Source organism: Aedes aegypti, chromosome 2 (genome assembly GCF_002204515.2).
Source record: "Aedes aegypti strain LVP_AGWG chromosome 2, AaegL5.0 Primary Assembly, whole genome shotgun sequence".
NCBI lineage: Eukaryota > Metazoa > Arthropoda > Insecta > Diptera > Culicidae > Aedes > Aedes aegypti.
Window position 1 is genome coordinate 57,858,101 of NC_035108.1, and position 144,179 is coordinate 58,002,279.

Sequence of the window (144,179 nt, forward strand, 5' to 3'; positions counted from 1 at the left end):
ACTACACGATAACAAAAGATTTTATTCTGAAAACTGGCAAAAATGTGGAAAAATTATAAATCTAAATGTTAGATCCATTTCCAATTTTCAACCAGGCTTTTTTCATGGGCCAATTTGAACTTTGTTAGCTTGCCTTGGCCCAAGGATAGTTTTTTTTTTTGGTTTTTAACGAATGAGCAAGAGAGAGTCTTTGGTTGGCCTCTCACCATGCTAAGGCCAATGACAGTTTGCGAGATTTTCCGATTGTAGGCCCTCTTGATGGAGGGAGATCCGATCATTGGCCATTTTAAACTGAGGGCCAATGAATGATGCATAATTTGTGGGTGTTGGGAAGTGCTATCGAATGGTATCAAAACCAGATTTGTTTACGATTTGATCATTGGCCCTTTAGAAATTTTTTATTACCAATTCGTTTATTTTAGGCTCACACGCCGTATTCAGCTAAACAAAACCGATTTGCTGTTTCTAGATTGTATAGAAAAATTAAAATTTTTAACAAAATTATTGTCCGACAAACTTTTCATTTTCATCTGCGGAAGCCCTTTAGAATTGTTACGCGAGATATCTTGATTTACCCTCGATTTTTTTAAGGATCAATTTTGAAAATATTCCCAAGAGTCCACCAAGGTTTTGAACAGAAATTCCTCCAAATGTTCTTTCAGAAAAAAAAAAAATCAGTCCTAGTCCTAGTGGAAATCAGCCCGTGATTCTTCCATCGATTTCCCTAGGATTTCGTCCAAGATTTCCGTGAGAAAATCTCCTTAATTCAAACAGTAATTTCTTCAGAGATGGCTTCACTTATTTCTTAGGATTTCTTTTTAAATTGGTGTTCATGATTTCTTCAAAATTTCAACCAAGAATTCCCAAGTAACAAAAAACTCTTATTCAGTTTATGACATTACTTGGGTTTCGCTTAAGTAATAAGTCGAGAGGTTCATCCTGAGATTCCGTCCGGAATTCCTCCAGATTTTTGTTTCTAAAATTTCGCATTGAAGGCAAAACATTTATCCCGAAATTCAACCAGAGATGTCTCTAAGCATGTCTCGTAAAGAAAATTTCAGATATTATTGAAGTAATTTCTGAAAAAATGCAACTCCTTAAATTGGACAAAACATTTGCAAAATGGTAAACTTTGATGGGCTAAATCTCAATTATTTAGGAACTGATTTTAATGAAATTTTCACAGCACTCGGGACACAACTTGAATTTCGACATATATTTTTCAGTATTTTTTTCATTTTCGAGATCAAAAGTAATAACGGTTTGAATAAACTGAAATTGTTGACGCTAATTTCGCTGAAACTATGAGACTAATACTTCAATTTTTCTTAATTGAAATTTGTCAAAAAAAAAATCCCTTCAGGTAAACCGCTATGACTTATGAACTCTTAAAAAAAAAACAGTGAAAACTTAAGACTGGATTCGAAAAAAAATGAGACACACGAAAATGATCACCAAAAATTCATTTTAAATCAAATACTTCTCAAATATTCAGAGTATAAATAATTTTCCCTAACTAATTTATTCATTGAATTTCCTCCCCTAAGCTGAATGCTCGTACATTTCTCTTAACACTGCTTATGAGATCTTGGGCGAGGCTTAGCCCATCTTTCTTACACAATTTCTCCCTTCTTTTCTTCAGAGCTTCATCGGTTTTGAATGTTTTTCCGCTTTACTTCAACTTCTTCTTCATTATCGCCCAAAATTTTTCGATTTGACGATGTTTTGGTGTAATTAGCGGGTTCTCTCCTCCTTTCGATAAATCTGCCCGTTTATGGTGCCGGTTGTAACGAGCGGCTTGGTGTACCGTCCGCAATTGTAGATCGCCTGCCACAACAGGTACTTCTTCGCGAATCTGTCCATCTTTCTCTTTCGGAACTTTTCCGAAACCTCCATACGTACCAACAAAAAACTCGAGGCCGGGGATTTGTCTGGCTTCACCAGCCACTCACGGTACAGCTTCCGCGCACGCAATTTGGCCACCGTGGTTTGCTTGTCAGTCCGGTTTGGCGCATTCCTGACCTTCAAAACACGTAGCCCAGCCTTCTTCATGGTCTGCTGGACAAACCACTTCAACGAATTGCCCTTTTTGGCCACGTCTCGGGTGGAAAGGTTCGGGTTATTCTTCTGCCTTATCTTCCGCGCCTTCTCTGGGTATTCCGTTTTTGGTTTTCGGCCGCTTCTAGCGCGTTAATTGTTGGTCTTCGTCTCCTGGAACATCTTCACAACGCGGGACACGGTGGAATTCTAAAGGCTTGGAATGGATTCATCTGTGCGACTGACCTGGATTATCAACTCTTCTTGTTTCAAATGCATCTTGAAAACTACTTGACAGATCGCGATACAATTTTGCACACTTAAACATAACACTCTAAACTAGTATTACCCAAAATTTCATTAATTTTTATCCACGCGACAAAAAAGTTACACCCATGTTGAAATTGAAGTTATGTCCGAAATGTTGTGAAAATTTCATGAGTTGTATCCGATGTTTGACTATTGATTTAAGCTTTGTCAAATATTTGCATATGTTGACAAAGCGTGCACTGATAGCTCTACTGGAAAGATCGGCGAGGAACTCCTGAAAGAGGTCTTGTTATGTTTCCTGGAAAATCTCCTAAGCAAATTACTTTCAAAACTCTTCAATCAGCTCTAAAGGCTATCTTGAAAGACCTATCGTAGGGATTAGGAAGATCTCTTAGAAAACTGGCTGAATCGGTGAGAGGATTATTTCAGAAATCTCTGGTAGAAATACTAAGATGGCATGTTGTAGTAGCGTTGAAGTGCTCAAGGATTTCTTGGAGCAAATTCAGGAGAGATTTCTGAAGGACTCTCCGAAAGTATTCTAGTAGAAAATTATGGAGAGATCACAAGAAGAATTTTTGGAGCCTTTCATCGACAAATGTAGGAGAAATTTTTTGGAGAACCTGCGGAATTGTCGCGAAGCCTCTAAAATCTTGCAACAGGATTGAATGTGAGAAAAGTTACTTTAGAGACCATTTTGGTTGAAAAGGAGACTTCAGAAATCTTTCAATAAAAAAACAGAGATTGTTTAGAAACTTGCCTTAGAAATAGTGACCAATTTTCTAAAAAGAAACCTGCTACCAGCGCTGGACATGAAAAAGAGCAAAAAACAAAGAATATTTTGTAGAGTAAGTAAGCAAACTCAGACTATGAGTAGAAATTTATTAGAGTGGGAAAATATATATACACTGAAAAAAAATACCGCATGAAAATCCTGAGTTTATCTATGCAATTTCGAGAAAATAAAAAGTCATAATTCACATTAGATATTCCAAGTAATACCTGTCTGGTTGAAAGCATTCAGTTTTGACATTAATTTTTCATAATAAGATCTATAGGTTTCTATACGTGGAATTTGATTTTCAGTCCCATGAAACTCTTACCAGATATTTGCCTCAGTATAGATATCATTATTCACAAAGTAGATCAATATCGATAACAATATTACTCCAACGTGTTTCAGTGTATTTTTTTTAAACCGGTTAGAAACAAATTTGTGTAATCTTGGATGCCTGTTCTTCTAGTGAAACTGATGGTAACATTTCATCCACAGTGTTGTTTGCTTCAAGTAGTGTTTATGCCAAACCATTTCAAGTCAAAGATCGTTAGGGCAAGAGTAGTAATTTTCGGAGCATGACGACGGCTTGATTGTAATGCGCATTCATTACATCCGCATTGCGAGGCAAGCACTCACATTTTGCGCTAATTTTATAGATTAGGAATAGTTCTAGGATTAGTGCTAGGTCAAAAGTTACTCCCCTCACCCTTGTGCCAAATAAGACAACGTTATTATATTACTATTAATCTTTTTCCAATGAATAAAACAACGATGAACGAGCGGCGGACAGTGAAAATATTTTTTGTTTTTAACTAAAACGGAGCGTTCGGTAGTCTTAGCATGATTGAGAACAAGCCCTGCCTTCTGAGTAGGTGGATCGTTTTTTCTTCCTTTATTCCAGGGGAGAGGATTAGTACAGAAGTCTCTGGTAGACATACTGAGATGGCATGTTGTAGTAGCGTTCAAGTGCTCAAGGGTTCTTGGAACAAATTCTGGAGAGATTTCTGAAGACATTTTCGAAAGTATTCTAGTAGAAACTATAGCGAGATCACTAGAAGAAATCTTGAAGCCTTTCCTCGACTAATGTAAGCGACATTTTTTGGAGAACCTGCGGAATAGTCGCGAAAGAATCCTTGAAAGTTTTTTGAAGCCTCTGAAATCTTGTAACAGGATTGAATGTGAAAAATTACTTTCGAGACCATTTCGGTTGGAAAGGAGACTTCAGAGACCTTTCATTTAAAACAGAGACTGTTTAGAAAATTGCTTTAAAATAGTGACCAAGTTTCTAAAACAGAGACCTGCTACCAGCACTGGACCTGGACATGGAAAAGAGCAAAAAACAAGAATATTTTGAAGTGCAAGTAAGCAAACTCAGACTATGAGTAGAAAACTATTAAAGTGGGAAAACATATTTACACTGAAGAAAAATACCGCATGAAAATTCTGAGTTTATCCATGCAATTTCGAGAAAATAAAAAGTCATAATTCACAATAGATATTCTTGAAAAAAAATGAGTATGTTTAGACATTTCATGCAATATGTTTGCCCAGTATGCTTCCAAGAAATATTTGTCTGGTTGAAAGCATTCAGGTTCGACATTAAATATTCATAATAGGATCTATCTTGGATGCCTGTTCGTTGCTTCAAGTGAAACTGATGGAAACATTAAATCAAAATGAATGTCACGCTAGACTACAATAAATCACATTTTTCATTAGCGGAATTCTAAAACTATTGCCATTTTCCATCAATAGACAATAATAATCGTAAGATTTTTCATCCACACCGGACGGATGTTTGCTTCGAATGGTGTTTATGCCGAACCATTTCAAGTCGAAGATCGTTAGGGCAAGAACAGTAATTTTCGGAGCATGACGGCGGCTTGATTGTAATGCGCATCCATTACATCCGTATTGCGAGGCAAGCCCTCACATTTTGCGCTATTTTTATAGATTAGGAATAGTTCTAGGATTAGTGCCAAATAAGACAACGTTATTATATTATTATTAATCTTTTCCTAATAAATAAAAAAAAAACTGAACGAGAACGAGCGAAAATATTTTTTTTAACTTAAACGGAGTGTTCGGTAGTCTTAGCATGATTGAGAACAAGCCCTGCCTTCCTGCTTTCTGAGTAGGTGGATCGTTTTTTTCTTCCTTTATTTCAGTGTTCAAGTGTTGCACAGTTTCGTATCATCTCTCGTAAACTAGAATTTGCTCACTATATATGTTTTTGCTTTGTAACTCAGATTCGAAATTGGAAGTGATAAAATGTTTCTTTTTTCGAGAATATGAAAAGTTAAAGGTGTGTTTGTGTTAAAATGTTTTTCTTTTTGCCTCACTAATCTTTTGTTTCGTGTAAATAATTTAGAAACAACATTTCCTTCTTTTTTTTAAGAAACATCAAACAAATTTTTCTACCGTGTTTTTGTGTGATTCCGAGTGATTTGGTTTTTGTATGAGGATTAAGTAGTTTTTTTTTCGTTTGAGTGTTCTTTCACACGTATAAAAATCATTCGATAATTTTGCTCTCAACCTGTTGTAACGAAAATTTTCCTAACAAACAAACGACAGAAACACGCCGAAAAATAACAAGTAATTTTAAATTTTTAATCATCGAATGGTTCTTATAGTTTTTTTTTTGTGGGATTCGCCCCATTTGGCCGAAAGTCATTTGTGATTCAGCTTTCAACCACGATCGAAGAATGATTTCAATTTCGAGCAGTTGCCTTCAATCGAAAGTTCATTCTAAAGCTGTTTCACATTTATCCTTTTTAAATGACTTTCTGCCAAAGTGGCATTCCCCTATTTTTCGATTGACCTTGAGTTTTTTTCATTCAGAGTGATTTACCGAATTGAGCAGAGTTGTGTTTTGTTTGGATGATCAGCCGAGCAAAATACCTGACAGTTCAGGTAAATATTATTTGATAGAACGCTTCATTTGGTCTTAGATACGAAATGAAGTACTAGAACGCAAATTTCATCCGAATCGACCAAAGACAAAATAAAGACGCATTAATCGGGTTTAGAATTGGCACCATTTCTAGTACTACATTCGGTCCCCAACGAGGTACTGTAATGCCAAAGTTTGACAGATTGCAGTACAATTTCCTCAATATCCTAGATTTTGCTCTATTACCTCACGCGCCATGAAATTTTGGCCAACTACAAGGAGCATGAACGGCTTTATTTCGTCTTTGTTGATCCAAAACGAATCATCATTTCGAATATCGATTCACAAAGAAGTACTAGATTGTATGCACCTCGTCGACTCGACCAATCAATTCCAAATCAAACCATAAAATGCTCGATCGTCATTCGATCTATCGCCATTTCTACAGTGTAGAGTACTTTGATTCAAATGCAGACACCGTTTCCGGTTCGTGGGAGAAGGTCAATCGTCAAAAGCGAATTGCGAGTAGGTAAAAAGTAAAAAGTAACAATTTGCAATTGTTTCAAATTTTCTGTTTCTGTCTTACTTTTCTTTGTCTCGTTTTTTTCTCTGAGGGTTAGGTGAAATTAATCTCCATTCTCGTTTTTTTCATCTCATCAATTACCATATGCCTAATTGCTGCTGACGGCGTTTGTTCGATTCTAGTACTACAGATGCTGTTTACTTGTTTTTGCGAACAAAGAAATGTGTTTCTGCTGGTTGGTTAGATTTTGTTTCAGTAATTATAACTGTTACTCTGTGAACGGTTAGTTAGTAACTTTGTTTTCTGCTTTTGTTTTTTGTTTACTGTTAGTATTCATATCCGGGAAAGAATGTATTTTTCGTTATGCCTCACGCATTGTCACAATTCTGTGTGTATGCGAGTTTTGCTTGGCTTCGGGGGGTATGAGGGGGACACCTACATGTGCTGTGCTATCTCTATTGTTTATGTAGTGAATACGAAATGTTTGAAATTGTGTTGAGATTTACAGTTGAGAATTGCTCCTCAACTGTCGTTGCCAAATGATGTGTGAGTGTAGAATAAATACATTAATGAATTGTAACTGATCAAGTTAACTATGGATTCTTGTTTGTGTGAGTGTGATTGTGTATGTGTGAATGGATAGAAATAGTAGTACTGAAAAAATACATTATTTCTTACAGATATATATGTATTACTAGTAGAAACACACTTAGCTTAATTGGTGGTTAATGTTATTTGTAGGGAAGGCGCTTGTCCAACTGTTACGAAGTACTAGAATAGTTTCAATAGAACCTAACTTGACAAAACTTGATTTTGTCGAATGTTTGGCTCTCTTTCATTTCATTTTTCAGTTGGACAAACGCCTACTACTAGTAAGGACTACAGTAAAATCTCGAACGTTATCAGCTTCAGTAAAATTCCATTGAATGAGGTACTAGATTAATCATAACTAAGACCCTAAATTACTATTTACTTTGGTCTAATGCAATAGATCGATCGTAATCCTTTCGTACCAATGGTGAAGCTCAATTCTGAACTTCACTCCTGCTAAATTTACCACAAAACAATCTAGTACCGCACGTCCAGCGCCTCCTGCGCTTATATCAAGCCAGTCAAACGTCGAAAGTTTATTGTGCATGAGTCCACCGCCCATAGGTGGAACTCATTCCATTACTTTTCCTTCTCCACCACTCCTCATTTTCTTCCTATGATACTTTATATGAAGGTTTTTAAACAATACACAAACTACGATTAAAACAATACAGCTTTTATAAAAACGCGTTTCGATCGGCTGACTGACTCTGGTACTTCACTAACCCCGCGGCCGCCGTCAGTCAGCGATCAAGAGTACCGTTACAGAACTCATCGATTATCCATATGATTATGCAGTAGTAGAACGATTATGATGGTACTTTTACCCATTCCATTTGCCCTCGGTTCGCACTCTAGTGTCGCTCTGCACCACCAATCGCTTAAATCGATTCCATATGATTAAGAACCTTCAATGTTTGTAATACTTGCTTTGCCAATTGTTCACCAACATCTTTTTTCAGTTGTATGTTTCGTTTAGGTAAATGGTAATCAATTGTTTTAACATTTCACTTGTGACACACGAAACTAAGCACTTCCTTCAGTGTAGTAACCGTGCCAAAAGTTTCCGTCCGGCGGACAGATTTGTTTCTAAAATTTAAGTTAATAGAACCTGCCTAGGAGGGCACGTTCTCACTCTTTAGACAGGTTCTATTAACCGATCCAGTGGCTTACAGCGAATTTGCCACTTCTTGCAATGTGTGTGTGTGGGTGTGTAATTAGCTTCCAGCACTGTTTCGATCTTGTTGTTCAATGTGTTTAGTTAATGCGTTAGCATTTGATCGAAAATCCTGATTTTTTCAATTAGATCCTCCAGTATGACTTTAAATGCACCGTATGGCTACCGTTCGTTTCGTTGTTTCCTTCTGACAAACTCATGCTCTTCCAATGTTCATCATGGCAGTTTTAACCTTCTCAGTCTACCCCGAAAAACTCCCCTTCTCGCCCATTTCCCACCTTCTTAATTCTTCAACCCGTTACTTAAGGGAGGTTTGGACTTACTTTCATCCGCATTACCGCCGGAACTGCTACCCTTTGGCTTTACATTGTCCAATCCGATCTTGCTGAGAATTTCCAACGCACCGCGAGCCGCCTCGTCGTGCGACTCTTCCAAGCTGGCACCACTGCCGTGGCACAGTTGGGGTGGTTCCGTCGATAGAGTTACCAAAGTGAGATACTCACCGTGATTACCCTTGGGAAAGTCGGAGAACATGACCTGGGAAACAGATTCAAACAGATTAATTATGAATTTCCTTCGATATTATTTTAAAAGAACTCACTTCAAACTTCAACAGCTGAGCCAGATACATGAGCTGCTTTTTCATAGGACCCACATCCGCAATGGAACTGCTCTTAAGGGTGGTGGGAGCAGGTGCAGGTGTCTGTGCAGTACTAGGTGCCACATTTGAAGTACTAGACGAGTTGACGGCTGTTGGGGATATGGTTGCGTTCGAAGAAGCGTTGCCGGAGTCGATCGACACGTTGCTTTCCTGGGGGTGTTCCTTTGGCGGCGTTCCGGTGGCAGATTTGTTTGCAATGCCTGTTGATGTTGATAAGGAAGAAATCGTTGTTTCAGACTATTATCAAGTAATAAAATAATCTGGCATAAGATAAGAATTGATATTTTCACTACTCTTAAATGTAGAGGACTTGAATCATAAAAGAATTTAATAATCCTGTTTTCTTGAAAAATCGATATAAAAAGCCGAGTGTTCGGAAAATAAGTCATGTTCGGAATTTGAGAATAAACGACTTATTACATGCATATTTGTTGCTAAAATTCATGAACAGGTGGATTTGACGTTTGGGATCGTCACTGATATCACTATTGATTGCTATTGTCCAACAAAATTCAAGCATCCATTTTCAAAAAGGGTTTTTTTTCCTGTATAGTTGACCAAATTCGTAGGAAAACCAATTTCAAGCACAAATCAATGGAAAAATGTCCAATTTTTTTGTTGAAATTTCTAATGAAATTTCTGAAATGATCTTCTGCAAAACAAGTATTCGCTTTGAAGTCCTTGACGAGTTTCTAATAAACTTTCCAATTTTTTGTGTTGTTATTCCCAACCTTCTCTGGTTTATCTTCCGAAGGAGTTTTGATGAGGTTCTTTCAGAAGGCAAATTTAGAATTCCTTTCACAACCACAGAAAGTTCACACATTATTTGTTAAGCAGGTCTTTCAGACATTACCCTTGTGTAGTGGTTAGAACACACGCCTCTCACGCCGAGGACCTGGGATCGAATCCCATCCCCGAGATAGTCACTAAAAATTTCAGTGACGACTTCCTTCGGAAGGGAAGTAAAGCCGTTGGTCCCGAGATGAACTAGCCCAGGGCTAAAAATCTCGTTAATAAAGATAGAAAAAAAAACATTGCCCTTTTTTTCACCAAAATTATTTCGAACATTTTGGCCAGAAAATTCAGCCCTAATCTTTTACAGAATCATACTAAAAATTTTTCGCAAAAAAAAAGGTTTTTAGGTGGAAATGTCTACGAAACATTAACCTGAATTCTTCCAGAAAGTTAACCAGGAATGCCATTCTTTTTCGACACATGAATTTCCAAATCACACTTTTTTGTCTTTATATTTAATAACAAACATATTTTTCTTGCTTAAAGCTGGAAAGCTGACCCAGCCTTAAATTTCATTATCTCAAATCACGGAAATAGTGACATCTTAGTGACCAGGTCGAAAAAAGAGACCAAGCCACTAAAAAGTAACTCGCTACCAGACCTGTAATTGCCATTTGGCATAAAAGCCGTTTGGCAAAATTAGCTTAGCTTAGCTTTGCTTAGACTGACTACACATATCAATGGTTGCTATTCCGTGATTGACCGAAGTCAGTGAAAATTCACAAAGAATCAACTAGACGTTCGGCTGGCATTGGCCATAATCTTCTTCAGTGTGCATAATTCAGTGCCTCTATTTATACAAGGTCAATAACGGCGCCGGCCACGTCCTTGCAGTCAGGTGGGATTGAGGGAAAGAATGTTAGTGTGTAACCTTTGCTATTTGGAAACCGTGTTTGCCTCTGCATCTCCACAAAGGTTACTGGGAGGGATGTTTGTTAATTGGGAGGATCGTTTGGTCAAAGGATTCACTTTGATGAGTGATTAGACCATGATAAATAGTATTTTTTTTTTCAAATATAAATATGCTTTTAAGAAAATATAATATTTTCATTTGATATGAACAATTTCTATGTAGAGGAAAATTATGCCGACAATTGAGGTGACGAACCATTCAAAGTTTGTTGAACAAATACCTAAATGTAACATTCCTACAGCTGTCAGGACGAAAGCATGTGTTATTATATTTTACTTATTTGAAAAGAAACAAAAACTCGATTGTCTGGAACATCATAGAACACTCTTATTCTTATGCCGACACTTACAGTGGCGAACCATCCAAAGTTTGTTGAATAAAGTGAACCTTTCGCAAGTCTACACTTGTAGTGTCGAACCATTCAAAGTTTTTTTCATTACAAAAATAAAGATAAAAAGAAAGGGGTGTTTTGGAAACAAAAAATGTTAAACATAAATAATTCATGAATTCTCGATTACTTTTTCAAATCGACGTAAGTAACTTCCATACGGTTTTGAGAAAGTTAATTTAGAAGAATCAAAACCTGTCTTCTAAAACTGTTTCAAAATGAATCACCTTTTCGACATTTTTTCGTCGTGTACATTGCTTAAATTTTGAATTCAATAAGCTCGCGTTCAAAAGCTAGGGAGTTCCTGTTATTTCCCACAATAATTTTATTAAAAAAAGATAAGCCGATTTATTCAATTACTTTCGACGTTTTTGTACCAGTTAGACGGGGTTGGTGGTCTGATGGCTACCGCTTCTGCTTCACAAGCAGAAGGTCATGGGTTCAATCCCAGGCCCGTCCCTTTCCTCGTACTTTGTAGTTGTATATTTCTCACTTGCTTCTATCTTCCATTCTAAATATATCACACTTAAACTATCCGTTCATAGCAAACGCTAGATCCAGAGACGGACAAGAAACCGTTTCCCTAACGCTTCCTACTTCCACGCGCACGCCTTTCTTACGCCTGATACATAGGCAGTCTGCTAACCACAAAAGCAAACCTCTCTGCCATGCCTTTCTCCCAATCCATACACTCCCGCATGAACTGACGTGGATACAGTGGAATATACGGTCTACGTGGGAGTCAGTTCAATGCATCATCAATTCCTCCCCCTTCCCCTCATTGGTCGGCATTCTGACGTGGCAGGTGCCATTGTTGCCTAAAAATAGAAGATCACCAGCACTTATACACTGAGGATGCCTGTTAGTCCCAAGCAGTGTTGTTCAGACTCATTTCCCCGAAAATAACATTTTCCGAACTACGAAGCCACGAACTACTACAACCATGCTCAATCCTCCTAAGATAGAAAAGCAGATGGTTAAGCTTGAATACTGCACACAAAATCGATCAATTTTGATCCCAGAGAGCCACAATTCAAGTTTCGGTGAAATGAAATGAGTGAGTGAGTGAGTGCGAATCATTTCACCGAAACTTGAATTGCGGCCCACCGAGATCGAAACTGTCGGATCCCATGTGCAACACTCAAGCCCAACCACCTCCCCCTCCATCTCAGGAATACAACTCACAGTTATAACAGTTCATGGCTTCACAATTCGAATTTCGGGGAAATGAGTCTGATCAACACTGGTCCCAAGCAGTCATTCGGTTGGTTCCTTGTGTAAGTGCAGCTGATCTGGCGATACTGGAGTGCATCCACGGGCGGCCAATCAAGCTCAAGCTCAAGCTACTTTCGACGTTTTTGTACCAGTGTAAAATCGACTTTGTCTCTCCATAAAGCGGAGCGGCGAAAGTAGTGGTTAGGTAGCGAAAGTTGAAAATCTTACTTTCGTCGTTTTGTAAATCCGGAAAGTAAACATTCTAGAAGTGAAAAATCAAGTTGGTTTAGAGCAAAATGTGTAGAATTTGTTCTGCGGAACACGTAGAATCGATAAAGTAAGTTTGTATACTTTTTTGATTTGAGCCTGTTTGAATACGTTTTCGAGAATTAGAGTTTATGTCGACACTCACAGTGACGAACCATTCATAGTTTGTTGAAAAATCATATTTACGTCCTACCGTTGTATCGATTAAATGTGCAGTCATACATATTTTATAGATTAGAAATAGTAGCATGAAACGAGCTCACCAATTGATCCGTCATCCTTGACTGAGCAGCAACAATCCACTTTCAGCTTAACTCGTTTGCTCGGCTATATAAAATAAATCAGAAAAAATAGGCGCACGACCCGAGGGGGAAAACAACTGACGACTGCTCGGGCTTTCTTGACGCACTTCCAAGGAGCAAGCGTCAAGGTCGAAAGATCAAACAGAACCAACCGATCGCGGGACTTTTTCACTTCACTCGACCGGCGCGTGACATGTTTGATCCTGCACTCATCACTCGCTCCCGCAGAAGCAAGCGTCAAGGTCGAAAGATCGTACAGAACTTACCGATCGCGGAACTTTTCCACTTCACTCGACCGACGCGCGACATGTTTGATCGTGCCCTCGTCATCCGCTCCCGCAGAAGCAAGTGTCAAGGTCGAAAGATCAAACAGAACTCATAAAAGCCGTTTGGCATAATTCTGAAAAACGTTGAATTTGATCTGATTCCTTCCAGTGAGCAAATGGGTATTGATAAACTGCTCGCGAACGTACATTACATGGTTCCGGGTCATTTGGCCGAATGCCGTTTGGCCGAAAGGGTCATTTGGCCGAATGCCATTTGATCGAATGCCGTTTGGCCGGAATTGAAACTCAATAGTGAAATACACCTAGCATGCATTTCATTCCCAAGCTGAATTTCAAAGATATTATTCAGCTTATAATGAAGGAAGGATAAATCATCATTGACTAACAATTGGCTTTTTAGTGGCAGTTCAAGAAACAGTCAGTGCTGATGGAAGAACATCCTAAATGTAAGCAATTATTCACTTCTCTGCTAGCAGTAATAGTTGCCATCAGAGGTTTTCACATTGCGTTAACGATTTCTTTTGAAAGAACAGCCTATGATCAAAAGAAGGGAAAATATCTTTATTTAAGCGAGTTTAATGCAAATAATCATATTATCAATATAACTAAAAGAACTGATAACACAGCGTAGCAAAAATGACATTTTTGCGTGTCTCAAGGATCAAATTATGTGTCTCTAGTAGATTTGGGGTTGCTGAATCTGGTGCCGTTCTCAGAAATGTTCCAGCACGTCACAATTTTTAGCTACAGGTCGCCAAAGTTGTATAAAACACTGGTTTTATTAATATTTACATGAAATTTAAAGTACAATTTATCAAACTTTTTTGTATCTAATCCACCAAACATGCAAAATAAAACATGAACTTTCAATTCAGACATAATTTGATTGAAATTGCGCGATTAAATTTCGATTAAACCGATTTTTTCAACATGCTGGCAGTCTCCATACGAAATTCTTCGTTTGTTCTATATGGCAAAATACAACAGTTCTCTAAACCATCGAAAGTATTACAAAAACTTTGATGATAAGTATTGTTATACACCTAAAGTTTGAATTCTGTGGCAAATTAAGCCAATATATTACCTTACAAGCTGGCAAACTTGCATGCAAGTTGGCTGAAATAGTAATTTTTGGCATTTTCAACAGCCAATATCTCAAAAACTAGACGTGCTATGATATTTTTGACAACGGCAATGGATTCAGCAACCCTTAATTAAGTAAATAGTGGTATTTTGGTGCTGGAGACAAAAACGTGTTCCGCAGTGTAATAAATCTACGAGCTGTTTAGTGGAATATCTATAAGTAGATGAAAAAAACGAGTTTAGTACTATACCATTTAATTCCACTATAGTTTGTATCTTTTGACAGATACGCGTATTTCGACCTCAACTGTAAGGCCGTCTTCAGTGTCGTGTACTAGACTCGAGAACTCACATGCTGTGTAGTACAACTCGAATAAATAGCCTATGTTTAAAAAGAGGAAAAAAATCTGATGAAATCATTCAAAAAACACTTCAAACCCTAGCATACTGTTAGTAATCCAGGAACGAATCAACCATCAGCTTAGAATTGTGACACGATACATGAAGTTCACAACTTAGTCCTGAATTAACGGGTTGATAAACAAAAACGTAAACAATTTAACTAGCTGATCAGGCATTGGGCCACACTTGTTGTTGTAGCAATTTGATTAGTTTTTTGGTCATAATTCGACCAAACGGCATTCGGCCAAATGACTCGTTCGGCAAAATGGCGTTCGGCCAAACGATATTCGGCCAAATAGCCAGACACCCATTACATATAACTGATAGTCTGCGATCCAAGGGACCATCGAGGTAGCCATAAAAATCAACTTTTACTATGGTTCTCTAACTCGATATCAAAACAGTATCCAATAAGGCTCTTTTGTTAATGGAACTGAATCATGCATAACTGCCGGGGCCATACTGTTATGAATATCATGGCATATTTATCACAAAATTGGGTACCAACACCTGAGATATGTCCAGAAACAGAAGGCACATATGATTTTGAGATTCACCTCATGGTACCAGACACTTCAGTAGTTTTCTTTTAAAATTATGCCAAACGACGATTATAGCAAACGACTGTATGCCAAGCGGCATTATGCCAAACGGGGTAGACCCCTTTCAAATGTTTAAAAATAAATTATGATTAGCAATCAGGGTGTCCATTCAAAATCAGCTTTCCAATTCCCAGATTTTCCGAATGCCCAAACAATTAAAAACGGATGATAAAATAATTCTGCGACTTGATATTTCTTCATACAAACTGGTCAGATTTTGAGGATATGATTTGACTTATTTATATTTTTTAATTAAGCATGAGCATGAGCATTGATGAGCTACTCCGTGATTGACCAGAATAATCGAAATTGTACAGGGAACCAACCAAGGGGGCCTTCCTTAGCCGAGTGGTTAGTCTGCGGCTACAAAGCAAAGCCATGCTGAAGGTGTCTGGGTTCGATTCCCGGTCGGTCCAGGATCTTTTCGTAAAGGAAATTTCCCTGACTTCCCTGGACATAAAGTATCATCGTACCTGCCACACGATATACAAATGCGAAAAATGGCAACTTTGGCAAAGAAAGCTCTCAGTTAATAACTGTGCAAGTGCTCATAAGAACACTAAGCTGAGAAGCAAGCCCTGTCCCAGTGAGGACGTAACACCAAACATAATAAGAAGAACAGGGAACCAACAGATGTGACTGGAGAGTAGCATACCATCTTTAATGTACATTTTCAAGGATTCTGAAATTAGTAATGTCAATAACGGCATCGGCCACGCCTTTACGGTCATCAGGGAAGGGAAGGAATGTTAGTGTGACATCCATTGTTACTAAAGACCGAGTATACCTCTGCATCTTCATGGTTGTCACGGGAAGGAATTTTGTTAGTGGGAGGGCTTAAAAGCTACATGATCAGGATTCACCTTGGTAAATGATGTGGTTCATGTAACCTCTGTTTAAAAAGTTATATATCAATACGTCGACATTTTAAACATCGAACTATTCAAAGGTTTGAATCTCTAAATGTTATAAAACATGTTCAAGTGCTTTAAGTGTCGAACCATCCATAGTTTGTTCAACAAATACATAAAAAATACATGTCATGGCACAAATGTGTTATTGAAAGCATGAAACGAGCTCACCAGTTGTTAATCCATCCTCGACTGAACAGTCACAATCTCAGCAGCAACACGCTTAAGCAGGGATACAAAATCACTCAAAATCACGCGAAAAAATATCGCTACGAGCGCGCGGAAAATTAATAGGACAGCTTGGGCCTCCGCAAAGCACTCTTATTTATTAATTATTTTTGATTAAATTTATAAAATATTATAAGCTTAAAACAGTTTGAATTTCGAAAGAGTTTTGGAAAATCATGTACGAACTATTTGTTGAAATATTTTAAAAAGATCTTGGAATTATGTGAACAAATGTTTGCTCTGTGTTTCGAAATTTACAATATATTTACACAATTCGGCAAAGTTTAATAGTCAACCCGTTACCGTCTAAGAATGCCTTCGAAATCATGTGTTAGACATGACCCATGCCTGGCTTCTAAAGAGATTCTTCTAGTGAAACTCGTGTTGGTTCCAAGGAGAAATCTGTTTATCCATTAATTTATAAGATCTTCAAAATTTGTCAAGAATGATTAGAAAATTTCTGTAAATCTGCAGAAATCCATACAAGGGGCCTCAAAACAACTCTGTCATAGATTAAGGACTATTCAAGCTAGTAATGCATACAAGGCTTCATCAACAATCAGTAGCATCGGTAACTCCAGAAAACATCAAACGGAATTCTTAATAAATTTGTTCAAAATGTCAATGGATCTCCCAAGAATTTTGACAATGTTTTTGGCTCAGCTTTTCGTCAACCGCTACGAATCTACAAAGAATTCTAAAAAATCAGCTGAATATGATTTCTAGAATCCACTGAAAACCTTACAAGCAATTTACCTACCAATTACCTTTTTATTAATCTCTCACAGAACTTTCAAGAAACTGACTAATTATTGCATTGCTTCCGGCAAAGATCTCATTAAAAATTTGCCTTGAATCTAAATGGAAATCTATCAAGCATCTCACCAAGAGCATTGCCGTGATTTCTTAGGTACGTTCTAAGAATGTTGACGTTCTATAAGATCTCCTTTGAATTTGTTCAATATCTTTTTTTTTTACAGGATGTTGATAAAACAAATAGCTGGTTACGAGTTGACAGGCAGTTTTCTAGTTTCGCCCATACCACCTTACCAGTCAGACTAAGGCTTGGGTGGCCTCTGCTGTACGTAGGAGACGTCTCCATTCGACTCGGTCCATGGCTGCCCGCATTCTGCGCAGGGTCCGCAGATCGTCCTCAACTTGATCGACCCATCTTGCTCGCTGCGCACCACGTCGTCTTGTGCCGGTTGGATTGTTTCCAAGAACCATTTTCACCGGGTTGTTAACCGACATTCTGGTGACATGCTCGGTCCCACCGCAGCCTCCCAATTTTTGCGAGGTGGACGATGGTTGGTTCTGGTGCAATTCATGGTTCATTCGCCTTCTCCACGTTCCGTCTTCCATCTGCACTCCGCCGTAGATGGTCCGCAACACCTTCCGTTCGAAAACACCAAGGGCGTGTTGATCCTCTGCACGTAGGGTCCATGTTTCGTGCCCATAGAGGAGTACCGGTCTAATCAACCTCTTGTAAATGATTAACTTCGTGCGATGGCGAACTTTGCTCAATCGGAGTATTTTGCGGAGTCCAATTTAGGCACGATTTCTCTGTTGGTGTTGTTGTCGGCGGTCACCAGTGAGCCCAAGTACACGAATTCTTCGACAACCTCGAATTCATCACCGTCAATATGAACTCGAGCGAGGGGCTCAAGAGAAGACACGGCACCTCTTGAGCCCCTCGCTATCATGTACTTCGTCTTCGACACATTGATGTTCAGTCCGATTCGCCTAGCTTCAGCCCTTAGTCGGATGTACGTATCCGCCATCGTATCAAAGTTGCGTGCAACAATATCAATGTCGTCGGCGAAACCAAGTAACTGAACGGACTTTCTGAAAAACGTGCCACTCGTGTCTATCCCCGCTCTCCTTACAACACCCTCTAAAGCAATGTTCAACAGCGAACACGAAAGGCCGTCACCTTGCCTTAACCCTTTGCGAGATTCAAAAGGACTCGAGAGTGTCCCTGATACTCGGACTACGCACATCATTCGCTGCATCGTCGCCTTGATCAATCTTATCAGTTTGTCCGGGAAACCGTATTCGTGCATAATCTGCCATAGCTGTTCTTGATCGATTGTATCATAGGCCGATTTAAAATCGATCAATAAATGATGTGTGATTACATTGTATTCGCGGCATTTCTGCAACAACTGGCGGATGGCGAATATTTGGTCCGTTGTTCGTTCGCCTATAAATCTTGCCTGATATTGCCCAACGAATTCTCTAGCAATTGGTGATAGACGGCGGCATAGAATTTGGGAGAGTACATTGTAGGCGGCGCTCAAAATTGTGATCGCGCGATAATTGGCGCAATCCAACTTGTCGCCCTTTTTGTAGATTCCATTCACTCCTCCGGCAATACTTCCTCCTCCCAAATTTTGGAAATAACCCAGTGCAAAGCCAGTGCATCACCACCGTATTTTAGCAGCTCGCTCGGTAGTTGGTCCACTCCAGCGGCTTTGTTGTTTTTCAACCGTCTAATCTCCGTTTTAGAGATCTGGAGGCAGAAGTCTTTCGTCGTCCGCGCGTGCTCACAAAGTTATTTCCGTGCCACCAGTGCTGGGAATGGTAATAGGGAAAGTGTACCAGTTATGGCCATAGTGGTTCCCTATTTGGCCATATGCAAAATATGGATAACTTTTACATTTTTAATCTTTCTGAATGTTTTAACATCAAGATTTATCCTTTATCTGACTGCTAAAACACAAAAGATTTTTCAAAATGTGAAGGCATTCAAGATATCACGTATGGCGAAATAGGGAACCACTATGGCCATAACTGGTACACCTGCCCTAGTAGTAGGCTTGACTTTTCGCGAAAATCACGTGGCTCTCCCAGTACAGTAGTTCAAAAACGTGAATCTTATCAAGTAGCCTTTGTTGGGTGCACGAATTTTCTAAATCATGAGTGTCATTGAAGGCTCTAAATGCGGGAAATGCAGCGAGAAATAGAACATTTTCTACAGTAATTTCGGGTTGCCCTTAGCAACGGGTGTTTTGCAATTTTCAAAGCATTTTGCCTACAGCAGCGATGAGCGTGAGTTTCACTGGCTTCGCTGACTGTGATTGGCTTTGTTTGGCTACTGTAGAGTGAGTTTCAGATTTTTGACGTTGGATAACGTCTTTCGGTGAGGGGGTATGTAGCCTTGAGGTTACGCTTTCGCTTCATAAGCGGAAGGTCATGGGTTCGATTCCCAGCCCCTCCACAAAAAACCCGTCCAGCTACCAGAAGACGCCTCACGGAGGACCGTGCTTTGGGGAGCACATCCATCCTCCGTCAGTATCAGATGGTGACTGAGACAAACTGACCCTCTTCGCAGGCAGCTAGTCTCACTAATAGCAGAGCTCTCTCCTACCTGCTCGGTGTGAGAGTAAAAGAGTAGGAGAGAGTGAAACTAGATGTAAATATAGATAAGTTGAAAATAGATCTGTATCGATAAAGAAGCTACAGATCAACTGAGTCCGGCACAGTAGTGGCCACGAGCACGGAGTGCCTATAATACAGTCATCTCTCCCTTACTCCGATATTGAAGGGACCATCGAGTTAGGGAGGTATCGAGTTACTGAACACAAAAGCAGTGCAACTGCGTTCCAAGGGACCATCGAGTTAGCCATGAAAACCAACTTTTACTATGGTTCTCTAACTCGATATCGAGATACGGAATATCGAGTAAGGGAAAGTTAACTGTAATAAAAAAAAAAAAAAACGTCTTCCGGCAACATATGGGGGGTACAATTCAGAAAAACGAAAAATTGAGCATGTAACGAAAAATGGTCAGGTTTTGACCGCTAATAACTCAGTCATTTATCGATAGATTTTCACTATTTATCCATGAATCGATTGGAAATTTATCTACGCGTCGATTCAAATTAAGGACACTATTGATTATTCGCAACAAACTATTGAAAAATCGTAGAACGTTGACCCCTTTCTTATCTAACCAATCACGTCCAAGCACATTTTTGGATTCCGCTTCCCTCTATAAAAGCGCACCGCACCCTGCTTCTTCCTTCAGTCTTCTTTTTGCGGTCGGACTGTGAACACGATCGGGCGAGTCATTTTCGCTTTGTGTTTGCACCCGCTCCACAGTTCAATTTGTGTCGTCGAAAGAGGAAGACGCAAGATTGATTTGCGGCGGCGATGCCGATGGCTTGGGCGCTTCTCCGAGCGGCGAACTACTGCCGCTTAGAGAAGCGCCCAAGCCATCGTCATCGCCGCCGAAAATGTATCCGCGCTTGCAGATTTCGACTCGTAATAAATTCAGTTCCGGTGGTCAAGAAGCAAGCCCGCTAGGAACGAAATACCGCAGGCCCTCTGAGTTGCTGATCCGAGGAGCTGCTGCTAATCGAGCGTCGGATTGGTGAAATCGCACAAGATGTCAAGAATGAGCTTCGTTTCCAGATTCCGACTTATGCCCGGTGATCCACAACCCGCTGGTCTTGTGCGCCATCCACGTCACGAAACATTTAGCTGGTTCGTCGTATAAGCAAATCGGCGCTTTTCAGGGCCATCAAAAGTGTTGAAAAGAATTGAAAGAATAATATTTCCGACCTTATTACATCTTATATTTCTCAATCAATCTCACAGCTTCATACAAAATTTAATTTGTCATGAATAATTGATAGCACGACAATTTGATACTGTATTCGCGGACGTAGCTGCAGTGCCGTCGAGGTGAGTGTTCAACATTTCACAACGGTTGTAAAATAGAGTGGCATTTCCAACAGCTTCTTAGACTTGCCATATATTATGATAACATATGTAACAAAATTGCGACATATTTAGAATGCTTCTGAAAAGAAATTCTCATTGAACAATTTTCATCATTTTGGCATCCATGGATCAGAAATTTTCCTTCATACTAAAGATAACTATTGATTTTCAATAGCTAACCATTGAATATTAGGAATCTTTCTACGAATCGACTCCTGAAATTAAAACTATTGAGTTTCATGAATAAACTTTTGAAAAATTGATATATATCAAGGCATGTCTTATTTTCCATAGAAAAGCACATTTTTCTTGTGTATTCCTAGCACAGACATCATTGCTCGATATCTTAGCCACTTTCGTCATGCAAAGGGACACGCCCCTTTCGGTCTTCTTCTTACTCCTCTTTATTCTATCGTGTTCAGTCGAAGCCAACCAAGCTTCAATGAGCCCCGCGCACATCAGTCAATCGTCGACCAGCAATTGGAGAAGAACTCCTATCGGAATAAATTTTACACATTCGTCGCTGCCGCTGCTTCCCAACCCAAGCTAAATGCTGCGGGTTCCGTTGCAGCTAGACCATCAAATTCGTGGAGCACGCGTCTAGAAACCTTGAAAATTGCCGTCGAAGGAGTGAGGAAACCAATGAAAACAAGGAAGCACAAAATTACCGACCGCATTTCGATTTAATCGTCTTCGGTAATCTTTTGATGTGTTTCTGTCTAACAATAGATTGACAACCCAGTTCGATCGACGGTGACTAGCCCCAACCGTCCTTTTCAGGACGACCATTTCATTTTGAAAGAGCTGTGAGAATTTTCCACCGTGAAGAGCGACATTACTGGTGATTGGATGTGATTGATTCAGATTTTTTAGGAACCTAGATAAAACTTTGTTTGCCATTTATCTCCGTTGAAAACTTATCATTCGAAATTACAATTGATAACTAAATATCAATTAATCAATTGTGGCCCTGCAAAGGGTTGTTGTTTGAAATTGTGCTTCAATGCAATTTAAGCGCGTTTGCCACGGATACGACGAGCCAGCTGGATGTACTTCGGCATGATGGAGACACGCTTGGCGTGGATCGCGTACAGGTTGGTATCCTCAAACAAACTGACTAGTTAGGCCACGCTCGCTTCCTGCAGGGCCATGACGGTCATGCTCTGGAATCGCAGATCGGTCTTAAGGTGACACGGGAGACCGTGTTATTTTACCTACCTTTTGTCTCACTCTAACAGTTATCATCAAAACTTTGCAGAAGCAAATTTGTCGGGCACTACTGGTTTGCCTCTACATTTCTCCGGATACCATAATGAAGCAGAAGAAGTTCTTCATGGCGCGGAACTTCTTCGAGAATCAAAAGGAGACCATGCCAATCATCGTGACAGGTAACTTCAACATCGATTTGAGCAAAGAGGAGTATACAGAGTTAGCGGACTTCATGGACAAGAACCTCAACCTCAAACTGGCTTCGGAATCCACTAAAGCAACCAATCTTAGTGGATCATGTATGGACCTAATGTTCAACCGGTATATTTTTTTGGAGAGCAAAAGTTACCGCTCATGCTTCTTCTTCCATCGACCGGTTCTATCGGTGTTGAAATGTTAACCGAACCAACCAAATAATAACACTCAATATCCATAATAGATCAGAATTGACATGCAACAAATAGTTTGAAAATTGATTAGATTTTTAGATTTCTAGGTAAATCATTCATAAGTTCGTGACGGTCCTAAATTAGGAAATAGAAGCACGTTATCCAACGTCAACTTAGCGGTCGTATCTCTAAAACAACCTCTTAATTTTTCCCAACCCTGCGTGCCACCTTCGCTACTGGCCACATCACCATTAAGGTGCTCGTCGTAGTGCTGCCGCCACCTTCCAACCACCTCACTTTGCGCGTTAAGCTTTTCGTAAAACTTCTGTGTGTCTTTAGCGCGGAACAGCTCTTCCATCGCTTCGCGATCTCGTTCTTCTTGATGGCGCTTTTTTCTCCGGAAGATCGAGTTTTGTCTGTTCCGTGCCTGTTTATACCGTGCCTCGTTCGCTCTCGTGCCGTGTTGCAGCATTCTCGTCCATGCTGCATTCTTCTCATTCTTCAACTGCTCGCTTTCGCCGTCGTACCAGTCGTTTCTCTGATTCGAGGCCGCTGGACTTTTCGGCTGTTTGGGCACGGCAGGAGTTAATCATCAATGTTATCTTCCTTTTCCCGAACAGCCTAGATAGCCGTATAGTGTCGGTAGCGGTTGTTTCAATTGGCTAAGAATTAACACTACGGACTGCCTGTTCCGGTGGTAAAAGTCCATCTCACAGGTGACCCCTAATTCATGTCGCTTTAAGCTTACCGTGCCTAAGAATGAATGGTTAGGGGGGTCTAAAAAAACCTAACCGCAAACGGAGCCTGTGGAGTACCAGGGCGCCCTCTACAGTATTGTGCCCTTCCTGTGCTACCCGGAGCAATGGTGCAGGTGACCTTGTGCTTCTCCGAGACAATCGGCTTCTCTTCTTCAGTCTCAAACCTGAGGCTAAATAAGGGTGGGATTATAAGGATGTTGTAAATTAGTTTAAATTTTTCACCCTTATGGCTTCGCATTATGCGTTTTTTTTTGTTGGGGCAGCAGGGACGAAAGTCCAGGGGCTTAACGGACCCCCCCCAGGACCTCTGCGAGTTGGGGAGTTGCCCAGGATGTGGTGAAGTTCGCAGTGGGCTCTGATGAACCTTCATAAAAACCACAAAAATCCGAATGCAACTCTGTCACAGCGACCGGTGCCGCTTAAAGTACCCTAGCCCAAACTAACAGGAGTGCCAACCGGCACATCAGGATTGATACCAGTGAGATCCTGATTATGGCATACTGGTCGCGATACAAACGGACAAGGCATGGAATTACGAGTAGGAGTGCTTCGAGCACATTGGGACCAACGCCAGTACGGCCCCAATTATGTATACTGGCAGCGCACGACAAAGGACAAGTAACGGTATATGTACTGGATAATATGCTTTGAGGCTGACAGCGGCGACATTCTACTCCCTTAGTAGGGTCGGGTGACACTGGCCCGAAACGGCGAGTGGGTTAATGGCGCAGGCTGCCCCCGTCCCGTAAAACCGTGGCAGGCCTTAGAGTACGTTCCAAATCCGTCGCCTGGTTGTTCCAACTGGGCGGGAGTAGGCTCAGATGCCATTACCTGACCTGCGCCGATCTGGCTCTGAACATAGTACCTCATAAAGGACTATGTCAACCCTAGCATGGCCTCCCTGCTTGCATAGATAACCATGGGATCATAAAGGCGACTATTCCAGCGGAGATGGATAGCGGCTCTTAGGGGGACCCATAAGAGATGATCAACCAAAACAAACAACCAGCGGAATGTGAAGGAGAGGCTTCTGGACCTATCAGTAACCGGCTAAGGTTCCCGCCAAGGAAGGAGGCGACCAACTTTATTGAAAACAGTGTGGGCAAAAGCCTAGATACTGTGACGACGGCAGGCACTGGCCGCTCCAGTGCAACATGTGTGGTGACCGATGGCCCGGGACTAATCGAGGCCATGGATCGCAATAGGGAGTACCTCCCTAAAATGCAGGTAGCTGCTGAGCAACTTGATGTCATCATCGAGTATGTTAAGAGCAAAACAAATATCAACAAAGACTTGAAAACAAGTCTACTGAAATTGCGACAATCAGTCCTAGCTGCAAAGCAGGACTACGAGAAAGCCAAGGAACAACTTGGCAAGGTAGAAGGCCAAAAAGACACTAGGTCGTGTCAGACCGAAGTGTTTTCCTTCACAGGCAACGCGAATATATCTGATGATATTATTCGATATGCGACGCGGAAGAGGGAAGCTTCCGGGGATGAATACGTGGCGAAAAGACGTATGGTTGCTAAGGGAAAAGTGACCTACGCGGCCGTCCTCCAGAGCGGAAAAGCTGGCACGAGCCAAGCACCGCGATCAAGAGGACATGGCAACAAAGGAGAGGCCAACACCAAGCCTAAGGCCAAGAAAGCCAAGAAAAAGGAGCCACGGGTTAACCGGAACCAGGCAGTGCATCCACAGGAACCACGGGCGCAAGGCAACAGCAACCCGTGGATACGAGTTGGAAATAAGAAAAAACAGAGGAAACCGAAAACGGAGCCCAAGGAGAGCGCTAAACCGAAAACAGCGAAACGTAGGAATTTAGGCGAAGCCCTCGTTATCAAAACGGAGGAAGCAAAATACGCCGAGGTTCTGAAGGCGATGCGAAGCACAGAGAAGCTATCGCCATTGGGCGCAGACGTGCGAAGCATAAGGCGAACTAGGATTGGTGAAATGATCCTAGTCTTAAAGAAGGACGCCAAGGAAAAGGGTGCAGTCTATAAGCAACTGGCACAAGAAGTACTTGGTGACGAGGTTGATGTAAGATCCCTTACTGCTGAAGCGACTCTCCAGTGTAAAAATCTGGATGAGGTCACCGATGCAGCGGAGGTCTCGGCTGCCCTCAAAGAGCAGTGTGACATCGACATAGCCAGTAAGGCCATTCACCTTAGAAAGGGCCCGCAGGGCACCCAGGTGGCGGCGATCAGGCTGCCGGTCGCAGAGGCCAACAAAGCGAAGAACTTGGGCATACTCAAGGTAGGCTGGTCGGTTTGCCGGCTGAGCATACAACAGCCTCCTGAAGTTTGCTTCAAGTGTTTCGGGAAGGGCCATAAGTCGTGGAATTGCAATGGTCCCGACAGAAGTAAGATGTGCAGAAAATGCGGCGCTGAAGGCCATAGGGCAAGCGATTGTAAGCAAATCGCTAAGTGCCTAATATGTGTCGACAGAGCAGACAACGGACACTTAACGGGCGGACCCAAATGTCCGGGCACAAGCGGAGTATCAAAGCAGCCAAAACGGAAGTAACACAGTTAAATTTAAACCACTGTGATGCAGCCCAGCAGCTGCTTTGGCAGTCAGTCTCGGAAACCAAGACTGACGTGGTGTTACTATCGGACCCATACCGCATACCAGCCAACAACGGGAACTGGGTGGCGGATAGGTCTCAACAGTTAGCAGCTATAGGGACGACAGGACGATACCCAATCCAAGAAGTAGTCTCTAGCTCAAATGACGGTTTTGCGATAGCAAAAATCAACGGCGTGTTCTATTGCAGTTGTTACGCGCCCCCAAGGTGGTCGATTGAGGAATTTTCCCACATGGTCGACAGGATGATAGCCGAACTAGCTAATCGGCAGCCAGTAGTGATAGCTGGCGACTTTAATGCATGGGCAGTGGAGTGGGGTAGCCGCTGCACCAATCAAAGAGGCCAACTATTGCTGGAATCCCTGGCCGCTTTAAATGTAGAGCTGGCAAATGTGGGTACAGTGAGTACCTTCCGCAGAAATGGTGCAGAATCGATTATCGACGTGACGTTTTGTAGTCCTAACCTTTTAGGTACCATGAACTGGCGCGTTGATGACGGTTATACTCATAGCAATCATCAATCGATTCGCTATAGTATAATACCAGGCGGGCGGAAGGCAGCGCGATGTAACTCGATCCAAGCCCGAGGATGGAAAACAGCGCGCTTCGACGGCGAAGTATTCACTGAAGCCCTGAGGCGCGAACGGAACACTCTGGACCTAAACGGTGAAGAGCTAGTTGCTGTGATATCACGAGCGTGTGATGCTTCCATGCCGAGAAAAGCCCCTCCTAGAGAGAACAGGCCGCCGGTGTATTGGTGGTGCGAATCAATTGCAAATCTTCGAGCAATCTGCCTTCGGGCTAGACGAAGAATGCAACGCGCACGCACAGAAGCACAAAGAGAGGAACGCGGTGCAGCATTCAGAGAGGCAAAGTTGGCTCTCAAAAAGGAAATCAAGAGTCGGAAACGGGCATGCTTTGAAAGCCTATGCGAGAGTGCCAATTCTAGTCCATGGGGTGACGCCTACAGAGTGGTAATGGCTAAGACCAAAGGAGCCATAGCGCCCCAAGAGAAATCGCCCGAGTTGCTGCGATCGATAATCGATGTACTTTTCCCGCACCATCCCATAAGCCCATGGCCCCCAGCGCCGTATGCGGCAGATGAAGAAGAAGAAGTGGCGAGAGTGACGAACGAAGAGCTGGCAGAAGTCGTGAAATCATTCGCGTCAAACAAGGCACCGGGACCCGATGGTATCCCGAATGTTGCCTTAAAAGCGGCAGTGAACACGGATCCGGACATGTTCAGAACCACGATGCAACGCTGCATTGATCAAGGAATCTTCCCGGATGTATGGAAGCGACAGAAATTGGTGCTACTACCAAAGGCGGGGAAACCACCAGGTGACCCGTCGGCGTATAGACCTATCTGTCTACTAGATACGACGGGCAAGTTATTGGAGAGGTTGATTCTCAACAGACTAGTACCGTATACGGAGAGTGCGGACGGCCTGTCCAACAACCAGTTTGGATTCAGAAAAGGTAAATCTACTCTGGACGCCATCCAGTCGGTCGTTCAAACAGCTGAGGTGGCAATCGAGCATAAAAGGAGCGGCATCCGTTACTGCGCGGTTGTCACTCTGGATGTGAAGAATGCGTTCAACAGCGCAAGCTGGGAAGCAATAGCACACGCGCTTCACCGCCTCAAGGTACCGGTGCAGTTGTGTAAGCTTCTAGAAAGCTATTTTGATGGTAGGATTCTACTGTATGACACAGAGGAGGGGCAGAAAAGCGTTCGAATTACCGCGGGAGTACCTCAAGGTTCAATCCTGGGCCCGCTGTTATGGAATGCGATGTACGATGACGTACTGAGGCTGCCCCTTCCGACGGGTGTTAAGATTGTTGGCTTCGCCGACGATATCACCCTAGTGGTCTATGGTGAATCGATGGAGGAAGTAGAGTTGACAGCAGCGCACTCTATTTCCCTGGTTGAGGAATGGATGAAGTCTAGGAAACTAGGACTGGCCCGTCACAAGACTGAGGTGGTGGTGGTCAACAACCGCAAGTCCGAGCAACGGGCGCTTATCTCGGTAGGTGATTGCACCATAGAGTCCAAGCGATCCCTTAGGCATCTTGGGGTAATGATCGATGACAAGCTGAGCTTCGCTAGCCACGTTGAATATGCCTGTAAAAGGGCATCTACGGCTATAGCGGCGCTTTCGAGGATGATGTCTAACAGCTCTGCTGTAATTGCCAGCAAACGCAAGCTGCTGGCAAGCGTGGCGCTATCCATACTAAGGTATGGAGGACCAATCTGGTCAAAAGCGCTTAGAACGAACAGAAACCTAAAGCGGTTGGAAAGCACGTACAGGATAATGTGCTTAAGAGTAGCAAGTGCATACCGGACGGTATCTAAAGAGGCCGTGTGCATCATAGCCGGGATGACGCCCATCGGGCTCATCATCAAGGAAGATGTTCAATGCTTCAACCAAAGGGGTACCAGAGGAGTCCGCGACACGTGTAAAGAGGAAACGCTCAGAAGCTGGCAGCAGGAATGGGATAACTCCACTAAGGGTAGATGGACCCATCGACTAATACCAAATGTGTCAGATTGGTATGGTAGAAGCCATGGGGAAGTGAACTTCCACCTGACGCAGTTTCTGTCAGGACATGGTTGCTATAGACAGTACCTGCATAGGTTCGGGCACTCAGAATCTCCTGCGTGCCCCAATTGTGCTGGTGTAGAGGAAACAGCGGAGCATGTCGTGTTCGATTGCCCCCGTTTCATTGTTGTGAGAGGTCGCATGCTCACTACATGCGGAGGGGACACGTCCCCCGACAATATTATAGAGAGAATGTGTGCGGATGCCGAGTGCTGGAATGCAGTAACTACGGCTGTCACTCACATTATGTTAGAATTGCAGCGTCTATGGCGCGCCGACCAAGAGTTGGCTGCAGAGGATTAGCCCTGCCGAGGCTGGTCCCTTGTAACATTGTTTAAGTCGGCTAGGAGAAGCAGTTTGCCTAGGCTACTTCTGCTACACGTGTTGTGCTATATGCACTGGTCCCTTCCCGAAGAAATACCGTAAGGTGGTTCCGGGGAGATGAGGGTCTGAGTCCAAGGGTCATGTCGATGCACTGTTCACCACTTGAGCAATTCTAAATGAATTGCTCATGCACAGTGCATAGGCTGGTTTTAGCGGGTCGTCGTTGGTGCGTCATCCCCGCATTCCCTGAGTTATCTTCTCAGGGGATCTGTTTGCAGATTTCCCCCTTGTAAAAAACAAAAAAAAAAAAAAAGGCCGCTGGACTTAGTGCTGCTGTTGCGGTGCTACCTATGGCGGATCTTATGTGCCTCCAGCCATCTTCAAGAGTGGCGGCGCCAAGCTGCTCTTCCGTTGGTAGGGCCACTTCAAACTGCTGCCCGTATTCTTGGGCTATTTCTGAGTCCCATAGTCACTCGATGTTGAGCCGCGGCGTTCGGCTTCGACGCGAGTTGGTCACCGTCTAAAGTTTTGAGCGCATACATACAGCAACTAGGTAGTGATCCGAATCTATATTCGTACTGCGGTATGTGCGAACATTGGTGATGTCAGAGAAGAATTTTCCGTCGATTAGATCGTGGTAACGCTGCGCAACCGTTCGCCTTTTGTCAATTCGTATGACGTTACCTATGCCAAGCCAATGTTTCTGCGGGTACACATTAGGCCGTCCCTTATTTTTCGAAAATGCGAAATGTTATAAGTTCGTCATTGTAAAGTGCTCGTTTTGGTAAGAAAAAAATCCGGTAAAATTTTGAGGTCCGAAAAGCCACTAGTGACAAATTATCCTGCGCGCGTTGCAAGTCAACGTAGAAGTTCATTTTCTTTGTAATTATGCATGCTATGTGACGTTATGTCTCGTCATAAATATTTAAAAAAAATCCCACATCAAAATGTTTATGTATCCCGCCATCGAACACCTACCTGAATTCAACTGCAACACTCCGGGCACAATCTGCCGCCCGGCCGCTCCATGCTGTTGAGCCTTTCCCCTCTGCTCGCCTCCCGACTCATTGAACACGATCTTCCGTGCCGGCGGTTTCTCCATCACCACCACTTCGTTTGCACTGCCCGACATGTTTTCCTTGTTTGGTGATCCCGCACCAGCAACCGACCGGCCATACCCCAGCATCACCAGCAGATTTTCGGCCGCTTCTTTTTTGGCTAGCTTCTTGGTGGGGCCTATACCGGTGGCAGATTTGCCACTGGCCGACACCTCCATGATGAACTCCCGACGCCGGGCAACGCCACGCTCCTCCACTAGGGTGTAGACTGGTTCTTTTTCTTTGCGGGCTTGTTGGATCTGCATCAGTCGGCTGATCGGATTGACCATGCCGGTCGGGTCTTCGTCGCCTTTCTCTTTGATGAGGTTGCGAGTCTTTTTCTTCGGCAGCGGTACCTTGCGCTTCTGCTTCAGCAGCATACGGGTGTTCTTCTCCGGTGAAGCCGGCGGGAGTTTCCGCAATTCGTCCAGCATCTTTTCTGCGGCTCGCTTTTTGGAAAGCTTTTTCCCATTGCCTTCGCCTTCGGTAACGATACTGCCCACCTTGCACAGCGTCGTGAAAACCTTCATGTGAGGTGGACCTTTTTCGCCGTGAACTTCGAACTGGACCGTTAGCTTGCGTTTCAGTGCCATTTCGTGCACGAGGGAGATCGGAGATTTTAGATCGGAGTTGGGATCATCGCTGTCGATCGATGTGTTGTGACTGTCCGATACGGGATTGGCCGTATCCGGCGTCAGCGGTTTCAGTACCTCCAGGGCACGAGCCGCCGCGTCATGTCTTGCCGCTTGCAGCGTGTGTCCTTCCCCTAAAAATGTCCGCTCTCCCACGTGGAGGGTCACTTTGTACACTTCCGGTATGGGTGGGGCCATAGGCGGTACGTGCTGATTGTAGTAATATCCCCGACTGTGGTAGTCCGGTTTTCCACCCATGGTGTTCCGTCTGTTGAAGGAACTTGGTGGTGGAGCACCGTATCTTACGCTCCCCGGTGGAGGAGCATTGTACATGCTATTACTACGATTGTATCCGCCGTAGTGAGGAGGTGGAGCCGAGAAGAAGTTGTGACCGCCACCTCCACCCTGTGGAGGAGCATTGGGAGCCCCAGGAGGGTGACTGTTAACGGTATACTTTGGTGCCGCTACTACTTGTTCCGTTTCGTAAACGGTTGGTTCCCCACGTTTCATGGCCAAAGCGTTCAATTCGACCGTCGGAGTTATGTTACCGATGTTGGTTTTTCCGCCCGCTTTGGCTCGATTGGTTTTGGCCGGTGGATGCTTATATTTGGTGGCTCCGATGGCTTCGTGGGCAGCACTGTGTTGAGCCTTCTTGATGCTCGGGCCTTCGGCCGTATATTCTTCATCGCCCAGCTTGAGCGTGACGGTGAAGCGTTTTTTGTGGGCCGGGCCCGATTCGCAGGTTAGGCGGTACTGGTGCTGGATCTTGTTGTAACGTGCTAATTCATTAACTAAACACATTGGTGTTTTCTCTTTAGTGTTTGCCAAGGTTTCTGGTACAGACGACAGCAGTAGCGACTGTGACTGTACTGTTGTAGATGAATCTTTCAGGATGGCGCTATCGGAAGAGCTGCCCAGAACCACTACGGTGGCATTGGTTGCTGCCATGGCGGTAGTTCCAACACCTCCTCCTCCGCCACCGCTACCACCCGTTACCATTGGAGGAAGACTACCACTGTTCGTGGCTGATGAATTGGTTGTATTGCTGGTGCTTCCGTGGGTGGCGATGGTACTTCCGACTGTGGTAGTGGCGGTTGAGGAGGAGATTCCTCCCGATAGCTGTTGGACTGGGTCCGCCTGATGGACCACTATTGCATTCGCTGTGTTACCTATTGGTGCCGTATTGCTGTGGTTGTGGATGTTTTTGGCTGGAATTGAAAGAGAAGAATAATTATTTCCATTAGTTGGTATTAGAATTGATAACTTCGTATTGTGTAGCTTATAACCTTTATTCAGCCTTTAGGCCCAGATTTTATTTTTGGCTTAAGCCGTGTATCATTCCTTTTAGAATCCCTGAATTATTCCTGAAGACGTCTCTGGACACCCTGAAATTATTTCTTAAGAATCCCTGAAGGTATTCTTGGTGATATCCCTGGAGCGCGGGTGGTCATGCTGCAGCAAGGGACCCGGCAGAATATGGAACGTTATAGACGGATACGGCAACAGCAGACCCGCCTCTTTTGGGCATGCAGCATAGCATAGCATAGCATAGCATAGACTGACTGTACATGTCAATGGTTGCTACTCCGTGATTGATCGGAACTGGTAAGAATTGCACTACGATCCAAATGAATAAGGGATGGGAGTTTCCGCTTACTCTCGAAGTGCAATTTTAGCAGATCTAATATTATTGATCAATAACGGCACCGGCCAAGTCCTTACAGTCAGTTGGGATGGGGAAGGAATGTTAGGGTGTAATGATTGTTGCTTCTAGAGACCGAGAATACCTCTGCATCTCCACAATCACCACGGGAAGGGTGTTTATTAGTGAGGGAGGAAAAGATCTGGGAGTCACCAGTTGGTAATCCATCATCGACTGTACACAAAACTGACACTGACAGCAAAACTTCTTGGCGTCCCGAAAACAAACCGTCTTGCTTGTGCCTTCCCAAATACCTACCCAGCAAGACGCTCCAAAACAGAAAAAAAAATCTTCGGCGACGAAACCACGCGCGAAACCGTGAGCAAAACCTATCGAACGACGCAAATCGAACCGTCCTGCTTGGGCTTCACGAAGAACTACCCAGCAAAACACTCCAAAACAGGAAAAAAAAATTCTCCGGCGACCGTCGGCAGACCCGCCTCTTTTGGGAGAAAAAAACACCGCCTGGAGGAAACGGAGTGCGAGGAGATGGAACAGCTGTGACTGTCTCAAGAAACACAACGATAGCAACTGGAACTTCTCCAGGGAGTCCATCAGGAACACCTCTAGCAATTCCATTAGAAGTTTCTCCAGCGATTCCATCAGCAGTTCCTTCAGAGATTCCACCTGGAATTTCTACAGGAATTCTATCAAGAGTTTCTCTAATGATTCTATCAGGAATTACTCCAGGGATAACATCACAAGTTTTTCTAAGGATTCCATCTGAAGGAGTTCTTCAATAGATTCCATTGAGAATTTCTGCAGGGATCCCATCGGAAGTTCGTTCACGGATTCCATTAAAAAAACTTCTAAGACTTTATTATAAATCCTCCTGGGATTCCATCAGAAGTTCTGTCAGGGATTCTATCAGGAATTCTTCTAAAGGTTCCTTCAGGAATCCCTCTAGAATTATTCTGGGTTAATTTATTATGAATTCTTTTCGGAATTTATTAGGAGATACTACCCAAACTTCTAGAGAACACTTCAAAAGATTCATCCAAGAACTCTTCAAGGTAGTCCTCCTGGAATTCCTTAAGGTGAAGATGAATCGAAGCCAAACTTCAAATTTTCGAGAGCACGGATCTGGAGAACCAAATATCCGTTTAAGCTGAGAACTTAATCGATCGGTCACTAGCTGGTGGTGACCAATCGATTAGGTTTTCAGCTCAAACTGATGTTTGGTTCTCCAGATCCGTGCTCTTGCAAATTTGAACTTTGGATTCGATTCATCTTCACCTTAAGGGATTCCTCCCAGAATTAGTCAAGGGATACCTCCCGAAATTCCTTAAGGAATCAATCCTTAAGGAATTGTTTCAGCAAAATCTCCAACGATTCTAGAAGATTATCAGGATTTTCTCCAGGGATTTTATCAGAAATATCTTATAAGTTCTCCGGCATCATTCAAAAGATTCCTTCCGAATTTTTTCAAAAGATTCCTCGCGGAATTCATCATGGGTCTCATCCCACATTTCCTGAAGGTATCAATCCCGGAAATCCTCAAGAGATTCCTTCGGATTTTTCAAGAAATTTCTCGTGAAATAACTCCAGGGATTCTTGGGGGTTTTCAGGAACCCTCCAACGATATTATCAGAAATTTATTATAATAGTTTTACCTGTCATTTGGGAATCTACCTGTATATCATCCAGTGGAATTCCTCCTGGGATATAAAACAGGAATTCCTCCTGGGATATAAAACAGGAATTCCTTCAGGGATTCCTCTTGGAGGTTCCTTCGTGGATGTCACCAAGATGAACTCCAACTATCCAATAACGAATTTCCTATGCGATTTGACCACAATTTCCTATAAAGATTCCACTAGTAATTCCTTCAGATATTTCAACTGTATTTTCCCTAACTATATCACCTGTAATTTTTAGCGAGAGATTTTTTTAAGGAATTTCACAAGGAGGTCTTCTAGCGTTATCACTGGGAACATCACCAGAGTTTCGTTAGAATTACCACCAGAAAAATCTACCAGAGTTTCTCCAGAAGTTCAACCATAAAATACTTCAAAGGTGTTACTAGGATTGTGCTTCAGGATTATCATAATTTCCTCCAGGGAGTTAACTAATATTTAAAATAGATCTAATTTTTTTTTTCATTTCTGAAAAAAAATCCATGGAGATATACTTTTAGAAATTCTTGGAGGTATCACCAAAGAAATCAATAGATTAATTCCTAGAGAGTTTCCTGGAGAGATTCCTTAATATATTTCTGGAAGAAGTTTTAAAGAAATCCCTGAAGGAGTTTCTGAAAGATTCTCTAAGGTAATTCCTGGTAGATTCCTTGGAAAAAATCCTTCAAGAAATACTGGATGGAATTGATGGATAAATTCTTTTAAGAATCCTCGGAGAAATTTATATTAGATTATCGAAGTAATTCCTGCAGAAATCCCAGGACGAATGCCTCGTAGGGTCCCTTGAGAGATACAAGGAAGAATCTTTTGAGGAAACACTGGTGGAGTTTATAAAAGAATTTATTGAAGATTCTCTAGAGGAATACCGAAGGATAACCTGGGGGATCCTCTCAAAAAATTACAAGTGGAATCTCTAAAGGAATTCCTGCTGATCAAGTTTTGATGATTGTTTTTTTGCAGTATTTCTCTTGAAGGCTTTCTGATGAAATTTTTTTATGAATTGTTGGTGGAATCCCTGGAGAAACTTGATGAATCCTTGGCTGAATTGTGGGTAGTATCTGTATTGAAATGCTTGAAGTTCCGCTGGAGGAATTCTTAAACGAATCTTTGGAGGATTTGTTGGTGGAATCCACAATAATTTGTAGAGGAACCTCTAAAGAAACCCTTGGAAAAAATCCACCTGAAGGTATACCTGAAAAATGTTCCCCGGAGGAATTTCTGGTTGAATTATTGATAAAATTCGTGGTAGATTCCAGGAAGAGCTTTTGGTGGAATCCTTAGTATAGCTTATGGATTCCTGGAAAAACTTCAAACTACACTTTTTTAATGTTAAATTTAAAGGAGGGATGTTTAAAACTGCTAATTGAACTTTAACACTTCACTTTTTGCAAAAAATAAAATACTAAAAGTGCTCGACACTAAAGAAGTCTGTAATTCGCAGACGAAATAGGCCTATCTGTCAAGATAAGCAACACATATTAGAGTTTAAAGGTATTTGCTCGCCTTACTAGTGATTTTAGTATTTCATTTTTTGCAAAAAGTGAAGTGTTAAAGTTCAATTAATAGTTTTAAAACTTCAAAGTAGAATAACTAGAGGAAACGATTAAAAGATTCTGGATAGAATGTTTGAAAAAAAAAAAAAATCCCATGGCCATTCCCATATCAATGACTGCTCAGAATATTTCCCGAAAGAGACCCGTCATGATTTCTGTTTCTTGCCGGAATATTTCGTACAAATTATAACTGGAATTCCTCTTAAATATTTATTTCTTCCGGTACTTAAATGTTGAAAGTACTTCTCTTCCTTACTGCGATTATTGCCAGTAAATTTCAAAAAGATTCTCCCCACAGCCACAGCATTCGAAAAATTACAATCACATATTCACTAGACTCTCGGCAAGTCTCATGCGAAGAAATATCGTGTTGCTGCAACCAACCTTGACAGTTGGTCAAACGGTTGTATCAACATAAGTCGGTTTGACTAACTTGGGGGCGGAGTCAATGTTGGTCAAACCGTCTGAGCGTCTGTGGGCTGCATAAGTTCTATCAGAAGCTCAATGCATCTCGCATCGGCTTCGTGCCGCGAGCCGAGATGTGCAGGGATAAGGATGGGAGCAATTTGACGGAAGAGCGTGAGGTGATCGAAAATTGGAAGCGGCACTTTGACGAACACCTGAATGGCACTGAGAGCACAGGCAATGGAGGTCGAAACATCGAAGGAAATGTCTTCGTCAGTACTGCCGATCATGGAAACCAACCAGCCTCGCTTTGAGTGAGGTTAAGAATGCCATTTACCAGCTCAAGAACAATACAGCTGCTGGTAAGGATGGTTTCGGAGCTGAGCTTATGAAGATGGGGCCGGAGAGGCAGTCATTTATCTTCCCCGGTTGATAGGCACAATCTGGGAAACAGAGCTGCTACCGGAGGAATGAAGGAAGGGGTTATATGCCCCATCTACAAGAAAGGAGAAAATTCAGATTGTGAGAACTTTCGAGCGATCACCATTCTAAATGCGGCCTACAAAGTGTTATCCCAGATCAGCTTCCATCACCAGTAGTAAACGAGTTCGTGGGAAGTATCAGGCCGGCTTCGTTGACGGCCGATCGACAACGGACCAGATTACTGTACGGCAAATCCTCCAAAAATATCGTGAATACCAGGCCTCAATGCATCACCTTATCAGGCAGCATCCATTTATTACGTAACGCTAAAATAGTAAATTTTTGAGTCTTCGAACGCTGGGTGTTTAGGACTAGCTTTGGTGGTGTGCAGGAAACAGTGTGTGGCGACGAAGGATGAACCACGAGCTCGCCCAACTCTACGACGAACCCAGTTTTAAGAAGGTGGCCAAAGCTGGAAGGATACGTTAGGCAGGGCATGTTGCAAGAATATCGGACAACAACCCTGCAAAGATGGTGTTCTGTTTGGATCCATGGATCCTGGGGGCATCCATGGAAGTATTACTAAGGAAATCTCTATTCTAAGTATTCCTGCAGGATTTTTTGGATAAATTTATGTACAATCACTGGAACAATTTCTGGGACAATATTTGGAGGTATTCCAGAAAGAATCATAGTAGGGATTCTTTGGGCAATCCTTAAGTAATCCTTGAGGATATTCCAATAGCAGTTTTGGGGGTTCACGAAACGCGACGTGAGACGTGAGACAACACATAACACTTTTAGGGGGTATATCTGTAGAGATGTCATGAACTAAGTATGCCAGGGATTCTTCGTGGAATAGTATCCACTGGAATACATTCAAATATTCCTCAAGGAATAACACCACAAATTACTTGAGCAATACCTTCAAGGAGTGCTCCAGGAATATCTTATGTTTTTTTTTCAGGAATTCCTCCAAAAATTGCATCAGGAATAATTTCAGGGATTCCTCCTGGGACTCCTTCGAAAATTATTTTGGGAATTTTTTCAATAATTTGTCCAGAAATTCATCCGGAAAAGTATATCATGACATTGTTATGGGCGATTTTACCCTGTGCGGTACTAGTTTTTGGCTTACAATGTTTATCTTTGAGCAGCTCCAATTTGATAAAAATTTCAACCGACTTCAATTCTTTTAGCTTCATTTGATCGGGAATCTCTTCTTGTTTCGATGAACAGAATTTGGTTTGCATTGGTCCAACGGTGCCGGAGTTATTTCGGATTCCGTTGGGATAATAGATTCTTTTGGATTGGTACTTTATAATATTGATTGCCAATTCAATTAGGTGTCCTTTAAATCTGTTCATTGTTCGAAAAAAAGTGTGAAAAGATTGTTAAAACAGCGTTGGTCACCGGGGAAGTGGCCACTTGTTGATCTGGATCTTAGCATGTGATCCACCCAATTTCATGAATTTTCAGCGCCAATTCATTGGTGATCAAAGCAACTACGTCTGTTCATACTTGGAGCCACCCGGCCATGTCACGGATTTGATGCCCTTGGGGAAGTGGCCACTTGTCGACCTGGACCAAACCCTAACATGTGACCCATCAAATTTTATGAGTTTTCTGCGACAATTCATTGGTGATCATCTTAAACTACATCTGCTCGTACTTGGAATCATTTGGCTATGTCCCGGATTCGTAGCCTCTTGTAGCCCTGGAACAAACCCCAACAAATTTCGCGAATTTTCAGCGCCAAATCATCGGTGATCATAATAAACATGCTAAAAGGTTTCAATTTTAGATGAACCAAGGAAGAAGTACTTGGTAGAATTTTGGTTAGTATTATTTGCTGCATATCTTCAAGGAGATTTAGTGGAACGAGGAAACTTGTTCATTTTTTAATCATTTTCACGAGCTTCAGGAACATATATCAAGGAGTCCACTATGCAATAGAATTTTGCTCAATGACGTACGAGGCCATTGGAAACTCCGTATCCAATGACTGATGGTTCCAAATGTAAATTTCTGTTGTAAGAATTTTTAGATTTTTAGATTGTATCAATCTTTTTTTTTCCTGGAACTCATGAGATAAAATACCCAAAGAATTTTCTATAAAAAAATGCTAGCACAATTGTAGGTATCTACTTTGATCTCCAGTAAGTTGGCACTGAAAATGAAATTCGATGAGCCATATGCTAGAATTTGTTCCAGCTCAACAAGCGCCCACTTCCCTGAGGGCATCAAATCCGTGTCATGGGCGGGTGGTTCCAAATATGGACAAATGTAGTTGCTTTGTTTACCAATGAATTTGCACTAAAGGTTCATAAAATTTGATAGGTCACACGCTAGGGTTTGTTCCAGGTCGACAAGTAGTCACTTCCTAGGGAGCTTCGAATACGTGACATGGCCAAGTGATACCAAGTATGAACAGATGTAGTTTGCTATGATCATTAATAAACTGTCGCAGAAAATTCATTAAATTTGCTAGGATTTGATCCAGGTAAACAAAGTAGAATGAATCCGCGCTTAAAATTCATAACATTTTTGGAAAAAAAAATTTAAAATATTGCAATATTGCAGCTCTGAATATTTGTGCGAAAATTTCAATACATTCTACAATGATTTTCACAAGTATCCTCCAATGAACTACTTCTAGACTTTGTTCAGAGATTATTGAAGAAATTTCATGTTCATTCCGCCATTCATCATGCCGCCGACGCCAGATTCTGCTTTTGTTCATTTTCCTATTACGCACCATTGAAAGTTTAAAATTTGTCTTCCAAAAATTCAATGAAATGTGAAGATTTTACTTCTAACAATCAACTCAACGTTACCGATAATTAGGTTCTCCAAATCCTCAGTCACACCATACATATGTTTCGTTTCATTCCATATTTCAAACATTTAATGGAATGTTAAAAGTTCATGATTAAGCTATCAATCAATAAATTTAAGATAGGTTATCCACGTTCTAATTCACACCACAAAATTGACTGAGTTTAAAACTCTACTCACGTTCATGCGATGGAATCATGCGAGCTTTGGACGCCCCGGGACCGGCGGCCGACACTACCGGAATCGCCGCCGGGTTGTGATGCCCCGAGTGGTGATGGCTGTGGTGATTGTGCTGCTGCTGCTGCTGATGGTGGTGTGGCTGCTGGTGATGGTGTTGATGGCTACTGTTGCTACTGCTACTGCTGGAACCGTACGGCAGGGCCTTCGAAGGGTGGCCGCCCATTCCACCAGGGTGCTGGTGCTTCGATCCCATTCCGCTGCCCGGTCCCATGCCATTGGCGGCGCCATAGTGTTGTGACGGAGGTTTCCTAGAGCTCTGCAATGGCATGTGAGGACCACCGGGCATCGACGACTGGTGATGATCCCCGCCGGCCGGAACACGTGGATGATGGTGCTGTCGGTTGTTGATTCTGAAAGGAAACATAGAGGAACGATTGTAGTACGATAGTAGGGAACTGAAAGAGGATCCCGCCGGCAAGGCCGGCATGGGAAGGAATGTTCGATTGTCCAGCAGCATATTTTTCCGCCGACGCGTTTCAACGGCTGATGCGTTGTGAAATAGTTCAACTAGTCCTCGCGTATGGTATCCTTCGAGGTATGGAATGGAATCACACAAGTTTCAATATCCGTTCGTGTTCGCTCCTGCTGTTACGTGCGTGTCCCCGAGTAGCTCTGCTCGCGACCGATGTTAGTGCAATACTAATCTGGTCAACTCAAATCCCCAAACCGCAATCTGATTTACCCTATTTACACACTGTCATATATCATTAAAGTGAGCCCTGATCGCCGTCGTCTTTGTCATTGTCGTCGTCTTCATCTTTGTTCGTACAACGAAGACGTGGCGCGGTCGTCTTCTTCCTTCGATGTCCTGTCGCCGCTGTGCCTGGCTAGATTCAGAGCCATTCACAGACGAACTGCAGAGATGTTGGTTTGGTTTGGTTTGGTTGGCAAATGTTGCGCTTCTCGGGGAATCTTATTCATGGATATATGATCCGCTGTATTCTCTTCTTACTGGGCGCAGGGTGAAACCCCGGCTACCAACAGAGCTCCCGCTGTGCGATCTCGCGCTAGCTGCACTGTGGTGAAATGGTTGTCGCAGTGGTCAAAATTTAATTTTTGAAATCTGATTACCATCACTCGCTACTTCAAGTTTTAATCAACGTTTGAAATTTACAATTTATAAAAATTTCAGACAATCGATAACGACTTAAACAACAGCTATGGAATACAGGGATTTTTTTATTTGTTGAGTAAGTAATAGTGATCCTTTATTCGCGACTACGAAGCTGCTTCGGGTTTCTGTGAGAAAAACAAGAAGGTATATATTTTTTACGCACATGATGATAGTTCCTTACGATATTTTCCGTTCGTGCGACTGCTTTGTGGAATCTCTTTTTGCTTCGTAGTCGCGAATAATAATGGATATACTAGTCGTTGTCGGGAATATAATGGATCACTAGTAAGTAAGCCAATGGCAGAACTGATAGCGGATCTCTTTCACAATACAAAGTTACTATTTTAATGCAAGTTTATAAAGTCTAAATTTTGTATTTTAATAGAAGGTTTTTCAGTTTTTTTTACCACATTGTTTTTTTTTTCTATTTTTATTCACGAGATTTTTAGCCCTGGGCTAGTTCATCCCGGGACAAACTGATTTACTTTCCTTCCGAAGGAAGTCTTCACTATAACATTTTTGTCATAAGTGACTATCTCGGGGGTGGGTCGCGTGAAAGGTATGTGTTCTAACCACTACACCAGGCCCGTTCCCACCACATTGGTCTCTAAAGTCAGTACATTTGTCATTTCCTCTCCTTGCAGTGAATTTCTTCTAGAATACTTTCAAAAACCCCTCCAAGCTTCTTTCGTCAAATTCCTCTACATTTTTCACAAATTTTCCCAGGAGTTCGTCTAGAAATTCCACAAGAGATTTTTCAAGAGATGTTTAGTTGAAGTTATATATGATTTGCTAAAGGAAAGCTATAGTAGTTTTCACTGAGATTACCCTAAAAATGTTCCCAAATATTATTCCAGGATACTCTCCAGAGATTTTTTCACTAAATCTTCCTACAATTTCTCCAGTAGTTACTTAGCTTAGTTTAGCTTAGACTGACTACGACAAATGTTTTCGCGGTATTACAATTTCTCCAATAGTTACTATAGAATATCTTCCAAAGATTTCTGCAGGATTTTTTCCATAAAAGTTTATTGAACAGTTTTTTAAGGACTTCGTCTAGTAATTTGTCCAGAAATTTCTTCTGGGATTTTTCTAGGGACTTCTTTAGGCATCTTTCTTGAAATTCCTCTAAAAAATTTTAAACATTTTCCCAAATATAGTCAAGATTTTTTAAAGGATTTTAGTGATCAATTTTTCCAGAGCTTGCTTGAGGAAAGCTCTGGTAATTTTCACAGGGATTACCCTGTTTTTTTTTTAGATACTACAGTCGATTCTCCACATCTCGATATCGAAAGGACCATCGAGATAAGGAGAGATTGAGACATAAAATATACTAAAAATGAACACTAGATTGAAAACCGCTCCATTGTCAGGAAAATAGAGAAAATAATATACAAGGAGACGTCATTTCGCGTTCCTAATTTGGATTTAATCACAAAAATGTGGTCTAGTAACCTTTGATATTGGTCATACCGACATACGAAGTGTAAATTGGGAACGAAAAATTAACGAGATATGGAAAGGGAAATTTATGCAGACCGAAGATACCATCGACATAGGGAGAGATATCGAGATGTGGAGAGTCGACTGTATTCCAGGTTTTCCTCCAGATTTTGTTCACCGATTCTTTCACCAATCTGTTCAGTAGTTACTCTAGCAGATCTACCCGCTGGAGTTTTTCAAAAAAAAAAAAAAGGTTTTAATAAAAGCTTTAATAAAAGATTAGTGATTTCTCTAGAAATTTCTTCGGAATCACTTTCAGATTAAGATACTCCTCTGGATCACTCAGATTCAGAGGCATTCTTCTAGAAGAGTCAAAAAGGGTCAAATAAGGTCAAAAAGGGTGCTAAAATCGGGGGTAGATAAAATCGGGGGCTGACAAAGTCGGGTCATCACTTTAATAATATTAACAACAATAATAATCATTTCTACGTTCGAATGCACTTCCGATCAAAAACCGTTCTGCATTCCCGTTTACGCCAACAAAAAGTTGAATCCGTCGTAAACAAGAATGAGGGTGAATAACAATAATCTATCCTGAAATTCCTATAGAGATTTTCCTTTATTAGATTTATTTTATTTATTTTCCTTTATTTTTCCACCCCACAGATTTTTCAAGGCATTTTTAGAGGAGTTTCTCCACAATTTACTTCAGAAAACCTCCAGTAATTTCCTCAGGAATTACCCTAAACATTCTCCCAGATACTATTCCAGAATTTCCTCACAGACTTTTCAACCAATTCTTAGAACTGAAATGCTGAAAACAGACCGTATAATAGTCCTATACCAGACTTCTTGGGTAGTTGCTCTATCAGAACTTCCAAAGATTTTGGCAGAATGTTTTCCAAGAAAATCCTTTAAAGTTTATTCAACTGTTTAATGAAATTTTCCGAGTTATTCAGCCAATCCATATGTATATTCCTTCATGCATTCATCCACGGTTTGTCTCCGGAATTTATCAATAAATTCGACCAGAGATTTGTCATTAACCGCTCTACCGACAGCTTTACATTTTACCGCAATAAAAATATTGAAACCTCGATAACTTTTTGGTTTCTCGATATTTTTTCACCTTTATTTCACAAGTTCTCAAAAAACTCTTCTAATTTTAGAATCTTTGTCAATATTGTTCATTAGTCAGCTGAATCCTGAGATATTACAAAATACCTTGGGTGGGAACAGACATTTTTTTTTTTAATCTCGAATCTAGTTTTATCATAGTAGGTACTATAGAATTTGTTTTAGCAATATCTCTAGATTATTTTTCTGGAATTTCCTTCAATTAATGTTATGTTTTGCTCCCAAGTTTTTTTTTCTAAGACTTCTGTTTGGTACTTCTTCAAGGACCAATAATATCTCTAATACTCCAGAGAACCATCCCGCATGGTTTGTTTAGTATTTGATCTAAATTTTTTGTTCCGATAATTATTATCATTTGCTTTACTATAGTGTTGTCAATGGCGGGCGAGTTTATCACTTTAAAATTCAGAATTTCTTTAACCATTTAATTTGAAATTTTACATATCAATATTTTTTCACCACAAAAAATATTGTAGAGGTTCGAAAATTGTCAAAATTCGCGTTACATAATAACTGAACACTGCCCAGCTTCTTTTATTTCTCGATATTTGTGCAATATTTTTTATCAGGTTTCAAAAAACTCTGTTTTTATAATCTATCGATTTTGATCATTAGTCATCTGGAGCCGGAGATGTTACGAAATTCCTTGGAGGACTGACGCGTAGCCATAACCCATGTAAATATCTCAGGCTTCAGATTTTTTCTCATGTTCAGTTATTCTCCTTTTGAAACAATTAGACTGTTTTTGAGTAATGAACATTTATGTATCTATTCATTTATGTATTTATTTATGTTTACCATTCCGACCGTAAAACGATCTTAAAAACTTCAAAAACATAATATTTTTTTTTTATTTCTTAGAGACAACTCCAAGAGAGAGGGGCGAAGGGGTGTAAGCGACAAAAACCTAGCTTTGAAAAAATCGACTTTGAAATTTTTTCAGCATTTCTTATTCCATACAAATTGTATGAGAGCTAGAAAGCAAGCCAATATTCAAAAAACTATGTTGTTTTTTTTTGTGTGTTGGGCGGAAAAATCACCTAAAAATTAAGACACGGACACCGTTAAGCAATTTAACTGCACAAACTGTAACTTAGCACTACACAACCGACAGGCATGCTGCAATGGCACAACTATTAAACATTACTGAAGAAAAGTTTCAATGGCTGAAGTAGGAATCGAACCAACACCCCATGACACGATGCGTTTACTATCTGACGATTTTTTTAGTATACTCAACTCATAAACGACCAAAATGGCACTTACCCTCCTTTGCTTTTGGGCTCCTCACTTGACATTGATTGATCTACATTTTATTTTTACATTGTTTTTTAAATTTGAAAATACCATGGTATTTTCAAAACCTAAAAGCATAGATTCAAAAAAAAAAGTTTTTGAGAGCTTAAATAATTGCAAAAAATATCGAAAAAATCGAAGTTTAGATAATGTTTGTGGTGAAAAATGAAGCTGCCGGGGAGAGTTTAATATTTCAATCAGAAATTTCTCTGAGAATACCTTCAAGAATTGCTATAGAGATTTCTCCCATGCTTCCTTTAAGAATTGTCAAAAAAAAGTGGTCAAAGAATTAATCCAGAAACGTCTCTAGGCGATTGTCAACGATTTTTTGCTTCAGAGATGAAAAGCTTGACCCTGTGCTCCCTGTGTCCAAAGATAATCCTAAACTAATTTCTGATGATATTTCTCTTGAAATATATGATAAATAGCAAGGAAAACTCTTGCTGCAAAGGATCTGTGAAGAAACTCACGAAACGTTAAAGAAATTTTGGATAATTTTCCAAATGAAAATAATGATAGTATAGATATTGGAAACATTATAAAACGAAACACTTATTACTTCCTGCAATTTATGTAGAAAACAATCGGAGAAACTACAGAAATAATTGCTCTTATGTGAAATTCTAAATGAAATTTTGAAGAATCTATGGACAATTTAATTGAGAACTTCTTAAGAAATCTGTGGAAGAGACTGCAACTCATAGTTAAAACGCTGAAGGAATTTCGGAAGGATCTATTTTTTTTAAACAATTATCAACAACTAGAGAAATCAGTAGTTAAATTACTAAAATGAATCTCTGAAGGAACTCATGGAAGAATCCCTGGGGGAATTTTTGAAGTAATCCAATGGAAGAGAATTGGAGGTATCAGCGTTTGGCTACTGACGGCTTTCCTGAAGTTAATTCTAGAGGAATTCACCAATGTTTCCCTTGATAAATTACAGGAGGAATCCCAGGATAAACTCCTGCAGTAATTTTCATAGGAATCCCCCTGGAGGAGTCTCTAAAAATATTCTTGAAAAATGCTCCCTGAAGCTATTCTTCGAGAAATTTATGAAGGAATTCTTAAAAAAACTATAGCACAGTCTCTTGCGAATCTTCGAAGCCGTATTATTGCATAACTACATTCACTACAGAAGGAAAAAGTGACTTTGTAGACCTTTTTGTTAAAAACGACTATAGAGATTTTGCATTGAAAATAGACGTTTTAGAAACTTGCATTCAAATTATGACCAAATCTTTAAAAAGCGACCTGCTACCAACCCTGAATTAGACAAATGTCTGACCAGTTTCTCTAAAAAAATATTATGAGAACTTATATCTCCCGTTCCCGTAACGCGGGTAAATCACCTTTTCGGGATGCGTTATGAGGTAAGATCTACCATATTGTATTCTTGTTGTTGATACTTACGGTCGGAAAAGTATTAAAAAAATTAACAAGCAATAAAGGTGATGATGAGGTCGAAGTGGAAAAATGACTCTATCAGTTGCTTTCAATTCATGAAATAGTTTATGTCAGAGTTTAGGTCTAAGCTTCGATTCTAGGAAGTAAATGATTTCGGATTAGTGGAGAAGCAGACCTTCTACCTTCTAAAATAAGCTTCTTGTTTCAAAGAACCTAAATGTCTGATGCGATGCAACCTGTTCATCGGTCAAAATCAGTATCATCCCACCAGTCTACCCGAAGACATAATGACTTGATTGTAAAGTTCTGAAAATCCTCAAAGATATGCCACCGTTTCCAACTAAATTCACCCACAGTGCGCTAACTAGAACGCGGCGCAAATACAAACACGTTATCTTCCGCTGACCGGGTGAGGACGTAATAAATTCATTTTCCTTTTAGCACCACGCTCCTATTTTCCTTCTCTCATTATTTCGTTCGAGCCATCTCCATTCATTCGCGCCTGTTCCTTGCTTGCTTCTGTGGCAGCAGTCAGGTCTTGATTGTTCCTCCGGCAAAAAAAAAGTTTAAAAGGACACTCTGGTCGAGATCCTGCCGCGTCTAAACAAGAGAACTGACGACCGACGACGACCAGGGCTACCGAACTGACTCGATTGTTCTTCGATTGCGCGATTGGAGTTAGCGAAAGAAAGGGTGCTTTACTATATGAGCTGTAAACCGGGGTAACATTGGCTCGTTTTTTATATTCCTTAAAAACAAAACATTTGAAAATACAAATGTTGCAAGTTGTATATTTTTAAAACAAATAGTAACACTCATCGCTCTTGACTATATTCTCTTTTGTTGTATGAGATTTGGGCATTTAAAAAAAAATGTGTCAAATAAATAACATTCGGTAATATATAAAATGTCGTTATTTACTAAAATCATGGCTCCTGAAGACGAAAAAACTCTTAAAAGTTTTATATTTTTTTATTTTTGTCGAAATCCAATACACCTTCAATCGCGAAGTACGCCTAAAGGTAGTTTCCTAAGGATATTCTGCTTATTTTATACTATTGGAGTGCCATCGATAAATGTTGATTCGAATTTTTCACGAGGAGGTTCATTCCGATCAACGTTACCCCGCTTTACGGTGCTCAAAACAGCCAACAAGCCAACGGAACAGGTCTCGGGTCTTGGCTAGGCGCGCCGGTGCGAAATAATAAGAGGTCCACCCTTTCTTCGCTCAATCGTCATCGTCTTCGTCTTCGTCTTGGTCGTCGTCGTCGGTTTGCATTCAGAGAAAAGGGTGAGGAAAGCATTTGCGTACATTTGTGGATAAAAACAAATAAATAATAAAAACTGTGAACTGATGATGATGCGTTCGTTATAGGATGGGAATGGCGAATGGCACATCCGTAAGGATTGTCGCGTATGTGAGCGAATACGCATGACTTACTCATTGAGGAATACGCGCACGCTATGTTCTGAAGGGAATCCCAATATGACAATTGTCCTGCGTATCTTTCTGTTTTTTTGGCATTTCATCTCAGTTTATTGTTATAAGACCCGAAGAATTTTCGTTGTCAAAATTACTATAACTGTTTTAATGAATTTCTTTTTAAAGTTTAGGGTTATTTGTAAACGACATGGAATTGCTGTGTCTTGTTTTAAAATTTTGACCATCCTAATATGGACCAACTCTGTATCAATTCAATATCTTTATATATTTGAGCCATTATCTTTTTTTTCAATCGACTAATTGAGCATTTTTAAGCTACAACAATATTGATCTTCAAATAAGTTTCCAAACAAAACAGAATGTTCAACAGGTATTCTGCATTATGCTTAACTGAAATATGTGTTATAACTCTGTCTTTTAACCACAATTTAGAACATTATGATTTTCAGCTACGAAATGTTACTAATACCAGAGAGATAACCTATCTAATGACGAAGCTGAGCACAGTTACGCCTCTTATTAGCTACTCCTCAGCTGCTGATCTACCGATTCTGGCTAAATTTTATAGGTATTAAGCTTACACTTATAAACGACAAATTAGCTTCATCCCGTGAACAGCTGATGGAAAATTAAACCAAAGTGGGAGGCAGCTCACTCATAACTGAGTTGGTTACAAGTTTAGAATTCAAATCCCTACAGACCACGCGGACCTCTTTCATAACCGATATCCATCCATCTCATGTTCCTACATACGCGGAAAGAGCGAGTGCGATTTATTTAGTGTCGAAACTGTTTGCCTATCAACACTACATAAATCGCACTCGCTCTTTCCGCGTGTGTAGTGACATGAGATGGATGGATATGGGTTATGAAAGGGGTCCGCGTGGTCTGTAGGGATTTGAATTCTAAACTTGTAACCAACTTAGTTATTGGGTCACCAAGTGGCTCGGTAGCGTAGTTGATAAAACGCTCGTCTAGCATACAAGAGTCCTGGGTTCAAATCCCAGCCGAGCACGTGGATTTTTTTTTCATAATTTCACCCATAATTTGTCCATCTTTACCACGCGTAATGAGTTAATTAATTTAATAACCATGCGGATTGGATTACCGAACAGCTCAATATAAGTGTCAATTTATTTTATTTTGTTTATATAGAACAATTCAATTCCAAAAAGTTATCGATTAGCCATAAGACTTAAAACGCCTACCGTAAATTGGGGTGTTAAGGACTCGTGGGGTTTTAAGGGATTGAACTTTCCCATCAGTGAATCTAGAATCTAGATATCGAAAACGATTCAAAACATTTTTGTTCGTATTTTATAGGCAAAATACATTTAACTACGACACTATGAAACAATATTAATAAAAATATGTGAGTAACTTAGAACATAAGTATATTTAACTGAGATCACAAACGCAGACAACAACTTTTTAAAATTTTATCTAGATTTCGACTTTTAATATTTTTTATGGAAAAAGTCTCTTTTTGAAAATAAGTGGGGTGTTAGGGGACTATCTTTCCTACTTTTTCCAAGTTACTAAACTCATTCGATTTATGCCGTCATATATTCCAATATACTTTTGGCTTGTTCCGTGAAGAAAAACTGCATTGTAAAAGTAAAAAAAGGGTCTATTTTGTTTGTTACTGAATATCACCAAAAGATCTAATTTCGAAAATCGGTAAAACTGCTAGGAAAATTTTGATAAGAACGTATTAAAGTAAATTTGGTATTTTTCTTGATAAAATTTCCTAAACTTGTTCGATCACACTGGTAAAATGTTTGGAAAGTTTGGATGATTATTTTATTTGGAAATGGTTTTGAAGCCATTGATCCTTTTAGTGGTAATCTTATGAAGTTGTAAACAATAATAATATTTTGTCATTTCTCAGAGTCCATAAATAAAGAGTTGCGACAAATGAGAACCATCATTCAAAGAAACCTCTTCGCGCAACTCTCTTTATATAGACTCTGTAATTTCTGAGCTCTTTTTGAGAAACTTTGTGGCCTCGTTGGGCACTAAACTCATTGTGTTATAGAGTGAGCGTTAGATTTCCGCTCCATAATGGAACATTTTTACTCTTTAATATTTTTTCAACCATGCCACTGGGTGTTGCATGCAAATACTTTGTTCAGTGCAGTGTTTTATTTACAGGACAAATTGGCCTTTTCCCTTATTAAAACTAAAAGCTTGTTGAAATTATCTTTATATTATAGATTATTTATACAGTTGCTCTGCATAGCTTATAGGATTCGTGAACTGCAAATAAATAGGTAATGATCCTGTTGAATTTAAGTATAAAAATCATTTCAAGACGATTTTACGATGTATTGAGAGTTTCCAAATAGAATTAATAACTATGAAAAATTTAGCAGTTTAAATAAAACGGTTTGCATTTGCAGGAGTTTCGAGTTCAATGTATTATCTGATTAAGGTTGAACATAACTTATGAAATTGAATGAAAGCATCAAAGTTATTGACCAAAAAGATTATGTTTTGTTGTTGGCAAAATATGGTTTTATTTACGAAACAAAAATTTATTAACACCCCATTTTGCATTTCCGTAAAAATCACACACTTTAACGATTATCTTAGAACTCTGTCATAGGATCCTCATAATTGTATTTGGTTTTTGATATACACGACGAGAGAAAGGTAGGACTGTCCTTTGTTCAACTATTGACATACTAGAAGTTGCTTGAAATCCGAGTATAAATTTTTGTTCATCCCTTAACACCCCATTTTACGGTACTAGAAAACAACTTCTAGCATTTTGCGCGATTTTTCAAATGATTATTGATGAAATTAATTCAAAAATTTCCCAAAAACTTTGTTCATACATTTGTCAAAAACTTTCTAATGAATCCTTTCAGAATTTCCTCCAGGATTCTTCTATGAATTCTTTAAAGAATACATCGTCTTAATTCCGAATCTTGGAAATATTCTTCTGAAGACCTATAATTAAACATTGGAGTAATTTGTGAAGTAATTTCTTAATTTATTTCCGGAAGCATCTCTTGGCGAAATCCCAAGAATTCATGGAGCACTGAGAAAAAATTCTACGAAAGTTCAAAAAGTTATTCAGGGATTATTTCTAGAAAAAAAAAAATGCTGGATGGAATTTTTGTAAAAACCACAGATAAATTTATTAAAAATTCTTTCTTGGTATGCTAGAGTGAGCTAATTTATTTTTTAGTCCCAAGATTAATGTTCAAAGCTGTTTGAAAATTTTTAACTTCGAATCTGTTGATTTTAGAGAAAAATGTTCTATGAAGAAGTTGTAGTGAACCGTTTAGACTATAAGAAAAAAATACACACTGAAAAATATTTCATTTATTTTCATAAAAAAATCATAAATAAACTTAAATTTTAAATTACACAAAAACCCCATTTTTAATATTTTTCAAATTTTCACCATAGAATCATGATAGTACACAGATGTTTGGGATAACGTTCCATGATGGAGAAATTTATAATAATAGAGTTTTTCAAAGAACAACTTTCTGCCATTTTTCAAAATTTTGATTTTTTTGTCGAGATTAATACGTTCTGATGATACAATAAGAATCTTAAAAATATTCTGAACCATAATGATTATATGGATATTTTTTTCTAGAAGTAGCCATTTTCAAGTTATATCAAGCTTAATGCAAAAAATATTTGTTAAACATTAAAATAGGCCATTTTCATTAGTTATTCGCGATTCTTCATGAAGGAAAGTAAGTAAGTGGAAAGAAATAAGGTCTTTACTCTCGAAAACGTATTATTATTGATGGAGAATCGCGAATAACTAATGAAAATGGCCTATTTTATTATTTCAATAATATTTTTTGCTTCAAACTAGGTACAAATCGGAAATGGCTACTTTTAGAGAAATTATTCATATAATCATTATGGTTCAGAATAATTTCAAGATTCTTATTGTACCATCAGAACGTATTAATTTTGACTAAAATGAAAATTTTGAAAATCGGCCAAAAGTTGTTCTTAGAAAACGTTTTTATTCAAAATTTCTCCATCATAGAACTTTGTACCAACTATCTGTTTACTATCAAGATTCTATGGTAGAAATTTAAAAAATGGGGTTAAATTTTAAATTACAAAATTTAAGTTTTATTTTTGAATTTTTTTTTTGAAAAAGCATAACATATTTTTTCAGCGTACATCTTTTTCCTGTAGGCCAAACGGTTTACTACAACTTCTTCAAAGAACATTTTTCTCTAAAATCAATAGTTTCGGAGTTAGAGTTTTTCAAATAAGTTTCATGCAAAAATGTATAGGCCATTTTCTATTTTTCTATGGCAAACACTTATTGTATCATACCAAAAACACCGAAAAACAAACTATAGTCAAATACTGTTAGTATCTGTTAATTACTGTTAATACAGATATGATCCGTTTTTATCGACACGATCGACTATTTTCAGTTGACAAAAACGAAACTGTGACAAAAACGGAATAATTTGCTTCTCGAGATTTTGCCACCAGGTGGCGCTAGTGAGTGTGGTATGTTTGTTTCATAGATCAGAATCCTAACCACCTATTAAAATGAACATTTTCATGTAAAGTTACTTTTGACGGATTTCACGCCAACTCGACAAAGGGATTGGCAGCACCCCTTCAGAGTTCAATGAAATTTTCTGGATGTCAAAAGTTTGTGAAACTAAGATACTTTGCATATTTTGTATTTTAAAAATCGATCTAGACTAACATTTGAAAAGGGTGAAAGTTTTTTTTTACTTTTTTTATAAACCCGTATAACTCGAAAACGGTAAGATCTACAAAAACGTGTTGTATGGGGGACTGTCGTGAAATTTCCTGAAGTTTTAGAAAAAAATATTGAAAAAATAAAAAAACATTTTCTACAAGAAAAAACAATGATTCAAAACTTTAAAGTCGATTTAAAAAAAACGGCCATTTCAGATTTTGATCATCCTCAAGTAAAAAGTTTCGTAATTAAATTTACTAAAAGTCGTCCATACATTGCAAATTGGGCATATTTTATGGGAAAAAAGTTTTTCTAACAACGAATTTTTTAAGTCCAAAATTATTTTTTTTGATTTTATTTTTATTTCGCTTTAAATAGTCTAGTATGCTCATATTTTGAAGTGATAAATGAGTTTTAATCACAAAATAGATTATATTTGTTTTATTGGGAGTAGTTAAAAGAAATAAAACGGAATTAAACAGAGTTTTTTTTTTAATTAAATACAATTGATCTCGCACCAAACCGAACTCCGTCTAACAATCCGATGGGTTTTTAATGGTCGGAAAGATATCACAATAATATTTTATTTCTAATTTGGTCAAAGCCTTAACAGGTGTCTGGAAAGGGTCAATATTATGCTTATAAAAAAAGTCGTGGTTTTTTTTAATCATGCATCATTATTTTTATTATTGCTATATATCTTAAAACGTAGTATCTGTACATGAATATTTACATTATTTTTGGGCTTTACTGAATAAATTGAATATTTTTGGTTCATCCTCTGAATTGGTATACCGTTTGGCTGCAATTTGTGTATCACTAATAGGCATAAAACAATGATATTTTTGGGTACCAGGGACAGTTTTAACCTTATTAAACAATTCCATCAATTCCTCTGACATTTTAACATACTGTTCATTAGATATATAACAGAAATTTAATTTGGTGATACATGTATCAGTTTGTTTCACTGCCCAGTCGAAAAGTTCTCGCGGAGTTGCGATTGTGTTTCCATAGTCTTTTGCAAGACTTGCTCTTTTTGCCATTCGCTTGAGAGTGCCACCAATAGCGTCACATGGGCCTTTGCCGTGAGATGTGGCAAAAAAGTGCCATTCTGCTTCCAATCCATATATTTTCTTGAAATTACATAAGCTGGCAATTTTTTTTTTTATTTTTATAATGAGCTGCAGCTCCATCTGACATAAAAATAACTTTTGAGAAATTTATTTTTTGTTTAACAAAATTTATCAATTTTGAAATAAATAGCTGAACTGCTACTGTATCATGGGTCAACACTTCTGATATTATAATAAAACTAACGTTTTCCAATTTATTATCTTTTTTATGGTAAATCTCGAATGGGTGTATCGTTGCTTGGGAATTATTCCAGTGATATCCTTGAGCAGCGTTTTGTATGATAAAACTATAATTTTCAGAAAAGTCGCTAATTACCAGTATTTCACCTTGTTTTAAGGAGTTTTTTTTGTTTCGTAGAAAAGAAGACTGTTCTTTGTAAATAAAATCATGAGTTATTAGCTTATCAACTTTCTCCACGAAATACGTTACAAATTCTTCAACAGGCTTTATTATAGTTTCTAAATTACAGCGATCGGTGGTGAGCCATTGCTGAAAAATTACATCTTCTTTGTCGCCTTCCTCTAAAAGCGAGATTAGTTCTCCTGTAATATTTTCTTTGGAATTACACTTTTCACATTCTCGAAAAAAAAAACAATCAGTCGTTCTTACTAAAACATCGCATAACAGTTTTTCACAAATTTCTGCCTGAGAGACAATTCCTAAACTGTTAAGCATTAATTTAACATTTTCGTGGTATGTGCACGCACATACATTGTGAATTCCTGTGCTATCGAGAAGCCTACAATGTTTAGGCCTCAACACAGTAAACAAAGTAAAACCAATTTCTACATTTTGGCATCTTTCTTCAAAAATCATGTACGCCTCTTTAAGAGACATCATCAATAGACGCTTTTGAACTTGTTCTTTACTACCATTTCGGTACTCAGAAACGAAGTCATTGGCTCCTGGCATAGGCCTACTAATATCATCACTATCAAAGAAATCAATAGCAAGGCGGCATCCACAAATTACGTAACGCTCTAGGGGGAGGGGGGGAGTAGGCTCAAGCGTTACGGCTCATACAAAAATTTAAAAATTTTCATACAAAAAGCGTTACGTAGGGGGGGAGGGGGTCAACAATTTCCAATTTTAGCGTTACGTAATAAATGGACGCCGCCCAACCTGTTTATCTGTTTCACTAATTCCATGCCCACTTCGAGCCCTTGTGGTACATAGAATGCCCTGTTCATTCACAAGTTGTTTTACTTGTCTTACCATGTAAATTGGTGCCTCGAACTCGTCGACAATTTTGTTGATCGACCACGACTTACACACTTAAACGGATTCGCCGAGAACCCAACAGCTGATATCTCGGTAATAATTTGACGATTCTCGGTAAAACTTTTAACGTTTACCGAATCTCGGAAACGTTCGTCGAGATCTCGGCAAAAAATTTGGTTTGCCGAAATCTCGGTAATATAAGTACCGAGATTCGGCATTGAAAATTACCGAACGCTCAGCTGTTGGGTTCTCGGCGAAAAGTTTGACTGAGGTCGGTGAAATAATTTAAGTGTGTAGGAAAAACCGATAATATTTTCAACTGGTCATTTCTGTCAATACCAGGTGAGTTGAATTTTTCTTTCAACTGATTGATGATTTCCTCGAATGCCTCCACCTTGTCGACGTCCATTGCATCCATGCCTAGTATGTCATGACGTACAGCTTTGGTGATCTCCACTGACTTTTTAATTCGATAGTCCAAGCTCCTCATGTTTCTCGACGAGATTGGGGATAAATTCAAAGTTTCAATAATACTGTTGAATTTTTCCACGTTGTAGGGGCCTAGCAATTCATCCGCTGATGGGACGGTTGGCAAAGATGAACAGGACGGGACTGCTTCTGAAATATACAATAATGTCGAATTAATATATTGACATGGGTTCTATGTAAACAATCATTGTCGTTTAATGTGCTACAAAGTAAATTTATCTTACCTAGCATTTCATTGGAGGCCTGACCGCTTGTTGGTGGTTTTGGATTGTGATTCACTTCGCCTCCACCCGAACGTCGTTTTTTCTTAGGCGGACTTCTGTGGAGCCTGATCACTAAGCGACATGACTCACAAATATGCATAGTTTCATCAAGCTGATGACTATATCCCATAGCACGTAGGGTAACTCGGTATAATATGCCCTCTCTTAAGCTAAAATGGATATATCTCGGTCAAAAGCACTATCTCTAATGAAAAAAGCACTTCAATAGGACCATTATCTTACTAGTTGTTAAACAAATGTAAGCTTTTCCGCAACATCTATTTAATTATCTGAAAATAACATCTTTTTTACAATCATCTGAATCACGCACTTCAAAAAGAGCCTGGGCAATATGCCCCAGTATCAGTATAATATGCCCCACAACAAACGGATAGTACGCCCCATGACAAATGGACACTAAGCCCCACAACACAGGGGTTATTTGCCCCAGGACTGTCAGCTGCTTATGCACGCTGAAAAACTGCTAAAGAGCTTGCTCGGGAATAGATGGCATCAAGAGTGGGGCATATCATCCGGCCCGTGATGGGGCATATTGCCCAGGGATGGGAAGTTGTTGGAAAACGAATATTTCAGTGAATTTCCACTCTTTTTGATCATTCTAACTAATGATATTCGTTCATTAGTTCAAGAGCCAACGTTTTACAATTGGTTGCTTTGATGTTGTGGTATTTGACTCAAAAAATGCTTAAAAACACTGCGTGAAAAAATTACATCGAAATTCGACTTTTGATACTTTTTGCATTATCTCTGTTTTGCTGCGCGTTATAACTGTCAAATTTTCATAGTGAGACAGTCTCATGAATTGTAAGGATTCTCAGTCATTTTCAATTTCATATTGAATCTGGTTCGTTAAATATCGAGGAGGGGCGTATTGCCCGGGTGGGGCACCGAGTTACCCTATGTGTTCGATCATTGTTGGTGACAAGTTTCGCAACTGGCTACGCCTGGCTAATGCGCGATAAATCTTGTTGATCCATCTTTAACTTCTTTTCACAAATGACTTAGATAAAATGAAAAGAGTTTTATTGACATCAAGCTTAAATAGTAATATGCATAGGTATAACGACAATTATAAGTTAAATACCTATCTTTCTATACACTCACGCGGTGATTGTTGAGTAACTCAGATCGTTAACGGACATTTTAGGTAGATAACAATACAAACATTATTTTTTATTCATCTGGCTTGTAACGCAGGTACGTTTAGTAGTATTTTCTAGAAGAAAATTTAATGCGGTATGGATCAGGTTGTTCCTTTTCAATGTTTGCAATCTTTCGAACCATAAAAATCCGTCGGATTGTTAGACGGAGTTGATTTTCTCATAGGCAGAGGCGAAATCCATAGATTGCCTTCATTTAAAAAACATAATCACTGCATAATTCCGTTTTTTAACTATTCTCGATAAAAAATACAATTTATTTCTGATTCAAACTCATTTATCACTTGAAAAAACGATCATATTTGACGGTTTAGAACAAAAACTTTGAAAAAAAATCAGACTTGAAAATTCGTTGTTAGAAAAACTTTTTTTATTTAATATGCCCAATTTGCAATGTATGGACGACTTTTAGTAAACTTAATTACGAAACTGTTTGCTTAAGGATGATCAAAATCTGAAATGGCCGTTTTTTTTTTAAATCGACTTTAAAGTTTTGAATATTTTTTTTTTCAGTGTAGAAAATATGTTTTTATTTTTTCAATATTTTCCTCTAAAACGTTAGGAAATTTCACGACAGTCCCGCATACAACACTTTTTTGTAGGTCTTAGCATTTTCGAGTTATACGGGTTTATAAAAAAAGTAAAAAAAAACTTTGACCCTTTCCAAATGTTAGTCTAGATCGATTTTGAAAAAAACAAATTATGTAAAGTATCTTAGTTTCACATAGTCTTTACACCCAGAAAGTTTCATTGAATTCTGAAGGGGTGCTGCCAATCCCTTTGTCGAGTTGGCGTGAAATCCGTCTATTACTAGCGCTGCCTGGTGACTAAGTTTTGATTCAACTAGCTCGAACAATGATAGTTAGAAGTTTCTGAAGGAATACACTTTGGTTTGGTGTCGAAAAATACCTCTGTTGCAAAATGATACCATATAAATCACAACTGTTGTAGGGAAAAAGCACTAATTTTCAACCTACAAGAATTCTGTACAAATTTTAGGATTTGCATACAAAGTAGGAAAAAAGCGTATGACTGGGGCGAAAATTAGTGGTGGGTCAAAAATTGATGCTCTTCCAATACACAAGACAAACCGCGCGACAGCCTGAAGGTTAATTTAACGAATTACAATCTCCAGCCAGAACGTGGCCAGGACAGCTCTCGATTGTTGAAGGATAAAGATAAACAAATTGAGTATTCCCACGTGGTTCAATATCTTGACCTATTATAAAGGAATAAGTTTGACACATTTCTGATGTCAATAATTTGTATAACAAAGCCAAGAGTGTTAATGGTCCTAACCAGCGCCGTTTTCGAGCTTTATGACGGAAGAAAAATGTCCTTAGAACTCGTAGGATTTGAAACGAATAATTTTGCTACTTTCAGCCTATCTTGAAGCCAAGACCATGTAGATAACCTTGAACAACGATTGGACTTTTAGATACATATGTTTTAGAATGTATAGAAAAATAATCTCTATAATGTCTGGCGACCCTCCGGAATAACGTCTATGATAAATTTTATTTTTTGATTCTTTTTGATTGTTTGATTGATTCTCTCAGAACGATGCAATAATTGCGAAATTATTTACAACTATATTTTTGTTAACATACAGATGTATCTAAAGAAGTACATTGATATTGTTTTTTTTATTGTTTTCAATGAGAAATAAGCTCCCCTATATTTTGTTGTTCCCCTTCATAGACATTTCTTGAAAAATTTCTGCATAAATCGCTGAAAGAATTTTGCATTGTAGCCCAAGAAAAAATAGCTGAAAATGGTGTAGGATTATTCATGCAAAAAAAAAAACAATTATTCAAAGAAAACAAATTTGCTGTAGAAATCTTTAGTTCAATAGATGACAAACTCTGAACCTGGAGGAATTAAAAGGATAGTTGCTAAAACAATGATAGGACGTGTCCTTAGTGGAAATATTTTGGTTTTTCTAGAGTGATTCCTGTACGAATCCTTGAAAAACAGATAACGAACGCTTGAGCAAATTTGTGGAGGTATTCTTAAAGATGTAACGAACCCTTCAAAGCAGTGGTTCCCAACCCTTTTAAAACTGCGACCACTTTCATCGAAAACCTCTGAAAAAATGTTTTTGAAACAAAAGTTTCAGAATGAAGTCGCCAATTGCTATTTTTTACATGGTCTTGTTGAATAGCTATGCGTTTACACGTATGGCTATTCGCAGTGCTTAAATTGTATGAGAGAAACATTTTATCGTTAGGGTTAATTCACAAATTGCATAACGCCAAAAATGATCATTTTTGACACCCATCTTCCACCTCATAACGCTTTTTATATAAATATTCTGAATATTCGTTACAGTTCATACACCTGAAGGACATCTGCACGACCCTTTAGCGTTAGGAAATTTGTGAATGGGCCCCTATGGTTTTCGGTCGTGACTGGTGTTTTAGAAGATTGGCCGCCCTTCTCTGGAAAAGTGCACTGAACCTACCCGTTCTCTAAACAATTATCCAGCATTAACATCAATTTTCTCACCCTATCGTTCTCCTTTGAAAGCCCACCCGTCACTAATCCACTTCAAATCAACCGGCGGCCGTCCAAACCAGCCAAAAAAGAACGCCACGACCATTTCTCGCCTGGAGCCAGTTATCCACTTGTCATCACCAATCACTTATGAGCAAACCCAAAAAAAAACCTGAAATGCCTCGCACACGAACGCTGGATGAATGTGGATGGTGCAATGAACCGCCGAAAAAAAAATCCACACAACGATGATCCGGGCAATCGCGACACAAAGAATGCATCCACCAGGGGTAGACTTCCTGCTGTATGCCTCGTATTATTCCGATACGGTCGAGTGCAGTTCTACCGTGCCTCCGCGGCCTCCAGCCGATCCATCTACCCGTTCTGTCCATTTCATCCAAAGTCATGTTTATTATTAAACAGTACTGGTCTTCTTATTCAGTCAGCTCTACAACAGCCAAAGCAATTGCCAAAAAATCTGGGGACCGGAAATTTCGGAAAATCTTCAAGACATTGAAGGCACAGCTGACCACCACTACAATTGTGGACTCAGAAAAAGTGCGAACCCTTTGCGTTGTAATTTATATTTATTTATTGTACACGTCGTCGAATCATAAACCAGCTAGCTACTGTACGGTGAGCAGGATTGTAACGACATCGTTAGTCTGCGATATGCGACTGTCGGAGATGGACGACATCGCCGGCAAACAGCCTGTTACTTAGATCCTGTTTCTTGAAGGTTTTTCTGTTACGCTTCTGTAGATCAGCAGCGACATTGACAACGATTTTGGTTGAATACTCATGTAAAAGGGTTTCTTTTCAGGAGGAGATATTGATGATTCATCAGTAACAAAAGGAAGAATAGAATGACATATGAGGACGTCTTAGGTAAGTATTGAAATTACAGGTCAAGTTGGAAGAAAAAAAAATATCCTGAAATATTGTAGACCCATGCAAAAATTACTCCGAAAGAACATTTAAGTATTACTTTTCGAGATACTTCCGTACGCTAGGCATCACTTCTAATGTTTTACTGCTTTTTCAAGGAGTTCCATCAGAACAGAATTCAGGTATTGGCTCAGTTTTTCAATAAGTATTACTCCGAAGATTTTTACAGGAATTCATTTACGGATTTTCATAGGAATTCCTTCAAGATATATGACTCAAATTCCTTCAAGAATTGAACCATGAGATACAAATATCTCCTCTCTATTCTCTAATAGGGGCAATGAAGCAAAATGAACATGCGGGGCAATATGAGCTACCTCCGATTTGACCTCAAAAACAATGTTTTAATGTCTAGTGTCATTATGATTTGCTAGAGGATACTTCAAATAGCCACCACAATAAAAATCGTAAGAATATTCGTTTCAACATTTGAAATATTCACAAAAATGTACAAATTTGTGCTTTGTCATGGAAAGATTATAATTTTGTCTGATTGTTATTTTTTTTTTTGTATGGTGTTCAGTTGGAGCTGCCTGACAGCTTAACTTGTCAAGGCTGAACCCTTGGTCTGGCTTTTGCCAAGTTTCCCCTCTACCAGGACCAATACTCAGACAGACTAGGCTATAGTGCCCACATGAACACTGTTTTTGATTAGTATTGTGACGTGGTAGTTTTTTTTTTAAACCCATATTCCCTTGCTTCTGAGAAAAGGAAGCATCGTGAAAATCAGCAGCTCCATAAGAATTTTTTGAAATAGTAGTGTAGTAGTGTCATTACTAATACTGTCTAGTCGAAATGGCTTTGAATAATTAGTCATTTAGGTGCTATTCTGATTACTCCTGTCTTTTACGTAAGATTAGAGTCTTAAATGTCAATTGTCGTCAAATCTTAACAAAATTAGGCTGTTTAGTAGTAGTTCTAGTTAATTTCAGGTATTTAAGTTCATATGTATATCCTTAAAGAAAAAAGTCACTTTCCTTGTCTGTTCAACAATTTCTCGAAACTAACAAGTGTACCCTAATGATCGATCTCAGCGTCTTACTTTACATAGTCATTTTTATAGTGAATATTTAAGAGTAAAGTTACCTTAGGCTACTATTACAGTCTCCTACAAGAATTTTGTCAGTTTGTAATTAAGGCTATAATACGAGTATATTTATTATTCTAGTAAATTTTACAAACCATTGAAACTTCTAATAATACTGAACAAATTCTGTGTGAAATTAGATTTGTTCGTACACAACATTGTTGATAATTGAATATTAATTAAAAAATGAAGGGGCGAGGCAAAATGAGCCATCTAGATTTAAGTAAAAAATGGTGTTTTGAACATATAGAATATTTCGCTAGAAAATAGGTTGAACTGAGTGTCGTAATTTGATACTAGAATTATGTGGACTGATTACTAAGTGTTATGTATCTATCAAAAATAGGCCACAAGAATTAAAAATTTCAAGCAAAGTTAATAAAATGTCCTTTCTAATATTACACAGTTTATGATCAGCTCTTCTCTATATTGTTTTAAATAAAAATCATACGTTTGAATTAAATGGCTTATACTACCAGAGTTGCTTACAGTCACTAACAACGCTTAAACTTTTGCGGATTTGTACAGATCTACTGCGATACAATTCGAATCATTCCATATTAAATCAACCCTCATGCTGTCTACTCCATCACCGGTGCATTGAAGGCGATAGACTATGGATATCACTGATGGGTTAAGTTTAGCCTTCAATTAAGAAAATCAAATTGCAATTTATCAGTACGATATTCTTGATAGTGTTGCGGATTGATTGAAACTGTATATTGGTCACTGAAAAACTTCAATAGCATGGATAATTACCACGTGATCACTCATTCTGCAGTGATTATGATCTAGAGTGCAATATCGCGTCACTGCTGCTAGTTGTCAGATCAAAATGATATTGGTAGCTCGCAACTGATATTGTTAGTTTTAGTAAATCAGCCATCAGCTGATATGACTGATATTGAGCAGCTCTGCATACTACCCCATTGGATGGCTTATTATGTTCCATAGAAACATTTTTTTTTATTTCCGTACGGGTTTGGGCCGAAACCCAGTGAACCACGTATCGTATAAGAATGTGCATCCAAAATCACATATTCATGCGTCCAAAATCAGAATCACACAAGATGCCATATTAAGCGTTATCAATGTCAATACAAGTTGTATATAAATCCCCAATACGATTCATAAACGACAATCTGTGTTGACAACAAAACATGTCGTAAATAGTGCAACGTAGAATCGCGTTATGTTATATAAACTGACAGATCATATATCAATCCAGAAAGCATCGTATGAAATCGCAATAACTTAGCAAAAATTGCCATCCAAATTTGGCATCTGCTGACGATGGGCCTCAAAGAACAACAAAGTATATGTCGCTGTACATGAACCATGTATTAATATTAGCAAATAATCACCTATCAGATATGCAACCCTTGGTGGTGCAGTGGTAAGGTGTCCGATTCTTGATCCAGAAGTCCCGCGTTCGAGACTCGCTGGAAACTTTTTTTTTATTTTCATCCAAATTTTGTGGCATCGTATATCTGATCGCAGAAAGTCCGAAAAAGTCGTGCCAAGTACGTATATAGCCTCCACTTTGGTAGGTATATAGCCTTTTCGTGCATTCTATACGATTGAATTGATTCATATAGAATGATGTATAACAAAAGTTATACCAACCAAAATGTTGACTGGGAAGGTCTCAGATGTTCATGAAACTTTTTCCACAGGCAGGGCTCATCAATATATAAATAAAAAAAATGAGAAAAATTCAGGGTCGCCTATTTTCCCGGAAAACTCAGTTGGAATTTTTTTGTTTTCCCCTGACACTACTTACTTTGAAAAATCATAACTCAAGAACGAAGCATCATAGAAACAAAGTTTTTTTTATGAAAATGAAATCAAATTTTCTCAGGAATAACAAAAAAAAATATTAACTGGAACAAGTTTTCCACAAAAATTTCCACCGTTGAGAAAATTCGTAAAGAAAAGCCGAAAAAACTATGCTCCAACTCGTTGAAAATTTTCAAAAAAATATTTTTGAGAAGATAATTTTATTATATCGCTGAAATTTTTGAAATGTACTTTTTTTTTCGTTTTTGAGTTATGGTCAATTTTGTAAAAAATGTGCAAATGTGCCATTTTGAGCCTTTTCTTTGAAAAAGCATAACTCAAGAAAGAAGCATCGTAGAAACACAGTTTTTTATGAAAATGAAAGCAAATTTTCTCAGGAATAAAAAAAAATATTAACGGGAAACAGTTTTCTACAAAATTTTCCACCGTTGAGAAAATTCGTAAAGAAAAGCCGGAAAAAATATATTTCAATTAGTGGAAAACTTTCAAAAATATAATATTTTTGAGAAAAAAAAAAGAAAATATATCATTCATTTATACCAAAAGACGAACGAAGCATTTTTGCTAGTGAATTCTCAGATGCACATGAAAACCAAGTAAATACAGCATGCTTTGTTCTTAATAATACAAAGAAACGAAAATCTTCTGGTGTTAGCAACCAAAGACAATCTTCCCGGTTGAAAAAAATAGATAGTTGTTGGCGAAGGTTAGGGCGTACAGTCGGAGGCTGAGCTTCTTTCAGCAAGTCAACGATGTTCCGTTTGGTGGATAAGCTAAAGCTAAAATAATATTTATTAAATTCATGGTTGTACAATTCCAAATTCACTTGCTTACAATTTCTCAGTACGATCTGTTTCACGGTGTGCCAGAAACCGTTATTAACAGAAAAAAATGTCCAAACATTTGGCACCTACCATTCGAAAGATATAGTATTCAAGCATCTTCTCCGTGAATTTGAAAATATTCTAACAAGGGAATCGAAAGTTATAGTGATTTGAAGGTTTTGAGCTATTTAGCATAGGAAATGCACATGCTTCAAAATATTCCTCAACGGTGCATCACTATTAACTTGTAAACAAGCCAAGTAACTATCAGTTTTGCATAAGGCATTCAAAACATGTGGTATCCAAGCATCTTCCCTGTAAATTTGAAACCATTACGTCGAGAAAATCAGAAGTTACAGTGATTTGTAAGTTTACCTTTATTTCTATGGAGTTTAAATTAGAGATTTTTTATGGCTTTGATATATTAAGGCGAAGTAGGCCGTCATTGAAATTTGTACGCACCGTTGATGATTGTTGCTAATTCATCTCACGATTTCGAATCAAAGAAAATGGATTGGTTTTGCACTGACACAGCTGAAAAAGTATCAGCATACTTTATGTATGTTGACGCGTACAGTGATAACTTTTTCAAGTCAATATAAACTATCCAGAATGAGTATTATCACTTTGAAATTGCACGCGGCAAAGTCATCATTGCTGCCAAAACGAATGACGGGCTACTTCGCCTTAATGCACAGAATTCACAAATAAAAACGTCCATAGGATTGACACATGGCATTCAAAAGATGCATTATTCAAGCATCTTCGCAGCTATTTTGAGAATACTTTATCAAGAGACAACATAACTAAAGTACTTTGAAATTTTGGACCTATAATAAAGTAAATTTTGATTATAAAATTACCACGTTCAATGTTTTTACCACTACTAAATGCAACAAATTCTTATCTATATGTTAATCAACTATGCTGCACAAAAGACCAGCGGATGCTGCTTAGGCAGGGTGTCCATTCAAAATCAGTTTTCCAATTCCCGGATTTTTCCCGGACGTCCAATATATTAAAAAAAATGATGACAATCCTACGGATGGTTGTCCTGTGACTTGCATAAAATATGAACAAATTAGGAGGACTTGATCAACTTATTTATGAATTATTTTAATTAAATGTATAGAACACTATAAGCTTAAAACAATTTGAATTTCGAAAGAGTTTTGGACAAAGAGATTTAAAATATTTGTTGAAGTATCTGAAAGACCGTCCCTCTCCTAGCATTCATAGGAAGTTCAGAAAGATTTTAGAATTATAAAAACAAATCTCAGTGTATCTAACTTCCACAGAAGAGCAAAGTTCAATAGCCAAGCCATTTAACTTTTAAGAATGCCTTCGGAAATGCGTTAGATATGAACCAGGGCTAGTTCCTGGAGAAAATCTTGATCTAGTAGAATTCATGTTGGATTCAAGGACATACTTTTTAACAAAAACACATTTTATTGTTATCCTATGAAGCTGGCGGAACGGCTTACATGAATCTAAGATTGCATCTTCCAAGTAATCTTTAAAAGATTTGGTCAAGAATCTCGTCAAAAAACTTAACAAAAAACTGTCCAAGAGTACATAAAAGATCTTGCTGTTCATTTATTCATCGAAGATTTTGCCATGAAATTTGTTGAAAATGTTTTGAAAAATTCGTTGTGAATCCCAGGGCTAGTAGCGGTCAGACAGCTGAATAATAGTGACTAAAATTATCAAAATTACTTAATTGTGTGACTAAAATTACTTAAAAACCACAAACATTAGTTGAATTGAAGTTCAGACACAAAACATAGTCTTCATAATCAAGAATGTTAGCAAGACTACACATTATATAAAATTAAAAATGAAATTATCTTCAATAATTCGAAATATGTCTGAACAGTAGTTGCTTTAAACGAATACAAATAACGAATAACAAAACGAATAACGAATACAACAATTACAGTGGATATTAAACACCATTCAGGGGCAGAGTGTGCCAATAAAAAAAATTGATAAATCTTGTACGGTGCGCAAAAAAGCTAGGTCGCAGAGCTAGGCATACGCAACAACTTTTAATTTCCAATCATTATAGAAAATCTTCTGGAAATTCAAAATGCATCAACTCTGAAGAAATAAATTCTGACAAAATTCTTCCATTAAAACTGTTCACATGCCTGAGTTGTGAAACACATTTCTGGAGAATTTTTTGTATGGGGATTTCAGGAAGAGTTCTGGAGTAAGTTTACGATGATAAAGGATGATTATTGAGCAGAAAAATTGCAGATAAATTCCTAAACGTTCTTGCGGAATTTCCGGCAGAATCGAGAATTTAAAACAGAAGAGGAAAAATACCAGTAAAAATATATTAAAACTTAACCCTCACCCGCTCACAAGGTAGCCTTATCCAAGCCTATTTTGTTTTCGATGAACTCGAGAAAAACTGAATGAGTTGATTATTGGGTTAAAATTTTGGCTATAATAATTCAAGATTGATTTAGACGTATTATAATAACACAGCGCAACAAAAATGACATTTTTGCGTGTCTCAAGGATCAAATTATGTGTCTCTAGTAGATTTGAAATTTCTGAAACTGATGCCGTTCTCAGAAATTTCCCAGCACGTCACAATTTTTAGCTACAGGTCGTCAAAGTTGTATAAAACATTGGTTTTATTGATGTTTACCTAAAATTTGAAGTAAGGTACCGTGGGGGAAGTGTAGCAGTGGGGTAAGTGGATCATTTGTCCGTAATAAGAATAAATACTTTAATATTTCGAATGTTTTTACACCTTTGCTTAATTTAAGGTTATATTCTCACGTACACACTGATACTACTGCAAAACTGATACTACACGTGCACTAACACAAGCAAACTTGCTGACTGCAAAAATCAATTCATTTTAAAGTTGTTTTCTGTCGATAAAAAATCCATTGTATATCTGCCTAAAATCGAAAACTAATAGTTTTTTCAACACATGATGAACATTTCAGTTCTAATTGTATGAATCACAATGAAAAAAATGTAATTTTTGTAAATAAATACAGATATATTGGTCATTAACACTTACCCGCACTTTTTAACGGGATGGGGTAAGTGGATCAACTATTGTTATCGAATATTGGCAGACTACTTACGCAGATTTGAAAAAGCTTTAGTGTCATCAAGTGTTGTTTTCCTTTTACATTTTTCATTCCTAGCCTGAATTTGCCAAATTGACCTGAGAAAATTTCAATTAATCCACCTAAAAGTGTTGTACAGTCTTTCTAGTACAAAAAAATGAAAATTGAAAAATTCTAACAAAATTTTTCGTGGTTTTCCTAAGCTGAAATGCAAAAGAGCAAAATATACAAATTCTCCAGCTGAAAGCATATTATCGTACGTTTTTTGACCATATTGATTGTTCTAGACAGATGATATAAATATTTCCATAAATATAATAAAAAGATTTCAGTATGTTGAACAAAAGTAAATGTAATTAATATTTTTAAACTACGAGTGTCTTTCGAAAACATCGTTTGGAATAATCCTCAATTCTTTTGTATAACTCAGGTGTATAAAATGGATGAATTTTCTCCAAAATATTCTAGTTACATCTTTTGTTTTTGTTGGAATAAGTGTAAACTAATGTACAAATATCTCCCATAATATTTTGATAAAATAAAGTTTTTTTTAATTTTAAAGCTATCAAAATATATAACATAGCACTTATAACAAGAATGACAGTAATATCATTCTTACTATACATGATTACATCACATTTGTTTTGAGAATAGAGTTTTTTTTATAGGTGATCCACTTACCCCACCATGGTGGAGCAAGTTGATCATTTGACGCAAATTTTCAAGTACCTCATGCTCAATACATAACAATCAGAAAAATCAAAATAATTGACGATTTGAAGTATAATAGTCCCTCATTTGTCATCCACAGAAAATAGTTTGAATTACATTATTAAAGTTAGCTGTACATAAAAATGAAGTTGACTATTGATTTTTCTGTATCCACTTACCCCACGGTACCTTATATTTTATCATCCTTTTTTATGATCTCATCCACTAAGCATGCAAAAGAGGACTTAAACTTTCGTTTTAGATATATTTTGGTTGAAATTTCACGATTAAATTTAGATTAAACCGATTTTTTCAACATGTCTGCTGGAGACTGCAAAACAAAACAAAATTCTTCGTTTCTCTTATATGGCAAAATACAATACTTTTCTAAACCATCAAAAATTAACTTTTCCGCATTAAAAGTATTATAAACGTTGATGATACGTATTGTTATACACATAAAGTTTGTATTCTGTGACATATTAAGCTAAAAAATTGCCTTACAAGCTGGCAAACTTGCATGCAAGTTGGCTGAAATAGTCAATTTTTGCATTTTCAACAACAAATATCTCAAAAACTAGACGTACTACGACATTTCTGTAAACGGCAATGGATTCGGCAACCCTTAATTAAGTAAAAAGAGGTATTTTGATGCTGGAGACAAAAACGTGTTCTGCAGTGTAATCTAGACTAGATATTTTTCAATACTTGAAGTATTCAACACAACCGTAGTATTAATGCCTCTACAAGCAGCTTCAACTTTTTAGCATAGAAAAATAGTCAAACCGCTATAACTTTTTTGTTTCTCAATATGTTTGCAAGATCAATTATTAAAATCGACACAGATTTCAAAAGCAGAAGAGTTTTTTTAACTTGTGAAAAAATGATGCAAAAATATTGAAAAACAAAAAGGTTATCGCGATGTGAATTTTCCTTTTTGTAAAAAAATGAAGCTGCTAGTAAAGCATCAAGCACTAAATATTAACACTTATTTCAAACCGATTTCAAAACAATTAGCCAATGCAACCATGTGTGTTTAAACGATGACTATTTTTATTCGAAAGCGAGTATTTGGAACAGAAATTGTCGTGCGGAATCCTAGTGATAAAAGGCTTGATCCTCGAATGATTGCCTGGCGGATTTGTTGAAATTTCTTGAACAAATTTTGAATCTATTTTTAAATATATTACTGATCTAGTTTCTTGGTAAATTATTATAGGAATCATTTCTTAACAAGTTTCTTACAAATATGATAATTGTTGGTTGACATTTCAGAAATGTTTCAGGCTTCTTTGTTGAGTTGCTTCCAAAAGGTAGACCAAAGATCCCTTTAGGCTATTCTTCCTAGATTTCTCCAGAAATCTATTCAAATAAACTCAGTTGGTCTGTCAGGAATCAGGCTGACATTTTAAAACTTTATCAGAACTTCGTTGTCAGATTCCAGATATTCTATCAGAAATGTCTGTGCACTATTTACCTCTCCAGACACTTTGATATATTGATAAAAAAATGTTTTCATTAGAATAGTAAAAACCAGTAAAACATCACTATTATGTTGATTGAGTTTATGAAGCGTATCTATAAATGACTATCGTTGATTTATCATTCAATCACAAAAATAGTAACTTTGGTGATCATTTTTACGACAAAAAAAGGTAATTTAGTGACTTTTTGTTGCAAAGTGACTCGCTTCCAGGCCTGACGCCTACCAACCCTGCAGAAATCCATACAAAATCTCGTCAGGGGCACCACATAAGAACTGTGTCATAGTCAAACTAGAACCTAATCCAGAAAAGACTTAATCAAGAATCAATTTCATAAATAATCCCAGAAATCCGCCAAACGGAACTTTTCATGAATCTGTCCAGGATAGCAGAAGATCTCTCAAGAAATAAGCCATGTATTTTTTCGCTTAGCTTTTTATTAACAACTACGAATCTACTAGAAAATATCAAGCAGAATCATTCAAGGATCTTTTCTAGAATCCACTAAAAGCCTTATTAGCAATCTACTAATAATAATTTTAGTGATCTTTCAGAAATATCTTTCAAGAAACTGGTCAATTATCGATTCGATTCCCGTTAGGATTCCAGCAAAGATTTCATTAAAAATTGGCCATGAATTTGAATAGAAATCAAACGAAAATTTCGCCAAGAACCTTGTCATGAATCACTAAGTACCCTATTAGAAATGTTTAATAGATCTTAATTGTTAACTATCTTTCTACCAAACCACGAAAAGATAGTAATAGTAAGAGTACGAGTGCATCTTCTGGGAAAAAATTCGCCCACATTGCTTGAAATTTAAAGAAACCGGTAGTCATACGTTTAAAATATATATTTTCCCGGGGTGTTCTTCAAATTCCCGGGTGTTTCCCGTATTTTTCCCGGTCATTTGTAATTCCCGGGTTTTTCCCGGTTTTCGCGGATTTCCCGGATGGATGGACACCCTGCATAACTCAAAAACGAAAAACTAAAGTACATTTCTAAAATTTCAGCGATTAAAGCTTATGAAATTACCTTCTCAAAACTATATTTTTGAAAGTTTTCCACTAATTAAAATAAAGTTTTTCCGGCTTTTCTTTCCGAATTTTCTCAACGGTGAAAAATTTTGTGAAAAACTGTTTCCAGTTAATATTTTTTTTTATTCCTGAAAAAATTTGCTTTCATTTTCATGAAAAAACTTTGTTTCTACGATGCTTCTTTCTTGAGTTATGATTTTTCAAAGAAAAGGCTCAAAATGGCACATTTGCACATTTTGTACAAAATTGGCCATAATTAAAAAACGAAAAAAAAGTACATTTCAAAAATTTCAGCAATTAAAGCTTATGAAATTATAATAAATCTTCGAGCTGTTTAGTAGAATACCTATGAGTAGATGAAAAAACCGAATTTAGTACTATACCATTCAATTCCACTAGAGTTTGTATTCTTTGACAGATACGCGTATTTCGACCTCAACTGTAAGGCCGTCTTCAGTGTCGTGTACTAGACTCGACTCGAGAAATACGCGTATCTGTCAAAGGATACAAACTCTAGTGGAATTAAATGGTATAGTACTAAATTCGGTTTTTTCATCTACTTATAAAATTATCTTCTCAAAAATATTTTTTTGAAAATTTTCCACGAATTGGAGCATAGTTTTTCCGGCTTTTCTTTACGAATTTTCTCAACGGTGAAAAATTTTGTGGAAAACTTTTTCCAGTTAATATTTTTATTTATTCCTGAGAAAATTTGCTTTCATTTTCATAAGAAAAAAACTTTGTTTCTACGATGCTTCGTTCTTGAGTTATGATTTTTCAAAGTAAGTAGTGTCAGAGGAAAACAAAAAAAAATTCCAACTGAGTTTTCCGGGAAAATAAGCGACCCTGAATTTTTCTCAATTTTTTTTTATTCATATATTGATGAGCCCTGCCTGTGGAAAAAGTTTCATGAAAATCTGAGACCCTTCGGCCTACTTTGTACGGAAATAAAAAAAAAATTCCCAACAGTTCGCGTTGAAAATCAATCAATCAAATTACTTGCTTGCTGTTGGTCACCGGGATAAATTTTCAACGCGGAGCGCTGTTTGGTTCTCAAGTCTTGTGCTCTTGAAAATTTGAGGTGTGGTTTCGTTCTATAATCACATTAAGGTACGTTTTATTTAGATATAAAATCATTTTGGTTGTGTATCTATGAACAAACTATCTATGTCTTAGTTCCCTTATACACCCTTGAATCATGGCTACGTCAGCACAGCGGACAGCGGAAATCAACCAGCTCCCACGATGGGGGAAGTTAAGGATGCCATTCAACAGCTCAAGAACAACAAAGCCGCTGGCAAGGATGGTATCGGAGCCGAACTCATCAAGATGGGCCCGGACAGGTTGGCCGCTTGTCTGCATCGGCTGATAGTCAGAATCTGGGAAACGGAACAGCTACCGGAGGAGTGGAAGCAAGGCGTTATATGCCCTATCTACAAAAAGGGCGACAAACTGGAGTGTGAAAATTATCGTGCAATCACCATCCTAAACGCCGCCTATAAAGTGCTATCCCAGATTCTCTTCCGTCGTCTATCACCTATAGCAAACGAGTTCGTGGGAAGCTATCAAGCAGGTTTCATCGACGGCCGCTCGACAACGGACCAGATCTTTTCCGTGCGGCAAATCCTCCAGAAATGCCGGGAGTACCAGGTCCCTACGCACCATTTGTTCATCGATTTCAAGGCGGCATACGATAGTATCGACCGCATAGAGCTATGGAAAATCATGGACGAGAACAGCTTTCCCGGGAAGCTCACAAGATTGATCAGAGCAACGATGGATGGTGTGCAAAAATGCGTGAAGATCTAGGGCGAACACTCCAGTTCGTTCGAGTCTCGGCGGGGACTACGACAGGGCGACAGACTGTCGTGCCTGTTGTTCAATATTGCGCTTGAAGGTGTCATGCGGAGAGCCGGACTTAACAGTCGAGGCACGATTTTCACGAGATCCGGACAATTTGTTTGCTTCGCGGACGACATGGATATTATTGGGAGAAAATTTGAAACGGTGGCAGATTTGTTCACCCGCCTGAAACGCGAAGCAACAAGAGTTGGGCTAATGGTGAATGCGTCGAAAACAAAGTACATGCTGGTTGGCGGAACTGAGCGCGACAGGGCCCGCCTAGGAAGCAGTGTTACGATAGACGGGGATACCTTCGAGGTGGTGGACGAGTTCGTCTACCTCGGATCCTTGTTGACGGCTGACAACAATGTTAGTCGGGAAATACGAAGGCGCATCATCTGCGGAAGTCGTGCCTACCATGGGCTCCAGAAGAAACTGCGGTCAAGAAAGATTCACCCCCGCACCAAATGCACGATGTACAAAACGCTCATAAGACCGGTAGTCCTCTATGGGCATGAGGCGTGGACTATGCTCGAGGAGGACTTGCAAGCTCTTGGGGTTTTCGAACGCCGAGTGCTAAGGACGATCTTCGGCGGCGTGCAGGAGAACGGCGTGTGGCGGCGAAGGATGAACCACGAGCTCGCTCAACTCTACGGCGAACCCAGTATCGTGAAGGAAGCTAAAGCTGGAAGGATACGCTGGGCAGGGCATGTTGCAAGAATGCCGGACAACAACCCTGTAAAGATGGTGTTCGCCACGAATCCGGTCGGAACAAGAAGGCGTGGGGCGCAGCGAGCTAGGTGGATTGACCAGGTACACCAGGACCTGGAGAGCGTGGGTCACAATCGAGGATGGAGAGAAGCGGCCATGAACCGAGGGAATTGGCGAAATATTGTTGGCGAGGCTTTATCAAGATAATTGATGTAAAGCCAAATAAGTAAGTAAGTAAGTACCCTTGAATCATTAGAAATCTAAACGAAATGGTAATTTACCGCATCGGGTGTTGAACAATTTGGCTTCCCCTTAGCTGTAGGATTGGCTTATTGCATGTTCTTATCTTTGGAATATCTGTTGATCCAGTACCTGTTCGTATACTGCCCATAACTGCATAACAGTCACATTCGACATTTTTGACAAATTGGAGTTAATACCATGGAGAGTCATCAAATGATAAATACTTTCGATCAACTTAATAAAATCTGTGATATTGTTCTAGAAAATTCGAAAAAAATACCAAGTTGTTTTGTCACATTGGCTATTATAACCGCATAACAGTCACATTGAGATTGTCAATGAGCCTCGTAATGTAATAGCAATGAAATTTCTATCGGAATTATTTTCTGACTATTCATCTAGTTTGCGATATGAGTTGTACAAAATATCAGCCTCAAATAAGCTTTTTTGAGTTCCTGGTAATTTTTTGAAATTTTAGTTTCCTCCCGTACTGCAGTGAAATGCACACTTGGTATTCAATTTACTCAGTGCCTACTTTTGTCGAATGTTACAAATATGCAGTTATGGGCAGTATAGCAGTTAAAAATGGTTAATTATGCTGGCGTATTTTATCATGAAAATTGTCTTTCTGATTTATTCGGTAGCATCGACTCAATAAATTGTCAAAGCAGCCCACAAAAACGAAGCTGCCGTAAGAGAGGGAGGGAGAAAAAGGGATGTGTTGTCATTATAGTAACATAACATCTGTACTCCTCCTTCATGGCATTGAAACAGCAACAGAGAAGCATTTCGATTGCTCTATTTCGAAAACAGCCCATGCAGTGGGAGTGCTTATTAAAAGCCGAGAAGTTTTAAAGATCACTGCTTCTGCCGATTAAAGGCAGCTAAGCAATTCAACTTCTTTAATAGGGCAAGGAGCAGTCAAAATGCTGAAAACAGTCTACTGCGCGGTTCATTTAAATGCTTATTGGTTACCTGGGGCAGTTTACCTAGGATACTTTTGCTAGATGTGTTAAAAGCTATATGTACTGGCCTCTCGCCGATGAAATACCGTAAGGTGAGCGAGAATTGCTCACCTACAGTGCATCGGCCGGTTTTAGTGGGTCGTCGGTGGTGCGACATCCCCACACCCCCTGGGTTATCTTCACAGGGATCTGATTGCAGATTTCCATTAGTAAAAAGCCCATACCAACCATTTCCCTCAAAGTCAAGGATGGCTTTCAGTAGTTTAGTAAGTATAGTGCAGAAATTTTTATATAACTGTTTTAAAACAACTTCAAATTGCAATTTACCTAAATTAGGTAAATTTAAATATCGCTCAGTTGCAGAATATATATCATACATCAATTTAGTGCATGCCAAATATACAGTTTACAACTTTTAGTCCATCAAAAATCATATGAAACTCCTTTTGTTTGAAGTAATAATTAACTAAACCAGTTGACACCGAAACAATTCATAAAGCATTATACTACAAAAACGGCTTCCAGTAGCGACAGGATCCAACCTGAAATAATGCAGACGACGCAAACAAACCTCGAATGCAATAAAATGCACATTTCCATTTGACATTTAATATGATGAATCGGCCTGCCCATCTGAACAGGGTAGTGAGTAAAGGTATTCAGTTAGCCAGTCAGACCGATGGCAGACACGTCAACCCAGACAGACGGACGGCGCGCCGTCCACCAAAATCCGGCGAAACTCTTTCGTCGAGGCAAAAAAGTGCAATGAAACGCATATTTATCCCTCCCATCGTCAGCAGTTGAACAACTCCCTGCAGATCTGGTTCTCGAGAGGGGGCAATGCCCTCTCTTCTTGTAGCCCAGTCGTTAGCCGAATGTTGCACATCGCCAAATGCAATTATTTGCATAAACAAGGGAAAAGTTAAGAGAGGATTAAAAAACTGCACTGCATGGGATAAAAAGTTATAAAAACGTTGCGACGCACATCAGCAGACGTCGCCATCAGTGTGACAAACTGACAATACGCGCGACACAGTGGTACGAAATCGCGTTTGGAAATGGTCGAAGCATTGAGGCCACAGATAAAATTTGCAAGAGCACAAATCTGGTTAAGCAGACGCTGAAATTTTGATCGATTGGTCGCCACTAGCAAGTGAACAATCGATGAAGTTTTTAGCTCAACGGTTTTCTGGTTCTTCAGATTTATGCTCTTAAAGAAATGAGATTTGCCTTCGATTCATCTTCACCACAATCGTTTATTTTCCGTAAACAGTGATGTCATATGTAGAGAATTTTCTATAATCATACAGGGTTCTCCTTGATTTTCATACAGAATTCTGTATATACAGATTACAGATTTTAAGGAATTGACACAGATTATATATTTTTATAAGTTTATTGCAAAAAATCTGGAAATCATACAGATTTTTCGGAAAAAATGGTATATAGGTGATAAAGATTTGTTGACTTCAAGAGGAACTATTGTACGATCAATCGTCAATTACAATTTGTATAGGGTAGGTGTTCCCTTAGTGGACAGTCCCCTATAGTCGCACTAGTGGCTTTTTACGGCCGTTTTGCTATAAATCTTTTCAAAATAATTTTTGACATAAAGGTCAGGAGCAATCTATCAAAGTACCATTGATACACAGCTTGATTTTGTTCAAAAAATGATCGAAAAAATTAGTTTTGCTTAAAATGTTAGCTCCCTTGAGCCTATAGTAAACCTATTGTTCCTATAGTAGCACTACTGAGAGAAACTATTTTTTATTATACGAAATAATTGATGAATTAAGAACTTTTTTTTACATCAAACGAAAGCTTTTTATACACATATTGTAGGGAAAATATAAAAGTTTTATAAAAATACGGTTTTGATTAGTATTTTGCCAACGCCGTGATGCTTGTGCTACTATAGGAACAGAAATTAGAAATAGTGCTACTATAGGTACATGTATTCCTATAGTGGCACAAGCGATAATAAATACAAACATATAAGTTTTCGTAGTTTTTATATTTTTCCCACCAAACCAAGATAAAAAGCTTTCAGATGATGTAAAAATAATTACGCTAGCGTTATTTTTCGATTTTATATGAATATTTGTTCTTAGCTATGCGGCTATTGGTACATCGACCCTAACCGATGAGTGTATCAACTCGCCCATATTTATTAATATTTATTATATGGGATATATTAATGTTCCTGTTATTCTGAACCACTGTGCACTCTGTTTAAAGCGCGATTATGACACTGCAGACAAACGAAGGGAGCCCAATTAACAAAATCCAACAAGGATCGAGATAATATGTCGCACCTTTCGAATGGTGAATTTTCAATTATTAAAATCGATCCTAATGCAATGAATCAATAAACAAATTAATGTTCGTTTACATATTTAAAGCGTTGCTCTGAAAAAAGGTGAAAAAAGGCACGAATCAAAGTGAGATAAACGCACAAAGGATTATTATTCACAACAATAATGCCTATCAGTCACCACCAAGGTGCTATACTGAAAAATGATTACTAAAAGTTATTGAACACGTAACTAAAAATAACCTTTGAATTGCTCGACACTTTGAATGTCTACGTATTTTCTTAATCTTCTATATTAAAGTATTTTTTCACCGCGAGACAAAAAGCATGGATCGTATCACCAACCAAACATTACTCCCAGATCTTTTTCCTTCCTCATTAATAAACCCCCTTCCCATAGTGATTGTGGAGATGCAGAGGTATTCTCGGTCTCTAGAAGCAACAATCATTATAGTCTACAATTCCTTCCCCATCCTAACTGACTGTAAGAACTTGGCCAGCGCCGTTATTGATCAATAATATGAGAGCTGCTAAAATTGTACTTCGAGAGTAAGCGGAAACTCCCATCCCAGGGTTGTTAACGTTAATCAACGATAAACGCCGCTAACGTTGATTTCGCTCTGGATCAACGTCAACGCCGTTGCGTTGATTTTCATGGTTGTTAGCGTCAACGTTAACGAGTTTGCGTTGAATCAACGTCAACGATTAGCGCTAACCAAAGCGTTGATTTTAATTTTCGTACAGGTTTCTAGAGAATGTTTCGAAATATCAATAAACAACATGTTTCTATGCTGATATCCCGTATCCATGGAAAATTGATTAAAAAATCTAAGTTCACTGTGCAGAGCAATTATTTGGCTCCCAACAGTCAGCCTCTTCAAACGTCACAAACTTTGCTAGGAAGAACTTTCATAAATTGCAAAGATTTTCCAAGCAATATATTGTATCCTCTCATCGTTCCAGCCCCCACAACAATAGACCGAAATCGTTGCCAGAGAATCTACCCATCAAACAATCAAATGTTTCTGAGTAACCGCCACCAGGATGACCCCGATCTCTCATTTTCAAATACAAGTTGCCATACTGCCCTAACTTAACATGACGGATAAAATTTTAATTTAAATCGAAACTGGCAATGGCCGTGGAACAGATTTTCTTACTTCCAAGACTGTAGAGCTCTAATCTAAACATCATTTTCTCACTGAAGCTGATTAAGAGCTTCCTCTCTCAGTTAACATTCCATGAAAACTGCAATAACATCACGCATATATTTCTTCCTGGGGCCCAGATAGCCGTAGCGGTAAACGCGCAGCTATTCAGCAAGACCAAGCTGAGGGTTATGGATTCGAATCCCACCGGTCGAGGATATTTTCGGGTTGGAAATTTTCTCGACTTCCCAGGGCATAGAGTATCTTCGTACATGCCACACGATATACGCATGCAAAAATGGTCATTGGCACAGTAAGCTCTCAGTTAATAACGGTGGAAGTGCTCATAAGAACTGAGCTGAGAAGCAGGCTCTGTCCCAGTAGGGACGTAACGCCAGAAAGAAGAAGAAGATAATTTTCTTCCAAGGACATGCCATGTTTCAGAGTCTAAGTTAAAACTGATGCAAACTGCCCACATATTTCGTAATTATCTTGTTCTTATGGTGGTAATAAATTGTTCACCCGTTATTATTGCGTAAACTGAATCATTTTCTACTGTTCTACATTTGCTTATTTTTAAATACATCACATGAGACAAAAGTTATTTTTTTAGATATTAAAATCTTCGTTAACGTTAAAAATAACGAAGTCGTTGACGTTAAATCAACGCTGTACGTTAACGTTATCGTTAAATCGATTTTCGAACGAATCAACGCAAGCTTCGTTAACCGTTACTGGTTAACGTTAACGAATTAGCGAAACGGCGTTAATCGTTGATTAACGTTAACAACCTTGTCCCATCCCTTAATAATTTGGATCGAAGTGAAATTCTTACCAGTTCCGATCAATCACAGAGTAGTAACCATTAACATGTACAGTCAGTGCTATGCTATGCTATGTATAATGATCGATATAGAAAGGAGTCATCCCAAAACAACAAACTAGCTATCAAGAAGTATCGCACTTACCGTGGCCCAGGGTGTTCTCGGCCCTGTTGTGGTGGTGGCGGCAATGGTGGTTGCTGCTGCTGCGGAGGTACATTCGGCGGAGGAACGCTCGTAAGATGGGTCAGATGTGGCGGCGGCGGAGGAATCTGATGCGTGGCGGGCCCTGGCGGTGGAGGATGACCCATGTGGGGATGCGGTTGCTGCTGTGGCGGCTGAGGAGGATGTCCGTGAATCATCTTGCTCCTGCTAAACCCACTAGTGCTTCGTCGTTCGGGAGTCACTTTTATGGTTTTGGGATTTTCCGGTGTTGCACTATCACTAAAAGCACTGTTGGTGTCCGGCGTTCAGTGTTTCACAGTTGTTCTGTAAACTTATCACTTTCTCCGGGATTTACAGCAGTAATTCGGTTTCACTAATTAATCACTGGAAAAGAATGAGAAAATAAAATAATTATTGAAAGTATACAGCTTTGGAACGATTCAAGGTATTTAAAATACAAGTAGTAGATGGCGTAACACGTCAATGTTTCCCTCAAACTTCTTACTTACATCCTATAATCGTCTATCTTCTATCTCCCATCTTCAATCTTTTATCTTCTGTCTTCTATCTTCTAAATTCTACCTTCTATCTTCTATTTTCTGTCTTCTATCTAGTATTTTCTAACTTCTATCTTCTTTCTTATTTTTTATATCTTCTATATTTTCCTTCTTCTTTATTATGGCATTACTTCCTCACAGGGACAAAGCCTGCTTCTCAGCTTAGTGTTCAATGAGCACTTCCACAGTTATTAACCGAGAGCTTTCTTTGCCAAAGTTGCCATTTTTTGCATTCGTGTATATCGTATATCGTGTGGCAGGTACGATGATGCTCTATGCTCAGGGAAGTCAAGGAACTTTCCATTGCGATAATATCTTGGACCGACCAGGAATCGAACCCAGACACCTTCAGCATGGCTTTGCTTTGTAGCCGCGGACTCTAACCGCTCGGCTAAGGAAGGTGCCATATGCTATCTTCTATCTTCAAATGTATATCTTCTATCTTCTGTTTTTTATCTTCTATCATCTATCATCTATTTTATATCTTCTATCTTTCATGGTCTATCATCTATCTTGCATTCAGGACATTCTGAAAAAGATCTTCTTCTTCTTCTTCTTGGCATTACGTCCTCATTGGGACAGAGCCTGCTTCTCAGATTAGTGTTCTTATGAGCACTTCCTTAGTTATTAAGCTCTTCAGATCAGTGTCGTGAAAAACTCAATTTCTCATAACTCACGCTTGAGATTTTTCATGCGTGGGTTGTCAATCACGCATCTCAGCAGTCAAAAAATCATGGATGGGCTCACTTTTTTGACTCATTGACTCGTTTTTCCATAGTTTACTTACACACGGCAGTCTTAGTCTGGTAAAATTATAGTAATCTTTTCTAACGTAAACAACAATATTCGGGTTTCACGAGTTTTTGACGGGTTTTGCGACTGAATCATTTTTTATGGTTTGAGTTGATTGAGTGATTTTGCATGAAAATCTCAAGCGTGTGATTTGCGAACCAGATCTCTAATGAGTTTGCTCTCACGGGAGAGCGTATTGATTGAGATTTGAGTGTGAGTCTACCAAATCTGCTTCAGATCAGAATGTTCCTAGGAAATCTGAAGATTTTAGAAGAAATGTTATAACAAGCTGGTACTTTTGGAAATAATATGAAAAAGATGGAAGACTTTGGAAAAACGAGCAGTTTTCGGAAAGAGAAATCTTTGGAATCGATGATTATTGTTTGGAGTTTTGAATTCTGGGAACAAGTTTTTATATTGTAGTTTTAAACTAGAGATTACAAAATTGAAAATTGAGAATACTTTGAGTGAAGATTAAAAAATAAGCCAATAAAGGAGGATTACATAGTTTGTTTCAGTGAAAAGTAGGAAATTTTTAGTGTTAGCTGGAACATTACAGAAGTAAGCAACACGGGATGTGTGGAATGAATCTGAAAATGCATAATGAAGTTTGGAAAATTCTATAACATTCCCCAGAAAGCTGCATATCATTTTTTTCGCGTGTGTCACTGATGTGCCAGGGTTAGGTTTGATGTGACAAAACAAATACGTAAGTATTCATGATTGTTTTGTATATCATTATGATACACTTTTCTTTTAGTAAATTCCTACAAAATGTACAATGGTATGGCCAAATTCTACACAATGTAGTGATGTACCGTCGTTGGGGGTGACAATGGGTCAAAAAGGCATATGTACGAATTGTTTATTCAATAACTATCGCAATTTAGCTCGAATAAACTTCAAATTTGGTGTGTATGTACTTTGATGGTATATTAACAACTGTTCAAAAAAATATTGAAAAATATGTATTCACAGCGGCACTACAAGTGAATGAAAAATGACCCAATCTCACCCCATAGAGGGGGTGACATTGGGTCACTGGAATTTAAATAACTTGTTTTTGAGAATATTATTGCAAAACCATTCACAGCTGAAAAATATTGATGAAATACGATGCAAACAAGACGAAAAGATATCTAAGATGTTTCACAAGTATGATAAACCCACTTAAAAGAACGATTTTACCAAAAATTTGAAGAGCTATGAGAAAACATATGAGACTCAACATTTATCGTCAAGTTTACATAAATATTCCTGTTTTGTTTCCCTCAAATTATCTTCAAAGTCTCATCCCCATTGCCATAAAGCCTATTCAGCATTCCCAGAAGTGTACTAAAACAGTGATTATTTTAAACCTTCGCAAATAGTTATATTACGGTGCGACATTACTCGATCAATACATTTCACACAGATGTTGACGTCATAATCCCGGTATTTCAGCGATCCAACTCATTCGTACTTTCGTGAGATGTTTCTATTATATGAAAACACTAATAAACAATTAAATAAAAAAATCCATTTGATAAAAGTTTACGATGGTGCTGCGCACGAAACACAGTTGCTGGTTTGAGGAGTTGTCAAAATGCGTTGCATTGTTATTCAATGCACGGAATCCTCAAGTAGACTTGTTTGGTGTTCAGAGATGCTGTATTTAGAAAGAATAAACACATCTTAATAAGGAATGAGAACGCCCGGCACCGTAAAATGTCAAAAAAGTGTTCTTGCAGTTTCATTTACTATCGTTCTTGCTTGACCCAATCTCACCCCCATTTTCAATGTTTTAGACATCGTACCGAAAAAAATGAAATTTTTGTGGAAAAATCAATTTGATTCCGGAAAATACTTGTGAAGTGTAATGAAAGGACTTTCAACCTTCTACTAATACAACGATAGAGGTTAAAGTACATGCGTTGTACTTTGCACAGGAGAAATTTAATGTTGTAAATTTTATCTATTTTCAACATACAACTAATTCTAAAAATGTATATTGTGATGAAGTATGTGTAATAATGTGTTTCCTAACATATGAATGATTAATTCTAGTGATATCAGCGTTATTAGCTGAAATATTTCATAAATCATTATTTTCCGTTTTAACCCAATCTCACCCCCTAGACCCATTGTCACCCCCATCGACGGTACTCTTCTTTCAGTATTATCTAAATAATATAAGCAAAACATAACGATGGAGAGCCCATATGGCATAAGGTCACTTGGTATAAAATGAGTTGGTAGAAAGCTACTTGACATAATTATATGAAACACTGAGAGGTCATTTGGCATAAACATCATTAGGCATCCCGCCATAGTTATGCTCCTTTTTTAAAATAGGATGTTCTTCATGTTATGCTAAATGGCCTTTGATCATTAACTAATTATGCCAAATGATTTCTTGAGAAGTATTTTCAAAAACATAAACAATAAACAAATTATCATCAACGCAAAGATCGGTATGTTACCTTTTTGTGAATAAAAAGATAACAAGTAAAGAATTGTTATATCGTCAAAAAAGTTTCTCCTCTAATTGCAATAATATAAGCGAGACTCTTGAGCACAGACTTTTTGAATGAAGAAAAATACGAATATTATGGCAGTACACACTAGCAAATATTGACAGAAATATTCGTACATTTTTTTTTAAATGTGGTGTAAAGAAGGGTGTATCTTTTAAATGTACAGAACAGGCATTGCAGAATTCGCTCTCATTTGAGTATGAAGCACGATCAAAGCAAGCAAAGAAAAACATTCCATCTGTTGTGGTCCACGATCGTCATTGTATCGCAAGGTGTAACAAGTCTGATAAATGGAAGCAGCGAGCGAGAGCCCCAAAGAGAGAGCGATGATAAAATCCATTTTTCTCGCTTGTTTACCGTTGGGGATAGGTGTTTTTCTTTACTGGCACGATACACAATCCACAAACTTCCAATAGCAATAGTGTCCCCCAGGCTTGGAGCATGTTTAGAGGGGTTTTATCATGCACTACTATCCCCCCAATCTGATCAAAGTTGTAGCAGTATACGATAAACAGTCTCTCATAATGTGCAGCATGTTATGATAGTTACAGAGAGCGATACGTGAGAGATTCTCTCAATTTTCTCAGGATTCAATCCCTGGTACAGAATAGTGATGAATACCTATTTATTCTGCCGAATTTACATAATGAAGCTAATCAGTTTGGAGACGTAGAACATGATACCGCGAACGGATTACTTGTACTTGAAAACGACTTTTGAAATAGATATATAGTTTTGTGGGGAATGATTCATTCTGGGGATTGGTTTCCTGGAGATGATTCATTCTGGAGATTGGTTTTCTGGGGATGATTCAATCTCGGGAATTAAATTCTGAGGAATGGTTTTCTGGGGAATGTTGTAGAATCAGTTCGGAACAAGAAGAAAGAAACAGAAGATTTAACCCCTTCCCGCCAAAGATTTTTGCAATGTCTTAAATGGCAAGCAATGCTTTGAACAAAAAGTGCTGGAACAAAAGTTGTTGAAAATTAACTGAAAACTATTGCTAAAAAAATATTCCCAAAAAAAGTTCAGAATGTCGGAAACAATGCTAAGAGTTAAAGGAAATCTATCCAAAAATTCTTCAGAGCTTCTTCTATTAACCCTTAAAAGGCGCGGACAACTTTGTTGCACGTTTTTGATCATATCTTTTGACTCAATAGATCAATTCTCAAAATTTTGACGGTTTTGTGTAGAGGATTAGTTGCACCATTAAATGCTTCCACGAGGATTTGGATACCGGTGGCCAATCCGGATGCATGGCCGGAAATGTAGTGTACACCTCCTATTCCACGAGTGATTCTCGGTAAAATTTCAATATAGGGTCAGTGTTCCCTTAGTGGACAGTCCCCTATAGTCGCACTAGTTGCTTTTTACGGCCGTTTTGTTATGAATCTTTTCAAAATATTTTTTTACATGAAGGTCAGGAGCTATTTATCTAAGTACCATTGATACACAGCTTGATTTTGTTCAAAAAATGATCGAAATAATTAGTTTTTCTTAAAATTTGAGCTCCCTTGTGCCTATAGTTAACCTATTGTTCCTATAGTAGCACTACTGAGATAAACTATTTTTTATTATACGAAATAATTAATGAATTAGGTACTTTTTTACATCAAACGAAAGCTTTTGATCCACACTTTCAAGGAAAAATATAAAAGCTTTGTAAAAATACGGTTTTGATTAGTATTTTGCCAACGCCGTGATGCTAGTGCTACTATAGGAACAGAAATTAGAAATAGTGCTACTATAGGCACATGTATTCCTATAGTGGCACAAGCGATAATAAATACAAACATATGAGTTTTCGCAGTTTTCATATTTTTCCCACAAAACCAAGATAAAAAGCTTTCAGATGATGTAAAAATAATGACGCTAGCGTTATTTTTCGATTTTATACGAATATTTGTTCTTAGCTATGCGGCTATTGGTACATCGACCCTATTTCGAATTTATTTATGTCAACGTATATGAATATAGTATGTATTACGTCTAGCAACCGCATGTGGGCTATTTTTGAATCACAATAAACACTTGACCATATGACATGTTCAGATATAGGAGGCCGAAACTCTCATTATGCGATTTTGGAGAACCCATCCATTTTGTTTTCCATAGAAACAAGATTTACTCAACACAAGACGACCATTGCACTATGGGCCAGGGACGCAATCTGGCGGGACATAATTAATAACTCGGTAACGAAGCCTTTCCGGTATTTGGTGTCTTCGGCAAAGTTTTTTTTATAGCAACGAGGACAATCTACTGACATAAACGGATAGTTCGTAAATCGTCCGCATAGGTGGCGCCACAATCTAACTTTTTACTGTGACGTTCTAGAGACTTGACATGTTCGGCAAAGTTGTTCATTTAGATAAAATAAACAACTCTCTCGAAGACATCAAAATTCCACAGCCTACTGTTTTCGAGTTATTGGCATAATGCATTGGAAGCAAATCTGGTCATACTGAATATGTGTAACCATTTTATGTCTAGTTTAAGAACCCCGTTTTTTGGTTTAAAAAGGTCAAGTTTAACAATTAGTAAATAATCATTATTCGAAATTTCATTATTTCCTTATATCACTGTTTCAGTAAATTAAAACTGTTGTAGGTAAATTTTAATCATTTTGAACGTATAGATACTATTTTAGATTTTGTTCAGTAGCTCATACATACTTTATGCATATACGATCCTATGAACACATTCGAAACATATTGAAATTTTACCAAGAATCACTCGTGGAATAGAAGGTGTACACTACATTTCCGACCGCGGATCTGGATTGGCCATCGGTATCCAAATCCTCGTGGAATATGGAAGTGCAACTAATTCCCTGTACAAAACCGTTAAAGTTTTGAAAATTGGTCTATTGAGTCAAAAGATATGAGTAAAACAGTGCAACAAAATCGTCCACGCCTTTTAAGGGTTACCTTTTTAAGGTAATCCGCATGAAATTCCTCGAGTTCCCCTGAAGGATTTCTTCTCCTGGAGTTTACGAGGTTTCAAAGAAAGAGATCCTGTAGAAAATCTTGACGAAGTTCCAGAATAAATGTTTAATTTGATCTGCGATGTTCACTTTCGATGAAAACTAGTAGAAAGCAAATCGAAATAAATACATTTTCATAGAAATTGCCGGAAAAATATTTTTCACGGTATGTTGAGCACCTATTGAAATAATTTGCAAGGAGAATTCTTGGAGCGGGATAATAGGTTACAATCTTCTGGAAAGGTTATTATCAAACTCCAAATAAGGTTTTGATTGAAACTACGGAATTTTCTTGGCAGATTCTTCTTGACATTGTTAGCTGATTCGTAACGAGATTTTTAGTACTCATTGTTTTAAAATCATCGTAAGATTGCTGGCGGGATCTTTGGTGGATTGTTTAAGAGATTTTCGTGCATTTCTCGGCAGATTCTTGACTCTTCAAAGATCTCTGTTAGCGAGTTTCTAGCGAGATACTTGGCAAAAACCTTAGCCAATGTTACTCATGTTCTACACTGAGGAAACGGAACGTATTAGGTACACAAAATTTTGTTATGGATCAACGACATAAGAAGAATTTTGTTTTTCAATTTGGAAATCCTATAAAAATCCATAACAGCCTTATGAAGTAATACTCATAACATAAACAGATATAATTTCATAAGAAACTCTTTTTGGGTAATCATACGAATAGGTCATTGGCTTCCATAAGACAATCTAAAGGAGTCAGATTTTCGTAACAATTTCATACGAAAATCTTATAAATTACAAGGATTGTTAATAACATAATATTCATGATAAAGAATCATAAGCATGCGTCTGACAATGATTAGTAACACTTGGCAAAACAGTCGTCTTCCTATCAAAAATCATGTAAGAATTTCATACGAATTCCTAATGGAATAACGGAGATGAACCAGCCATAGGGCCCTTAATAAAAATAACAATAATAATAACTAATGGAATAAAGGCATAAGAAGCAGCTAATGAGACCCACAAGAAAAACTTGTGAACTTCCATATAAAAGAGTGTAATATCATAAGACACTCTTATGAAGAAGCATAGACATCAAGTATGAAATTCTTCAGGAGCATTACTTCCGTTAAACGCATATTTGTCCCGCGGTCCTTAAAATTTGCTTATGACATGGGACAAGTAGGTGTAGAAGGGCAGATTATGTATTCAGAGAATCGCTCTTTTAATTTAAGAAAAGAAAGATATTCATAAGTTCTCTAATGATGACGATAAGAAATTCTTGTGTGCGCTTTTTTCTGAGAATTCCTGACAAGATTCTGTGAATTCACGAAGGATATTTTTTGGATTTTTGTCTAAATAATTGCTGAATAGTGGTCTAATAGACAATCATAGAATAAATTTGATTTTGTATTCAAAATAACTAGGTAGGGTGCCGGTGCCAATAGTGGATTACCTAAGCAAACAATACATAACATATAATAAATAACATAGTCTTTAGGCATCAATCAAAAGATTTCAAATTTTACCAAAAGAGAAAAATAAAAAAAGAGTACCGTAAAACGGGGTATCTTTGATAGTGCGGGACCCACCACATAATAAAGGAAATAACATATTTTCTGTTAATTAGTTAGGGAAACAAATGCAAAAGTAAAGAATATTAGTATGACACTTCATGTCTGAGCTAGTTTCATTTGAATCGAGAACATTTCAACATTAATTTTTTGAGCATAACATCGCTTGAGCCACTATTGGCTAGTTGCGCTAGTGCTCCAGTAGTAGTTTAAGATTTTTCTATTGGAGTAGCCATTAAAACATTTCGAATGAAGCATAAATATCTGGTACTTTTCTTTAATTCTATGCATCTATTCAAATAACTGCTTCCATCAGTTGATCCTTTACTGGAGCACGACGGCAACTACTGGTTGAAGGAAGCTAAATGTTCACGAAAACCTTATTATTTAGGTACCATCAGTGCACCAGTATCCGCTCATGCCCCTATTTCCGCTCACTAGTGTAAACGTTGACTTTTTGTGTCAAAAACCAATATTTTTCGCACGGTTATATTGTAGCAATATTAAAAACTTTCAAATGAAGTCGTCTGACATTATTTTCTTTTTGATAAGATGGAAAAATTAAATTTGGCAAATCGACTAAGCTATAGACGATCGCATTTCGTGTTTTATTTGATAGTTCAATCAAATACTGCAATAAGTACCTATAGGCATTCTTTGAAAAACGCTGGAAGCATTTTCGGGAGAACTGGCAGAAGAATCTCTATAAGAATTTCTGATGGGATCTCTGTAGGAGTCCCTGAAAGTATGAAACTAAGATAATTCCTGAAGCGTTTCCTCCAAGAATCTGAGTAGAAATTCTGGAAGAATCAGTTGAATAGACGCGTAATAGTCTTTGAAGGTGTCTCTGGAGCCTGTTAGAATTTTCCATCAGAATTCATTGCAAGCAGAACTTGCTAGAGCAGTGGTTCTCAACCTTTTTGGTGTTGCGACTCTCTTTGAAGCTTTACAAACCTCTCGAGGACCCCTAAAGATGAATGTTCTGGAAATTAACCAAATGCAATAATTATGCTATGATCCTTTGGAGGAGTCTTCTAATAATTGAGCCAGGAATGTAGATTTCATGGTCTTGAAGCATTTTTTAAGAGTATGACAAGGAACCTCCATAAACAATAATGACAAAATCCTACAAAAAAAAAATAATGCTGGCCAAGTAGGATAAACCATTCGGGCACCTTCATCATTCACTAAAACTTTGCAGTAAATCGCAGTCTGTAAAAAACAAATTGAGACAACAACGATTCACTTTGTTATGGTGATTTTTTCTCGAACGAAACTTTTCCATTAAATTGTTACGGCTATCTACCTATCTCAAGCGGTATTCTGTATTCTATCCTGTGTTCTTGGTACCTTTTACTTGTTTCTAATGTCTTTTCTGTACTATAAATACAAAAAGTCGAAGGCACACAGAAGAGAGACTTCCCAGATTGTGGACTGATTAACATATTATTTTATTCTTTTTTTGAAAAATATATAAAAAACAACCCATTTTTGCCCAAATACGAGCTCTATAGCTCTATAGCGTGAAACGAAAGTGCAAAGAATAAGATACATTCCTCAACATTCCAAATCCCGCTAGCTTATCGACAAAAATATTCCCAGGAATCAATCATCAGAAATCATCACCTCTGGATACTCTGCATTGAATATTTCAAGAGACTTGCTTATGGGCTTCTATGAAGCCGATCCTCTGCTGTGGGGAAAAATTGTCAAAAATTTCGCCAGGAAATCTTCGAAAGCTAGGAAGCAGAAATCTACCGAATATTGCTGCGACAAATATCGATCGAAAATTTTACTTCAAAACCTAATGATATATTCACAAGGCTTTCGCGAATGGTTTTTGTAAAAGCGGTAAAAAATCTTGCTTTGTTCAATCCTTCCAATAACCACCAAAGTTCTGAGAAATGTTTGAAAGATTTTGACATAAAGCTGGCAAAATCTGCCAAGAATTAAACTTTTTTAAGATCACATTGAATTGAATTAGAACGGATCCGCGTTTAGTAATTATCTCTGGCTTGCTACTTTAAACCCATAGAATGACATTGAAGGAAATTTCCCAGTATTATGACAGTATTTAGTATTTTTTTCATTTAAACTTAACGTAAGCCTGTCGGTTATACCGTATAGACAGTCGGAAGAATCAAAAAAGGTTGCGGCTTAAAAATATTTGAAAAACGCAAAATTTACAACTGGTTGTATATATTAGTAACAGATTCCTCACATTTATTCATTATTCATGAGAAACAACACTTATTCTCAATGGCTTCGTGGACCCTCTGAGAGCTCGTCACAGTCCCCTAGGGGTCCGCGAACCACCGGTTGAAAAACCCTGTTCTAGAGACTTTTTAGAGACTTGCATAGAAATAGAGACCAAGTCTCCCAAATGAAACTTACGAACATCCCTGAAAATTATGTCTCGGAAAATTTCTAGAATACCGAATGAAAATTTTATGTTTTTGACTGCTGATTTTTAATTTAAGTGGGAATTTTAATTGCAAAAAATTAAAAAAAGAGCGATAGTTAATGGCGATTAGATGAAAATTATTTAATATGAAAGAAACTAATAGGTAAATGAATCTCATTAGAGTCTTTTGACATGAAATGCTAGAATTCGCATGATTCTCAAGAGTCATTCTAACAGGAAAGCAACCTAAACAGAAAACCCTCCATATGAAGAGAAGGGAGAAAACCAACCGGTCCACCGTCTAGGGCACGATGCCGCCGAATGTGATGACTGGAATCATGACACACCAACAAATACCGAGAGGAGGAGACGGATAATGACCACGGTGCAATGATAATCAACCCCTCGAGACTTCTCACGGCGAGAGCCATTTTGCGTCTCTTGTTCTGGAATGCGTAACAAATTTTCTAGACGGCGAATGAATATTGTGCAATCAACTGGAGAAGCTGCTATAGCTTGTGACCGTGGCTCAGCTGACCACCAAATAAGCGATTCCCGGAAAGACATATGGAATCTTCCGGACGAAAATCTCTTACCTTTGTCGCGACCTTTTCCTTTCTCGCAAATACAAACACTTTCTTTCCCGTGTCACAAATCGGATTTCACTTCAACGCACTTTCTTTTTAACACATCACATTTCGCGCAAAACACACAATCATATTTCCATTTATTCCGGCATATTCGATATATTTGAAAAATAAAACACAGGAGAATCGTCGGCAAACAGTAAAGAAATTTTCTACTAATCTAAAAAATACACGAGACGGACTCAGCAGTGGATTAATCCGCTGATGGCGTTTTTTCGCTAAGCACTAAAATAAAATCCATTCCGGCGGGGTCACGGTGCGAAAGGTGACGTGGAAGATGACATGCATGTGTGTTGGTACGTAACGAACATTGTGTAGTGACGTATTAGTTGCCAATGGTCTGCGGGGAGAAAGCTTCTACGCGTATGGATGTAATTCACACAACTAACCATCTTGTTCCTCACCTGACCATTACACCAAATTCTGGACTTTGACAGATGTTTTTCAGGAGCTTTGCAGCTGATTACCGTCGGATTCGAGCAGCCGGAGGGACGGAGTACCAGAGTTGAATTCAGGTTAGGAGAACAAGCTTTGGTTAGTCGAGTAGCTTTTCGTTAAAATAGAGTTGAGTTTAGTTTTCAAAATATCTTCCAATGCTCTTTCAGCTGTCCTAATGAGATAATAAGATTTGTTCGGAAAAAGAGGGATAAAATAGCAAGTCGAATTTTCCCATAATGAAAAGTAACCGCATTATCAGTCCCACTACAGCTTTCTGCATCGTGCAACACAATAATTAATCGTGTATTGATGATTTTTTTTTTTTCATAAACATATCATAGGGCCCATTCACAAATTTCATAACACTGAAGGGGGTGGGTGGGTGTCTTGCAAATGTTACAGCTCATACAAAATTTGTAAAATATTCATACGAAAAGCGTTATGAGGGGGTGGGTGGGTATCAAAAATGACCATTTTTGGCGTTATGATATTTGCGAATAAACCCATAGTGAAAAGCAAATTGTGAAAGTTTAATTGATATTGGAACATGTTCCAATCCTCTGGAATTTTTGGAATATTCTGATAGAAAACGAGTTTGGAAATTCACAGCCCATTTTTTCAATGCCTTCTTTTTACAGATGGGACTGATTTGCGCTTCACGGTGGTATATCCGCGTGAAATTTACTATATGAATCGTTTCGCAGTAAGACTTACCATGTTTCTGGTTATGATGTTTAGTTGTACTGTAAATTCAATTTAGTTGTTTTATTTTATTTTGTTTGGGTTTTTTTTATTCCGCCATCTTTTGCAAAGCAATCATACGACTAATAGCACGTTGATTTAGCAAAATAAATTCTTAATCAATAATCAAACGTTGAATACTGCGCCATGGAAAGCCAAAAAAGCTTTTTTGGTAACGTTGACAGCTCTGACCGATCCGGAAAATCAACGCAGAACGGAATGCAATGCCAAATGTTGCCTCGAACGACCGCCCTCGAAGTGGAATCGATCAAGGGTGGAGAGTGGCTGTCAAATGGGAGTAAAATTGAAAAGCCGCCAACCTAAGTCCAGAACCAGTTTTAAGGCTTAACGCAGAAAAGTGAAAATTATTATTCGTAAAATTACAGGTAATCAATGCGCTTGAAAGATATTGTTTGCAAGCAGTTATTTGCGACGTGCTACTGCAGTGCGATGATGGAATTTTAATCAGCAAATTCTGCTAAATTCCCAAAATAGATGTTTTCGAGGAAATTGATTACGCCTTTACCATTGTTTGGACGTTATATTGTATGGTTGTTTACATTTTAGAACCAGCGACACGTCGGGGTAGCAATAAAGAGCCGCCAGTACCATCCTTGGAACCGATCCGTTAAGAGTAGGGGAACATGGTCCAAGACGCACTGATGGGGTAAAATGGCTCACCTCATTAAATCATTCCTAGAACGTTTCAATTTGTATTCTTTGCCAAACGTTTACCCAAAAGTTTCCGCCACAACCCTTGGACATAAACTCATAGATTTTTCCTTTGTTTTCCGGTAAAATTCGAACAGATACCACCCAACACAGCAACACTCTTTAGAATCAGCTGCCTACGTCTTTTACTTCTCTGTTTCGTTATTCGATCAGGGGATGACAAACAAATATTGAGCAAACAGCTAGCACAAGAAACGTCCGCACTTTCATTCGTTCGCGGCTAATTCGAAATGGTGTTAATCATTCTAGCCAAACCGGTTCCGTGTACGCAGTGCCGTAGGGTACGGTAGGTCAGGTTGGAACCCGCCAAGGACGCCAGCCTTTGGAGGGCGCTAACATGTCACCTCGCTATACTGTAACCCTGTAACCGTTCGGTTCCAAGATTAACTTGTTGGCTCTACCACAAGGTTTATTCCTTCTCTTTCCATAATGAGACATTTTCAAATGTTGAACTTTCACACTCAGTGGTCGACGATAATGTCACGAGTGAGTGCGTGTTCCCATTTCATAACCGTACCAAGCAGACAAGATGTGATATACATTCGAGCAGTTTGAGTTCGGGCAAAATAAACACAGCTCTGTTAGCGTTGTTTTCACACACAGAGGGTGCTGAATGTAACAGGATGTGCAAACATGAAAGCATAAAACATAGATGTCAGTTTCAAAATTATGAGAAACGGCATTCTATATAAGAAGCCGGTTTGTAGAAATCCGCTCTCTTTTATCAAATAGTGATCCCCAAAGGGAGTAGAGTGCGCGCGTGTTAATAGTATATTTAATGATGATAGTTTTTTCTCTAATGGTGAAGTTCCTTTTAATTCTGTGTTGTTTCTTTTCTTAAAGGTTATTGTAAAATGGTATTCGTTTAAGCAGTAAATGTTAGTCGATAGAAAAATGTGTTAGTAAAAATAGTATGGAAGAGCATGGATTAAAAACCAGTTAGTATGGTTAGTATTGTAGTGTCTAAAATCTAACCTAAAATAATAATCAATTAAAATTATAGTGAAACTAGCTACGAACAGTGATACAAACAAATAACGAATACAACAAACAAGCAAAAACAATAGAAAAAGTTAATTATCAGTGAAACAGTGGAAAAGTAGAGGTTAGTTAGTGACGTCGCAGGGTGCTAATTCTTGGTGTCCAGGTCCACGTCAAGGGACCTTTTTCTTTGTACTTTATTCCAAGATCGTCAGTGCAGTGCCGTCGATGTGCCTTCCGGGAAGATCAAGCCAGCTTCCATTGCCCCGGTTCCGTTGACGTAGACGCTGATGTGACCGTTGAGAAGTGCTACAACCCGAGTGCGTGCCGCCATTGTCTTTGGCCGCCAAGAATAGCGTCACCGGCGTCGGCCATCGCGATCCTGCCACCCTCCTCCCGGATAAAAAATACAATACAAAAACAATACAACGTATTGAAACAGTACCATTCAATATATTGGAAATACAATACAGTATATTGTAAAATGACAATACAATTACAGTACAATATATTGTTTTGAACAGTTCACTGTATGGTATATGAGATTTTTGCAATATAATGTATGGGTGGTTAAGTATCGTAACAATACAAATATAGATATTTTCTCATACAAACATTTTGAAAATACAATACGATATATTGTTCATGTATTGTCTTGATAAGCAATTCGTGTATTGTTGTACAATACAAAAACAATTCAACGAACTGTATCATGGTTGCATCCCAAGTAACACCAAATACATCTTTTTGTGCAGCATTAACGATATATTGTTATATTGAAGCTCTATTTGAGTATTATATAGCATCTTGTGTTATATTTGAGCTATAGTACAGTATTCGAAAAACATGTCATGCAAAATCATGAATTTGAAATAAAACAAACGGTCAAGGTATTATTAAAGCTTCACGAGCGTTAATATAACCTTTTTAAGATATAAACCGCACATGTTTACGTTATCAAAACGTATGCGCTAAAAAAGTATTTTGAACTAGTTTTCAATAACATTATAACACCATGAAGATGCATTAACATCAGGCAAGTTGTTCATATTGACCCGGGCCTTTCTTACCCGCTCCCGTATGACGATCAAAGTATTGAATCTTAATGTTTAAGGTGACAAAAAGACAATTTTCAGCTGGTATAAACTTTACAAACCATTTTACACCTATCAAAGTGGAGGCTATCTAAGCACTTCGCACGACTTTTCCACACTTTTACAATCAGACATACGATGCCACAAAAATTTGATGAAAATTAAAAAAAAAGCTTTCACCGGGTCTCGAACACGTGACCTTTGGATTCAGAAGTCAACACCTTATCACTACACCACCAAGTAATGCATAGTGGAGCCGAGATTGTTCACCAATATAAATGCAGCCATTCTATACAGTAGCACATGCTCTGTTATTCTTTGAAGTCCATGGTCATCACAGCTAAGCTACAGCGATTGCAATCAATGCTATTCGAGATTGACATATGATGTGTTACAAGAGTATTAAAATCCTATTGAAAAACATCTTGTGGTGAAATACAGTCATTGTAAGGTTTGATGATTACAAGTTGCCTCACAACGTTCAATCAAACAAACATATGTTTCTGATGCGTATTGAATACGTTGATTATACAAGTATATGACTTCATTACCTTTCTTGAAAATGAGATGCTAAGTAAAACGTCAGTATACCAACTATACTATATATTGGCTATAGCCAACTTGATGGTTTGAGATGTATGCATGTTATATTTACGTCTTAAATACGTTGTTCAAACAAACTATACAAGCGCTTCAGTTGCCACGTGGCACGTACGAATGCAAAGTAAAAATTTGCCGGGGGCAACATTGACGGTCCAAAAAATTGCCACGGCACAGTATATAAAGTCGTTTGATTTATGCTTTCCGAATGTTATTTTGAGAAGTGAGCGCAATAAACACATTGTGATTATCCACAAGTAGTGTGTTATTCAGGGTAGTTCGATTGATATTAATGTGGATGTTACTTAGTAACATGATTTTCATAGAAAGTTTAGAATATTAAATCGACAAACATCCGAACATTTTTTGACGGCACTGCAGGCTTCGTGAGGAAGACGCCATATTGTGTTACTGACATTGGGAATTGATCCGCTGAAAAATTCTATGATGGCACACAGATTATAAGGATAGTTTGTTTTGTTTTTCCATTCCATTGAGGCGCATGAATTTACAATTAATAAAATTGTGCATTTCACAATAAATCTGGAGCCGCACACAGTTTGAGCACACTATTGGGAATCAACAGAAGAAAAGTTAATAATCACCATAAGCAATTCGTGAAGAGAAAACATTCGCTTTCATTATTTTGATTTTGTTTTGAACTGATGCTATCAAAACAAAAATAGATGTAATTTGTAAAACAATACATCATCTTAGCTTCAATATAACAAGTAAGTATTAGTGATGCTATGTAATACATCTTTAACACATAATTGTATGTTCTAATGATGTATTGGGAAACATCTTCTATGACATGAAAGATGTTTTATAAGCCGCCATTTTTGCGCTGTTTCGGTGATATAAGTGTACAAAATAAAGTTATCCATATTCACCACAAAACATACCAATTTGTATGAATCAAGTATTTTATTCATTTATAAAACAAGTTGTGTTACTTGGGATTCGTCGTTACAGCTAATGTCAAGTGACTTCTAAAAAACTACTTATTTTTACTTTTTGAATATTTTTCACACAACATTTCTTGCTTTCTGAACTTGTTTTGTTTATTTCTTTCAGCAAAGCTACATAGAAAAAAACAACAGTTGTTTTACGCGAAAATAGGAATTTGACCAAAATTGTAAGGTATAAAACCAATTGAAAACAATACAGTGTTCTGTTACAATATATTATATTGTTTTTGAATTGTATATCCATACAAGAATAATGTTGCTTCGACATTCAATAACAATACGCTGTATTATATCCAATACGTTATATTGTACATTAATGGTTTATTCCATTCACTGAATGATACGTTTTTATCCGGGCTACCATCCACCAATCCACCAACACCATCAACAAAACTCCGGATCCGTGAGAACACCTAAAAGCTAAGTACCCAATATGTGACGTCACAAATAAATTGTTGTAAAATGTTGAAGCCTCAGGTGTAGCTAAATCCATAGAGAGACCAGCCCTGAATTCTAAAGGCTTTTCACCAAGTTCTCTTTGTGTCGTTCTTCCGGTTCAAAATGAACCATCAAGCCTTGTCCTTTGTTGATCACTAAGCATATTTCATTCGCTCCTTCTATTGTTATCAGAGAGCGAAGAGCAAAACAACCCAAAAACCAAACCTTAGCACGTTAACTCAAATGTGAGTTAGAGGCATAATACTGAAAGGTAAGTGATTTAATCTGCCGTTTGGGTGAAATTAACTTAGCCAGTAGGTATTTTTTCGCATGGATGCAAACGGAAACCACTTTTTCACTACTAACACAAAATATGGTTAACGCACAAATCCCCTGAATTGAGTAGAATGAACTCACTTTTGAGAAGTAGATTAAAAACGTGTTTTTTTCTCTTATAAGCAAGTGAATTCAACAAATCAAATCAAGCACCATCCCACTGAGTTTTCACAAAATCCAGAAAGAAATTCACAGAATCTTTCACAGGGTTCTTTGAGTACGGTATCACAAAAAATCACATGATGCAAGGTGAGTCTCGGGCGGATTTCTTTTGTAAACTTTTAACATATTATTGAAAAAATCTCAAACTTTGAAAAAAAAAAATTAACCGATCTTAAATCACAATATTTTACAATATTATATTTGAAATCCAACTAGATGTTTTTTAATGTAGTTTGTAATGCTTTCTTTATCAGAGGTCAAACTATATTATAACGTTCAACAAATACTTTAAATCCTTAAAGAATGTAAACCAATTTTAAAATTAAAATAATTAACTCTGCTTATGTTTTCATTACTGTATGACATGTATTTGTTGATTATATATGATTAAATTGAATGGTTTTGGTGCTTGTTTGTAAACATTAAAATTCTATACTTTAATATTCAAGTTGTCGAACATATAGATTTATTTACCAGTTTTGAGTTGAAGAAATTTGTGTACGGCTGGTAGAAGCTCTTTTTCTAGAGACTTGGTGTCTATTTTAGAGCAAGTCTCTAAAAGGTCTATATTTTAATGGAAGGTCTCTATCCATTCTATTCAAAATCTCGCATACTCTGAGATAACGCCCTAAAAGCCATTGGTAGCCACGTGTGTAGCTCGTTGTTTCTGAGCAAATGAAAGAATAAGCATCCAAACCAACATAACGGGCAGGTAGATAATGATCCTTTCTTCCCCATAGCATTGTGAAATAACATGAAAATCCATTCATATGCTCAGAAACAATGAGCTACACACATGGTTACCAATGGCTTTTAGGGCGAGATCAGAAGTTATGCGAGAAATGGTCTTAAAAGTCTCATTGTTCCTTATTCTGATTTCAGTTAATTCTTTTGCAAAATTCTACAGACTCGAGAGAAAAAATACAAAGACTATAAAGCGACTATTTAGTAGGTTCTTCAGGAATTTCTTCTCCCATGTCTTGAGGAAAAATACCAAGAAATCTTCTAGTGATTTGTCCAGAGATTTCATCTGGAATACATTCAGGGACTCATACAGGGATCACTCTAGAAATATCAATTCTCTCAAAAATTCATTCAGAAGTTTTCAAAGATGCTTAGAGGATTTTCTACAAAAATTTCTCAACGATACTACCTCCAGTAATTTTTTCAGGAATTACTTCGATTTTTTTTCAAAAGGTTTAGTTTCTCCAGATGTTTTTTCACCAATTTTTTAAATGAATTCTCTAGTTGTTACTCTATGAGATCTCACAATGATTATTGAATGTGTTCTAAATGTGGAGGATATACTAAGGAAATTGATGGAAGAATGACCAGATTAAATCTTGTAAAATTTAGGACTTTCTTGAAATATGTACAAAAGATTTTTTTTAATCTTTTAGGTAATTTCTATAGTTTGAGAAAAAAATCCAGTTTACACTCTTGAGATATCCGAAACAAAATTATTGGAGGAATTCCTTAGGAAAATTCTTGGAGGAATTTATCGGGAAATAATCACTTGAAGAACTCCTGAAGAAATCTTCGTAATAATCTATTAATGTTTTGGAAAATACCTAAATTCTCACAAAATTTCTAAAGAAAATCATTAAGAAATATATACAGTAATACCCCTGACCTGAATCTATGATGAAGAATCAAACTCTTATTTTCTGGTTCCTATAAGCTTACATTTTGTATTTCTGCATCTGTTTTGTTCATTTTCGGTCTCTTTTTGTTTCCTATTTGGTCTCTTTTTGTTCTATTTTTCAAGCTAAAGCAGACACCTCTTCAAGTTCCTTGTAGTGTGATCGATAGAGTAATTTAAAAATAAAAAATCTTTCTCAATCCTCTTATTTATCGTAAAATTATCGAAATTACCTTAATCTCTCAATTCACATGATGTGATTCCAAAAAACTATGTACTATTGCATTGATTCTAATTATACGTAAAAGTTTAGCCATGAATACATTTTCCCTAAAATTTTAGGGGTCCCTAAAATGTGGGGGCCCGGGGGCCATGGCCCCCTCGCCCCCCATAAATGCGGCCCTGGATGCTATGATCAGTTATTTCCGCAGATGCGTCGCATTAGTAATAATTTTCTCATGAATTTCAAAGTATTTTTTTGGTTATCTTTAACCCTCTCTTTCCCATGGTAGCACAGGTGATCCACCGATTTTCAACGAACGTGGGCTAAACCGAATTGGTACGAGTAGCTCAATAACAATTGAAATAAATTTATACACTCATTTGTCTTATCGAAATAAGTGACCTAAGGGTCAAACTATTGAAAAACAATCAACTAACTATTGAAAACTATTGTGGTTTTCAATAATATAGCTTATTTGGAACAACTTTCGTTCAAGCACTTTTTTTAGAAACACCATTTTGATAGTCGAACAAAGCTGTGGGAAAGAAAGGGTTAATAGTTCTCAAGAAGAGCTGTCTTGTACTTTTACTATTTTTAAGTCTGAACATAATATTCTTGCGGATTTCAATAATAATTTCATATAGTAGTCGTCCTAGCATTTAAAATAGAATCTTTAATTGTAAATGATTAGTATTTCAAATACCCATGCTGTTGAAGAGGGGCTTTCCTTAGCCGAGTGGTTAGAGTCCACGGCTACTAAACAAAACCATGCCGAAGGAGTCGTAATGGAAATTTCCTTGACTTCCCTGGGCATAGAGTATCATCGTACCTGCCACAAGATATACGAATGCGAAAATGGCAAGTTTGACAAAGAAAGCTCTCAGTTAATAAATGTGGAAGTGCTCATAAGAACACTAAGCTGAGAAGCAGGCTCTGTCCCAGTGAGGACGTAATGCCAAGAAGAATAATAAGAAGAAGAACTCACTGGATGTGTACGCATTGCGCTATACTATTTCAAATAACAGCCTCATATAATCTACCATCCCAGCAGTGATCAACATAAACCCATGGACTTTCCTTTGGAAAAACTCCACTTGTGCGTCGGAGTATACGGTCCTTTTGCATATCTGCCGCATCCAATAGAGTGAATGCAATTTCACGGGAAACACAGTAGGGTACAAGCTGAAATTGAATAAATCAGTAAATAAATAAACAAGATTGAAACATGAGATGGAACCAAACCTATCGATCTGATGCTGCCAAAATCCAAGGTAAACCAAAATCCCACACAGCGCGTAAGCAATCGGAAGTAACATGATCGTAATAATGACAACACTTAGGGCAAGTTTGACCAGCGCCGGAAGCGGCTTCGCACTCCACACATCCAGCCATACGAAAAGGATGTCCTGTAGGAAAGGTTTGGCCAGGAAGAGAATTTTCTGATGCCATTTTCCATAGTGCCACTGCAAGTAAATGGATTTTTATATTGGGTAAAAGTAACAATTACGGTTATAGTACTAATTATGGCAACGGTGGGCATAAAAAGAGATAAGGAGTGTATCGAAAAGTAGTTGCAAACATTCAAAACAGTCTCAAAAATATTGGGTTGAACCCACAAACATTTTTTTGATCAGAAGTACTTAACAATGTATTTAAAAATTATTATGTGGTGATATTGTTTCAATAAAGTGGCAATTTGTATGATAATTTTTGAAATTACTAACAGATGTCGATGAAAATCTTGCACACCTCTGAAAAAATTTATTTGTTGAAAAATGTGTTAAATTTTAAGAAAAAATGATTTTTGTTTATGCTTATATATTCTGTGCCACAACTCTTATGACATAGTGCAAACATTATATTGAAATATACATCAACAAGCATTTGAGAGCAAATACAAAAATCGAAAAAAGTCGATTTTTAAGGACCCCGTTTTTCTATTTTTTCTTTTTACACGTTAATGGTAATATCGAATGATTGGAACAAATAAAAAAAATGTTTTTTGATTGGAAAAGTTTCTTTGCATTTTTAGTAAGTAAAGTAAGCAAAATATGGTACTCCATATCATAACCGCTGTATATGACAGAGCTTCAAAAGTTGATTATACAAAAGTGACTTTCAAAAACCGACTTTATCCAGCTTTTTACGCTTGCTTGCTATAAACTTTGATTCACCCTCTTCTGACATTTCATGCCAACACTATAATTTTAATGACTGAGTCGTAGTAAGCTTTGCGAGTAATCATTAATATTATGTTGACAAGGTAACATCAATTTTTTTCATGTTGTTGTTAGTTTGATTTGCGAGAAAATTGATAATCATTTCTATTTTCTTATTACCTACGAACTAATGGTTCTTATATTTTAGGTTTTGTGGAAGCATGTGAGAGGAATTGGCTTCAATAATGTCTGTACAATGATTGCTGTTGATATAAGTATTGCGAATGAGCTACCGATGGAAGTAAGAAAATGGTACCGGGACGGTTTTGTTACAAACGTTTAGCTATTTCACACTATTGAACGAATTTAGTGCCTGTGTAGTGTACAACAGAGAATGTGAAATATTTTTACTAAATTATACAGCCTTTGGTGAATCCGTGACTATTCCTGCCAGTTTTTTTAAGAACTCTTGTGCTCTAAATGTTACGATGATTCTTTCATTGAGACGTACCATGAGCCAATAAAATACCCCTCTATCCCATCCTGCATCCTCCTGCCATGGACAGTTCTTCGGTATGTTCCAAATCGTTCCCAACAAACATTTTTTGCTGAATAAAAGTTGAACAAATTTCTCTCAAGCTCATTTCAGCTTAATAAACTGTAATTCAGCTTCCATTGTTACTTGGGTTATACCGTTGGTTATACATTGAGTAGTACATAACCAACAAAGACGTAGAAAAATTTACGATCATCAAAGATTTTTTTTTTTTCTTGCATACTTTTGACATCGCATTCTGACGATATTTCAATAAAAAATTCACCAAAACGGCTCTATGTTCTCAACTGAGACTCAAACGTAGTAGAATCCCCACCACGTAGAGAAAATCAACTATTTAATGAGGCCGTTTTTCTAGAATTGAAAACACATTGGAGCACACTGCTCATTTCCATAAACTTTACGTGATTAATGTACGGTTTTTAAAGGAACATAACTCGGCCGGAACTAAGTATCTAAATTTTGTTCCGAAGAGTTACCCAAAAATGGAGTGCAAAATATTATGAGCCGTAATTGAAGCTTCAATTCATGTTCATTAGTAGAAGTAAATTTTTCCTCTTGAAGAGTGAAAGGTCCTTCCTTGCCGGTTGCCTAAAATGGTATGAAAAGATTAAAGTTACTGAATATCAATGATTAATTTTGATTTAGTTTCTTCGAAATACAAAAGGTTGAACTCCAAAACAAATGCAGTGAAAATTTTTGACATCTCGATCAACAATTTAAAACATTGCCTACTGAGATCATGCTATAAAATGTGTGGGCAAGACATGTCAAAATCTAATCACCCCTTGCAGTTTTATAGCCTGCGTAAAAAGCTGGATTCCAATAATTGAGCTTTCTTAAAGCAAAAATTTATTTTTTTTGAAATCCGTTTTACATGCAGTGTGAAGTAGACATATATTCCGATAGAATAAGCTTTTCATCCTATTTTGTTTGATATAAATTTTGTTCAATACGAATCATCGAATCTTCAAAAGACACTTCAAAAATGTAATTTTGTGCACCTTGTTGTATTTATATTAAAACTGCATATAATTCAATATTTTTTTAGTTTCTTCAAAATTTGATGACATTATGAAGATTTGCGTGAAAAAAGCTTTTAAAAAGATGAACTATGCTCTAAGATATAACGTTTTGAATGTTTGCGACTACTTTTCGATACACTCCTTATATCTTAAAAGGAAAATAACCACCATCGTTCTACAAATTTTCAAAACCAGTTTTTTTGCTCAAAATTGAAGCAATGTTGAAAAAATTCTATCATTGCATTGTAAAATTGAACGAAAAAACTGGTTTTCAATATTTGATGATTGCTGATGATTGAATGATGGATTCTTGAGCCTTGAATGAATGAAAACCCGAATTTAGTACTAGGGTAGATGTACCAATTATGGATGCAATATGTCAGCAGTATGGATAAAAATCAAATTATAACCGCGTTTCTAAAACGTAAGCATGACTCGTTGATGTTAATCACTAGTTTGAAGCCTTGCGAAACAGTTGATTTCAACAGTTTTAGTACTAACTTGACTTTAAGCTTCTAAAACATGGTTTTAAAATGCGTTGTCTTTGTACTAATTATGGCAATAGCGTTCCTAGCATTCGACATAAAAGTGTACCAATTATGGACTATCGAATATTTGCACGAAATTCACTCAAACGCCATCCAGAGCAAATGATAATGCAACGCTAATAAGTAATGAAGTGATTGTTCGTAAAATTTCCCAAAAACTTTGTGTTAAATAAAGGTTAAATCAATTTATTGCAATGGGTTCATGGGAGCAAATGAATTTTTGAAAAGGACTCGAAATGTAGTGAAAATGCTTATTATGATACAAAACAGCATTAATGAACTCACATTACCATTCCAGTGCATTATTTTAGTGAAAAAAGAGGGAAAGTTCAAAAATCGAGTGTCGCTGAAAACCCCTCTCTACCATGAAATTAGCATCTTCCGCTTGCGAACGTTTTCGAACGTGTGATTGAAAAATCTTAGGAATTGTATACAAAACATGAAGAAAATGCCTTACCGAACCGTCCCGTCGTGGAAGTCACCCGTAAAATAGCTTTACTTCATTTATTTCACTGATCAAAAAATGTAAACAAACCGCCTCCAGAGTATTGCCATAATTGGGCTCTCATACACTTCTTGTACCAGTTATCGACATAGTAGAAATAACACGATTTCCAACTTAAAGCAATAGATTTGATTGCTCACTAGCTAAATTTATTCATTTGTTCTCACTAGGCAACATACATTTATCGGCTGAAGCAGTTTTTCTGGATGAGAACATACATTTCGTAACGGTTGTTCTTTAGCAAACTGCTAAGAAGGTGACATATGTGTGAGGCAAAATTTTCAAATTATTATTTTTCGAAGCTTATTGCACGAATGGTCTCATTAAGGTTTAGTTACGATCAAATACAAATAGGTTTATCATTCCTGTGAATATTTGCCGTTATATTCTAGTGAAACAATAAGAAAAATCTCTTTTTGTTCGCACTATTGCCATAATTGGTGCTATAGCCATAATTGGTACTTCTACCCTATACCATTTAATTCCACTTGAGTTTGTATCCTTTGACAGATACGCGTATTTCGACCTCAACTCTAAGGTCGTCTTCAGTAGATATATCTTATAGTTCAACTAGAATGGAACGGCCAACATTCAAAGGAATGATTGAACTCTTTGTGAAAACGCTCCAGACTCACGCATCTAGAGAGCAAATCTGTAGCTCGATTTGAAAAGGTCGTAAGTAACATTTTTGACTATCTGAGATAACTTTCCATGAAGTTTATCAAACTAAATTGAATTGAGAATTTTTTGGAAGAATTCAAACAACTAAATAGGTTGGAAATTAATTGAAAAATTTCGTTTTATTCTTAATCTGTTAGAACATATGGTACTGTTACAATAAAATTTAATGAATTTTAATAATATGTTTTTCATCAGTGAATCCATAATTAAGGAAGGAATAACAAAGGAAGATGTACCATTATCCATAATTGGTACATCTTCCTTTGATAGGAAATGTTTCTCAAGAGTAAAAAATCTCACCATCACGTAGAGGTTTTTTCGATTGCTCCTCCAAATGGGCATCCCTAGCGACAGGTAACACGAACTTCGATCCGAGCTGCTCGAATCCCTTCGGCTTGTGTTCGGCCTTCGCGAATGCACTTTTTTCGCGAATATCAGCTGACTGTTTACCAACACAAAATATTTACCTCCAGCTGTCAATTTCGGCGCCGCCGGTGGTAAATTTTCGCGAACGTGGAATTATTTTTATCAGTTTTCTTCAGTTAGTTAATTCTGCCTGCAAAGCGGGATGAAGACGATACGGTGGAATAATTTAGACGAAGAATTTCGGATTATTTGGTGAGTTAATTGCTCTGAAAGTGCACTTTGATCGCGATGCTTGCCATTCGATTGGCGTTCGCCGCAAAACACCGGCCTACTGTGCCCTGCCTGCGACGAGGTGTTGCATCCAAAGCAGTGCCTACTGGTGCGCACCGGAAATGGAGCGCGGGAAAGGTTCTACTGGGAACGACCGGAAGTCTACTTCTGGGCGCAATTGCATACGATGGGGCTGTGAACGAGTTTGAAACTGTTTACGGCGCGGAACGCTTCCTGCGATCTTTCGGGATTGGGGTCAGCATATCGGTGGATTATAGCTGGAGCCTGTGGGGATTAGAGGAAAGCGATCCCAACTATGAAGAGGTCATATCCGGAGTTCATCAACGCGCGGCGGACAGAATTCTGAATGGGTGTCTCACCAACGGAGGGTTGTACATCAAGATGGGCCAAGGAGTGGCCGCCATGAATCACATCATCCCCAAGGAGTACATCCGGACGCTGAAGAAGCTTGAGGACCAATGCCTGCCCCGAAAGCCCGGCGAGGTGAGGAAGCTGTTCGAGCAGGACTTCGGCAAACCACCGGAAGAAGTGTTCCAGACGTTCGACTACGAACCGATCGCGGCGGCCAGTTTGGCACAGGTCTTTCGAGGAACCACCAAGGAAGGCCAACAGGTGGCCATCAAAGTCCAGTATGCGGACTTGAGGAAGCGCTTCAACGCCGATTTGAGGACGATTCTCTTTCTTCAGGATATGATTGCTCTGATACACAAGAGCTACAACTTCGGATGGATCGTGCGGGATCTCCAAGGAACGCTGCGAGAAGAGCTGGACTTCATCCACGAGGGACGGAACGCGGAACGCTGCGCCGAAGATCTGCGGAAGCATGACTCCGTCTATGTGCCGAAGGTGCTGTGGGATTATACTAATCAGGTAAAATATGGACTAACTCTGAAGGGGTCTCTGAAGTTCCTATTTTAAGGACGCTCAGTCGCTACCAGTCAAAAAATTCTTTCCATAAATTATAATTTTGTATCTTCCGCAGCGCGTACTCACGGCGGAATTCATCGACGGTTGCAAAATCAACGACACCGACAGGCTCAAGCACCTCAAAATCAACCTCGCAAAGCTGGACGTCGCCCTGTTTCGAGCATTCGCCGATCAAATCTTCCGAACGGGTTTCGTCCACGCCGATCCCCATCCAGGAAACGTCTTCGTGCGGAAAGACCCCGCTTCCGGACGACCCCAGTTGGTCCTGCTGGATCACGGTCTGTACGGGAATCTAACTCCGGAGGTCCGGTCCAACCTGTGCCGCTTTTGGGAGGCTATCGTCCTCAAGGACCACTCCGAAATGGCGAAATTCGCCCGGGCGCTGAACGTCCAAGACTATCGGACTTTTGCAGAAATTTTACTGCAACGGCCTCTGGAGCTGAAGGGGTCCAAACTGACGACGCGACTGTCGGAAGAGGACCTGGCCTACATGACGCTCCAGGCCAAGGAACACTTCGACAAGGTGATGCAAACGCTGCGCAGTATGCCACGAAATCTTATTTTTGTGTTGCGGAATTTAAACACGATTCGGGCGATCGCGCGGGAGCATGGGGATCCGGTGGATCGACCAAAGGTCATGGCCCGGTGTGCTTTGGCCGCGCTGAGACAGTACAGCGTGGGGTTTAGAGGCTATTTCCGATCGATTTTTCGGAGGATCAACTTCGAGTATCAGCTGTGGTAAGTGTTGAAAGAAGTTTTGAAGTTTGGTGTTTAATCGATTATTCTCATTTTAGGAAATTCTCCTTCCAATTTTGGCTAGTGAGTTCGTATTTGAGGCTGTTGACCCGACTAGGGCGATCGCCCGACACGGCGCATCTTCTGGACGTGCAGGTGGATGTGTAGGACACAACTATAGACACTTTTTTATAGAACTGATGACTGTACCAAATTTCAGCGTTTTTAAAGACTTAAAGTTTAGAATAAATGATATATTAAGACGCTTAAGGGAATAATTTTGATTTTTATTTCTTATTATACTTTAACTAACTGTCCACTGTTTCCAATGATATGAAAGAAACGAATATTTTTTCAAATGTCTTTGTGATACTGATCGGGAAGCCTTTGACTACAATTGGGTTTATTCTACGAGTCAAGGGCAACAATGGTAAACTAATATCAATTAATTGATGCGTTTTCAAGCCATTTCGTGACATACAAACACCACTCCATTTCTATTTATATCGATTTAGAGAATTATAAGAACAATCTCACCAAATTCGTCCAAGAAGGCGTTGATATTGTCATCATCATGGAAGCGTATATCCTTACCATTAATCATCGCCAGGCCACGTGTCAGTTGCGCGAATGTGCCACAACACACAATTTCTTGTTCAGTTTTCATTTTACCTTCGAATTCAAGTTGCCGGACCTACCAAAGCCAATCTATGAACACTACCGAGAAGCAATTCAAATCACAAAACAAATCATTATTAGACAATGATCCCTATTCTAGTTTATGTTCGAATGCTCTTTTGCTCGAAAACCGTTTTGCATTCCTGTTTACGCCAGCAAAATCAAGTGGGCCGTGGATTCGAACGAATAGGATTCGATCGAAAGTTGGATCCGCCGTAAACAAGAATTATTAGATAATAGATAATTAGATAATAATTATTATATTATTTTCCTATTTTCAATTGGACAGCGTTTTATATCTTGTAAAAAAATCTACTAATAAACTATCTACTCTACTAATTTACATCTTTAATTAGAAGCACTTCACAAAACCACAATTTTCTTCTGCTTCAATATTTCATCAAATCGAAAATAACGCGGAATCAGTGGCGCAACCAAGGGGGGGTTTTGGGGGTTAAATCCCCCCCAGAGCCAGAAAAAAAATATAATAATTACCAAATATATTTTTGAAATTCAACACTACACATCGTACAACTAAGAACAACGAAGAAGTAATTAAGTTTGGTTTGAATTAAAATTGTGAAATTCAATGGTTTTCACAGTTATATTCTCCTAAAGTGTTTTCTTTTTATCTGTTGACCCCTGTAGAATTTCAAAATTACATGCGAAATTAATGAAATTTTGTTGCCTTTTATGGAAAACAAACTAGGGCTTTATGTGAGAAGTTTGTTAAACATTCAGATATATGGGGACCTTTTTAACAGAAAATTGACGCAGTTCCCGAAGCATCAAAAACCCTTTGTCAAATTTTACGACTTTCAGAGCATATGAATTCCCGAAGAAGCTATTCTTCGGTTTTTATAGATTGAAAATCTAAGAATGCATTAAGCATCTGGTGGAAGCATCTCTGCCTTATTGATCGTTCTAACATTTTCGATATTTTGCAGGTGTTAATAATGAATTACATTGAATTTTTAGGAAAAAGGATGCATGAACATTGAGTCTTTTTTAGTGAAATTGTTGGTAAAACGTGATTCCGACTTGTCCCATTTAGATAGAACGAATAAGCGTCCCACTATAGTAGTTGTTCAGTCTGGTTAATCCTAAAACAAAGTTGAAAGTTCACAATGAAAGCAAAACATCTTTCTGACCCTCAACTCAATTTTTTGGATTTACAAGTCAAGTTCTCCAATGCTGATTTACTTCTGACCTACTGCAAGAATCGTGGCAATGAGTTCTATTGTAAATTGCTGCGGTCATTGTAGAAAAACTTGAAAACATATTTAAGCAGTAACACAGATGAAGAGCGATTGAATCGTATCATGCAAATATATTGTTATATTGTTCAATCTATTTTATATATATATGTGTTAAAAAGGTGTAATATACATGAATTTCTCGACTAATTTTTAAACATCACTACGTTTTCAAAAATAAACCTTAAAGTTTACAAAACCCCCCCTAGAACCAAATCCTGGTTGCGCTACTGCGCGGAATCGTGGTAAAATGTAAATGTAATAAGAATGATGTTTAGGCTGTTTTAGATAAGGATGTTTCTGTATGGTATACCATTTTCAATTTATCTGAATATGTTTGATAATTCTGATAGTTGCAAAGTTAATTAATGATCATGATAATGATAAGGTTATAGGCAATTTTCGCCTAAGGAAACTTGTTGTTATTAGGTTTAAACGTCGTGTACATGTGAACCTCAAAACGTTAAACTTTATAACAGCAAATTTGATAGATAAAATTTCCGTCCAAACGCTAGGGTTAGACCAACGACGAAATATGTTCCATGTTCCTTGTAGGCGCCCAAAATTGTATTTTAGAAAGATGGCGTCTTCGGCAAAGTTGTTCAATAGCTCAAGGACTATCCAGAAAATTGCAAACATATTTTTACAAATCGTTGGAGAAATTAATAAAACAGTCCGGGAGGTATTTCTTTAGTAGTAATTTTAAGTCTTGTGGGGCCTTCCTTAGCCGAGTGGTTAGAGTCCGCGGCTATAAAGCAAAGCCATGCTGAAGGTGTCTGAGTTTGATTCCCGGTCAGTCCAGGATCGTATCGTAATGGAAATTCCCTTCCCTGGGCATAAAGTATGATCGTACCTGGCACACGATATAGGAATGCGAAAATGGCTACTTTGGCAAAGAAAGCTCTCAGTTAATAACTGTGGAAGTGCTCATTGAACACTAAGCTGAGAAGCAGGCTTTGCCCGAGTGTGGACGTATGCCAAGAAGAAGAAGAACGGGTGGGGGGGGGGGGGGCGGGGGTTAAATCTTGTAGTATTTTCTGAAGAATCTTCTGTAGAAATTTATGTATAAAGGATCACTGAAAAAAATCTTATTCGTTTTCGTAGAAAAGAATATTAAGATAATTATTAGAGAACAAAACGTATCAATCGAATCTGTGGATAATATCCTGTAAGATTTTCTGAAGCGTAACGGACACCTTGAAAAAAATGTGTAAGAATATTGCTGTAGTATTTGTTGGCGTGAAACACTAAATTAAATTTTCAAGAATCAATTTTAATTTGGCTTCAATAATCACTCAAACATTTTTTGGAAGGACTGCAAGAGTAATTCGTGTATCTCCAACATTTCATACAATTCCCGGAAGAGTTCTCAATAGATTTCTAGGAATAAATCCTGGAGGAATATTGAAGCAATTCTTGAAACACACCGTGGATGAAATCACGAAGGATTAATGTGAGGAACAATAACTGAAAACAAACGGCGTACAATTTCTTTGAGGATTTTATGTAGGGTTTCCAGAATTGATTTTTTTTGTCTTAAAACTCTAGAATAAACTTTTGACGATTATTTTGGGAGAACTCCTGCATGAATTTTTTGAAGAGCTATTAGGGAAGCTACAAGAGAAATTGGTGAAAAATTCTGCAAAAAAATTTGAAGGAAATCCTGGAATAATATCTAAGGAAATTTTCAGAATTATCTCTATAGAGATAACTGGAGGAAGTTGGGTTGGAGCAAAATCTATAGAAATTTATTTAAAAATCTCTTGAAAAATTGCTTAAGGGATCTTGAGCTTGGTTGGCCGCCCGTGAATGCTACTCCAGTATCGCCAGATCAGCTGCACTTACACTTGGAACCAACCGAATGACTGCTTGCGACTAACAGACACCCTCAGTGTATAAGTGCTGGTGATCTTCTATTTTTAGGCAACAATGGCGCCTGCCACGTCAGTATGCAGACCAATGAGGAAGGGGGAGAAAATGATGTTGCACTGATACTGGCCCACTGTAGACCGTGGAGTCCGACTGCATCTACGCCAGTTTCATGCAGGATTGTATGGGTTGGGGAGGGAAGCCATGGCAGAGAGGTTTGCTCTTTGGTTAGCAGACTGCCTATGTATCAGGCGTAAGGAAAGGCGTGACTATGATGATGAGATTTCCCGTAATTTTGCGAATGATAATTTTTAATTTTCCGCGTTAAGCGAAGTATGCACTTCAACAGAAAAGTAATCGCCTATCTCGATGCGTGGGAAATTTCTTGCAAGAAATGCTCAAGAAAAGCATTTTTCTTTGATCGCAGTATGCAGTTGAAAAGAAATGTCAATTCAAATGGAGCTCACTGTAGGAAATTTCTTAACCATTTCTTGGGCAGAAATTTTTACTTTTCTTGAGCGGAACAGCATACTTAGCTTTAAGCCTTAAAAAACTGGTTCTGGACTTAGGTGTGCGGCTTTTCAATTTTACTCCCATTTGACAGCCGCCCTCCACCCTTGGAATGGAAGCGTAGGGAAACGGTTTCTTGTCCGTCTCAGATTCTAGCAAATGTTATGAACGAATAGTGTGTGAGTGTGATAGATTGAGAGTGGAAGATAGAAGCAAGTGAAAGATACAACTACAAAGTACGAGGAAAGGGACGGGCCTGGGATTGAACCCATGACCTTCTGCATATGAAGCAGAAGCGGTAGCCATTAGACCCCCAACCCCGTCTTGTCTTGTAAAACATTGCTTAAGGGATTCCAGGACAAACTCCTGTGAGGTTTCCCACAGGTTGCCTGGAGTCCCTGGAAATATTCAAGAAGATATCGTTTGAGAAATCACTAAGAATTCCTGAAGCTTTTACTCTTAAAACGGATAGGGAATTCTTGCAGAATAATCACGCGAGCCTTTGAACGTTTCTTTGGAATTTTGCACTAGGACTCACTGCAAAGAAAAAGAAAAAAAAAATGATGTAGCTTTCATTTGAAGTTTAGACATTTTTGACAGCTATTTTGAATTTGGACGCCATCTAAAATTTTGTTAGAAAAACCGCTTTTCACCATCAGCGCACTGCTCGTTTTTTATTCTGAAAACAGCATCAGAAAGCTGAGAGAAACTGTGTAAGATAGGCTACAAAACTAGGTGAACAATGGTATTTTTGCAATTTCTCATCGTAATAGGCTGTTTTTCATCACGCCAATCTGTCATGAAACGGCCTACTTTCCTGCACTGAAGTATGTAGTGCGGGAATAGTCATTACGCAACTGAAATCAGTGCTGTAATGATTCATTACGCAACGCTTTCTCATTACGCAACTGTTTTGAGTTGCGTAATGAATCATTACACAACATTTTTTCAGAAATTGTAAAATAATGGTGAATGCATTCCGATATAATTTCTGATGCCCTCAAGTGGTCTTCAACGAAATTGCAAACAAAGTTGTACGTAACTCGTTGCAGAATTCGATTTTTACAGCACTCGTCGTAATTATCCTACTCGGCAAGCCTCGTAGGATAAATTTACCACACGTGCTGTAAAAATCATCATTCTGCAACTTGTTTCGTAAACTACTATTACCGTAAATTCGGGTGAAATTGATCAGTGGGGTGAAATTGATCACCGTGTCACTCGATTTTATTTCTTCCTAATGGAGCACAAATATCAATGTAACCTGCAGTGAATGAACGTTGTTTGTCGTAAGTATTGTCAAATTGTGTGTTGTGAAGTTTTTTGCGTTAAAGAATGAGTATTTCTTTGAAAATAATAAAAAAATCCAAAATCATGTATGGTGCAGTATTGACTAACATCTCTAAACTTCTAGTTCTAGACAAGGATTTGAACATGGTATAATCCTGAAAGTTTGTGAGGATAATTGAGATATATCCCCAAACCAGATTTCATAACCAAAATTCGTACCAATTCGCTCATTTGGTTGAAATAATTGAATTTCTGTTAGATATCAGGAAATTCCTTAGGAAATTGCATACATTTAGGCGTTTTCTGTGTAATTCTTGAAATTTAATTATTAATTATTTCTATAAATATTGTATTGTTAAGAATTCAGCAAGCATATTCAGATTCCGGGAGCTCAAATTTATTATGGAGAGTTGTTTTGAAAACTAACAATAATCGCATTGATTTTTTATTTTAGAGATATTTTTTAGCACTAAAATTACTTTTGCTAGAAAATTTCGGTACTTGAGCCAATGAGGCTCACCTTCGTACTTGTTTTTCTGCATTCAGTTGTTTGTCATTGCCAACATTATAGAAATCAGACAAGAAAAACCCTGAAAAATGATCAATTTCACCCGAAATTACGGTAATCTATGAGATGAACGATTTTGTAAATCATGTTCTACAATTTTGACGTATATGGCGAGTGCAATCAATGCAAATATAATTTTTTGTACAGCAAAGAAACAAGTTGTCAATCGTCAAGTTGGCAGTCATCTTGGATTTTGACGCCATTTTGATTTTAGGTAGTAAAATGTGTCTTTCACCTTATGTGGAATTTCCAAGCTAAGAGTAAAAACATGTTACGCATACTCTTCTGGGGGCCCAGATAGCCGTAGCGGTAAACGCGCAGCTATTCAGCAAGACCAAGCTGAGGGTCGTGGGTTCGAATCCCACCGGTCGAGGATCTTTTCGGGTTGGAAATTTTCTCGACTTCCCAGGGCATAGAGTATCTTCGTACCTGCCACACGATATACACATGCAAAAATGGTCAATTGGCATGGAAAGCTCTCAGTTAATAACTGTGGAAATGCTCATAAAGAACACTAAGCTGAGAAGCAGGCTCTGTCCCAGTGGAGACGTAATGCCAGAAAGAAGAAGAAGAAGCATACTCTTCTTCTTTCTCCCGGCCTTATGTCCCTACTGATACCGAGACTGCTTGTTAGATGGTAATTAATTGAACTGCTTAGAACTAAGATAGCGTCGAGTTCCAAGATGACCGTCGGATTTTTGAACCTCAGACATTGGTACAAAGCCTGCTTCTCAGCTGTTAAATTTTGCAATTTTTCACATGCATGTTGGGTGGCAGTTTAAATTATATTTTATGGCTCAGAAAATCAAGGATTTTTTTATCTCAAAAACTTAAGATTTCCACTATAAATCAATACATTTTTGGCAATGTTTGAATTTGAATGGCATTGAAACTACAAATATCACTTAAACTAAATTAAGCATTTATTAACATTTTGTAAACAACATATTACATTTCATTTGCCTAACCTAGGTGTATAACGCAACCATCGTGGCAAGAGAAGATTGTATTCCAGTCGGCTCGTAAATAATTGAATAGGATTGAGAATCGCGAAAATAGAGCTTTACATGGTGGTTCGCCAAGGGCCCCATGAGACCACACTACGGCTCTGTTGAATATATTCTTTGAGAATTCCTTGGATTTGGAGAAAGAGAGAACATATTAACATGTTAGTTCATTCTTTTTCACAGGATATAAAAATAGTGACCAAGTCTTTATACAGAGATCTGCTACTTTATCTGCCCTAAGGTTGCTACCGAAGGTCACCTCAGCTGTCTGAACAACAGACAAGCATCCAAATTACCAAATAATTAAAACATATTTATAGTTTTCTAGTTGCAATTTAATTATTTATTGCGTTTCTTTACAATATTAGCTGATTTTATAAGAATAGGAAAAGGAAGCCGATCATGTACATCTAAACTTCAATCAATAATTCAGTAGGTAATTGACTACTATACATTCGATGATCTTTAATATTAATGTTGCTCTTCAAAGTTTTAATGACATTTTAAATGTGTGAAGCAACATATTTTAATATTAGACAAAAAGACGTAACACCCGAATTAATTATTTTGTAGGGGAAAATGGTCCAATTCGGACCTTGTAACAATTTTTTGGCCATATCTTTTCACAACGTTTGACGGCATGAAAAGTTTTATGTTTTCTTGAAAGCCTGATTTAGCGCACGCACTTTTCTCTCAGCCAGTTTTGTGATACCTCCTATTAAGACATGACTAGAAATGTTTGAACAACCTTCTCCAAAAGGTCCAAATTGAACCAACCCTGTTCCATTTCGGACCCCCCATGTTCCAATTCGGAGCACCCTATATTTTATCGTTTTTTTTTTTGCAATGGTAGTTATAAAATATAACTCCAAATTATTTGGTATCGAAGCTTGTAAAACTTCTTCTATAAGCGCAAGCAAAAAAAAAATCCCATTTGGTTCGAGTTGGAAATACAGTCAACTCTCCCTAACTCGATAATGAAGGGACCATCGAGTTAGGGAGGTATCGAGTTACAGAACACAAAACCAGTGCAACTGCGATCCAAGGGACCATCGAGTTAGCCATGAAAAACTACTTTTACTATGGTTCTCTAACTCGATATCGATATACGGAATATCGAGTAAGGGAGAGTTAACTGTAGCTCAAATAAAATGTGAATTTCATTAAAAACAACCATGGGTGAAATCCGAAACTACGTCAAAATTGAGTACATTGAACTTTCCCTAACTCGAATTTAAACTGACCATTTAAATGTGAGATACCGAGATAAAGAACACATTTTTTTTAAATTCTGGACCTTTTTGTTATTTTGACAAAATAAATTAGAAAAAGCCATTTTAGCTTGAAATACAGTAAAATTACAACATTTCGAATCATGGCATGAAAATATCTAGTTCAAAAGGTGAACTTGTTCGTGAAACTGAAAAAGACAGCATTGAGTCTTGGGACATCAAGTTGGAGAAGTATCGACATACATTTTTGGGTCAAAGTACGCTATATTGAAGTGATTATAACATGAAACCAAACTTCAAAGTTCAAACAACATTATATCGTGTTAGGGAAAGATGATTGTTTTGTTCTCAGCACTCGTAGAAGTTTTTTTTATCGTATTGTCAAACGAATTTGGAAAGCTATAGGGCATCTGTACCAGTGATAGGGGCAATCACGGTGCTCCCCTAACCGTTATTATCAGAAAAAATCTCCATCAAATCTGTGCTCACCAATAGATTTCTATAGCTAAGCTGCATGTCTGGGCAAAATTTTATAAAAATCGTAGGGCCCGTTTTGAAGTTACGCCCTTTTGAATGTGTAAGTCCACTAATTCAAAGGAAATCTGAGATATTTAAACGAGTTTTCATTGGCCGTGATTATTAGAATAGATACAATATTAGAATTTGAATCAAAGTTGGTTTACATAGTTATTTATAGCTTCTGGGAGGAGTTTTGAATGAAAAGATAGACGAAATTGGAAGTTACGTCCTTTTGGAAGCCTAACCATTAAAAACACTTGTTTTAAATAGATTAATTAGGCATTCTTTTGAGCAGGCATTCCGTTAAGCATGTTTAAATGTTTTCAATGACACATTGCACTTACATGTCGCCAAATTTCATAATTGATCAATTTTTCAAAGGCTCAAGCGCTGTAAGGCATTACGGAGCAATTTTCGTGTCATTATTATTATTTATAAAATATTGTTTTGGCCCAACTAGCTACCTTAAGCCTTCCTTAGCCGAGTGGTTAGAGTCCACGGCTTTAAAGCAAAGCCATGCTGGAGGTGATTGGGTTCAATTCCCGGTCGGTCCAGGATCTTTTCCCAGTGGATATTTCCTTGACTCCCCTGAGAGCAGCCGTAACGGTGCGCGACTAAACTAAATTACATGGCGCAGTATCATTACGCTGATCCGTACCGGGCGCTGCTAACCGGGGTAGCAAAATAACAGCGCTGCCTTCGGAAAGCATCGGGTGAGCAAATTTAGCAGCGCGATAGTTGCGCTGCTATTCGATTTGAATTCAAGCATACGGTGTGGGATATGAAATTCTGGTTGAAGTTTTGGAAATCTGATGCATGATGCGCATGAAGTAGAAATTTCAAAATTTTGGGAATTCGGGTAAACCTTCAAGATTTTGATAAGAATACTACACGCAAAAAAATTGTGCGGTAAAAACTACCATTTTAGGGGGTTAACTTAAGCGTTCGCACCGGCAATTTTCAGCAGACCAGAAATGCGCTTGATTTTACCATGTCTGTAGTCGAAATCAGATTGTTGTAAATTATTTCTGTCAAACGTACCAGTAATGTGGTGGGGTGTACCGTAAACATAGTAAATTGGTCTGAAATTCCATGGTAGTTTCAAGAATGGGCGTAGTCAGCTAAAATAGTAATTTTAACCGCGGAATTTTTTTCCGTGTAGGAATCTGATGCAGTTATTGGAAATCCGATAGAAGTTTATGAAATATTCGAAAATCCTCGTAAGAATTTATCGATTTCGGAGTATTATGGGATTTTGGGATTCCGACTGGAATCCTTAGAATTCCGACTGGAATCCACGGGATTCCGCCTGGAATCCTCGGGATTTCGACTGGAATCCTCGGGATTTCGGCTGGAATCCTCGGGATTCTGACTGGAATTTTTGGGATTCCGACTAGAATCCTTGGGATTCCGACTGGAATCCTCCGAATTCCGACTGGAATCCTTGGAATTCCGACTGGAATCCTTAGAATTCCGACTAGAAACCTCCGAATTCCGACTGTAATCCTTGGGATTCCGACTGGAATTCTTGGGATTCCGACTAGAATCCTTGAGATTCCGACTGGAATCCTCCGAATTCCGACTGGAATACTTTGAATTCCGACTGGAATCCTTATAATTCCGACTAGAAACCTCCGAATTCCGACTAGAATCCTTGGGATTCCGACTGGAATCCTTGGAAGTCCGACTGGAATCCTCGGGATTCCGGCTGGAATCCTTGGGATATCGTCTGGAATCCTCGGGATTTCGGCTGGAATCTTAGGGATTCCGGCTGGAATCCTCGGGATTCAGATTGAAGTCCTCGGGATTCTGACTGGAATTCCAGTCGGAATCCCAAGGATTCCAGCCAGATTCATAATAATTACGGTCAAATTTGCAATATTTCTTGTAGGATTTACAAGGATTCCGGTAGAATTGGCAAGGGTTCCAATCAAATTAGCATCCAGTTGGATTCATAAACAATCTCAAAAATTTCCGATGGAATTCTAATAATTCCGCACCAGAATATAATAGATATTCCAGCAGAGTTACAAAAATTCCCAACTTGAATTAATCACCATTATTTTCACAACTCATATGTTAACCCAAAAAGCAACGACCGGTACGGTAACGAGTTACTAAATATGGTAGCCACCGGTGTGAGAATGAGTGACTAAACTAAAATGACAACTCTGGGGGTGATCATTTTAATCACCCAAATAGTCGCCCCCGTTAAAGATGCTCTCAGAGCATAGAGTATGTTCGTACCTGCCACACGATATATGCATGCGAAAATGGCAACTTTGGCAACTTAGTAACTGTTGAAGTGCTCATTGAACACTAAGTAGAGAAGCAGGCTCTGTCCCAGTGGGGACGTAATGCCAATAAGAAGAAGCAGAAGCTACCGGTTATTGCGGCTAATTTTGTACTGCCTCAGAACATGAACTTCAATTGATGAGTAATGCACAATTTGCCAAACTATAGAACTTTAGACCACTGTCGATAATTATGTGATCATTTGTAGCATACATTTACATTTTTCAAATTCTACAATTTTACCTTTGGGTTTCTCGGTCTTTTCACAAAAACGTAAGAGCTCTGTATAAATACAATAGTGAAAGAATTGTATAAATCTATCAATCCATTCTCATGCTAACTCGTGAAGAGGAAGCCTCAGTACTTGAAATATGCATTATTTGGTAATTCATTCGGTACCCAAGTAACACCAAATACATCTTTTTGTGCAGCATTAACGATATATTGTTATATTGAAGCTCTATTTGAGTATTATATAACATCTTGTGTTATATATGAGCTGTACTACAGTATTCGAAAAGCATGTCATGCAAGATCATGAATTAGAAATAAAACAAACGGTCTAGGTATTATTAAAGCTTCATGAGCGTTAATATAACTTTTTTAAGATTTAAACCGCACATGTTTACGTTATCAAAACGTATGAGCTAAAAAGGTATTTTGAAATAGTTTTCAATAACATTCAAACACCATGAAGATGCATTAACATCAGGCAAGTTGTTCATATTGACCCGGGCGTTTCTAACCCACTCCCGTTTGACGATCAAAGTATTGAATCTTAATTTTTAAGGTAACAAAAAGACAATTTTCAGCTGGTATAAACTTTACAAACCATTTTACACCTATCAAAGTGGAGGCTATCTAAGCACTTCGCGCGACTTTTCCATACTTCTACAATCAGACATACGATGCCATAAAAATTTGATGAAAATTAAAAAATAAGTTTTCACCCGGTCTCGAACACGTGACCTTTGGATTCAGAAGACAACACCTTATCACTACACCATCAAGTAATGCATAGTGCAGCCGAGATTGTTTACCAATATAAATGCAAGCATTCTATACAGTAGCACATGCTCTGTTATTCTTTGAAGTCCATCGTTATCATAGCTAAGCTATAGCGATTGCAATCGATGCTATTCGAGATTGACATATGATGTGTTACAACAGTATCATAATCCTATTGAAAAACATCTTGTGGTGAAATACAGTCATTGTAAGGTTTGATGATTACAAGTTGCCTCACAACGGTCAATCAAAAAACATATGTTTTTGATGTTTATTGAATACGTTGATTATACAAGTGTATGACTTCGTTACCTTTCTTGAAAATGAGATGCTAAGTTAAACATCAGTAGCGCATTATGAACACATGTTTGAGCCAACTTGATGGTTTGAGATTTATGCATGTTATTTTTACGTATTAAATACGTTGTTCAAACAAACTATACAAGCGCTTCAGTTGCCACGTGGCTCGTACGAATGCAAAGTAAAAATTTGCAACATAGACGGTCCAAAAAATTGCCACGGCACAAAGTCGTTTGATTTATGCTGTCCGAATGTTAATTTGAGAAATGTAACTCCAAACACATTGTGATTATCCACAAGTAGTGTGTTATTCAGGGTAGTTCGATTGATATTAATGTGGATGATACTTAGTAACATGATTTTCATAGAATGTTTAGAATATTTAATCAATAAACATCCGAACTTTTTTTGATGGCACTGCAGGCTTCGTGAGGAAGACGCCATATTGTGTTTCTGACATTGGGAATTGATCCGCTGAAAAATTCTATGATGGCATATATATTTTTAGGATAGTTTGTTTTGTTTTTCCATTTCATTGAGGCGCATGAATTTACAATTAATAAAATTGTGCATTTCACAATAAATCTGGAGCCGCACAGAGTTTGAGTACACTATTGGGAATCAACAGAAGAAAAGTTAATAATCACCATAAGCAATTCGTGAAGAGAAAAAAAAAACATTCGCTTTCATTATTTTGATTTTGTTTTGAACTGATGCTATCAAAACAAAAATAGATGTAATTTGTAAAACAATACATCTTCTTAGCTTCAATATAACAAGCAAGTATTAGTGATGCTATGTAATACATCTTTAACACATAATTGTATGTTCTAATGATGTATTGAGAAACATCTTCTATGACATGGAAGATGTTTTATAAGCCGCCATTTTTTGCGCTGTTTCGGTGATATAAGTGTTCAAAATAAAGTTATCCATATTCACCACAAAACATACCAGTTTGTATGAATCAAGTATTTTATTCATTTATAAAACACGTTGTGTTACTTGGGTATTATTTGGTTTCGTTGAATTTGAAATTACAACACATTCATGTTACATGTCTATCTTGAAAATCAAACTCTCTTGAGAAGATTCTATACCTTAACTCCGAATTTCATTAACCCGAGTGTCATCACCCTGAACGCAATATTACAGTGAATTCTATTGTCCCGAATATATAATTAAAATGTATTACATTGTCCCGTGATAATGGAATTCAAAGTAATGCCATTCTAGAAACTGTAACTTGCGGAGATGGTCTTCGGGTATTCGGGGTAACGGAATTCAAAGTCAAGGGTTAGCATTTCAAAAAGATATATAAAATATGGTTAAGACAGAGTTGTTCATGGACTTTATTCTAGTTTTGATTACCGGAAAATCGAAAATTTTTCTGTGGCCCTGTTGATAACCTGCTAGTCTACCTACCAGAATATGGTTTCAATCCTACACAAACTGAATATTTCCATGTAAACTTTTATTTGTTTTCGATCGTAGACTGTGCTTGTGAAGTAAAGACTCACCAGCTGCTATGACTTACAAACGAAAAAAAACATACTTTAGGAGCTTCACAAAGTTTTCCAAATTAACAAAGACAAACATTTAAAATTAAGCTCTGTAAATGATAACTTTGAACTTCATTGAACAACGGATGTTCTAAACTTTGCATTGTTTTCTTCCATTTTGTATCGCAGCTTTCTACGTTGTTAATTTTATTTTATTCCATACACTGCTACCCATAACCGAAAGCTTAACTCGTAAATTATTCCTTGACGTATACTTCGCTTCGATGTACAATAGGTAACAATCAATTGCATGTAAAATAATCTGAATCGTGAGTACATGGGTTCACCAAACTAGCCAGAATATTGTGCCACATGAATTAATTTGGTTACTTGATGAAATTAGCTCCGTAATGGCATAAAACACTTGAGCCTATGGAAAATCAGTTGATTGTGAAATACTTTGGCGGCATATAAGTACAATGTGCCATTGAAAACATTTGAATATGCTCAAAGGTATAAGAATGCCTAATTAATCTATTGGAATTTAGTATTATTAATGGTTACGCGTCCAAAAAGACGTAACTCCAAATTTCGTCTATCTTCTCATTTAAAACTCCTCCCAGAAGTAACAAATAACTATATAAACCAACTTTGATTCAAATTTTAATATTATATCTATTCTGATAATCACGGCCAATGAAAACTCGTTTAAATATCTCAGATTTCCTTTGAATTAGTGGACTTACACATTCAAAAGGGCGTAACACACACACAGGGGACACACACTACTGGATCAGCCACCCAACCCAAAATAGGATGTGGTATTAATGGAGATGCTTTTCAATTAGCTGGTTTATTGATTCCTTTTTTGTGGTCTACCGTGTTTCTTAACAACATGATAACAGAACCAAAGGCACCATCCATCAATAAGACTTTCACGGGGTGGAGCTTATGAAATAGACTGACTGCTCGTTGAAAATCAAGAGGTCCTTATTGGAACCATATTAAAAGGTCCGGATTAGACCAACACACATTTTGAGATTTTCAAACTAGTTGAGCACAAACCGTGCATAGACATATCTCGCTTTTAGTATCATAAGGGCGTATCTGTAGTGATCGATTTCTCTTCGTCGATTTTCTCTTCTGCAAATTACTCAGCCGGGTCAATGTTTTCGACTGCTATTTATGTTTTAGTAGAAAATAGTAATTGTCCTCCGTCATGCAGCATCGTAAAATGTTCCGAAAATCGTTTAAGTTTCGTATACAAAGCCAAAGAGAAAATCGACGAAGAGAAATCGATCACTGCAGATACGCCTGTATGATACTCAACGCGAGATATCAAATCTATATACACCCGATTCTGTTTTTGCACGGATTTTTTTTACACGGCCGTGCAAAAAAAGTTTCCATACATTTTTTTTGCCAAAACATTATTTTTGCATGAAACGTCGAGAAATGGTGTTACTTAATAATAAAATGGAAATTCAGGTAAATATATCACTTTTTATTCTCATATGCTGCAAAATAATGTTTTGCAATATATACCCGTCAATCAATTTTTTGGAACTATTATCACGTCATTTTTTTCATAACATTGATCGTACATATAACATTTTTCATAATCAGAATTTTCATAACAACAATCTCCAGGTTTCTTACCCGTAATTTTGGGTTTTGATGAGAGAAAATACTAAATTGATAAAATCAACAAAAGCAATCTTTATTAAAAACACTGCAACAATGGCGCACTTAGAACTTGAAATTCAACTAAGATTGTTTTAATTTGATATAACATGTACGCCATATTCTTCTGGTTGTAAAAATATTGCACTTGTTTTTAAGAAAATTGGAAATGTGAGATATATTGCCATTCTATGCCCAATTGTGCCATGTTCTTTGCAAACCTTAGCGAATGTGAGATAATGGGCCGTATGAATAAAATGTAGTAAAGTTGAGTTTACTACATTCTCGGTAGTAAACGCTGTATGTGGAACACGAGTGGAACATGTTTGTGTCATTTTCCTTTCTACACCTTTCGAACATACTACAAACAACGCATTGCTATGAATAAAGGTAGCATTTACTACAAAGCTACTGGTAGTTAGCTTCAGAGGTTGCTACACATGCTTTGAGATTGCGGAATTGAATGGAATAATTTACTTTTGAGTAAAAATCATGGGAAAACGATATGAGTTTTGATATTTCGGAAAGTATTTTGAGTTTTGCTTAGGAATTCGGAGGTTACGAAAACATTCGCCCCGCCAATGCTGAGATTCCGGTAAGATTACCGGCAGTAGCAATTTGTAATATCCGTGTGAATTCTGGCATTACGATAATTATGTTATTTTCTAGGAATTTTAGGATGTCGGTAGGAATTCAGATATTTATAATGTAATTTGAAATTTTACTTGTAAACTCTGACATCTCAGATTTCCTTTTGAATTCCGGAATTCCTGTAGGAACTTTAGGATTCCGATAGGGATGTCGGATTTTTTGTGATAATTCTGGAAGTTTAAATACCATTCTAGGAATATTGCGGAAATATTAGGAATCTGTTAAAAACTCTAGAATTGGGGTGGGAATGGGATTCCGAATATTAATCTCTTGGAATTCTGTGGGTATCTTTGAGACGGTATTTTTGTAAGAATCTATAAGATTGCGGTGGGATTCCTGCGAATTATTGTGTGAATATTTGTAATTCTGAAAACCAATCTTCGTAATTATTGTAAAAACCTTTAAGATTCCGTTGATCTCCAGTTCCGTTGGAATTTCAAAGCAAAGCTTTAATATAAACGATTTGAATGTCGGTAAATATTTTATAGATTTCAATGGGATTTTTTGTGAAATCGACAAGAATTTTGATAATTTCAAAGGGAACCATGGTGTTTTAGGGGAGATCCTCATTGAATTCTAACGACTGCCAATGGAATCACTGCAATTCCCATAAAAATCTCGACATTCTAAGTTCTAGACATTCCAAGGATACTATCAGAAACCCCACCAAAATAGCGAGAATATCGTAGAAACACTTAGAACTTCCGGAATTCAACATGCTGTTAAGAAAACACACGGGGAGCATCAAAATTCTACCGCAATTTCACCAGAATCTCAGTACTGGTGCTAGAAAATATGTGGTTCCAAATTTGATAGCTGTAATCTCAAGATCTCTTCATAGATGTTAAGCTAGTATTTAAAAAATCATCAATCACTGGCGTTGGCGAAGGCCGAAAACCACCCAGAAAATTCTTTGATGTACCATCATCATAAAATCATAGACATAAAGAAAATACCAGACTAATCGCAAAATTACACTACAAATTTTGTCAAATAACAGCACCTTCATGATTTGTGCAAATTATCGCGTAATCGATTAGATTCCATGCATTTTCTTCATATGCATGATTGTATTAATTTTAGGCGTCACTCTGAATAGATTGTTCTTTACGTGCAGAATCACTCTGCACTCTGAATGGAAATTTCTTAACGTGCAGCTTCAGTCACTGCTCATGTTCGAAAGTAGTAAGTACTACATGTTCGAAAAGTTTTTTATTCATACCAAAAGTGTAGTAAACTTTGTGGATTTTGTTTTTGAGTAGATGCTACATGTAGTAAAGTTCAAAGTTTTTTATTCATACCACCCAATATCTATATATCCAGAAGAAGAAGAATCCCCTAGAAACAAATGAATTTTAAGAACAAATTGCTGTATTGATTTGAAAACATGTTCTTTGAAGGTTTAAAGCAATGATGATTCATATGAATCACAAAAATATTGTATAACACCTATTACCTCATGTAATATCGTGAGGACGACATACAAAAAACGCGAAAAATTAAAAAATCAATACTGAAAATAAAACATTTCATTTTAGTCAGAGGGGGGATTTTGATTTCGAGGGGGGGGGGGGGTAGTTTGACAAAAGTAAAATTTCAAATTTGTTCCGGCCTCATATAAAACAATTATTTTCATCGCAAAAGTATTAGCGTTCAATACCTGAGATTCAATACTAATGTTTGGTAGTTAGCTAACAACTCACTCGTGGCGCTTGCATTGCTTTTGTTCGAATTTGACGTTTGCGCACTACCGTCATCTAGTGTCAAATACAATATTTTTAACATTGCGCGTAAATATTAATTTTGATTTTCAAATTGATAGTTTTTCTAGCTGTTACGTTTGCTTGTCTGTGTTAATATTATGACTTAAACATTTACCATACTTTCATTTATATTAGGTGATATGAATAAAACCGAGCATTTGCTCATGCTCAACCTGGTTTGAGTAAAGTAAAGTGTCTGAGCATTTACTCAAATCCGTATGAATAAAGTGGTACTTTGCTCAGAGTAAGTTCGAATTTCGAACTTAGCTTTTACTTTGTCAAAAATCTTGTTTTTGTTTATGCTTTTTGATTTTTTTTTGCGAAACATAAAAAGAATGCCAATAGTGCAATCAGTATGTAGTGGTTTCGCGAAAAAAATAGTATGAAAGTGGAAAAGTTTGAGATGTACCATTTACTGCCAGTTGCTGATGGAATCACACACCCCGGCGAAAAACAATTTTCAGCATCCCACCTGCCGGGGAAGCGTCGGTGAGCGCAAAAAATGGTCCGCCCGCAACCGCAACGGTAAGTGTTTAGAACTTGGTGTTATTTTGTGATTTGATTTTTTACTATCCATCCCAAACAGCCTTCACCGGTGAACAGTCGATTATCAAACCAGAAAGAGACGGTGCCCTCGGAACGGGCCTACGGAAATGGTACCCAAGTAAATGCCAAGCCTGTGGGGTGGATTAAATGCCACTGTCAACAAGCATCAGCACCAGAAAAACCACCATACACACACTGGACAAGGAAAAGCAGATCAAACTGGGGGCAACTAGCGGACAATTCGGCTTCTTGAGTGAATTCAATATGCCACAGGCTACCGGATTGAAGGACCATGACCTCACTGTCGCAATCCATAATTCCTGGCTGCTGAATATATAAATAAACTGTGCTACAAACCCACTACAAATGTTAAAATTTTAAACAGTTTTCACAGGTAGGCATGAACCAATTGTGCTTAGAGACCTTTCTAATAATATTTTTGAAGTTCACCAAAAATATAGGAATCTGAGCATAATCTCAAAGAGAGAATCTATTAGTTTCACCAAGAACCCGTGACAGATTTAGCAAAAATCCTTTTCTAAAGAACATTCCCAGATAAAAAAAATCTTTCTGGCGTTACGTTTAAAAAGAAGCGGAGTCTACCTTTCACCTTCGTGTCGTTAAAAATACTTCTGCAATTATTAAATGAGAGTTTTATTTGCCAATTAACCATTTTTGTAATCGTTTATCTTGCGGGAAGTATGAAAATAATCTACCTACCTATATCCTGAATGCCGAGAAAATTTCCAACACAAAATGATCCTCAAACGGTGGGATATGAATCCACAATCATCAGCATGGTTATGCCAATAAGCTGCACGTTTACCGCTACAACTATTTAAGCCCTTGAAACTACTAGTGGTTTTAAAATATTCAGGATTATTTGAAGGATTCGTCCTAGAACGTTCCATGAGTTCCTAGAGATTCTTGGGAAAATGAATTTTTCAATAATCTCCTTTGATAATCTCTTTTGATTTGATCTAACCAGTATACAGTATGGCCCATAAAAAAATGCGAAAATTGTTTAAACGTGAATTTAGCATCTGCAAGCGTTAATTTCATTGTTTTTGTGAGCAAATTTAATTCCTGATTATTTATTTTTTGTTAAAGTTCAATATAACAGTTTTTGAGGAAGAAAATTGTTCATTCGGTTAGAGACAACTTAGATCAATACTGGCTCATAGGTTTTAAGAAAAACAGAGTCGATTATCACACTTATTTTCTTCTTCCTGGCATTAACGTCCGCACTGGGACAGAGCCTGCTTCTCAGCTTAGTGTTCTTATGAGGACTACCACAGTTATTAACTGAGAGCTTTCTTTGCCAAAGTTTCCATTTTCGCATTCGTTAATCGTGTGGCAGGTACGATGATACTATATGCCCAGGGAAATCAAGAAAATTTCCATTATGAAAAGATCCTGGACCGACCGGGAATCGAACCCAGACACCTTCAGCATGGCTTTGCTTTGTAGCCGCGTACTCTAACCACTCGACTAAGGAAGGCCCGCAACACACACTTATACGAAGGTTCAAACACGGCTCTCCAGAATGGGCCGTATTTTCTAACATATGTTCAAGGCTCCAATGCTCCAGGTATCAATCCATTCTAACATTTGATATGGGCGAATGCTGAAGACAAGGACTATTAAGAATCTCACCCCATCGCTGATGTTTTAGAAGCTTGTATCAACAGATATATTGAACTCTATGACTGCCTGATAAAAATTTGAACTCGTGAACTCGTCTTAAGCATAAAACGACCATAGTAGTTGAATTTGTCGCGTTAGCTCTAATGTTAGTAAATTATTTAACCAGGGATTTCTACATTTATTCCTTCTTCAATTCATATAGGTATTACGTTAAAAATTCTCCAGGAATTTATTTAAAAATCGTGTTATTCTAAAGATTATTCGAAAATACAAATTTTATCAACTTTGCAATTTCGATAGATATATATTATAAAATAGATGAATTTCATGATGCAGAAAGTAGAGCAATCGATTAGTTTCAATAATCGACACCGTTCATTAAAAAAGTACTAGCTCTGTAGGTGAATTCCGGCGAACAATTTCTTCGGAGAGAATAAATTTCCTTCCATTACTCACCAGCCAGAAAATTTTCCTTTCTTCGAAGAATATGCGTGCCGGAATTCGCCTACTTGCCACAGCACCGATCAATTGTTCTTGAGAGTCCGCCAGGATGTTTGAAAAATTACTCAGTCATCCGTCTTAAAAGTCTTCCGGTCATCCTTTTTAGGGGCTGTCCATTAATTACGTAAGGGTTTATGGGGGGAGGGGGGGTCTGAGATTTCTTACGCGCCATACAATTTATTTTTAATTTTCATACAAAAAAATCTTACCATGGGGGGAGGGGGGTTGAAAAACCCCGAAAATTGTCTTACGTAATTAATGGACCACCCCTTACCCTATTTACAAATATAAATATAACTTTCGTGCTTATTTATTTTCAACTGAGCATGGTCAGTAGGTGACTCAGGATTTTCTGAGCATTTACTCAGCTTTTACCGCTTTATTCATACGAATTCGGATGTTCGAAAAGTAAATGCTCAAATTCTCAGTTTTATCATACCAACTTGAGTAAATGCTCAAGAAAATAATTTGACAGGTGGATTTGAGTAAAGTAAAAGCTTTTGCTCAGTTTATTCATACGACCTATTATGTAGAATGTGAAACAACCCAGAATGAAATAATCCTTAGCAAAGCCGTATTCAGCCTAGGTTAGCTTTGATTTTTGTTCAATTACTCAACATATAAAAAGTCAGGTGTGAAATATAATTTGTCACAACATTGTATTTTCATTTCAACAAAACTACTAGTTTTATTTAGAATTTGAGAAATCCCGGGGTCCCCTCCTTTTCCGGGGCGAGCAAAATTGACACTCTAGTGTCGTCCTTGCCAGACTTATTTTTTATGTATAAAAACGCTAAGAAGCGTTAGAACACTGTAGAGCAAAACCATGCCAAAGGATTGAGAAATCGATGCACACACGGTCAACACTCGTAGAGGAGCAGTTAGAATCACAGGACGTCCAGAATTATTTGTTCAATATTTTTTCTGCTTTCAGTACTGTCTAGATATTTTCCAGTCCAAATCGCTCTCTGGATATATGAATATTCCAGTTAAACTCCTAAGAAGCATTAAAATTCTCAAGAAGATAATACATGTAACTTATCTGACCTGCCATTAGTTTATCGCTTCTTAACTTTAGAGAAGTTTGGAGGAAAATTGGTTATTATTAATTTGATAACCAATTCATAACAAAAAATATTATGTAAATCGTGATCTAGTAAGGTTTTTTGTCATTATGCAATCTTGCTACTGATATAGATAATCATATTGCCCTATTGAACTTTTTGGCAGAACGACCAGTCAGCCGGGCAAAGAAGAACCGCCCGATCGTAATCTAACCCTATAGTATCAAGATCTGATCGCCGTAGATCACATTCACACGTGCTTTCCAATGCATATTGATTGATGGCATCGACACAACGTGAAAACAAACGATTAAATCTAATGATCACAGCTTCTTGCGCCGGCGATCACCTTCGCCGGCAATCCTTAGATTTAAAAGGGAATCGCGATCGCGTAGCGATTTCAGTCCGGAATTGATCAGATTCGAGATTGGTAGTTATGTTTTCGTCGGTGTTGTCGTTGGTGATCATAACGTTGATCGTGCTGTTGGCGGTCTATGAGTGGTATTTGCGCCAGCGGGACGGTTATCGAGCGGCTTTGCAGTATCCGGGAGGACCGATGCTTCCCGTACTGGGCAACATCCTGGAAGTGTTGATCAAGGACACCGTGCAAACGTTCAACTATGCGCGATCGAATGCTCTGAAGTATGGACGGTCTTACCGGCAGTGGATCTTCGGAAACGTGATATTGAATGTCATAAGGATTCGTGAAGCGGAACCGATTCTTTCCAGTACGAAGCACACCCGGAAGAGCATACTCTATCGATTCTTGGAGCCGCTGATGGGCGATGGGTTGCTGTGTAGCAAGGGAAGCAAGTGGCAGGCCAGGCGGAAGATCCTGACACCGGCGTTCCATTTCAGCATCTTGAACGACTTTTTGCAAGTGTTCCAGGAGGAGGCAGAAAAATTGGTGGGGCTACTGGATAGTTGTGCCGATGCTGAAGAAGAGGTCGTCCTGCAGTCGATCGTGACCAGGTTCACGCTGAACACGATCTGTGGTAAGGTTAATTGTAGATATTGTAGCTAGATGAAGAACTAAATTTGAAATGTGTTCAAGAGACGGCTATGGGTGTCAAGCTGGATACGTTCATTGGCGCGGATAAGTACCGATCGCAAGTCTACGATGTGGGTGAAAGGATCGTTCATCGGACGATGACTCCGTGGTTGTACGACGATGGAGTCTACAATCTGTTTGGGTATCAGAAGCCGCTGGAGGATGCAATAGAACCCATTCATGACTTCACTCGAAGCATTATTCGGCAAAAACGTGAGGAGTTGAAGCAGGATTCGACGATGCACATCGAGGATTCTGATGGAATGTGAGGTCGAGCAGGTCTTCGCTTCAACGGTTTGAGCTTGACTTTCTATTTCACAGATATGAATCGAAGCAACGTTACGCTATGTTGAATACCTTGCTGATGGCCGAAGAAAACGATGTCATAGATGAAGAGGGAATACGGGAAGAAGTGGACACCTTCATGTTCGAAGGGCATGACACGACCGCAGCAGGTTTGATCTTCTCGATTCTGTTGCTGGCCACAGAGCAAGAAGCTCAACAACGCGTATACGATGAGCTTTTGAAGGCCCGTAGTACAAAATCGGAGAGCGAAGCATTCACCATAGCGGACTACAACAACTTGAAGTACCTGGATCGCTTCGTGAAGGAAGCACTTCGGCTGTATCCGCCGGTGTCGTTCATCTCGCGGAATCTCTCAGGACCGTTGGAAGTTGGTTGGTATTCGCTTTGATAATCTTTAACAGTTTAAGTAAACTCAAATCCCTCCATAGATTCAACAACATTTCCTCACGGTACTATCGCACACATACACATCTACGATCTACATCGTGATCCGGAGCAGTTTCCCGATCCGGAACGATTCGATCCCGATAGGTTCCTGCCGGAGGTGGCCGCCAAGAGGAACCCTTATGCGTATGTGCCGTTTAGTGCCGGCCCCAGGAACTGTATCGGACAGAAATACGCCCTATTGGAGATGAAAACGGTACTGTGCGCTCTGCTGATTAACTACCGCATTCTACCGGTGACTACGCGGCAAGAGGTGATCTTCATAGCCGATCTGGTACTGCGAGCGAAAACCCCGATCAAGGTTCAATTCGCTAAGCGGAAAGCAAATGCAACGCGTAGCTAGACGTAGATTACATTTGTGTACACCAAATCTAGACCAAAACATCGTCAATAAAAATAAATTGATTATCAGCGTTTGCCTCCGCTTATCATTGTTGTTGCTGATCCTTTCATAATTTCTACAGCAATGAATAATCTCAGCTGTGCGCGGGTTATGATAAAGGGAATTGATGTTCTTTACCCACGGTGTAGAGTTCAATTGAGTCTAATCAGTCGTTGCGGGTGGAGCAAAATGGATTTCTTGATGGATTGGTGGTTCGCTGTGCTGATAATCGTAATAGTGCTTCTCGCGTGGGATGCAATTGACAAATCTGGGCGCCCGTATCGGGCCATGAACAAATTTCCAGGGCCTCGGGTTTTTCCTCTTATTGGAACTCTGAGCGAGATTCTTTTCAAGGATCAAGGTAAAGTGCGTTAAGTTTGTGGTTACAACGAGCGTTCGCATTTCGGATTGTGATTTCAGCTAAGACTTTCCAATTGGCCCGCGAATGGCCCAAACGGTATGGAGGGTCCTATCGGTTCTGGGTCAACAGCACACTGTACGTACTGAATGTGGTGCGGGTTCGCGAAGCCGAGCCCATCCTGTCGAGCACCAAAAACATCGACAAGAGTCGATTCTACAAGTTTCTTCATCCCTTCTTGGGACTGGGTCTGCTCAACAGCACCGGACCCAAATGGATGCACCGCCGAAGAATCCTAACGCCTTCGTTCCACTTCAACATACTCAACGGGTTTCATCGTACGTTTGTGGAAGAATGCGACCAACTGTTGGCCACAATCGATGAACACGTGGATAAAGGAGTATCGACGGCCTTGCAACCGGTCATGTCCAAGTTTACGTTGAACACCATTTGCGGTAAGGACACAGCTGCAATATTTCGAATGTCTACGATAATATTGTATCGTTTCAGAAACCTCAATGGGCGTTAAGTTGTCCACGGTTTCTGGAGCAGATGTGTACCGCACGAAGCTCTACGAAATTGGGGAAGCCTTGGTACATCGCTTGATGCGACCATGGTTGCTGAACGACTTCCTCTGCCGTTTGACGGGCTATAAAGCGGCTTTCGATAAACTTCTTCTTCCGGTTCATTCGTTCACGACTGGGATCATTAACAAGAAAAGGGAACAATTCCAGGCAAGCTCGGAGCCATTAGTCGAGTTAACCGAAGAAAATATGTAAGCTTGGGTTGCTGTAATGTTGAAACAGAAATATTTCAAACTTTCGCATTTTACAGCTATCTCAATCCAAAGAAGCGTTACGCCATGCTGGATTCACTTCTGGTCGCCGAACAGAAACAGCTCATCGACGAAGCAGGCATTCGGGAAGAGGTGGACACGTTCGCCTTTGAAGGCCACGACACCACGGCAGCTGCTTTGGTCTTTATATTCTTCACACTGGCCCACGAGTCAGCTGTTCAAGACCGAATCTACAGCGAAATTCGGCAGGTCTACAACGGTAAACCGCAATCGGACCGAGTATTCACTCCACAAGACTACTCCGAGATGAAATTTCTGGATCGGGCCCTAAAAGAGTGCCTTCGGCTGTGGCCACCGGTGGCATTCATATCGCGGAACATCTCCGAGGACATTGTCCTCGAAGATGGAGCGGTAATCCCGGCGGGGTGCGTTGCGAACATTCATATATTCGATCTGCACCGTGATCCGGAGCAATACCCGGATCCGGATCGATTCGATGCGGACCGGTTCTTGCCAGAGGAGGTCGACCGAAGGAATCCGTACGCGTATGTGCCATTCAGCGCAGGACCAAGGAACTGTATCGGACAGAAGTATGCCATGATGGAACTGAAGGTGGTGATCGTGAATGCGCTGTTGAAGTTCCGGGTTCTTCCGGTGACAAAGTTGGAAGACATCAATTTCGTGGCGGATTTGGTCCTGAGGAGTACCAATCCGATTGAGGTTAGGTTCGAGAGGAGGTAGTTGGCGTAATGAATAAATATTATCATATTTAAACACTTCAACCTCTTTACAAGTCAAAGTATTTTTAACGTTATTTCAATTTACCTAATTTTGTTAAGTTAAGACGTTTCAATGGAAAATTATGCATTGAATGATAATTTTCTCGGAACTGATGTGGTTTGTTTTCATCTTTGTGATTATAAAGTAGCAGTGCATATTCATGGTTATACCTGCTCAGAACTCCAAAAAAACTGGAATATTATTTCCAGATCTACTAGCGTAATATATGAACCATTGAAAATCTTCGCATATGCAAAAAAGGGCAGAGCAATGAGTTGTTTAGAGTCTAGCTGTACGTGTTGTATTCATAAGATGTTCTTGGTCATTCAAGAATTTCCTGGAATTTAGGACTCATGCTCATGTTAATTCTAGGATTTTCGTAATACCGTCGTTGGGGGTGACAATGGGTCAAAAAGGGATGTGTACGAATTATTTATTGAATAACTATCGCAATTTAACTCCAATAAACTTCAAATTTGGTGTGTATGTACTTTGATGGTGCATTAACGACTGTTCAAAACATTAAAGAAAAATATTTATTCACAGCGGCACCACAAGAGAATGAAAACTGACCCAATCTCACCCCATAGAGAGGGTGACATTGGGTCACTGTAATTGAAATAACTTGTTTTTGATAATATGGTTGCAAAAACATTCACAGCTGAAGAATATTGATGAAATACGATGCAAACAAGATGAAAAGATATCTAAGATGTTTCTCAAGTATGATAAACCCACTTAAAAGAACGATTATACCAAAAAATTGAAGAGCTATGAGAAAAAATATGTAAACACAACATTCGTCGTCAAGTTTACATAAATTTTCTATTTCTTTCCCTCGAATTGTCTTCAAAGTCTCATCCCCATTGTCATGAAGCCTTTTGAGTTTCTCCAATGGTGTACTGAAACAGTGATTATTTTAATTCTTCGCAAATAGTTAAATTTCGGAGCCACATTCCACGATCAATACATTTCAGGCAGATGTTGATGTCATAATCACGATATTTCAGTGTTCCAACTCATTTGTACTTCCAGGAGATGTTTCTATAATATGAAAACACTGATAAATAATTGAATTAAAAAAAAAAAACAATTCATTTGATAAAATTTTACGATGTTGCTGCGCACGAAACACAGTTGCTGGATTGAGAAGTTGTCAAAATGCGTTGCATTGTTATTCAATGTACGGAATCCTCAAGTAGACTATTTTGATGTTTCAGAGATGCTGTATTTAGAAAGAATAAACACATCTTAATGAAAAAGAGAACTACCGGCACCGTAAAATGTCAAAAAAGTGGACTTGCAATTTCATTTACTGTCGTTCTTGCTTGACCCAATCTCACCCCCATTTTTGATGTTTTAGACACCGTACCGAAAAAAATATTTTTTTTTTTGAAAAATCAAATACATTCCGGAAAATACGTGTGAAGTGTAATGAAAAGATTTTAATCCTTCTACTAATATAACGGTAGAGGTTAAAGTACATGCGTGATACTTTGCACAGGAGAAATTTAATGTTGTAAATTTTATCTAATTTTAACATACAAGTTTATTGATATAGTAAACAAAAACTACTTTTTCTAAAAATGTATATTGTGATGAATTATGTGTAATAATATGTTCCCTAACATATGAATTATTAATTTTAGTAATATCACCGTTATTAGCTGAAATATTTCATAAATCATATTTTTCCGTTTTGACCCAATCTCACCCCCCAGACCCATTGTCACCCCCATCGACGGTATCGTAAGAAATAAATTGTTATTTATTGAAGAATATTGATTTCAGAACATACGATTATTAACCGAGGGTTTAAATTGATACAAAAGAAGTTCTATATCATCCAAGATCTTCCGGAAACACAGATTCTAGTATCTGGCGTAATAACTATGTAATTGTTTGATATTTTTTGAATGCAATATACTCCCAGTACACTCATGTGTTTGAGTTAGATCGAATGTTGTGTTCATCATGTTCTTCATCTTCCACCAAAGTCTTTCGCCGGCTTTGGCGAACCTTCACGGATCTTAGCAAACATTTGCGAAATTTAGCAGACCATCATGGATTTTCACAGATTTTTGCGGATCTTATTTCATGTTCAGTACAATTTTGTACAGTGCTGGGAATGGTAATAGTAGTAGGCTTGAGTTTTTGTGAAAATCACGTGGCTCTCCTAATACAGTAGTTCAAAATTGTGAAACTCATCAAGTAGCCTATGTTGGGTACATGAATTTTCTAAATCAGGAGTGTCATTGAAGGCTGCAAATGCGGGAAATGCAACGGTAAATAGAACATTTTTCTACAGTAGTTTTGGGTTGCCCTTAGCAACGGGTGTTTTGCTATTTTCAAGGTATTTTGCCTACAGCAGCGATACGCGTGAGCTTCACTATGATTCGCTACGCTTGCCTACTGTAGTGTGAATCTCAGAACTTTTCCCAACTCTGATTCATGTGGATGGTTTAAGTTCTGCACCATATAAAAAACAATGAAAAGAGTTCTATTTACGCATGGCAATCATGAGGCCTACATTTATTGAATGGAGAGCTTGGATCTAGAACATTGATGCACGTCAATACAATATTGATTTTTTTTTTAATATTTTACCTTGTTTTCTATTTTTTATTTTCATTATACAGCGAGCTAGAGATTACTAAAGTAATCCTCATTAACGTAGCTAAATTTTTTTCTGGAGGGGGCCCAGGGGCCTAGCATGTTCTGGTGTCATGGACGTAATATCAGTCACAATTATCATGCTTTTCGCTAATCTCTTAGTTTTCGTGGATTTTTAGTCATTGTACTTTTTCATGATTTTTTCGAATCTATGGTTATATTATTTTAAGGCGAAGTAGACCGTCATTGAAATTTGTACTGGGCATCAAGGTTCGTGGCTATGGGTAATTCATTTCACGATTGCGAATTTAAGAAAATCACTTGATTCTGCACTGACATAGCTGAAAAAGTATTAGCATACTTTCTGCATGTAAGCGCAAATAGTGATACTTTTCTGAATCAATATTACCTACTTATAATGACTTAGTTTTATCCAAGGTATGTTGGTTTTATCACTATGAACTTGCAAGCTGCAAAATCAACATGACAGCCAAAACGAATGACGGGCTACTTAGCCTTAAAACGCTTTGTCTATTCAATATGAATATCATTAAATGGTTATTAGTTGAATGTTCTCAGATTTGCCAAAAAAAATCTTACGGAGAATTCCTCTAACAGTTTCTCCCTAATTCCCTGAAATTCCTTTTGGTGTTTGAATTAATAAATATTTCAAGTATTTTTGGGATTCCACCAAATTCATAAGAATTAAAAATACAACAGTGATTCTCTCAATATTGTCTTCAGACATGCCTCGATTTTTTTTCGCGGGAATCTCCATGCAGTTTTCTTCAATAATTTAATAGTTTCCCGTTTTTTCAGTATCAGCTCTTAAAAATAAATCCAATAATTCATCAAGATATTACTATATCAGGATGTCGACCCAATTTAAAAAAAAATTCCCTGACTTTCCCTGACCTTCCAGTCGTTTTCCAGAAAAATTCCAGACCATGTTGATTAGTTTGCTTGGTAGAGTTTATGTTTAGGTACTGTGAATAAACAGAGAAATAGTTTTTACGATAATTCTCTTCAAGTTGATATGATAAAACTGAGCACTTGGGTACTTGTACTTTTAAAACTTGATAATTCGTATTATTGAAGCGGTAAAGTCAGAGTGGAAGCTAAGTAAATTCTGAGAACGGACAAAACACACATTGTTCTTACAAACAATTAAAAAAGGATTTCAATTTACCTTTTTAGTCGACCGGTTTTGAGCTCGATCTAGCTCATCTACTGGATGATGTCCGACTAACCTTCCAAGTAATCTCACAAACTATTAAAGGATTATCGATTAGATTCTTTCAAATAAAATTCCCGGGATCCTGGGAAATTATAATTTTATTTCTCGTTTCCCGAGAAGTCAAAACCCGGGAAAAGTGGAAACTCTAGTTCATTTCATCCGGAAATTTCTGGTGATCTATGCGGTAAATTTTTAGGCGTGATGCATGGGGGATTCGGGGAACTTGATCAGTTTTTGAAGGAAGTCCTGAATATTTTTTTTTGTAATAGAAAAATCCGTGGAAAAATCATTTGAACGATACTTTAAGAATTTCTCGAAAAAATCACTGGGAGAACCCATTAAGAAAATTATTTTGGAATTCCTGGTGGAATCAAGGAATCCTTCAGACGGGAATCTATTTAGTCAATACTGCTCAAATGTTTAAAGCAACTCTTTTAAGAATCTCTGAAATCACTTTGGAAAAACAATCTGGTAGAGTCCCTGGAACCATTTTTGAAGGAATTATGAGAAGTTTTTATAAATCGATATCGAGATGATAACTTAGTGTGCTTTCAGGGAGATCCCTGTCGGAATTATTTTGATCCTCTTTTTCCCATGGTGGTCCCAGAGTTCCATTGAATTTCGATGAACTTGAGACAAACCGAATCAGTTAAACAATTTGCAGTAGTTACTAGAGTATTATTCCGTACTCATCAGATCAATCCAAGAGTCACACAGCTGTTTCAATAGTAGAACTATTGATAAACAATAAATTTTCTATTGAAAGCAACTGACAAATTTTAAACTGATTTAAAAAAAATAGCTCATTTGTAACATTGTTTGTTCGAGCACTTTATATGATCAGGAATGATTCCAGTTGAAATCGGTGAAGGAATCCCATAAGGAAAATGAAATTCTTGCAGAACAGATTTGACGAATATCTGAACTGCCCATAACTGCAAAACAGTCACATTCGTCATTTTTGACAAGATGGAGTTAATACCATGGAGAGTCATCAAATGATAAATAATTTCGATCAACTTGCTGAAATCTGTGAGATTGTTCTAGAAAATTCGAAAAAAAAATACCAAGTTGTTTTGTCACATCGGTAATTACAGTCGCCTCTCCACATCTCGATATCGAAGGGACCATCGAGGTAGGAAGAGATCGAGATAAAGAGCATTAATTTAATGAACACTAGATTGAAAATCACTCCGTTACTAGAAAAATAATAAACAAACAAACTACATTTCGAGTTTCCAAATCGTTCTGAATCACTTGAATCTGGTCTAGTAACCTTATGAACATTATCATATCGACATATGATGGTGAGAAAATTGGGAACAGAAAATCAACAGGAACACATCGAGGTATGGAGATATCGAGATAAGGAGGATATCGAGATATGGAGAGAGAAATCGTATGCAGAATGAAGGGACCGAAGCAATCATCGACATAGAAAGATTTTTTTTCTATTTTTATTAACGAGATTTTTAGCCCTAGGCTAGTTCATTTCGGGACCAACGGCTTTACTTCCCTTCCGAAGGAAGTCGTCACTTTAACTTTCTACGTAATAAGTGACTATCTCGGGGATGGGATTCGATCCCAGGTCCTCGGCGTGAGAGGCGTGTGTTCTAACCACTACACCAGGTCCGTCCCCACATAGAAAGATGTGGAGAGTCGACTGTATACCCGCATAACAGTCACATTGAGATTATAAATGAGCCTCGTAATGTGATAGCCAGTGTTGTGAAAAACTCAATTTCTCACAACTCACGCTTGAGATTTATCATGCGTGAGTTGTCAATCATGCAACTCAGCAGTCAAAAAATCATGGATGAGTTGGCTCAACTTTTTGGCTCATTGTCTCCTATTTCCACAGTTTACTCACACATGGCAATAATTTATTGTTAGTCTGGTAAAATTATAGTAATTCTTTCTAACGTAAACAACAACATTCGGGTTTCACAAGTTTTTGCCGGGTTTTGCGACTGAATCATTTTTTACGGTTTGAGTTGATTGAGTTGATTTTGCATCAAAATCTCAAGCGTGAGATTTGCGAAGCAGATCTCTAATGAGTTTGCTCTCACGGGAGAGCGTATTGATTGAGATTTTGAGTGAGAGTCTATCAACACTGGTGATAGCTATGAAATATCTATCAGAATTATTTTCTGAGAATTCACCTAGTATGGAATATGAGTTGTACAAAACATCAGCCTCAAATAAGCATTTTTGAGTTCCTGGAATTTTTAGAAATTTAAGTTTCCTTGCATACTGCCATAAAATGCACACTTTGTATTCCATTTACTCAATGCCTACTTTTGTCGAATGTTACAAATATGCAGTTATGGGCAATGAAGGAATTCCTAAAACATAACCTAAATAATTCTTTCAGCAATTTAAAAATAATATCTTTTTTTCGAGCTGCATGACTTATTGACGTACAAAATCGACGTCGACGTGATGTTAAATGAATCGACGGTGACAGCGTGGCCCCGGCAACACACAAGTCTAATCGGAGTTCAATCTAGTTTTTTTTTTCGAATGCGAAGTCTAAATCAATAATTATTAACTCTGACAGGAATGAACAATGTACACAATCAATTAATAATTATAAAAGTTTTCAGAAAAAAAAAGAAAATGATGCATTTCAAAAAAAAAGAAGAATGATGCATTTCATGGATTTTTTCTTTATTATTGAGATTTTTAGCATTTCATTTCATACAAATTGCAACAATGAGAAAACATTAGTTTCAACATTGAGCTTATAGCTATATAGTTAGCTCATTTGATTTATGACTGTTTTCAGTGATACATAGTCTAGTGATACGCTGATATTGCTCTGACTTGGTTTTAGTTGGTGTCAGAAAATCTTTAAGAATGTCTTTCAGTGCATAACTCACGTTTTTAATAGAAAATGCAAAAATAAATAGGGGCCAAAAAAGTTACGTTATTTTCAAGATAAAATTACGTTATATCGATTCACGTTATAAAAAGGTTACGTTATATCAAGGTAAGACTGTATTATATTTCATTTTTTTAATCAAAAAGTAAGTTCAAAATAATAATTTAAAAGTTCGAAAACCATTAATGTACAACGGCATACACTTGTAAATATTATAAGGCATATCTTCTATATTGTTCTTGGAGTAATTATAACACGGAGCTTGATAGAATATTCTGTTTACGTATATGAAATGTTAAAAGCCTTATACTATCCTAAGACCTATAGTCCACATAGTCCTTGCAAACCAAGAACATCGGTATACTTCAATACAACACTCCGTTTGCTTGACATGCTTGTTGTTGATAACTTTCGAGGTTACTTTTCGTTGAGTGATAAGGAATTGAATGCCATTACCATCTATCGAACGTTGTTGAGAACATATTAGCATGTTGCGTTAAACAAACATCAACTGTATTTAGGATATGTTTCGTATTTTGGGTATATTGTCAAAATACTATCGCTTTGATATAGAAAAAAGTACCGAAAAACTAAACATTACATATAATTTGCAATTGGATTAGATGGACAAATTGATGTGAAGATTTGTGAAAAAGTTACACGTCTTCTCAGTGAGAATCGAACTCACGACTCCGCGATCTCTAGTTGGGTCGCGTTACCACTACGCCATGAGAGTCGTGAGTTCGATTCTCACTGAGAAGACGTGTAACTTTTTCGCAAATCTTCACATCAATTTGTCCATCTAATCCAATTGCAAATTATATGTAATGTTTAGCTTTTCGGTAGTTGTTAAACTTCCACTCGTCTGGTTAGCCGTAAACCACGATTCATAATTAAAAACAAGTATAGAAAAAAGGTTATTTTCTTTGTAATATAGATAAAGGGAAATACTAATGAGAGCTCTGATAAAAACTAATTCATTTTTTTTTCTATATACCATTCCTCTAGAATATAATGTATCATGTTTGACATTCACTTAGTCCTCGAAAACGTCACGGGGATTTAACTTTTAACACTGGGGTTGTTTCTATCTGTCATTTCAAAATAAAAATCAAACAAGATTTTAGTTTAAGCCAAGAGTTAGCATGAGCATTAAGCATTTCGCACAAATTTGAAGGTGGTACAGTCCTAGACCATTGTATATGGGTTGCCTCCTTCCCGTCCGTTACCAAAGTTAGAAATTTGGGACTAACCTCTAACTCTTCGACAAGATTGACGCATCCTCCAATAGTCAAGAGCTGTCCTGGCCACGTCCTTGCGAAAGCTTGGGAATGGGAAAGGATGATAGATTGAACACCTACTTAAGAAAGATGCAGAGAACTCTACGACCTCTAATAGGTGTTAGGGGATGTTGTGGAATGTTGATGGAAAGGGTAGTGCCATAGGATACATTTTATAGACGTTCTGATCGACAAATGGTTAATATTTACGCATTGTGATCATGCGCTGCTGATCAGAAAAAGTCCACCAATATTCTTTTTCGAAACTCCTCTGCAATCCATCGCTCCTTTAATAATGAACAATAGCGTGAGCCGTAAATTAGCACTGCCCATCAAAATGCACGCACTACAAGAGAAATCGTCAAGAGCTGCAGTTCATAATCCATCCCGAACCAAGCATCCACATTCATTTTTTGAATCAATACGCCTAACACACTCAGGAGACAAAAAAACGAGTCGCGCAAAACGAATTCAATTGCTGGAGCCATCACAGAGCACTCTCATTCTCGAGGAAAACGCAAGCAAATCGAATGAAAGTAAAATCATCTTGAGATATAATCTCCGAAAAAACACTTTTATCACTTTGAAAAATATGGTTTCACAGAACATTTGCACGTGGTATAGCGGAACGAGGTAAACGTGACACAAAATTCAAAACGCCCACGCGCACGGCTTGCTGCGATTCACAGTACGTCGAATTTATGGAGATGCGGGACAAAAATCAAAACCGAAAGATTAAGCCATTTGAGCACCTTGGTATGGAAGGGAAAGTTGTTTCTGGTCGAAAGAGCTACAATTTGCATAAATGACACATAATATACGCATAACCGCATAATTGTCCCAAGCGCCAATTTCATTATTTTCCAAGAAAAACCTTGAGATTTGCACTTTTATTGCTCATAAGGATGTTAAAAGTTATTTGCAAATATGTCTCTTCTCATTCGTAGCTGCAAAAGTGACTTATACGCCTTTATTGCAAAAAAAAAAATCGATTTTTTTTTAATTTTGCAGTTTTTAATGTAAAATTTGAATAAAATCTTGGAAACTATAATAAAAATATATTATTTTAAGCATAAACTTGCTTTGGTGTAATATTTTGTTGAGTGTAGACTACATAACGTTGCAAGATTTTAAGATTTTTTATCACAAACAACACATTTTCATACTTATGCTGGTTAAGGAGTATACCTAAAAATAGTCAAAAATCTCGAAGAGTTGCAGGGAGTTGCAGCTGTATCTTTCAGACCTCTTAGAGGACACTCCAAGAAACATGTCTGTGCGTGATTTAGGCGGGAACTCGGTGGAACTTTTTTTGAATCGTAAATCAAAGTTACTTGTTGGTATTTCATAAGGTTGATTTCATAGCCAACTCATCGTGACGATTTCTCATATTCTCAGTTAAAATTGATGATCGTATTACATCAAATATACTTTACAAACCTTCAGCCATGATCTCTTTTAGATTTTGATTGAATAGATTGGTTTCAACACTCTTCGTACTAGTTGAACAGAATGCTGAAAACATGCAACAAAATTTAGTTTTTCTGCTACTCCGACAACTGTCACTTTCGACGCATGTTGTAGTAGGTTTAGTGCTTTGTAAAGCTTATGAGTACTTGTTTCAATAGCGTGTGTTATCTATAAGCACTTGTGGATACTTATTATCGCAGGATAAAATAACTTGAAATTTGATTTTTGTCTATGCAGCAACGCACTGTGCGATCGGCCAAGATCTCAAAAACCGGTGAACATGTTATTTGGATTCAAATCAATAAAAAATAAACAAAAAACTGAGTAACCTCGTGTTTTTGGTCTAAACTTATGCGTTTTGTATAAATTGAAAGGTAGAAATAACAATCAATTTAGAGCTCAAAACAATGCTTTTTCATAACATTGAATAATATGAATACAAATAAACCATACAGATACTGTAGAATCTATGGTATATAAGTCGTGTGATTAGTATAAAATTTTTTGGTTTTCTTTTTGATTTTTCACCATGATGTCTGTAGCATATGATGCTGTTAGTTATAGTGAAATGCATGTTTTTTCACCATTTTTTTTATAAGGGAATGATCAATATTTCAACGCCTGAACGCTTGAAACGTAGTGAATACAATTTTTGTGGCTTTAAATGGAGCTTTATTTATTTCGCAACATGTATTGATCCTAATGCTGTTGCGGTTTCATTGCGTTGCAAAACTGAGCAAAGCAGTGGTGTCCGGGAATAGTGGTATAAATTATTTTTTAGTGTTCAATTATGCCCAGTACAATAATTATTTGACAGCTTGATTTTAAATAGCATTTAGGATGAAGCTCTCTAAAATGAACATGAGCATGAACCCCACGTTGGGTACCAAAGTTAAATTATCGGAAAATTAGGTTGATAGCACTGTTGAAGCTTCTGGAATATGAAAACTCATCGTACAAAAACTCTCGGACAAGAGATTCTCGTACTTAAAATTAGGCGAAGCACAGCACACTTAACCCGTATAGGCCTGAGTGAAAGCAAAAATTCTAAAACCCTTACCGCTCAGCGAATTCTTAATGGATTCAAATGTTTTTTTGTCAGTATACTGGCACTAGAAGTGGACAGAAGAACGCGGAAATATTCCGGTGGCCGGAGTTATTCCGGTGGATCACTGGGTCAGGTCGGGTGAGAAGAGTACTGTGCGTTTGTGCCCCTGGAGGTAGGCAAATTTCAAGTTACAGATAATTTGCGGAATCGGCTATAAGGTGGCCACTACATGACGCAAATTTAGGAAAATTGCATCAGTGTAAACCTTTTGAGAAACGATTGAATTGGATAACTATGAGTTGTGCATTTGATTAATCCTAGAAATGACCATTTTCGGGTCCCGGGACGCCTCAAACTTACGATAAAGTGGCCAATTGTTAACTGATCATCTGTCAAGCTTATGGGAACGCATTTTAGTGCACAATTATGTTTGTATTCTACTCTTCGAGAATTGAAACGGTTTAGTATTAAACATTACGTCCGAATGACCACATCCGGTATATTTTAAACGGTGAAAAACTCTTTATTTATAATGTTGAATATCATATCTTAATGATTTATGCAAATTAAAATGATTGTCATTGCAAAGCAATAAAGGTAACTTGGCATGTTCCAAAAAATAGCCCTTTTTTACCCGACTTGACCCAGTGACCCACCGGAATAACTCCGGCCACATGAATATGTCCGAGTTTCTTTGGTTACTTCTAGTAACTAAAAATGTGGGCCAGTGAACTGATAAAAAATCATTTGAATCCGGTAAGAATTTGCTGAGCGGTGAGGGTTTCAGTATTTTTGCTTTCACTCAAGCCTTCTTCTTCTTCTTTTCTTCTTTTTGGCTTTAACGTCCTCACTGGGCAGAGCCTGCTTCTCAGCTTAGTGTTCTTATGAACATTTCCACAGTTATTAACTGAGAGCTTTCTTTGCCGAAGTTGCCATTTCCGCATTCGTATATCGTGTGGCAGGTACGATGATACTCTATGCCCAGGGAATTCAAGGGAATTTCCATTACGAAAAGATCCTGGACCGACCGGGAATCGAACCCAGACACCTTCAGCATGGCTTTGCTTGGTAGCCGCGGACTCTAACCACTCGGCTAAGGAAGGCCCCATACGGGTTAATTACCAAGAATCTACTTAACTGAACTTCTGACACTTTTCTTCAGTGGAATACTTAATTCCGGACTGACCTTTTAACTGGAAAATGCCGTGTTCTTCGTGGAAGTATTCTAATTACAGTTGTTGGTCTCATAGCCCTTTCTTTCTGTGACAATCCTTCTCCTTCAACTCAGAGCGAGCAGGATTCAACTAACTATTTAGCTTTCTAGACTTTTGAATTATTTTAGTCAATGAGCTGGAGTCATCATTATGTAGTCGTCGACCGAGTTGAAGTTCATGGCCTCGTTCCCTGGCCATTGCTGTTTCATTTTCCTTATAATCAAGGGAGCAGTTTATGATCCTTCCACCTTGTCGCGTAGTAAATATCGCGGTGCTTGTTCTTGCGTGGGCAAGCGCTGAACACTTGATCGGCGTTCAATGCGACTATCGAATTACCAAACATTTATGACTCCCAGATCTGTACCTTATCCCACTTACCCAATATCCTTTCCATGATAACTGTGGAGATGCAGAGGTGTACTCGCTCTCTAGTAACAACGGTTGTCTAACTAACATTCCTTCCCTTCCCCGATGACCGTGAGAACGTGGCCGGCGCCGTTATTTGAGCTCTCGATTTGTGCACATTGAGAATGGTATGCTAATCCACATTCATTAAATCTCTGCGCAACTTAGATTGTTCTGGTCAATCACGGAATAGCAACTACGAATTGTACGGTCATCGATGCTCATGCTCATGCTGATTGTCAAAGAAATAAAAGGTGCGATCACCAAGTTTGATTCACACTGATTTTACCGGTCATTCTAAACTCTTCCACTACTGCTGTAAACTATCCAAGCATCTCTTGGTAACACTCACGACACAAAATGATCAACACTCATAGTTGTTCGGATTCAGTTAACATTTATTCACAGGTCACTGCTAATTATCTCCTCTCAAACCTAACCTCAATCGGATTGGTGCTC

The 144,179-nt window shown here is 38.0% G+C and overlaps 6 protein-coding genes and 1 long non-coding RNA gene across 9 annotated transcripts in view; 4 read left to right on the forward strand and 3 right to left on the reverse strand.

Annotated features, from left to right (window-relative positions):
- Positions 1–5,205: 5,205 nt before the first annotated feature.
- LOC5569212 (double-stranded RNA-binding protein Staufen homolog 2) lies at positions 5,206–89,656 on the reverse strand. Of its 2 annotated transcripts, none has more exons than XM_021840915.1 (6): positions 89,362–89,656; positions 77,949–78,350; positions 39,379–39,788; positions 29,890–31,848; positions 8,868–9,127; positions 5,206–8,803 (listed from the first exon to the last, which is right to left on the reverse strand). In XM_021840915.1, the coding sequence occupies exons 2-6, from the start codon at positions 78,161–78,163 to the stop codon at positions 8,549–8,551; spliced, it is 3,099 nt and encodes a 1,032-aa protein (XP_021696607.1). In that variant the 5' UTR covers positions 78,164–78,350; positions 89,362–89,656; the 3' UTR covers positions 5,206–8,548. The 2 variants fall into 2 exon arrangements, with proteins under 2 accessions (XP_021696607.1, XP_021696608.1); XM_021840916.1 differs by having other exon boundaries at positions 5,727–8,803; positions 77,949–78,339; positions 89,362–89,643.
- Positions 89,657–98,751: 9,095 nt separating this feature from the next.
- LOC110675578 lies at positions 98,752–103,821 on the reverse strand. Of its 2 annotated transcripts, none has more exons than XR_002499612.1 (3): positions 103,712–103,821; positions 99,013–99,233; positions 98,752–98,952 (listed from the first exon to the last, which is right to left on the reverse strand). XR_002499612.1 is itself a non-coding variant. In XM_021840917.1 (3 exons), exons 1-3 carry the CDS (start codon positions 103,584–103,586, stop codon positions 98,775–98,777), a joined length of 441 nt encoding a protein of 146 aa, XP_021696609.1. In that variant the 5' UTR covers positions 103,587–103,648; the 3' UTR covers positions 98,752–98,774. The 2 variants fall into 2 exon arrangements, 1 of the variants encoding a protein (XP_021696609.1); XM_021840917.1 differs by lacking the exon at positions 103,712–103,821 and adding an exon at positions 103,545–103,648.
- On the forward strand, positions 103,713–105,833 carry LOC5569211 (uncharacterized aarF domain-containing protein kinase 5). The gene is made up of 3 exons (XM_001658334.2): positions 103,713–104,771; positions 104,884–105,566; positions 105,623–105,833. Exons 1-3 carry the CDS (start codon positions 103,899–103,901, stop codon positions 105,729–105,731), a joined length of 1,665 nt encoding a protein of 554 aa, XP_001658384.1. The 5' UTR covers positions 103,713–103,898; the 3' UTR covers positions 105,732–105,833.
- Positions 105,834–123,835: 18,002 nt separating this feature from the next.
- On the forward strand, positions 123,836–124,729 carry LOC110676944. The gene is made up of 2 exons (XR_002500841.1): positions 123,836–124,219; positions 124,281–124,729. It is a non-coding gene; the product is annotated as an uncharacterized LOC110676944 (long non-coding RNA).
- A 3,109-nt stretch (positions 124,730–127,838) lies between these two features.
- On the forward strand, positions 127,839–129,669 carry LOC5565336 (probable cytochrome P450 4ac1). Its single transcript, XM_001649632.2, has 4 exons — positions 127,839–128,447; positions 128,507–128,768; positions 128,825–129,180; positions 129,238–129,669. The coding sequence occupies exons 1-4, from the start codon at positions 127,889–127,891 to the stop codon at positions 129,594–129,596; spliced, it is 1,536 nt and encodes a 511-aa protein (XP_001649682.2). The 5' UTR covers positions 127,839–127,888; the 3' UTR covers positions 129,597–129,669.
- A 30-nt stretch (positions 129,670–129,699) lies between these two features.
- LOC5578181 (cytochrome P450 4C1) lies at positions 129,700–131,571 on the forward strand. The gene is made up of 4 exons (XM_001663702.3): positions 129,700–129,996; positions 130,056–130,448; positions 130,504–130,768; positions 130,828–131,571. Exons 1-4 carry the CDS (start codon positions 129,720–129,722, stop codon positions 131,528–131,530), a joined length of 1,638 nt encoding a protein of 545 aa, XP_001663752.2. The 5' UTR covers positions 129,700–129,719; the 3' UTR covers positions 131,531–131,571.
- Positions 131,572–144,097: 12,526 nt separating this feature from the next.
- The window catches only part of LOC5578182 (cytochrome P450 4C1), a 1,807-nt gene continuing 1,725 nt past the window's right edge, over positions 144,098–144,179 (reverse strand). Inside the window, exon 4 of the mRNA XM_001663703.2 lies at positions 144,098–144,179. This exon is cut by the window's right edge and continues 663 nt beyond it. Within this exon, the coding sequence (XP_001663753.1) occupies positions 144,140–144,179 (40 nt within the window). The 3' untranslated portion in view covers positions 144,098–144,139.

Coding starts and splice junctions, on each gene's coding strand:
- LOC5569212 (XM_021840915.1), bottom strand. CDS start 78,163: ATGATTCACGGACATCCTCCTCAGCCGCCACAGCAGCAACCGCATCCC. Junction 9,128..29,889: donor AGTGTTGCAGTTGAATTCAG/GTAGGTGTTCGA, acceptor CAACATCAACAG/GCATTGCAAACAAATCTGCC. Junction 8,804..8,867: donor CTCAGCTGTTGAAGTTTGAA/GTGAGTTCTTTT, acceptor TCTGTTTCCCAG/GTCATGTTCTCCGACTTTCC.
- LOC110675578 (XM_021840917.1), bottom strand. CDS start 103,586: ATGCCCATTTGGAGGAGCAATCGAAAAAACCTCTACGTGATG. Junction 99,234..103,544: donor GAAAAAACCTCTACGTGATG/GTGAGATTTTTT, acceptor ATTTACTTGCAG/TGGCACTATGGAAAATGGCA. Junction 98,953..99,012: donor TGGCAGCATCAGATCGATAG/GTTTGGTTCCAT, acceptor ATTCAATTTCAG/CTTGTACCCTACTGTGTTTC.
- LOC5569211 (XM_001658334.2), top strand. CDS start 103,899: ATGCTTGCCATTCGATTGGCGTTCGCCGCAAAACACCGGCCTACTGTG. Junction 104,772..104,883: donor TGTGGGATTATACTAATCAG/GTAAAATATGGA, acceptor TATCTTCCGCAG/CGCGTACTCACGGCGGAATT. Junction 105,567..105,622: donor AACTTCGAGTATCAGCTGTG/GTAAGTGTTGAA, acceptor TTCTCATTTTAG/GAAATTCTCCTTCCAATTTT.
- LOC5565336 (XM_001649632.2), top strand. CDS start 127,889: ATGTTTTCGTCGGTGTTGTCGTTGGTGATCATAACGTTGATCGTGCTG. Junction 128,448..128,506: donor CACGCTGAACACGATCTGTG/GTAAGGTTAATT, acceptor AATGTGTTCAAG/AGACGGCTATGGGTGTCAAG. Junction 128,769..128,824: donor ATCGAGGATTCTGATGGAAT/GTGAGGTCGAGC, acceptor TCTATTTCACAG/ATATGAATCGAAGCAACGTT.
- LOC5578181 (XM_001663702.3), top strand. CDS start 129,720: ATGAATAATCTCAGCTGTGCGCGGGTTATGATAAAGGGAATTGATGTT. Junction 129,997..130,055: donor GATTCTTTTCAAGGATCAAG/GTAAAGTGCGTT, acceptor TTGTGATTTCAG/CTAAGACTTTCCAATTGGCC. Junction 130,769..130,827: donor GAGTTAACCGAAGAAAATAT/GTAAGCTTGGGT, acceptor CGCATTTTACAG/CTATCTCAATCCAAAGAAGC.